This window comes from Cavia porcellus, unplaced genomic scaffold (assembly GCF_034190915.1).
Source record: "Cavia porcellus strain 051 isolate PalLab524CR breed Dunkin Hartley unplaced genomic scaffold, mCavPor4.1 scaffold_1, whole genome shotgun sequence".
Lineage (NCBI taxonomy): Eukaryota > Metazoa > Chordata > Mammalia > Rodentia > Caviidae > Cavia > Cavia porcellus.
In genome coordinates, this window is record NW_026947484.1 from 142398538 (window position 1) to 142538238 (window position 139701).

Below are 139701 nucleotides of genomic sequence, written 5' to 3' on the forward strand. Positions count from 1 at the left end.
AACCAGTCAGGGTTTAAAGCTTCTCCCAGCTGGCAAGTCGAGCCAAGCCAAGGAGAGCCAAGCTACGTGCTTGTCATCTGATTTGGCCTATAATACCTACCAATTTGGAAGACTCTTCTTTTCTGTGGCTGACAAGGTAGGTAGGATAGTGATGTCTGAGTTTGGGTGAGCTGTTATCAGGGAGAGCGCAAAGGCACTTTGAGTTTAAAAATGACAAATTGGGTGAGCTCAGACCACCAACCTTTCTGTTAACAGAGGAATGTGCTGACCCATTGTACCACAGAGACATGGAGGAACACCCTGATCTCGCTCATTGGGAGCCAAGTACAGCGCCCGCGCCTCGCCTGCCTTTTGCAAAACAGTCATGCAGGCTTCTAGCCTAGGAGCCAGAGGCCCAACCCTGGTCCTCTCGGTGGAAACCTGTGCGCAGAGGGAGGGATCCACAAGCTAGAAGGGTGGCAGAATGGCTTTCCCCATCTGCCTTCCGCCTTCCGCCTCCTGCCTTCGGGCGGCTTTGCCTCCTGCCTGCCTCGGAGCCCGCGTCCCTGCCTCGCCCGGGCCTGAGCCGCGCAGCCCGGAAAGTCTGACAGCCCCGCGGCGGACGCCTGCGCTGTGGGGTCTCAACCCTGCCTGGACCCCACCGCCTGCCCCGCGGAGCAACCTGGCCTCTGTTCAGCTGAGGTCAGGAGTTGGCTGGTTGGGTGTGGCTGCAGCCACAAAGACACTGAGGCAAAAGAGAAACTTCCAGGAGCACCTGGCCTCTGCGGGGGGCCTCAGACTCCTCAGCCCCAGACAGGGTAGGAACCTCCACAGCTTGGGGATACCAGGTGGGGATCCCAAACCAGAGTCCCTACCGGGGTTGCCAGGCTTAGGGAAGGAGAGAGAGGGACATCACTAACCCCAACCCCTGCTCCAGTGTTCCTGGGCCAGCTGGAGGCTTTGAGCAGAGGGAGCTGGGGCTGGGTGTTGGCTGGAGGGCAGATGGTCTCTCAATCTTGCACTAGTAGGTATAACCCATTGCTTTCTGCAGGTGCCTGGCTACCAAAGCCTGCAGGAGCTACAGGTCCCCACACTCAGGGTCACATCAAAGCAAAGCAAAGCATAGCAAAGCAAATCAAAGCTTAATAAAGCATAACAAAGCAAATCAAAACAAAAGCTAAATGGAAAAAATCCATACCAGAATTTCTGTTAGAAAACCCATCATCTGGCTCTTTAAAACTTTGAAGTAAGGTGGGCAAGCCATGCAGGTCCCAGGAGGAGAGCAAGCGAAATCCACCCCTTCCATTCCCATGAGTGGGCAAAAGCCATGCTGGCTCTGGGAGGAGAAGAAGCCAACTCACCCTTCTTGTGAGCCAACCAGTGTGTGGGCTGGGAGACAAGAGCATCCCTACCCACCCATAAACAACCTGCTCATTCAGAGGACAGGCTGAGTTGATGGCTGAGTTGAGGAAACAAATCAATTTAATATTTCTATTTTTTTTATTGACTTTGCAAGGCCAGGATTCTGAGCATGTATTAAGAAGATAAGAATATGCGAAATGGCAAACATGGGGATTTCCTTCTGTCTTGTTTTTGTAATCCAATATTGTTCTCATTCTCTTGTTGTTTTACTGTTTTCTTTTATGCAACGTTCTGTTTTGACTGATTTCATTGTTTCATTGTTTTCTTATGTGTGATGATACAGGCAGCAATTTTGAAGATAGCAATAGGCATTATGGTAGCCATTTGTGATTTCCAATGATCTTGTTTTGCAGTTCTGTATTGCTTTCATAATTCTGATTAACTTTACTGTATTTCATTTTGCTCTATTTTATTCTCTTTAAAATAAAAATAAAAATAAAATTCATCATCTGTTACTTACTCAGTAACAGCTGCATTAGTCTCAAATTTGGAAGTTCTGTGGTGCAAATAGGTCTAAAGTAAAACTGGATAAACTTCAGAAGTTGTGCAGCTTATTTCTCTTTAAATGGATACTATTCAGGTCAATATCCTTTGATGAGGATAGATTGGGGCAGTGAATCCTTTCTGGCACAGACAGGCTCAGGGACCACCTGAGGCCGCCATGGTTACTCTGTTTTTAACCTGGGTTCACAGTGTCCAAGGTAGACTCCACCACCAGCACCTCCACCACTGCATGCTGCCTTGTGTTCACTGCTGCCCTCACTTCCAAGGAGGTTCCTCCCAGCAAGTCTCTCCCCCAGCTGCTGCCACCTGCTGTGTCTTCCTAGCCCACCAGCTTATCTCCTTCCTGCTCCTTAATGTTTTATTCTGCTCCATAGTGAGACAGGGTCCAGCGGCCAGGCCAAGACTCCCCATGTGAATCAGGGCTCCAGTGGCTCCTTGCGTGTTCATGGATCTGTCAGGAGAAGACAAGAAAGCAACAGTGATTTTCCACACTAACACTCAAGATTGCAGACTCACAGCAGAAGAAACTCTGGGTCCTTTCATGGTCATACTTGCTAAGTGGTTGTTATTGCAAAGAAAGTAAGAGCCCCCACGTGTATAGTACTCGCATGTGTAACTCTTCAGAAATCCCAGTCCACTTCCATTGGCTGGCCTGGACTGAGACCCCTAAACGAACACAGCTGCCCATAAAACACAATTTTGAAGGGTAGAGGTGCAAACTCTGAAAGGATACAGTGAGATACTCATCACCTGGGCCAGGAATGGAGCCTGGATCTAGGTAAGAGACAAGAACTCTACATGGAGCCTGCTCACTGCTCATAGCAGCAAAACTCTGCCAACAATGCGCAGACAGACAATTGTTCCCAAACAGGCTTTTTATGGTGTGGGCTGCAAACTGGTTTTTATGATGTGGACTACAAAAGGTGTCCAAGGGAAAGACATTTGTCTTGTTTTGTGATTCTGTGGGCCACAAAACTCAGGGTCTTGCACAAGCAAGCTAAGTATCTACCACTGAACTACATGCCCAGACCCTAAATTGTGGCATTTATGCGAAACTTGGAGTAGACAAAGTTATAAATAGGAAATTATCTTATTTGGTCACACTTGACTCAGAAGAAGGGTTCTTTGAGACTGCATAGCAGTGGAGCGTGGTCACACACTCCTGTAGTCCCAGCAGCGAGGAGGCTGAGGCAAGAGGACTGCTGCAAGTTCTAGGCCAGCCTGAAAAACATTGTGCGACCCTGTCCCAAAACAGAGCAACAACAAAAACCCTGCATAATAAATCCACGTGGAAACACTTCAGCAACCTCTCCAGAGACTTTGTTTCTGATCTGAGATCATATATTGTCCACTACTAGCTATAGCCTTAGTGACCCTGAGAAGGTAAAGTGGTTTGTATGTAAAGTAATAAAATTCCAATCTGAGGAAGAAATCAGAAACAAACTGAGATTTAAGTGAAAGAGAAGAGAAGAGAATCAGCATAGAGAGATAACAAAGAGGCAAGTTTTACTTAGCCCTTGGAAAGGAGGGGCCTTTGAAGGAGGCTGTGGGGAAGAAGGAACTCTCAGGCACTGTTGGGAGTGTAGACTGGCGCAACCATTGTGGAGGTCAGTCTGGAGATTTCTCAAAAAGCTGATATTGGAAGTCCCATTTTCCAGCTATTCCACGTCAAGGCATATTCCCAGAAAAACTGAAAACATCATACCACAGTGATATATGTGCACCCATGTTTATAGCAGCACAATTTGTAACAGCCAGATCTTAGAAACAATCTAAGTGTCCATGAACTGAGGAATGGATAAAAAAGTTGTGCTATTTTTATACAATGGAGTACTACTTAGCTATAATGAATGATCACATTGAGATATTTATAAATAAATGGATGCAGCTTGAGACCATACTCATAAGCGAAATAAATCAAATTCACATGTATAAATATCGAACAGTTTCCCTAGTGTAAGAAATGATAAGAATACATAAGAGTATGTGTTAAACATGATTCCTATTATATTGCTTTGAAGCCTTATAATGCTTTCATTAATTGGAATGGTTCTATTCGGGGTTGTTTGATTTTATTGTCTGTGATAGTATCAACGGCTATTTTGAAGAAAACAAGACAATATACTAGCTAGTGCTGATATAATATCATCTTATTTTGAAATCCCATGAAACTTTTGTTCTTCTGTCTCCATCGGTTTATCATGTATCTTATTGAATTTTATTAAATGTGATAGTGTAAATAAAATTTTTTATAGACAAGGAGACAATATAGAAACCATTGTTCGTTTTCTATTAGTTGGTTTTAAATGCACTGTAATACCTTCATTCTCTTGAATGGTTTTACACTGTCATGTGTTTGATGCTATAATATACGAAGTTATACTCAAATATTTCAAGGAAAGAGACACTATGGTAATTACTGTTATGTCAGGTTAGGTGAAACACTATGTTGCTTAAATTGTTCTGTTCTGACCTGTGTTATTATGTTGTTACGTCCTCTTTTATCTTAATCTCCTTTCTTCTAATTTTTTAATAAAAAAAGAAAATCAGTATAGAGAGACAACAAAGAAGCAAGTTTTACTTAGCCCTTGAAAAGGAGGGGCCTTTTGAAGTATTTTGTTTCTATAGAAGAGAAAAGGGTCAGCTTTCCAGTCATGTAATGTTACGTGCCATGTAATGTTTAACACATGGAAAACATTTGAAGGACACTGGACAGACAATTGCCAGCAATGTTTAAATGTTTGGGAAAACCAATCCCCTACCTTAGTGTGCTTTGATTGCATTAGCTATGTAAGTAGTTGGCTACTGCGAAGAAATACTGTTGGGTGAAATGCCAGTTTTTTTTCTGTGTGTGTGTGTGGGTGGGGGAGGTGATTTTTAAATAGAGATTTTCTCTGATTTTCCCTGTGGAGATGAAACTGAACAAACCAGAAATACTGCTGAAGATGATGTTTCTGAGGGTCAGTTTGCTCTTGAAAGTGAGGAACTACAAAATGTAGTCTTGCTTTTGTTGACGAGAAATCATGACAATTTGAAAGACAGGAGCTATGACACCAAATATTGATTCCTTTGATGAGGAGCCAGGCTAAGTCCAGGATGAGTCATAAAACACTTGTGCTCAACGAGCAAATCAGTGTTCACACTGACAATGCAAGCTTAGGCTCTGGCCACCCAGACTCAACACACAACAGTTCTGGCCTAAAGGATGGACTTCAGATTTCGTGTACCTACATCAACAAGCCGTGCCTTGTTCTCATACCTCATCCTAACCCACAGTACAATTGTTCCTCAGTCAGTTTCCAATTCTCAGGCCAGTGCTTGATGCTTCATGCCTCTGAGGGTCCTACACACTCACATGGAGAACGCAAGTGAGTTCGTCTCATCATCCCACACCACCCTGCACCGCAGCACTCAATGAGAAGAGCACTTCAGTGCTGGAGACCACAAATTCACAGTGACTGGTTTTGCCTATTTCTCTGTGGGATGCAAGGAAGCATTGGGATTGTTGATACCACCCATCTGGGATTTCCTCTTGACTCTTCTAAGCACAAGATCATCTTTGCCTTCCTCAGTCATTTGAGGATTATACTCAAGGACAAGATACTTCTAAATATAAGCTTGTCTTATGCCTTCTTAAGGATTAGACTTGGGTCAAGGTACTTCAAAACTAAGAGTGTCTATGCCCTCTGGAGTAGGAGTCTTTGGAAAAATTGTAATCGCTTGCTAGGCCCATCTGTCATTGTATAGACCAAATAAGTAGTGGCTGTTTTGGGGTGCAGGAAGTTGGATCCAGGGACATTGATTTCCCAACCATTGCTACAGTTGTTTCTGTTTTTTATTTTTCTCATGACATTTTCGATATTAATGATTGGGAATCTTGGCCAGATTTTTGATATTGACAGCTGGGACTCTTGGCTGCCTTCCAGATATTCAGCATCTTGCAGAGAAGCTGCTGTGCTGTGCAGTTCAGTCCACCACTAACACCTGGGGCGTCCCTTGCTATTACACTTAAACCACATCAACATTCAACCTGGTTCTCTAACTTGCTGTCATCTTCGAACAATCATCCTTCCAACAGAACCATTTGTTTTCAGTGTAATTTAAAAATGGTGTTTATCAACCAGGTATGGGTGGTGCATACCTGTAATTCCATCACTTGGGAGGCTGAGGCAAGAGGATCACTGTGAGTTCAAAGCCAGCCTCCACTCCATAGTGAGCTCAAGGTCAACCTCAAGTGCATAGTGTTTCCCTGTCTCAAAAAAAAAAAAAAAAAAAAAAAAAAAACCCACCCAAAACCAATAAATACTGCTTACATTTGCTGTCCATCCCAAAAGCCTATTGCACTTGATCATATCATTCTATAATTTCATACCTCCATTCACGTAAGAATTAAAAACCAGCCTGCCTAAGTCAGTGTAGCCTACACCATTCGCTCATTACACGGGATCCTGAGTGAACCTTCCACATCTTCAATCTAGGTATGACTGAAGCCTAAATCCATGTAGTCCCCATACCATAACCAGCACTTTATTAAAAAATGACACACATCTCATTATCTGCACCCAGCTTGCCTCTGTGCTGGTCAGTCTCATGGGATTTGCCAGTAGAGCAAGCCAGGAGCAGTGGACTTGTTGCTATGCCAGGAGTAAGAGAGACAAATGTTCCCTGGTTTCATTCCACTGGATTCCTAGGGAAAAAACACTTTTAGTCAGTTTAGGCTGCAAAAGAAAATGCACTAAACTGAGTGGTTAAAGTTAAAGCGATTTCTTTTTCACTTCTTTGGGCAAGAAATTGCAAGATCAAAATGCCAGCTGATGGCTTCATACACTGGCCAGGTGTCTCTGAACTGCTGGCAAATGACCTAGTGCAAGAAGGGAAGGAAGAGAGGAGGTATGGAGAGAGTTGGAGGAGGGCAGGGGTGGGAAGAAGCATGGATGGGAAGAATCAACAGGACACTTTCTCGTCCCAATGTGAAGATAGTCAGAGAGCACTGGACTTTATTCTCTGGGACACCGATCACATGATAAACCCTCTGGTCCTCAGCTACTCAAGGACCCACTCCAAATACCGTGGTGTTGATGCCTAATGTTTCGACACAAAAACCCAAACATTTGGAAAGGACACGGTCATCCAGTATAGAACACTTGCACTTGAGATTTAGGAGAAGCAGATGGACACGTTTTGGAGTTTTTTGGAAGCCACCTAGGATGAAAGCAGTAACTGCTTTGATCATTGTTTTGTAGTGACTGATTTTATTTCAGTTTGTTATGTTTGATAGTATCAAGTCTGAGAGTACAGGTAACTGCTCTGAAGATGGTAACATTCACTAGGATACCCATCCTGGTTTGACTATTATCTGCTTTTGAAGTCCAATAATGTCTCCAATGTTTTGTTTTTATTGATATTATTATGTACTGCTATGTTCAGTTTTTTTGTATGTGGTACCGGGGCTTAAACTCAGGACCTCATGCTTGCCAGGCAGGTGGTTATGCTGTAGAGATAAACCCCGGCCCTTGTTCAATTTTCCTATGCCTGATGATATACACTTCTATTGAAGATAACAAGACACATCTTATTAACCACTGTAGATCTCCTTATACTGTGGTTTTAATCATGTGTTATGTCCGTCGTTTATATTGAATGACCTTGTTCTGTTTTCTTTCTCATTTGGTTTTGTTCTTTTCAAAATAAAATAGAATGAAATAAAATAAAACTAAATATTGTCTGTGTGCAGTTTTGAAGCGGTGTCCTCTCATGGGAAACGAATGTGAACCAATGCTGTGACTGTGTTAGAGAGGGCTTTAGGGAAATCTTGCACCTGGTGGCTCAAGCTATTATTTTTCGAGATGGCAAGTTCAATACTGCATTTCGAGTTTGATTTAAAGAAATAAACAAATGAGGAAGCACCGATGGTGCCTCAAGAGAAGGCAAAGAATGTTGGGCTTTTGTGTCCACTCAGACAGGAAGACCCTGCGTCACTGCACTGTGGCTTTGGATCTCCAACCTCCTGCAAGGTTTCTCTCCAGAGCTCCTTGCCCCTGGCTGACTCCCCATATCCAGAAACCGCAGCACCTGCAGTTTTGGCACTTGTAAAACTTAGAAGCTCATGCAGGAGAGGCGACAGCAACCACCCCTGCTGCATAAGAAGACAGCAAGGTATTGGCCTCCAAGCTCTTGGTCTTGACCAAGGACAGGCATCCCAAGTCTACCTGGGAATCCTGGTAGATTTTACCCCTTTCCTCTGTCTCCCCAGTTCAGACAGTCAGGCCCCTGTACTTTCCTGCAAGCCCTTTCCCTGAATGCCTCCCAGCCTCTAGACTGATGGGGCCCTCGGGTTCCTCCTGCTGCTGGTGCTTGTTCTGTTGGAATGTACTTGTCCCAGTGACCAAACGGAGATCTCACATTTAGTTATCACAGGGGCAAAGCCTAATACATGAGGGCCTTTGGCTGTTTGAAATTATGAAACTTCCAACTCAGGCTTAGCCAGGTTTCTAGGTCAGTCTTGAATTTACTTGTAACCAGGTTGTAAGTTTGAGTTTAGGGGCATCACCCGGTGGAGCAGAACACAGAGGTAGCCTGTGCAGACCTCGGGGGCACAGGATCTCCATGGGATCTTGAGATTGTCTTTAGTGTCAGAAGTGATTTATTTTTCCCCAACTGACAGCACCTGAGGGGTGAACCATAATTTAGGGCAAATCCAAATTCCAGTCTAGGCGAGTGTAGGCATTTTGCTCCCTCTCCCAGGGTTACTTGCTGACCTGTACTCATTCTGGCCTGGCCAAAAGAAACTGCAGGATGCCTCAGGAAGGGCTATGATGCTCCCTCGTGCCTGTATCAGGGATGGCACACAGCAGTCCCCAAGGTCCCAGCAGCTGTGGATATCCTGGTGGAGCTGAACTGGACAGATCTTCTCAGGTCAAAGAAAGCCAGCCACAAGGCATACACGCCCAGCCAGTGCCCAGGATACTAGAAGCAGAAACCCTGCATCTTGGGGACTGACCAAGGTTCATGAGGAACCTGTATTTCTATTGCTGTAGCCATAGGAGCAGGTGTCCTTTCTCAAACACAAAGTAGAGGACCTTGAGAGAATTCAAACATCAATGCCTCCTGAGGCACTGTGCCCATGCCTGAAATGTAAGATGCTCAGAGGCCGAGACAGGAGGATGGCAAGGCCAATCTTGGTAATTTGGGGAGGTTCTGTCTCAGAAAATAAATTGATGAATATACCTCACACATAGAGTGCTGGCCTGGCATGAACAAGGCACTTGCACAGAGATTCCAAATTGAAATGTAATTTTTTTCCAAATTTTAATGCAGACGATGAAGGATTTTTTAGCCTCAGAGAGTCTTTTTGTAAGAGTAACTTCAATGGAGCATTCAGCAATTTTCTCATTTTTGTTTTTGTGTCTATTTCATGCATACTTGCACTATTTAAAAACAAAGGAAGGCCCAGGATATATAGTTCAGCTGCTCTCTGCCTGCCTATTAAACATGAGCTCCTGAACTTGATTCCCAAACCTTCCCTCTGCCAAAAAAAAAAAAAATTTTTTTTTTTAGACTACATAACGACTCGGTTTCACGAAAGTATATTTGGAGCTGAGGATGTAGCTTAACGGATGAGCACTTTCCTGACATGTTGCAGGCTCTGTGTGCAGTCCCCAGCAAGGGAAGCACGACCAGGAAAATCAGTGTTTAACTAATGTCAACAGAAGTTATTTGTCAATCTCACATGTTTGCAATATGAACATATATACAAGTTATTGGAATTCTAGTGAATTCATTCCAATCTACCACTTGCAGTGCAACCCATGGTGAGAATAAAGACACCAAGGCTTATTCATAGTTGTGGGGAGCCAAGGAGGTCCTAAGTGCAGCTAGTTTGATGCTTAACAGGAACAAAGGCCTTGATCCAGAGCCCAAAGCCAGATTTTATTAATTCTCCCTGAGAGGAGTGGTTTGGGAATGAGTGCCCTCTACTGGTGGGCGGTATGTGAGTGCTATGAGCTGGGCTAGGTAGGAGGCCTGAAATCACTTCTGCAGTAAGCAGAGAGGAGGATATGCAGAAAGAGTCACCTATATAACGCAGTTCCAGGCAATATCTAATGCTTGGGGGTCCATAGCTCAGCTCTGATGAGTAATCTTTTATTCCCTGGGAAGTCATAGCCTCTTACCTGGAGGCTGGATCCCAGCCAACGGCATGGAGCTTGGCTCTCCCACCCCACAGCAGACAGAACCACAGCACTGGCTCACAAGTGGTTTTTGGGAGCTGTGGGAGCAGGGTACTACTGACCTCTCACCTGGCTTCAAAGAGTACATTTCAGCACCTGGCCTACTGATTTGCATTGCTTAAAGCCAGTTGAAGGCAGGGATAAGGAAAAGTCCTAGCCAGCTCTGTACATAGACATACACGGCAATAGGGCCATGTTTAGTGAAAGTGGAGATAATTGCTCCTCTTTCACGGTGAGTCATCCGGCTTGCCCTCCATATACATGTTCCTGTGCTGCTTGAATTATGATTAATAAGCATGCATAATTGTGTAAAAGATTATCATAACTTAAAATTAGATTAGAAGAAAATTATTATGAAGGTGTTACTATTCACTAAATCCAGGGAAGGAATTTAGATGAGCAGTTTTCTTCTTCTTCATCGTCCTCTTCTTCGTCTAGTTTTCCTATTTTTTAATTTACAGAATGATGGATAACAAGAGTACAATAGATATGGAAGGGATATGGGGCCAGTAGGAAGAAAATATAACGGAGAGGGAAAAGACACTTTTAGAGACAACCTGGGGTACACAGCCAGTGTGCCACCACCCCTTCCCATGTCACTGTCCTCAGAGATGAGAGTGCTCCTTTCCTCTGGGTACAGGGAGCACATCTCAGCTGAGGATTTGCTTTAGGTGAGAAGGAGGGGAAAGAGACAGAGTCCTTTCTGCTGCTGCAGTTTGCACAAATTGCTTCAGCTGCCAGTTTTCACTATGCCCAGGTGCCCATTTGGAGGTAGTGTGTCCTGAGCCCCAACCTACACAGGATACAAAACTCATACTGTAAACATGGGATACACATGGCCATGAAAATTTTGATGAAAAATGCAAACAATGAGTTTCAATTTTTTTTGTAGGAGGGGATGAGTTTTTATCCATCTCACATTTTTCTCAAAGTTACCTGTGCTTCAAGCTTGTTGTAAAAAATAATACGCTCTTCATCTACTCCTGGATTTCTTCTATATGGATAGCGAATTTCAGCAATTCTACCCATTATTCGCCTATCTCTGCACCTCTGAATGTTGTTATTCATATTTTCCACCTCAGACTCTAACTTGCAAGAAAACCTGGAGTTGTGTGCTTCCCCTCCTGCCAGTCGGCTCTTTAAGGCCAGCAAGTCTGCTGCCTTAGCTGTCCAGAGCTAGAGAACTAAGAGTTGCCACTTTGCTCCTCTGAGTCACCGAAAACTGCAAGACCCAATGCCAGGCAAACACCTTGCTGCTTCGGAGAAAATCCTGCTTCAGGGCAGATGCGCACAGTTTGGGAACCTACAGAGGAAAAAGCCCTCTTCCATGCCTGCTGTTTCTCTTCTCGCTGTCCGTTCTTCCCCTCCTCCTCAGTCTCCATCCCAGCATCTCCCGCTCTATATCTTGGGCCATCGGTGCCCTGAAGCCTCCAGGCTGCGCTAGCCACCTGCTTGCCAGGGACCTGAGTGCCATGCCTTGGGTTGCAGGACTCAGCAGTTTCATTTTGTGCTGCACATTCAGACAAGGAACCTGATCTGTGAAGGCATTTGCCAAACTACTGAGGGGCAGCCAGCAATGTCCCAGTGGAGACATCAGAGCTAGCAATTTGCAATGAAGGGCAAATCTAAAGAGCCAGAGAACAAACATGCACAGTGCCGTAAGCTTCCTGCATAAAGTGCAGTATTGTGAACTTCAGGCTCCAACCGTAGACCCCAAAGAACACACAGTCACTAAGGGCTGAGTTCATGCAGGCCCAATTTCTCTGATTTGTACTTGCTTACGCCAAGACAGTTGGTGCAATTGTGAGGTGTCCCAGGTGAGAGACAGCATGGATCATAGGGTTTAGTGGCAGCTACTTTTCCATGCAGGACCCCTGTTGAGGCCTGAGGGTCACCCAAGGAAAGGCATCTCCCATTCCAGTGAGCCCCAGGACAGGCAGCGTGGCCCAGGACGGAGCAAACAAACTTGCTGGCTCAGCTCTCATGTGCTCAGACCAGAACTCGCTGAGAATCTGGCTGGACCTCAACTCCTGAGGAGCAGGTGAACAGCACAGAGGACAAGGCTGAGCATCACAAAGGGCCTGGGAGCAGAGGGATGTGGGGACCTGATGCATCCACTGCCCTATGCAGCTCCTATCCTGGGAAGGACATGGTCTTGTCACATAAACTAAGGGCAGCAGTCAAGTGCTGGGTTTTTTAAAGCTTTGTGTTTTACATCCATCCATATCGCTGGAGCCAAGGCCCTCAAACCCCTGATGTCACACGCTCCAGAGACAGCTTGTGAAAGGCCAGTGCAGGGCATCATGGGGTCCAAGTGCCACTTCAGCAGTAAAGGAAAAATGCCTTCCCGTCAACTAAACAGAAAAGTCCACCAAGATTTGTATTTTGATTGCTGACCTGAGAGCCAAGAGTGCTCACCATTGCCCCATAAGGCTTATGTGGACCTGTCCTGAAACATCTTTAGTGGTTTTCAGACATACAGAGGATCCAATATGCCTCCTGACTAAGCCAGAGCATCTCATCGGCATTTCCTAAAATGATGCCAAATTCGCTTTAGGCTTAGGGCTGGAAAGCAGCCCTGGGAGCCTCCATCATAAGCCATGTGATCTGCCTTACTGTACCACACTTGCTGCCCTGAGGTGAAATTTCTGCAAACCACAGTGTGATTTCCATTTAATTGGGCTTCACATCTTTCCCCCTGCCCAGAGAACACCTATAATTGGCAGGGCAGGAATGGCACTTTTTGTGTTCCTGACCACAGAGCACCTACCAAGTACCTCCACATTCTACTAGAATGCACCAAGCTGGCTCAGCAATGGAGCAGAAGCTTTTGACATTTTGTCATGTAATTCTGGAGTAACTTTCAGTTACTCTGAAGTAAATTTATTACCATGCATGTGTATTTGTTGATCTAAAATACAAAGCAATCAACGATATTTAATGTTTAGATAAGACACTCAAGCCAGACCACACTCACCCTCTGTGACTCAGCTGATTCCAAGCTGGCCAGGCCAGGAGGCAGGGATCTGACACTTAGACTCCCTGTTTTCTGAGTATTGACCAGGTTGATTGCACTGTAATTTCTCCATCATAACGCAAACTTTTCATAGTTTTAAGAAAATATTCATGTACCAAGGCTGCTAAGGCAAAGAGTACTGTAGCCATGTTCTCTGAGAGTAGGTGCAGTATTTTGGGGTGTGTGCAGTGTTTTTATATACAAAAAACCTCACCACACCAAATAGTTACGTGTGATAATAGAGCCCATTATATCGCAAAATGATACTCTGTGAATGTTGCAGCAAACTTCTTTAGATGTCCTTGGATTGTCAAAGACAAATCTGGGTATATTCAAATTTTAGAGAGCTTATATGAGCATTCAGTGATTCCTAAACATACTCACTGTCAGCAGCTGAGCACTTTGCAAAGAGGAGCATGAGAGAAAATAAGTGTTCTTGGAAAAGGAAAGGAATTCTATTTGACTCTTAAACAGGTAAGCACTCACTTTTATATTAGTCGATGCTTTCTGCTTGATAGAGTCTCTTGTTTTATTGCTCGCTCTGGCTTTGGTTTGCCATTATGGAACTCAAAACTCTAAGCCATCTTGGTCTACTAGCATTTCAAAGAAACATTGTTACTGAATTTTTTCTCCAGCCTGGTTAGTTATAAGATATTGACCAAAGTTTGGAGGGTAGGGAGTTCAAGAGCAAAGTTTCAGCTGATTCAGTTTCCACCTCCTAATGAGCTTTCTCTTCCTGGCTTACAAACCACTGAGTAGAACAAGGGAAGAAGGACCCAGCTTGTAAGAGGAAAGAGAAGAGGGAGTGAGACAGAATTAATGATCTCTGTCTTGTCCTCATATTGCAGAGAGAGAGACAGAGCACTCAGGGCTGCCTTCTCTTTGTTATGAGGACACTAATTTCTTTTTTTTTTTTTTTTTTTATCGGTACCAGGGATCAAACTCAGGGACTGCCTGCTTGCAAGGCAGGCGCTTATGCTGCTGAGCTAAATCCCCAGCCCCTAGAGGACACTAATTTCAATATGAACCTCCTGGGGTTCCATCTCCAAACACCACTGCATCGGGATGAAGTCTCCAACAAAAGAATTTGGAAAGAACGCAAACCTGCTGTGTATTACAATAGCTGCTGAGGCTGGTGAGGTGTGGTTGCTGCTGTGGTAATTACTGGTTTGGGAAGATTTTTGTTTTGTTTTGCTCTCAGTCACCCCGGTAAAAGAGTGTTTCTAAGTTTCTTTCACTTTTCAGAAAGACTTGTTTCAACCTGGTTTCAAACCAGGGACTTACACATGTGAGACGAATATGATAACCACTACATTACAAAGAATTCTAACCTGAGGTTTCTAAGTCTCCTCCATGAAAATCTTGCTACTGCTCAGAACATTCTAATACAAGAAGACAAACTGCATCTTGATTTGGCACAGAAAACAGAATAAGCAACAACAAGATTCCCAGGAAACACCAGTGATCCCTCACTGGTATGCATACTTCAGGTTCTGTGCTCACTCGAAAAGCCAAGAGCCAGAGCACCACTCTCTGAGGGCTGGACATACATTTGAAGGAATATGTGACTTTCAAGGGTTAGCAGTGCTTGCCATCAGTATTTTGTTGGGGTGCTCTCAATTCAGAATGAGTACTCTGATTTAGATGCATTGGGAGTAAGTTGTCTTTTAAAAATACTTATGGAAGCTGTGCCTAGTGGTGCTGTAATCCCAGCACTGGGGAGGCTGAGGTAGGAGGATCATTGCAAATTCCAGACAAGCCTGGCCTACAAAGTGAGCTTAAAGTCAGACTGAAACCCCATAGGGAGACCCTGTCTCAAAAAGACCAAAACGGAACAAAACAAAACAACTTATGGTTGAAATATTGACAAATTGTATTGGTGTTTTGGTGAAATGCAATTAGGAAAAAAAATTCCTTTCTCGGTTTTCGTTGGGGAATTAAACTGAATAACCCAGAGAGCACGTTTTGACCCGAAAGTCATGAGTCTTTAAAAGTTAGGAATTCTGATCTATGATTATGCTTCTCTTGTTGAGCAGCCAAGCTTGGGCCAGGCTGCGTCACATACTGGAGCTCAAGAAGGAAATCAGCCTCACACTGACATTGCACTTCTTTGGCTCTCAGTGCCCTCTGCCTGGCCCTGGACACTCAGCAGCTCCATCTGCATGTAGCATCCCAATCTGCAGATTCCCACATCTCTTTCTAAACTACAACCTATTCTTTCTCTTTTGGACTCCCAAGTCACAGGCCAGTGCTCCTGCCCACCTCAGTTAGGAACGCTAAAGCTCAGCAGGTCAGTGGGTGCCTGATCAGGTCCCACCATCCTCTACATCCACACCCAGCTCAGCATCTCCAGGAGCTGGACACTGATCTCAGTAGTTCTGCCAGTCACTCTGATCCGTGTGTGTGTGTGTGTGTGTGTGTGTGTGTGTGTCTTGTTGCTGGTGTTCTAAGGGCAGAACTGAGGAGCTGTTTGTCCCTGAACCATGCCCACACAAGCGCTGAAGAAAGCTCTTATTTTCCAGAGGAGAAAAGAGTAAAACCTTGTTTGGACCCTGAAGGGGGGGGGGGTGTCTTTGACCTGTTTGTTAGGGGAACCTGATGACCACTAACCTAGGGAAGCCTCCAGGTTACCTTGGGTAACAGGATTGAAGACACCTCTCACTTTTTGGTGGGGGCTCAGAGGGGCGGTGGGTGGGGTGGGAAAGGAACCAAAACCTCAGGACTCTTGTTTCCGCCCGGTTTCTAAGCGGGTACCTTTCGCGCGTTCCGGGAACCTGATGACCTCTACACTGCAGAAACCACCCTGAGGCATCCAGGTGTCTTCCGCAAGGTCTGCTTTGCGCTGTGTGCCCTCGGTGTCCAACACAGGAGACTCCGGTCTAAAATTTTATGGCGAGAGGGAGTACCGGGAAGCGGAGAGGCGGGGGGCAAGGAGAGTGCGGCTCGCGATGGGCTGCACCGCGGCCCAGCACAGGAAGGCCCCGGGCCCAGGCTCCGGCTTCGGACCGGCCCCTCCCGCAGGGTTTCGGGTCAGGAGCGCAGCACCCTGCTCCACGGGGCTCCCGGGCTGACGCCGCGGCTCCCAGAGGCGCAGGAGCCCGGGTTTGGGGCGCTGAGACCCTGGTTCCCCTGCCTGTAAGCTTTGGGCCCCAGGTCACTCTTCCTCCAGGGCCCCCGCCCTCCGCGCCTCTGCCTCGCCCTCCTCAGGCCAGGTCGCTGGAGTTTCTCTGCTCTAAAATAATACCAAGAACCAGCCCTAGCAGTGCCTTCCACTGGCGATCTTTGCTGCCTTCCTTTGCGGACCAGGCCAAGAGGCTAAAGATCCAGGAACAACTGACTCGGATTTCCAAATGGTCCAGTCTACTCCTGGGATTTTGAGAGTCCTTCTCAAAGGACAGCTTTTGTTTTATCCTTTGCAATGCTCGACTAGTCTTTTATTTGCTTTTTAAGCTTTATTCAATGGGTCCTGACTTTGATGCCTCTCCCCACCCCTATTCCAGGATTGAACCCAAGGCCTTTACACAAAACTCTATTCCCTGGCCTTTTCAGTTTTTAAGACTGAAAAACTCGCTAAATTTCTCAGAGCGGGTATTAGCTAATTTCTTGCCTCAGCCTCCCAGAGCCCAGGGTTGTTAGAGTTGTGTGCTGAGAGTTTAGTAGTCAGAATTTAGCCTAGGGTAGATAAAGTGGTAAAGGTGGTTTTCATCAAAAGCTTGTATCAGGGTCAGTTGTCAGGGTCATCTCACAACAGGAAGAAAGCCATCCATCTCCTCTTGGATCCCTTTGCAGTAAATGTTAAGACTTCGGAGAGTGTTCTGTTTTTTGCCAACCCAGTGTCCTTTGCCACGAAGTTTACATTCTCCCCAACCTGAGGGCTCCCAATTGGTAGTTTATTTTACAATTGGGTAACCTGACTGACACATGAGGTTCTTTATTTGGAATGTGAAAGTCCTGGGCCTTTGCTTCCAGGGAAAGACAATGGCCCCTAAGTAAGGGTCTGTGAGCTGCTTAGGGCTCATTTGGCTGAGACCTTGTTTTAGTTCTTTCTGAAGACATTGCTCCTGGTATATAATGCAGTCCAACCTTGCACATCACAATCTTTTGAATGAAACCCTTAGGTTTCTACTAGTTTATAGCTAGCTTATGTTCCCAGACAGAAGAGCACCAGCAGGGGATTCACTTTCATGAGCCTCTTCAGGGCATTCTACTACCTACCACGCGTGAAAGTGTGAGAGTTTAAAAAACCTTGAAGGGACAGGAAGCTCAGAAGTCACATGCCCAGAGGTCACACAGGGGAGGTCAGAGAGGGCAAGGAGTGGAGTCTGGTTTTGGGGCTTCAGGAAATTTGCCTTTATGGGATCCAGGGAATTATACAAACAGATTTCTCCTGATAGGACTTTAATTGGTGGGTTTTAAGCAAGCAGGCACAAATTTCAAGAGGTCATTCTACGACTGAGATGTAGTTCCTTTAAGTTTCTGAGAAATGTCTGGTTTATATGAAATAAATATTGGGAAAGGAGTGAAGCCTGTAAGTGGGAGAGCTGTCTCTAAATTTTTATCTCTGGCTACCACTGGAGCCATTAGTGTGGGTTTTGTTAGAGTTTTCTGGTGCAATAGAGAAACAGAAAAAAGAAGAGAGTGAAAGAGGCCATTTATTTGAGGACATGGAGAGAGGAGAAGAGCCCACAACTGTAAGGGTTTGCCTTTCTCCTGCTGGCAGGATACAGAGGGTCAGAGGGTTAGATGACCTCTGTTCAGAAGTGGTACATGGAGCTGGCATTGATGATGTGTGAGGAACTGATTGGCATTTTCTTGGCATACAAAGGGAAAACCATTTTGGGCTTCAGGGGAAGAAGGAAAGAGTGGCCATCAGGGCAAGTGTTTCCACTTTGGCCTTCCATCATGTTAGACCATTACCATAACTGTACAATAATTTATACCAGTGCAAGAACCTTTGAGGTATAGTACCAGAAACTATTAAGAGTGACTGCCCTGGTTTTGTCATGATAAAGCTAAATTACATCTTAAGATGGATGTTAAGGCAACATAAAATTCTAAGCACTCAGGCAGGAAATTACTTCAGTGTCTCAAGCCCTTTCTTGCCTGGTAAGTGCAAGGTTGTGAGTTCAATCTCCATTTCCCACAAATAAATAGATAAGTAAATAAATAAATAAATAAAAAATTCTAATCATTCTACACGTGTCCTAAACTTGTGCACACTGCACATCACTGTGAGTGCTTTGTGAAGGGTCGTTGGCTCTCATGTGGAAAATGTCTGTTCAGAAACTGAGTATGTCATTGGACAAGGTTCTAGAATCTTCCTAAACCTATCATATTAGATAAAGTAATTTTCAGATTCACTGACTCCTTTCAACATTAAAGTACTTGCCGGTTTCATTTTTTAAAAATTTTAATAAAAAACTTAGTTTATCCAGACACGGTAGGACATGCCTATAGTCTCAGGGCTGGTATGCCTGAGGCACAGGAACTGCCCTGAGTTTCAGACCAACCTGTGTGTATAGTGAGTTTCAGGGCAACCTGGACTATCTAAGGAAACCTCATCTCAAAAGAAAAAGAAAGGAAAGAAAGAAAGAAAGAAAGAAAGCCTGTTTACAAATTAGGCAGAGGAACAGACTAGCAAAAATAACCAAGAATTTAATAATTAGAACAAATACTACAACAAAAAGTATTTCAAATGTATAAATTGCTTATCTTGGGATTTTGCTGTTTTTCAGGTTCGAGTTGCTTATTGTGACTAAAACAGAAAAAAGTGAAACTGTGGGTAAGGGGACTTCCATAAAGTAAGGCAAAGGTCATCACTTAGTCATCCAGGAGACCTCAGTGGTTCATCCAGGGCAGCACTGAAGACCTGATATTGCTCATCCCCAAGCATTGTCAGATCTATTAGAGTGTTAGTAATTGCCTTCCCTACTTTCACTCAGTGTGGAAACCATGTGGGTATAGAATCTGAATGTGCCCGTACATCTGTTTCATAAGAATGAAATACCTTCATCTCTTTCTGGTTTAATGATGTTCAGTTCTCATCCTATGATCATGGAAGTGTGCCAAGAGACTATCAGCTAATAGAAGATGGTCTACAATATACCTCATATATTTATGATCTTAGTAAGTGTGTTACTAATGAAAAGAGTGCAAGGATACACACCTATAATTGTGAGACAAGTGAAAGTACAGAGAAGAGAAATACCAAGACAGTGATTTGGGAACCAAGAAGACAGTTATTTGTGAAGCAACCAGAGTTCAAAGGGCAGAGCAGATAGAGATTGGAAGAGCTGGCAAGATGGCAGCTGTGTGATTCTGGATACTCCAAGAGGGCAATGTTGAGAAAGACTAAATATACCAAGACTTCACTAGGTAGACTGCAGGAAGGAAAGGAAATAGAACAGAGATCTTTCAGGCCATGGAGCAAATTTGACTGTGAATGAGGAAGAAAGGGAGAGAAGTTTGAGTGGAAACATCTAAAACTTCTGGCCATGGAGGAACCATTATGGAATCACTGGGGCAAAATCAGCCAACAGAGTCTCAAGTGTCACTGGAACAAGTCTACCTAAGTCTCTCCATTGCATTTAGGTATTGGCAGTAAGCAGCTCTTGGGCCTCAGAGGTGATTTTAATCCATAGTGCCTGAGGTCCCATCAGTTAAGTTCCAGATAGTAGTAGAAAGATCTGTAAGATAAATTAACCCAGCTCTCACATTTGCTTAACTAAGAATAGATGGAAGAGTTCATCAGAATGCAAGCTTTTGGCAAGTACAGGGATTAGAAAAAAGAGCAATTGTATAAATGAGCTCTAAGGGGCAGTAAAGAATAAGTGGATTCAGTTACCACAGGTCTTATTTTTATTCCGTGGACTAGAAGAAGAGTTCGATTTCATGCCGATCTCCTGAGGGGAAGCATTTTGTGGACAGCATCTCATTAAAAAAACACTATTCTTTATCTGATAAATATGGCAGGCTTCCTTCTTAATCCTACGTGGTAGATGAGCATATGGGCAGTGGCTGAGACCGAAGGGATGGCTCAGATTATGGAATCCCAGGTGTCTTGAAACACCAGAGGAAAAGGAAGGCATCATCAAACACTACCACATCTTCTGAAAATAGAAGGTATATATATAAAGAAATTGGGTTGCTAAGAACCATGTCTATCCTATTTTTAAAGCCAAAGGAGATTGGATTGAGAAGGAATACTGAGAAGTGAAGCAAAGGCCTCACTGTGCCTTCCTGAGAACACTAGGTTGAGTCCAAAAGAATTGGAAAATGCAAAAATCTGTTGTACGTCAGCTGAAATAATAATGTGTGTTCTTAAAACAAAAGAAATAGACACTGTCTCAGTTACTGTGGTAGACTAACAACTGGTGGTCAGCCTGAAACACCCCACTGGACTGAATTAGTGTGGCACTGGTGTGGATGGCCCCCTCAGGATTGTTGCCATCAACATAAATAGGAGAAGTGGAGAGGAGGAAGTGTGATGTTGTTGGTTCTCCTGTTGTGGCTGGTTTTTCTGGAGGAGCTTGTTGAACTTCTTTCCTGATATGAACTTGGCTGTTCTCATTGCCAGAGGAGCTCAGAACCTTGTTATCACTGAGAATGGCTTCAGGTCACTTTGGGGAAGCTCTGCTCCTTACTCTGAGCATCACTGCCCGGCTCCAGTGCAAAACCCTTAACCTAACTGGCACAGATCCTTCACCCCACAGACATAGACTTTGTAGTTTCCACTGCTAACTTTTGGGCCTTGTCAGCACATATCTGTGAAACAGATTTGCACGCGACACTGTCATGGGCTCTAGGATTTCAGATGGACTTGTGAGGGGCATCGTCATTGGCTCCAGGTCTTCATCTTGACTCATGCAGAATATTGCCATAGGATCCAGGGCCTCAGCGGGATAATTTGGATTCTCAGTGTGTGGACAGATTTCCTGAATTTTTTGTGTTTGATTCATTGGGTGACTACTATAAAATAATCAAGATCCCAGAAATTCAACACAAGAACAGACTATAAAAAGCTGTTAGAGAAAAGAAAATGTTAAAAGCTGTTAAGGAAAAATCTATAAAGGGAAACCTATCAGCATCACCACAGACTTCTCAACACAAACAATTAAATCAAGAAGAGTTTGGAGTAAAGTATTTTAAGTCCTGAAAGGAAACAACTTGCAACCCAGATTGATGTATCATGCAAAACTATCTTTCAAAATTAATGGAAAAGCAAGATACTTCCATGACAAAAAACAACTGAAGGAATTCATGACCACCAAACCAACCCTGTAAAAAATACTGAAAGACATTCTTGAGATAAAAAAAAAAAAAAAAGACCATGGTTCCAATAATAGGGAAGACAGTAGAATGGAGGGGAAAATTAGGCAGTGAATAGCAGAAAAATAGCATGGCAGAGATCAGCCAGTGCATGTTGGCCATAACTATTAATATAGATGGCCTTAATTCTCCAACAAAAACAAACACAGAGTGGATCAGGACACAAGATCCATCAATGTGCTTCACACAAGAAATGCCTTTGACTTGAAAGGGGGTTCATAGACTGAAAGTCAAAGGGGAGAGAACAATACTCTCTGGGACAGGGACTCCAAAAGAAATGGAGGTAGCTTGCCCATCGGCTGCAGACTGCCTAAGAAAGCCATGGCACTTTTATACAGTGGAAAGCTACTGAGCTATAACGACAGATAACCTTGAGGCTCTTTGTAGATAAATGGATACAACTTGAGATCATGATCATGAATGAAATGGTTCAGAGTCACATGGGTGAATATTGTGTTGTTTCCCTAGTATGAAGAACTCTGAAGAGTTGGTGGGATACAAAATGCACAGTACATACTGTGAAAGTGAAAGGGGAGGAAGTATCTAAAAAAAAGTCAGTAGTCATTATTAATCTATTATGGTGATTTGAAACCCTTATTTTTCTCATTGTTCTATTTAGTTTGTATTTTTCTGTTTTGGTTTGTCTAATCTTATTGTATTTAATGGTATGGGCAGCTATTTCAAAGATAACAAAATATGGTAGCCATTATTGATTTCCTATTAGCTTGTTTTGAAGCCTTGTATTGCTTTCATTGTTTTGACTGCGTTTATTCCATTTTGTTTTGTTTGTATCACCTCTGATGGGATAGGCAACTACTTTGAAGATAACAAGTTGCAGTATGGTACCCACTATGGTTTCCCTATTATTTTGTTTTGAAGTCCTGTACTGCTGTCATTATTTTTATTGGTTTTCTTCTGTACTCTTTTGTTACGCCTTTATGTTATATCTATTTTATTATGCTTGATGTTATGAGCAATTGTTTTGACAATACCAAGAGGCATTACAATAGCCATTATTGATTTTCTTGTGTTTTGCTTGAAAATCATGTACCATGTTCATTGCTTTGTTTTGATTGGCTACATTCTGCATTATTTCATTTGGTTTTACTCTCTTCAATTGAAAATGATATGAAAAAAGTCAGGAACTGAACCTTAAGAGCATCTTTCTGCTCCTTTTTTTCCTCTAATGGACTGACCCAGCAATCACCCACCCTTAATCCCAACACCTTTATTCCCAGCATTGTACCTCCTATCAATCATACACTCAGCCACCTCCAAAATTCTCTGTGGCCCTATGAGGTTTTCGGATGGCCGGGTATCCAGACACAAACCATAGCAGATACTAACTAATTGTGTATGCATGCCATTATTGGATCGATGATTTTTATATCGTTTGATATCCTGTAAACGTAATACTCCCAATAACCATATGAAGTAAATTTTATTACAGGTTGAGAAATTTCTTGTTTAAATACTTGAGACTCTAAACTGCTCGTATAAAGCAAAAACAAAATAAAAGATAATAAAAAATAAAAAATACCCCAAAATTAAGGCAGTAAAAAATAGGAAACTCATAACCTACTGTAGACTGATGTAAAAAAATAGGCAAGTATTATAGTAGAGTCCTACATGCTACTTGATTTGAATCTTTGGAGTCAGATATTTTTAAGGTGCCAGAATTTGCTGTTGTTTTAGGAAAACAATACAGAGCATAGTCTTAATATTATAGAAACTCCGGGAGAAGTATTATGGCTATATCCAGTCATCCAATGTATTGGGATCTGTAAACATAGGCCCTGCTGCTTTGCCCTAGCCACTTTTGGCTCATGAAAGGGGAGAGCACATCACTTGAAGTGGTTATATGGAAGGACAGACATTCTCCTGGGACTACAGATTTTCCTGTTGCCTCCCCTTCCAGTTCTATGAAAGCTCCTGAGGGTAGCTCCTTGTTTTGCCCTCCTTTCAAACTGAGCTCTTAATGCTGGGGTAAGAGAGGATTGCAAGGCCTTTCTAGGAACTCTGTCTCCTTGGAGAGCTGTAATGAGACAGGAGATACTGGGACAATTTCTCAACACTGCAGCGCTGACAGCTGAGACAAGTCTAGTCACACCTATACTGACACTGAGATCTAAGGCAAAGGTGGAGGACAGGACCACTTCTGGTATCTGTGGTTAGGCTAGCTCACTATAGCCACATAAAGACCCCAGGAAGTACCTGTACTTCGCTGAACCCAATGCAAAAGAGTGATGCCTGAATCCCAGGCAATAGAGCTTAGTGCCCAGGCATAGGGTGGTGATGTGCCAGGGACATCCATGGAATGTTGGAGAGTGGTGCAGGAGCTGGGGACATTTAGGAAAATCTCCCAAAAATGTAGTTCCAATAAAGATGATCTAAAAGCTAGGCAATGAAACTGTTTCAAAAAGTAAGACATGTGTATGATTTAAAGACTCATAGAAATCCTACAGTTGTGTTGTTGTTCCTCTACTAGGATAATGTCAAATGGGAAACAGAAATCCTTCTTTATTTTTCAAGAAAGATAGAGATGGTAGAAACTAATTCTGTTTTCTGGGACCATCACTCCAGATGCCACACCTCAGTGCCAGTGATGCATGGACTGCAAGTAAGGGAAAAGTGTCTTTGACCTTCTGCCATCTCTCAAGGCAGGGATGGGTTGAACGATGTGCTCCTGGGTAGCTGAGAGTAAATATAAAACTCCCATTGAACCCTTGGCATAGATCTAGAACAGGTGAAAGATCAGAAGAGTAATGGATGTGAAGTCTTGCCCCAATTTGGGACAGGGACAGAAAGAGTCAAGAAAGCTGGCTCTCAAAGTTAGGAACAGAGGTATGAAAGGGGTCAGCCCCCTCCCTATTTCACACCTGACTGTTCATACTGTAGAGGGCAGTAAATAGGGCCTGCATTTCCAAGGCAGGTACAATGAAGCAAATATTACTTCAAGCTGGATGATCTTTGATGAGCACCTCAACATTGCTGGACCTCAGTGCTCTCAGCCGAAAAATTATAACACTACCGCATTAATAGGAGACCATTGTGCCAGTGATACAGCATCAAAAAACATTTATGATGGCCAAAAATGTAAGCATAGTATGTGCTTTATAAATTCCTGTTTTCTCTTGGGCGCCATAACTGTAGGGGAAGTATTGTTGCTTTGCTCCTCTGGGTGAAATGAGAAATAGGAATAGTACCAGGTCAAACCATTACATATGCCTAAAGAGTCAATTTAGGGAAAAAGGTCAGAGGTTGTCAGGACCTATAGATGTTTCTTTGTATGGCCACATAAAGTTTGATTTGTAAAGTTGCCTGACAATTGAAATACTATTCCCATGAAGGAAATTAATGAGAAAGCTGAGCAGGAGAAAATGAAGGTTTTGTTTGTGTTATGGATTAAGAACTGGTGTTCACTTAATGCCAGGTGGATTACATCAGCATGGCATTGGGGGAAGATGCTCCACCTGAGGAAAGTTGCCAGGATAAATAGGTGGAGAAGAAGGGAGGTGTAGAGAGTTGAGGTGTTAAGGAGGCCTTATGGGTTCACCTACGAGTTGCTGTCTGATCTGTTGGTTCTCCTGGAGAAGCCTTAGTCATCACATCGAGCATTGCTTCCTGGCTTTGGAGGGGAACACATGTGCTTCTTGGTCTCCAGGATGAGATCGTCATGCTGCTTTCTGGCATGTACCCAACTGTGCTTGTCGCTGGAGGAGCTCGGGGCCTCCATGTCACTGAGGATGGCTGTGGTGCCTTTCAGGATAGCCCTGGTCTTTGTCGTGAGTGTGACTTCTCGGCTCTAGCATAGAACCCTCATCCCAGTAGCACAGCTGCTTATCCTGCTGGCATAGACTTTCTGGCTTCCACCGCTGACCCTTGGGTCTTCCCAGCATGGATCTGTAAAAGAGACTGGCATGACTCCTTCTTGTAGGCTCTGGACCTCCAGTTGGACTCCTGGAGGCATTGTCTGGAGCTCTTGATTTTTATCTGGACGCATGTGGGACATTGCTGTGGGGTTTAGGGGCTTGACTAAATAATCTATGTCTTTGGTGTTGCAGATAGATTTCTTGCGTTTTCCTGTGTTAACTTCCGGTGACCATTATAAAAAAATTATAAGTTCTATGTCATAATCCTAATTGTTCTCTATGTACAACCCGTGACTACAAAAGCTTCAAACTTTTCCTCCTATTTGTCCAGAGTGTCATAGCCTATGACCTCTAGATAAACAAAAACTACCTGAGACCCTCGGAACCTGTGCCTGGCAGGCACCAAAAGTAATTATGAATAATTATGAAAGCCGACAAGAGCCAAACACTGTATCCACTTCTAAAACATAAACAGAAAAACTTCCCATTTGTCATAGAAATACTTAATTTATCTTATTTTTCTAATTTATATAAATGGCCAGTGATATCCACAAATCAATTTGAGAAGTTTATCTTTTGAATTTTGAGGGACCTATTTTTGTCTATATTTCAAGGAAATATAAATGATACCTATTTCTCAGAAAACAATTTATAGTATACAATGAAATAATTCCTTCAAATTACTAAGCATTGTGAGGGAACTAATTATATAAAGTAACATCATTTAAAGTGGAAAAGAAGTAATAGTATCTACTGAAAATGTTTATTACCAAAGGAAATAATTAGCATGCTTAGCTATTTAGAGGGGATTCCTTGCTGTAAATCTGAGTAAATCTGTGAACTTTTTTAGTTTCTCGGGACCTTTTCAGGACATACTGCTTGTGTTGTCATCGAACTTTATCCTATTTAAAAAATTCATTTTACTAAGAAATCATCTAGTTGACATACTACATATTGTTATCTTGTAATATATCAACTAGCACTCAATGTTTTTTTTTGAAATACTGTACATATCTACATTTTTTCTGTTTTCTTTTGTTGAAATAAATAAATTCATTTTATTTTAAAGTATGTAAAACAAAACATTACAAAACGGAAGAAAGAAGATCAGAAGAAATCAATGTAAGTGACAGTATTTCAAAGCAAGACAACAGGAGATCAACAGTGGCTACCATAATGCCTCTTATTTTCTTCTAAGTAATAGTCTATATCATCAAACACAATGAATTAGTACAAAACAAAATAGTATAAAACTGGTCAAAATAGGATAATGAAAGCATTACAGGCATTCAAAACCAGATAATAGGAAAATCAACAATGGCTACTGTAATGTCTCTTGTTCGCTTCAAAATAGCTGTTCAAATCTTCATATTTGTTGAAATTTAAAAAATTCATTTTAAAGTCTCTTTTTTGGCCATTTTTTAAAAAAGAACTAACTTTCTGTTCTGGCAATTATTTCAATGATTTTTAAATCTTAGTTTAAGGAGTTGTCAGATGCCTCCATTTCATTCTCTGGATAACCCTAATTAATATTGACCACATATTAATTAATATGTCATCTTATTATAATGACATAAATATCGTTTTCTTCTTTCTTCAGTCTGATTTGGATAACTGCAAACTCATTTTATGTGGGGAGTGGCGGAGTCAGGGCTGAGCTTAAGGTAGGCAAACTCCTTGGAAGTAGAGCAAGGCTGGTCCAGTAATTGTCTGCCCTTTGTGTTCTTCCCCATTAACCATAGCACAGATAGCTCTGAGAATGTTTCACTTCCAGTGTCCTCAGCAAAACACTGAGACCTTGCACTTTGGGCCTCATTGGGTGCTGCTTCTTTTTTTGACTATGTATAAATAAAGACACCGAAAGTGCTGGGTGGTCAGTGCCTCTCCATCAGAGAGGTCAGGTCCCACACAGTCCCAGCATCCTTTTAGTGCATGTTTAGTGTTTTTCTTACTCTCCTATCACCCTCACTCAGGACCTGGCTGGTTGCGCAGGTCATGACAATTTTATCATTTAGGGACTCCGTATACTAAGATAGTAGATCACTGGACACCAAGAATCTGGTTTTCTTTCTGTTCAAGGATTGCTTTTAGGTAGAATAATTTATTGAAGTCAGAGCTCTTAAGGGAGAATCATTGTGTATAAAGTTCATTTTGTTAGACATTCCACTTTTGCAGAAATTGATACCTACTAGGCCTACAGGATTTCATCTATTATTAAAGAGATAAAATCACTTTTCAAGACTGCATAGTTAAACATGAGAAAATACCAAAACATTTAGATCAAATAGCCAGTCAAACAAAGATGCATAGACTAGTTTAATGGTCATGTACTTACCAGAGGCATCAGTTGGATCCCTGTTAACTACTCCTCCACAGAGATCATCTGATGTTCATTTAGTAGCATAAAAACCAGAATTCCACATTGATGTCACTAATGAGAGAAAGTAATTGACAGTGTATTAATGAGGGATAAAAGAAGGCTTCCACTTATGACAGGAGAGCAACACTTCCTTTATTAGGATATCACAGATATATAGAAGTTTTTTGTGCTAACAAGAATAGAAAGAAAAAGATTCTTTGAGTTGAAAACTAAATAGGAACATAAAGTGATACCCCTCCTGTGGAAGGCAAATTTACAGGGTTTATCATTTAAGTTAAAAAAAGGAATCATGAAGATATGGCAGGAGCACTTCTAGGACTCCATCCTATAAAAATGCTTGTACAGATAGCAAAAGATTCTTGTAGGACAACGATAACTGCAGCATTATTTGAAATTATAAAATCATGGAACCAAATTGATTTCAACAAAACACATAAAAGTTTAGATAATAGTACAACAAAAGAAGAAACACCTTTGTTAAAAATAATTCAGAAGATAATAAGGATCCTGACTCTACTACTAACAATATAGATGGAGCAACTACTAAAACTAGACACAGCCTCTAGGTATTATTGTTTACATACTACGAATAATATCTTCACATCCTAAAATCATGCTTAGATTGCACTGCATTTTCCCATTCCCTGTTGCAAGGACTTCCTTATCTCCTCCACTACCTTTTGTCTTAGGACTTTGGTTGAGGACAACAAAGTGGGGGTTGGGGACAAGAAGTAACCACTAGATTATGTGAGCTGGTTAAGTAAAATATGTTTTTTAGATGTAACCTCTGAGCAAGTGACCAAACTCGTTGTCCACCCTGGGTGGGATCAAACCATCAATCTTTCCATTAACAGCCAAATGTGCAAACCAATTGCACCACAAGAACACTGCTGCCAGCTCCTTATCATTCTAATGGCCAGTAACCTCTCACTGACTGCTAACCAGTACCACCATCTCTTGCAAGGCAACAGTATAAACTCCAAATCCTTGAATATTTAACCTGAGCAATTACAGAGACAGTTGAGCTGTTGGTCCCATTTGAAATTCTTACATGGAGTGATAGGTAAATGTCTTGACCTTTGTCTCAGAACCCAGACACCCCACAGACACCTGGTCCCAGGCCCACATTTGAGTGAGAAGTGCCTAAGGCAAGCTGAATGGCCAGGGCACTAGGTTGGGATGTGCTGAATTAGTACATTTCAGAGGCTACACTACTCAGACCATGTATAAACAGAAAGAACTCTTTAGTGCCAATCTGCAATCCCTTATCTACAATGAACAACCCAGGAAGCTAGCCTGCTGTAAATCAGACTTGTGGGAAATCTGACTGTTATCTAATTTAAAAAAAGAGATAGATAGATAGATTCAGGAAAGTTAACAACTTCCCTAACAAGCAACTCAAAATAGCCAGAACTTGATCAATAACTGACAGCACACCCTTTGTCCTCCTTGCCATTTAGGAACAACCAGGGAATGCCAACTGTGCACCCCTAACTAAAGGCATGGAATACCCCACTTTGTTTACCAGTAGTGGGGGGCTGAGCCCAGAATTAGCTCAACTATAGGGTCCTCACCTCATAGCATTTAACAAGGCACATCTGAAGCCTCCTCTTTTTGTACTAGAAAGCTTTCCTGCTTCCATCTGCATTACTCTGTCAAATGCAAGCACAGGTGCCTACTCCCTCACCATCAAGCCCAGAATACATTGCTTTGTTTTTCTGACCAGCTGCTCTTCCTTTATTTCCACGCTTTGCCATACTTAAGCTACTGCTTCGGAGAATTCTGAATGGAAGATACTGTGGATGAAAGGGTTTATTTTTGAAATTATTTTGATATACAAATAGGAAACACTTTAAAAGGGTGAAGAGAAAAAAGAAAACAGAACCACAAAGGCAAATTTTCACCTCACGAGCTTCTCCAACCCCTAAAAAGCCAAGAAGAAAAACGCCCTTCCAAAGTGATCACCATCCACAACGATGTTGTTAAATAGGGATGTGGATCAATTTCACAAAGAAGCCCATGAATCCCTTCATAGCAAATCCTGTTGCTGTTACCTTGGCAATGTTCCGCAATTCTTTTCTGTCTGATTTGGTGCATTTTAACCAGGCGAATGGAGTCCTTCACAAACTGCAGACTTGGTTCAACAAACTGCAATACCTGATCCATGATTGCCTGTTCGCCACGTTAGGGACATGTAGCGGATAAAAGGTTTTGTGAAGAGGAAATCAATCTTACAAAGATTTTATTCTCCCCAACCCCACCGTACCCCAGCCCCCACATCCATGGGACGGGTCCCAGAGGGCACTGCACCCTCAGGCGCCACGTTCTTTGGAACAGGTCACAGAGGGCACTGCACCCTCAGGCGCCACGTTCTTTGGAACAGGTCACAGAGGGCACTGCACCCTCAGGCGCCACGTTCTTTGGAACAGGTCACAGAGGGCACTGCACCCTCAGGCGTCACGTCCTTTGGAACAGGTCATAGAGGGCACTGCACCCTAAGGCGGAGTAGCAGCTCTGGGCGCTCAGCCGGACTGCGATCCAGGGCTCTGCGTGGTTCCCCCTGGAGCAGGAGGAAGCAGGGCCGAACTGTAACCAGGAGGATAAAGGAACAGAAGCCAGGTTGAATTTAGGACCAGCCAGCGCAACCCACCTGGAAACGCGCAGGCACACTTGGCTGTGTATCCTGAGGATTGAGAATTGTTTTGTGAAAGAAAGACACAAGAACTTTAGCCAACCCATAAACAAAGCAGGTAAATATTGAGTATATTTTCTCATAAAAATATTAAAGGAAACACTCCCTTGTCAGCAGGGTTATGGCACGTTTTAGTCATGAGTACGCCGCTGGTTTGTTGCTTGCCAAGATTTGGTGAGTTTTAGTTTCACTTTTTAAACCCTGCACCCATTGTGCCCTTTCTGTGGTTGGACAGCAAAGTTTTACCTTGGCTACCCACAGTTTGGTCAGGTGGAAACCCCGCAGAGTGCCTCCTAGCGCCCAGTCTCAGAAACTTCAGACCAACCAACAGACCCCATTTCTGCGCATGCGCAGTAAACACCCGCTAAGGTACCAGGCCTACATTCCTGCAGCTTCCACTATTGTGATGGGGTAATAACTGTAAGCACTGTTTACTGGAGGTGAACCAGTTGGGAGCTTTTTTTATAAGCTTAGTGGGGTATTTTACAGTGATGTCTATTAGGATAAAGCTTAACATGCAATAAAACCTAAACCTAGTGCTGTCCTCCAACCCATCCCTTTCCAATTTTTGTTACATTAGTAATTCTTTGTTTTGACAGCAGGTCTCACTATGCAGTTCAGATTGCCTGCGAATTCCTGGCAATCCTCTTGCCTCAGTCTCTCAAGTGCTGGGATGATAGGAATGCACTGCTGACACTGGTACATTATTAATGCATAATTCTCATTCAGTGCACAGGAATGAATTTTGACAAGTGTCACTGATATAGTCTCCCAACCTATGAGTCCAGTATGAGTTCATGTTCTCAAAAATGGAAGAATGAATTTTAGGAACAACAGAGGTTAAGAGCAGAATATATTTATTGAGCGAAAGAAAGCTTCTGACTGACAGACAGAAGGGGTCCCGATCGGGTTGCCAAGACCCTGTCTTTTCCAGGGACTTTTATAGAGTAAAATCATGAGGTTAGATGGGTCAAACGTGATAGAAATGGGAATTTGCAAGGTGGGACATAATGCATTACAGAACTGTGTTCAACCAATAAGATTAGTTACTATGATAAAATGATTAAACTAGGAGCAAATGGGGGAGCAAGTCACATAGTACTCTTTGTCGCATTGGTTTAGTGATCATAAATTTCTTCAGTTGTTCTTTTTCATGGAAGTACCTTTTTTTCTTCCATCAATTTCAATATAACTTTACAGGGTACATCAGTCTGGATTGGAAGTTGTTTTTTCTTAAAGCTTGAAACACTTAATTCTAAGCTCTCCTTTAACTATAGGGTTGTGGTGCTAAGTCTACTTGGATTCTGATAGGCTTTCCTTTGTAGGCGATCTAACAGCTTTTGATATTCTGTTCTTATGCTGAATTTCTGGAATCTTGATTATTATATGTGTTGTTGTAGTTTTATTTTAGTTGTGGCTATTTGGAGTTATATATACTTCATTTATTTGTATGTAAAATTCTTTATTGACACTTGAGAAGTTTTCTACCATTATTTCTGTGATGAGTTTTAGGTTTTTTAATGACACTTATACTGTCTTCAGCTTTCTCATTGATCTCTGTCAATCTTATGTTATTTTTCTTTGCTTCATCTTGTAACTGTTGGATTGATTTTTCATAATCACTTGCTATTTTTAATATATCATTCTTTTCATCATAACTATCTGCAATTCTGTCTTTAGGATCTGAAATTCTATCCTCTCCTTCATTCAATCTGCTGCATACACTTTCAGTGGAGGTTTTAATCTCTTGGATTTCTGTTTGGATCTGTTTCATAGATTCCATTTCTTTCCTATGTTGGGTATTTTTTTGTTTCCATCATTTTTCTAAGTTCATCTATTTTTTAACCTGTGTCTTCTCTAGCTTTTTCCACTTATTTTTTCACCTCCGTTCCTATCATTTCAGAAGTTTTCTGTATTTAGCTTCCGGTTTCATCCATCCATTGAGTTCCAGGCTTGTCCTGGGGGTGGGGGTGGGGAGCTAGGGTTGCATTTTCTTGTGTGTCTTGTCATTTTTCATTTTCTCTTTTTTGTTTTTTTTTCTTTTCTATGTGGGTGCTTGCCAATTTTTATTATTATAGCTTTATCAATAGTATTGAGACTTCCTTAGGAGATGTCTGTTCTTTAGGGATGTCCTTTAGATATACATAGTTCGTCATAACTATTCCCAATTTGTAAAGAATGTAAAATTTCTATTCGAGTTAGCTCCTAATCCTTTGGTACTGGGCTGTGGTAATGATTATGACCTCATACACTCACAGTGTTATCATACAGGGGAGGGAAAATATTAGAAACATGTATGACATCCTGGCTAAAGTAGTACAGTTAGATTTAGCAATAGTTTCAAGTACAGCTGTGGTTTCAGGTACAGCGTTACTATGGTAACCTTTAACCTGCTAGCCAGGAGCAAACTCTAAGGTTAGATAGCAAATCAACCATACACTATACACCTGTTTGCAGTGATTTTTCCCTTTGTAAAGTGATATTTCTCTTCTGTGAGGGGAGGCTAAAATAGATAGGGGAAGGGCTAAAGTGATGAATGAAGTCAGATACAGAAGAGTCAAGGCTGGAGGTCAAAGGATTGTCATTGATAAAGGGGCCACATATGTTCACTGGAAGAACAATATAGTCTCTTTAATAAATGGTGCTGGAAAAACTGATTCTCCATATGCTGAAAATTAAACTAGACCCATACCTATCACCATGTACTAAACTAAAATCTAAATGAATCAAAGATCTGAATATTAAAACAGAAACACTAAATCTGTTGGAAAACAAATTAGATAAAAATATTGAAGACAGGGGCTGGGGGTTTAGCTCAGTGGCATAAGCACCTGCCTTGAAAGCAGGCAGTCGTGAGTTAGATCCCCGGTACCGATAAAAAGGAAAAAGACAAAAAAAAAAATCTTGAAGACAGGGGTAGGTAGAGAATTCATGAACAGGACTCAAACCACACATGAAATACTTACCAGAATCAATAACTGGGATCATGACTTATTAAAGAGTTTCTGCATGTCAAAAGAAATCTCCAGCATAGTGACAAGAAAACTCCTAAACTGGGAAAAAATCTTAGTGAACTCTCCCTCAGACAAAGGACTTATGTCTAAAACATATAAAGTTAAAAAAAGTCAGACGCCCAAAATTCAAAGACCCAATTCAAAAATGGGCATCTGAGATGAATACACAATTTTCAGATGAAGAAATATAAATGACAAATAAATACATGAAAAAAGGTTCATCATCATTACTCATTAGAGAAATGCAAGTTAAAACCACACTGAGATCCCATCTCACTCCAGAAAGAATGGCCAGGATCAGCAAAACCACCAACGATAATGCTGGAGAGGCTGTGGGGAAAAAGGAACTCTCTTGCACTGTTGGTGGGATTGTAGACTGGTGCAACCATTGTGCAGGTCATTCTGGAGATTTCTCAAAAAGCTGGGATTGGAAGTTCCATTTGTTCCAGCTATCCCACTTCTAAACATATTCCCAGAAGAACGGAAAACATCATACCACTGTGATATATGTGCACCCATGTTTATAGCAGCACAATTTGTAGTAGCCAGATCTTGGAAACAACTTAAGTGTCCATCAACTGAGGAATATATAAAAAAACGTTGTGGTATTTTTATACAATGGAGTACTACTCAGCTATAAAGAAGGATAAGTTTGAGATATTTATAAATAAGTGGGCTCAGCTTGAGACCATAAGTGAAATAAATCAAACTCACATGTATAAAAACTGAATAGTTTCCCTAGTGTATGAAATGGTGAGAATACATAAAAGTATGTGGTAATCATGATTCCCCATTATATAGTTCTGATGCCTTATAAAGTTTTCACTAATTAATTGGAATGCTTTTATTCTAGGCTGTTTGATATTGTCTGTGAAGATATGAACAGCTATTTTGAGGAAAACAAGACATCATAATAGCTAGTGCTGATTTAAATCATCTTGTTTTGAAGTCCCATTAAACTGTTGTTCTTCTGTCTCCATTGCTTTTATCATGTTCTATCTTATTGGATTTTACTATATGTGATAGTATAAACAAAAATTTTTTAGGCAAAGAGATAATATAGAAACCATCATTCATTTTCTGGTAGCTGGTTCTAAATACCTTGTAATATTTTCATCCTCTTGAATGGTTTCACACTGTTTTGATATGTTTGGTGCTACAGTATACGAAGTTATACACAATTTAAGGAAAGAGACCCTATGGTAACTACTATTATGTTGGATTATCTTGAGGTCAAATACTATGTTGCTTCAATTGTTCTGTTCTGACTTGCATTGTTATGTTGTTATGTCCTCTTTTATCTCAATCTCTCCCCTTTTTAAAACTTTTTTTCATAATTTTTCAATTAAAGAAAAAAATTTTAAAAATTAGCAGGATGCATTACAGTAACTTTTTGATTTCATATTAACTCGATTTGAAGCCCCGCATTGCTCACAACATCTTGTTTTGAGTGATTTTACTCTATTCTGTTCTGTTTGATATTATCAGTTTTGAGGATATTGGCAATTACTTTGAAAGCACTAAGTTTCACTATGATGCCCATTCTGGTTCGACTATTATTTTCTTTTGAAATTTAGTAATGTCTCCAATGTTTAGGTTTTATTGGTTTTGTTCTGTACTGTTTTGTTCAATTTTATTATACCTGATGATATAGGCAATTTAAGGTAGCAAGAGGCATTGTGGTTATCATTGTTGATTACCTTGTATTCTATTTTTACATCATGTACTATGTCCATCCTTTGTTTTGACTGACTGCTTTGTTTTTTCACATTTGGTTTTATTCTCTTCCAAAAAGTAATAAGAACTGTGGGAGTAATAAAACCCAAAATGTGTAAATGTTATTGTAAAAAAGAGGAATACAAAGTGCTCTAAAGGACACAACTGCAATTGTGTTTAGGTGTGTAAGCTAGATGAACATATTACTAAGTTTTTGTTGGATCACTGAACTCAACTGTTTGCAATCTCACTGTTTGAATGTCCACTTTGTATGCTTAATTTTGTAACTTGATCAACTATTTCTAAGATGACACTATGTAATCTATTAACTAATGATTTCTTGGTGTTTATTTTTTAAAAATTCTATATTACTTGTACCCTTTTACTGTTTTGTTTTCTTTAAACAAGATACAGACTGGCATAATGGATCAAGACATATTAGAACTGACCCAGGTGTGTGGTTGTGAGCTTGATTCTCAGTAACAAAACAAACAAACAACCCCACTATAACTGAAGCAAACTTTTGAGCAAATGGACTTAGGAGAGATCCACGGAGTGTTCTACTCCACAGCATCAGAATGCACATTCTTCTCAGCTACACACAGGACATTCTCCAAAATAGACACATACCAGCTCATAGAACCTCCTTAAGTAAAGGCAAAGGAATTGAAATTCTCCAATGCATATTATCAGACCATGGTGCAATAAAAGTGGAAATCAAAGGCAAAGGAAACCACAAGAACTTCATAAACACATGGAAATTAAATAATATCGTCTTGAATACCTGATAGGTCACAGGTGAAATTAGAAAAAAAATTAGACAATTTCTCTAAATAAATAATAATCACAGTGCAACACATTAGATCATATGGGATACAATAAAAGTAATCCCACAAGGAAAATTTATAGCAGTGAGTACCAGTATCAGGAAAATATAGCAAACTCGAATAAACAACCTAATTTTGAACCTCAAACTTATACAAAAAGAAGAGATAATCAAGCCCAAGACTTCTACAAGGGCGAAAATGACAAAGATCAGAGCAGAAACTAATGCATTGGAGACTAAGAAAGTAATGCAAAAAATCAATGACTAAAACAGTTGATACTGAGGACTTCCAGGAAGACGGCAGCACAGTAAGCAGCAGAGAAAAGAGCCACTCTGAGAGAAACAGTCCAGATGTTGGAATATATCCTTGTGGGGAAGACAAGAAGAAAGAAAGTGGGATGCCTTGAGCCAGGAAGGACCTAAAGTGAGAATCGAAGCCAACAGAGAGAGTAAAAAAGAAAACTTCAGTGAAGAAGGTGGTAGCTGGCAGTGCCTTCACCCGGAGCTGGACCCACTGTGTGGAGGAGCTGTCAGAACCTGGGGATGCACGGTCACAATGATGGTGTTGGCTGGCAAGCCTGAAGGCCTCTGCAAAGAGACAGAGTGGTGGAGGGGAGTGGCAGATGCAGAGGACTACACTGACTGGCATTGAGTGCAGGGGGCTCAGTCCTGTTGACTAGGAGCCATTTTGGAATCCGGCAGGATAAGTCCAGAACCAGAACTTCAGCTGGCTCCCTCCAGCAGCTCCTAGGTGGGAGCAGACCTGTGGAAATTGCTCACACTGAGCCCTGCCCCCATGTGTACTCTAACAGACATGGTTGGGGGCTCCCTGCCCTTAACCAGCTTGGTAGGGAGGTAGCAGCTGGTCATGCCCCACAAACACTCTGGCAACCCTCATTGTAGATACCCACCAGTAACCAGCCAGAGGCAGCAGCCAGCCCCATGCCAGTGTGCACTCTGTCAGCCACTGGTGAGCCAAAGCAGGTTAGGAAAAGCAGCAGACAGCCCTGCACCAGTGCACCCAATACACAGGCTAGGAATACCAAACAGTCTCACTTCAGAGAAATTGTAGCCAATACAGGAAGTGCCTGGGAGCCCATCCCCCACTTGTCTGGAAGGACCCAGGAATATGTCAGGAGGAAGAAGCAAAAGCTGTCTCTGGCCTCCAACCCAAGGAGATCTGGTCCAGGAGATGTAAACACGGAAGAGATCAGGGTCACACACATGAAGTTTATGAAGTAATGGCAACTGAAGTAAAGAAACAACTTCATGAGGCTATAAAAAAATTACAACAGCAGTACTATCTCAGCTAAAAAGATGAAATGAAATACATACTAAATGAACTGCTAAGCACCTCTGAAGAAGACATAAATGGAAGAATAGGGGAGCATACGAAAATGAAGGAATCCTTGAATGTAGAATATAAAAAAGACTTAGCACATAAGAAACAGATTCAAAGAGATTTCCTGGAAATTAAAAACTCTATTGAAAGCTGACAAAACCACTTAAAAGAAACCAAAGACATACTTTCAAATCTTGAAGACAGGTTTGCAGTTTGCAATTGCAAAAGGAAAGATCTCTTAAAAATAACAAGGAACTAGGAAGTAACATGTCAAAAGCTGCATAACAACCTAAAGAAAGACAAATTAAAAATAATTAATGTTGTCCTCTTTTGTCTTAATCTCTTTAAAATAAAAAAAGAAGAATAAATGTAAGTGAAAAAGCAGAGGTTAGACATTTATTTACAAAAATAATTACAGAAAACTTCCCAAGCATAGGAAAAGGAAATCTCATTCATATAGGGCATATAGAGCTCCAGCTAGTCATAATCAAAATAAATCTATACCCAGACATGCAACAGTCAAGATTGCAGAAATTCAACACAAGAACAGAATATTAAGCACTGTTAGAGAAAAGAAACAGATAACCTATAAAAGAAAACCTGTCAGAATTACCACAGACTTCTCAACACAAAGCATCAAATCAAGAAGAGCTTGGAGTGAGGTATTTCAAGTCCTGAAAGAAAACAACTTCCCACCCAGGTTGTTGTACCCTGCAAAATTATCTTTCAAATTTAATGGAGGAATGAAGGAATTCATGACCACCAAACCCAACCTACAAAAAATACTGAAGGACATTCTAGAGAGAGATAAAAAACATCATGGTTCCAGGAATAGTGGCAGAGGGGTCTCTCTAAGCAGGACAGACAATGGAATGAAGGGCGAAACTAGGCAACCAATAGCAGAAAAATAACAGTGATGAGGCAAAGCATATTGGCTATAATCACTAATATTGATGGCCTCAATTCACCAATAAAAAGAAACACAGGCAGAGTGGATCAGGAGACAGAGTCCATCAATATACTTTATACAAGATATGCATTTAACTTGCAAGTGCTTCGTAGACTGAAAGGCAAAGGAGAGGGAACAATGTTCCATGTGACATGGAACCAGAAAGGAGTAAGGAGTAGCTTGCCCATCAGCGGCAGACTAGATAAGAAAGCCATGACACTTTTATACAATGGAAAGCTACTCAGCTATAAAAAAAGTAACCTTGAGGCTCTTATAGATAAATGGATACAACTTGAGGTCATGCTCATGGATGAAATGGATCAGAGTCACATAGCATGTTGTCTCCCTAGTATAAACTAAAGGAATTAATGGAATCCAAAATGCACAATATATCCTATGAAAGTGAAAGTGGTGGATGTGTCTAAGCAGAGAAAGTATTGGCCATTGTTAACTCTTATCATGAGTTGAAACCCATATTTTTAAATTTTTTAAAATTTTATTTAAGGAGAAAAAAAAGCAGAGAAAGGGTACAAGTTATACAGATTTACAGAAAAAAATAAACAGTAGGAAATCACTAGTTAATGGATTACATTTTGTCATCTCAGAAACAATTGTTCAAGTTACAAAATTAAAGCTTTATAAAGTGAACATTCCAACAGTGAGACTGCAAACATTTCTGTTCAATGATCCAACAAAACTCAGTAATATCATTATCTATCTTATACACTTAAATATACATGCAGTTATATCGTTTAGAGCACTTTCTTTTCCTCTCTTTTGTACAATGACAATTATACATTTTGGGTTTTGTTGCTCCCACAGTTCTTATTACTTTTTTTGGAAGAGAGTAGAACCAAATGTGACATAACAGAACAGTCAGTCAAATCAAAAGGGTGGACATAATAGATAATGTAAAAGCATAATACTAGGTGATCAACAATGGTTACCATAATGCCTCCCGCTATCTCTAATAGAATTGCCTATATCATTAGTTATAATAAAATTGAACAAAACAGTAAAGAACAAAACCAACAAAACCAAAACATTGGAGACAATATAGGTCTTCAAAAGTAGATAATAGTCAACCAGAATGGGCGTCATAATGCATCCCAGTATCTTCACAGCTGTTGCCTAAACTTTCAAACCTGGTACTATCAAGCAAAACAGAATAGAAGAACATCAGTCAAAACAAGATGGTGAGAGCAATACAGGGCTTTAAATCAAGATAATAAAAGTCAAAGTGGGTTACTATAATATATCCTGCTATTTTTAAATTTATTTTTCCCTTAATTAAAAGGATAAAAAAGTAAATAATAAAATGGAGATTGAGATAAAAGAGGGCATAACAGCAAATCAGCGCAGATCAAAACATAACCATTTAAGCAAAATAGTGTTTCACCACAAGATTATCCTGACATAAAAGTAGTTACCCTTTTGTCTCTTTCCTCGAAATCTTTGAGCACAACTTCGTATACTGTAGCATCAAATATATCAAAACAATCTAAAACCATTCAAGAGAATGACAGTATTACAGGGTATTTAGAATCAACTAACAGAAAATAAACAATGGTTTCTGTATAATCTCCTTGTCTATAAAAGGTTTTGCTTATACTATCATATAATAAAATCCAATAAGATACCACCTATTTTGACTAATGGAGACAGAAGAACAAAAGCTTGATGAGACTTCAAAACAAGATGATACTAAATCAGTATTACCTCTTAAGACACCATTTTCTCCAAAATAGCTGTTACTATCATCCAATCTTCTCTGCCTCATTTCTGTTGAGCTCTTTTTCTGTCATTAGTTGTCAGTTTGTCTTCTTCATTTTGTTTTCTGCTCCATTCATTGTGGCCTCTCTGCCACTACTTCTGGATTCTTTGTATTTTTCTTTTTTAGAATATCTTGCAGTATTCTCTGTAGAGTTGAATTGGTGGTTGCATATTCTCCTAGTTCCTCTTTATCCTGGAAGCACCTTGTTTTTCCATCAATTTCCAGGGATAGTTGTGCAGGATATATCAATCTTGGCTGGAGATTATTATCTTTCAAAGCTTGAATTATTTCCCCCCACGCTCTTCATGATTTGATGGTTTGTGCCAAGAAGTCTGCTCTAATTCTGATGGGTATTCCCTTGCAAGTGATCTGTTTCTTGTCTCTGACGGCTTTTAGTATTCTGTTCTTGTATTGGATTTCTGGAATTTTAATTATTATATGCCTGTGTGTAGCTCTGTTTGGATTGTAGGTGACTGGGGTCCTGTATGCTTCATACAACTGAGTATCTTTACCTTTTGCTAAATTAGGAAAATTCTCCTGGATTATTTCTGTGAGTAGCTTTTGTAGTTCATTTGTTTGTGTCCCTACTTCTTCTTTTATGTTCTTAATTCTTAAGTTATAGACCCTGTTATCATCTTCTAGTCTTTGTATTATTGCTGTTTGTTTCTTTGTTATTTTTTAAGAAGTTTTTCATTTCATGCTCCCATATTACAAATATGCCCTCCAGTTCAGATAATCTGTCCTTAGTTTCTTTCAAGCTGTTATGCCAGTTTTCAATAGACTTTTTAGTTTCCTGGTATTCTCTTTGAACCTGCTTCACATATTCTATGCTTTCTCTATTTTCCCCATTAAACAATTCTCCCCTCTCTTTCTGTTCTTCCATTCCACCATCTGTTTTTTCTTGGGTGGTGCTTAGCATTTCTCTAACTATTCTGCTTATGTCTAGCTTCAGGTCATTAATAACTTCATTCCTGAACTTGTCTATGAGGCTCTCGAGATAGCGCTTTATATCTATTGGTGCTGTGTCTGCTGTTGCCTCTTTCTCAGGATTGGGGGCCGAGGACCCTTTCTTGTTGGTGCCTCTTCCCATATTCTTTGTTCCTTATATATGCAAGCGTATATAGGAGGCCCAGCTTCCTTCCCTGTTAGCCACAGTCTCATTGAATTGCGCAGGCTAGGTGTTCCCACCCACCAAAGTGCACTAGGAAGTTGCAGACCAGGTAGCCTATGCGGGGCCCGCCCCTCCAGGTCACCTTCAGGAGCTGGGACCTGGGTTGTGCTAGCCTACTGGGTCTCAGCCAGCAGCGTCACGTAGGCTAGGCACTGCTCACCAATCCCACTTGAGAGGCGGATTGGTGACTGAAGTCACTGCAGCGCCCTGTTCCCGCAAGTCTGCCCGGTCCCAGAATGTCCTCTGTTGGAGTCTCCTAGACCGTGGAAGATACCCAGTTTTCCCTCACTCACCGGAGGTGGGTGCATGGCTCCCCGCCCGGCCCGCTCTCAACTCCGTTCACCAATTCTCATTCTCAGAGCTTCTGCGCGTCTCTCTCCCTGTGGAGCCAATGCAGATGCAGTGGTGGCGGCGGGAAACCCAAATCACGGCTTCCAGTGGCGCGGGCTCCAGCTTCCATGCTGAGGCTTTATCTGTTCCTGTTATAGCACCAGTATTGCATTCCCAGTTGGTTTCTCTCAGCCCAGTTTGTTCTTGGGTCACCGGGGCATATCTCCTCTTGCTTATGATTCCTTACTCAGCACCATTCCTGAATTCTAAGCTGGGTATTTCAGAGAGCCTCCGTAGCTGCTGCTATCTTTCCGCAATGTTCTCCTGGAATTCCCATACTGTTTTTATTGTTCTGTCTTATTTGGTTTTAATCTGTTTCAGTTTATCTAGTCTCATTATATTTAATGGCATGGACAGCTATTTTAAAGATAACAATATATTATGGTAGCCATTATTAATTTCCTATTAGCTTGATTTGAAGCCCTGTATTGCTTTTATTGGTCTTTTGACAGATTTTATTCCATTTTATTTTGTTTGATTGTATCATGTCTGATGGTATAGTTAACTACTTTGAAGATAGCAACAATCACCATGGTACCCAGGGAGGTTTTATTATTATCTTGTTTGCAAGTTCTGAGCTGTTTTCATTGTTTTGTTTTTATTGATTTTATTTCTGTGTTATTTTGTTTGATTCTATTATGCCTGATGGTATGAGCCATTCTTTTGAAGATAACAAGAGGCATTATGGTAACCATTATTGATTTCCTTGTATTTTTGTTTTAAAGTCATGTACCATGTTCATCATTTTGTTTTGATTGGTTCTATTCTGTTTTATTCTCTTCCAAAAAAAGAATGGGAAGAAAAAAGTGTTGATTCTTTGAAAGATAAAATAAACTGAGAAACTGCTGGCCACCTTTACCCTCAAAAAGGGAAAGGAAAGACTCAAATAGATCAATTAGAAATGAAAAGCGTGAAATCACAACAGACCCGTCAGAAATCCAGATCATCCATACACACTTTGAGAGCTTGTATTCTAATAAGATGGAACATGTGGGAGAAATAGACAGATTCTTAGATACATATGAATTACAAAAACTGAATCAAGAAGGTCTCAAAAAAACCACAGAATCAAGAAAATTGAAGATGTAATTAAAAATCTACCAACAATGAAAAGCCCAGGCACTGACAGATTCACTGCTGAATTCCACAAGAAATTTAGAGAAGACCCAATAACAATACTTATCAAATTTTTTAATGAAATTAAAGTTAAGAAATACAAATTTATTCCTAGAAGCAAGAAGGACACTGATACCAAAAGAAAGAAAAAAAAAAAAAAAAAAAAGAAAGAAAAGGACTCAACTAAGAAAGAGACCTACAGACTAATCTCCCTAATGAACACAGAGATGCAAAAATCCTCAAGATACTGGCAAACAGAATGCAGCTTGTAATCCAAGAAGCTTACACATCATGACCAAATTGAATTCATCCCAAGGGATCCAACAACAGTTGAACACATATAAATCAATCAGTGTAATACACTTTATTAACAGAACCAAAGACAAAAGTCCTATAATTATCTCAATAGATGCAGAAACAGCTTTTAACAAACTTCAGCACTCATTCATGATAAAAATCCCACAGAAAATTGGAATAGATGGTCTTTATCTGTTAAAAGCCATCTGTTACAAACCAACAGCCAACATTACACTAAATGGACAAAAACAGAAAGGTTTCATTTTAAAATCAGGACCAAGACAAAGATGTCCACTGTCTCCACTCTTATTCAACATAGTCACAGAAGTTGAGCCAGATCAACTAGAGAAGAGAAAGAAATAAGAGGAATAATAATAAGAAAGGAAGAAGTTAAATCATCATTGTTTGAAGATGGCATGTTACTCTACATAGAAGACCCCAAAAACCCCACCAAAAGACTGCTTGATTTTAATAAGTAAATTCAGTAGTGTAGCTGGATATAAAATCAACATTCAAAAATGAGTAGCATTCCTATACCAAATAAACTCACTGAGAAAGAAATTACGAAACAATATTTTTCATAATAGCATTCCAAAAAATGAAATACCTAGGAATCAATCTAAAAAGAAGTAAAAGACCACTATATTGAAATCTGCAGTAATCTGAAAAGAGATAGAAGATGATATCAGGAAATGGAAAGATATCCCTTGATCTTGGGTGGCAAGAACCTATATAGGTAAGTGGCCACACTTCCAAAACCGTTTTACAGAGTCAATGTAATTCCAATCAAAATTCCAACAACATATCTCATAAAATTAGAGAAAACCTAAAATTCATTTGGAACCAGAAGCAGCCTAGAATAGCAAAGGCAATTCTGAGCAACAAAAGCAAGGGAGGGGTATGACAATCCCCAATTTGAAATTATACTGTGATAAAAGCAGCACACACACACACACACACACACACACACACACACACAGACCCAAGGATCAGTGGAACAGTTTAAAAAATGCAGAAAGAACTCCAGACATACTCAGCCACCTTGTCTTTGACAAAAGTCCCAAACACTACTTTGAAGGCAATAAGATTCACTAAGATGCCCATTCTGGTTTGACTATTGTCTCCTTTGGAAGTCCTGTAATGTTTACAATGCCTAAGTTTTATTGGTCTTGTTCTCTACTGTTTTGTCCAACTTTATAATATCTAATGAGATAGATAATTCTTTCTAAGGAAACAAGAGACATCGTTGATAACCATTGTTGATAACCTTGTACTCTGTTTTACATCATGTGCTATGTCTATCCTTGGTTTTGACTGACAGCTTTGTTTTGCCATATTTGACTTTATTCTCTCCCCCCTAAAAAGTAATAAGCACTAAGGAGTAATATAATCCAAAATGTGTAAATTTTGTTGTAAAAAAGAGAGGGGGAAAAAAAAGAGCTCTAACGGATATAACAGCACGTGTGTTTAGGGGGGTGTTAAATAGCTAACTATATTAATGTTTTTGGATCATTGAACACAGCTGTTTGCAGTCTCTCTGTTTGAATGTCCACTTTGTATTCTTTGATACTGTGATTTGAGCAACTATTTCTAAGATGATAATATGTAATCTATTAACAGGTGATTTCTTACTGTTTTTTTTTTTTTTTAGTTCTGTATTACGTGTACCCTTACACCGCTTTGTTTTGTTTTGTGTTTTTCTCTTTTTCCTCTTAAATAAAATTTAAAAAAAAGTCCCAAACATATTCACTGAAAGATGGCCTCTTTAATAAATATGCTGGGAAAACTGATTTTGCAGATGCTGAAGATTAAAATTGGAATCATATCTTTCACATACACTCAACTAAATTCAAAATGGATGAAAGGTCTAAATATTCAAACAGAAACAACAAATTTTCTGGGAGATAGGAAAGGTAAAACTCTTGAAGATATTGGTGTAGGCAAAGACTTTATGAATAAAATCTCAATCTCAGAAAACTATCACAAAGAAACAACAACTGGATCTCATCTTATTGAGCTTTTCCACAGCAAGAGAAACCAACAGTCAAACTAAGACACAACCCAGAGTTAAAAAATACGTTTCCAGCTCTTTCTCAATGGATTACTATCAAGAGCATATGAAGAACTCAAAAATGTTAGCCCTCCCAAGCTTAAAGCCTCAATCCAAAAATGGGCATCTGAATACATAGTTCTCAGATGAAGATACACACAGACAATAAATATATGACAAAATATTGAACATCACTGGTCATTTGAGAGATGCAAATTAAAACACTGAGATTTCACCTTGTCCCAGAAAAAAATGCCTATTATCAAGAAAATAGCTAATAACAAATGCTGGTGAGGCTGTGGTGGAAAAGAAGCTCTTCTCTGTCATTGGTGGGAGTGTAGAGTGGTGCAACCACTGTAGAAATCAGAGTGGAGATTTCTCAAAAAATTAGGACTCAAGACTCCATTTGACCCAACCATTCCCCTCCTGGGTATCTTCCCAAAAGAATTAAAAGCATCTTACCACAGCAATATGTGAATAATTACATTTATAGCTGTAACATTTGTAATGGCCCAATCTTAGAAACAACCCAAGTGCCCATCGACTGAGGAACGGTTGAAAAAGATATGGCATTTTTATACAATGGAGCACTCATCAGCCATAAAAAGGATAAACTGGAAACTTTCATAGGTAAATGGATGCAACTTGAGTCCATTCTCTTAAGTGAAATAAATGAGATATATGATGTCTGATAATGTGTAAATACTGAATTATTTCTCTGATGTGAGAAACTAAAAGTGTAAATAAGTACCCAAAAGTCCAGTAGGTATTGCAAAATAGGAGGTAATATTCAAATGTGAAAGCAAACAAGGGTGAGGGGAAGGGGAAAGGAAAAAGAAGAGAAAAGCAACAAAAAATTAGAGATGAAAACAAAGTTTTGTAAATGAGAGAAAGAGAGGTTGACAGGAGGGTAGGGGAATGGGGAAAAACAAGCAATGTCATGTACAGTTACAAATTCTATATGATGAAGGTAATTATTATGTATATCTAAAATGTACCAATAAAACCTAATTTTAAAGCATATCAAATGATTGTTAATAAATCATTTTCTGTGGTAGAAAAAGAACAATATTTGTCAAAACACTTGAGAAAAATATGATTGTGAATCTACTTTAAAGATTGTCATTATGTATAAATTCTCTTCATGATTCTTGTGAGCATCCTGATTTTTACTGGCCATTTAATGCTGAACATTACTGTGTCTACATGAGCTGCATTTGCCCCCAGAGTCCTAGTTCTTTTTTCCACAATTTAAATTGTATCATTAACTATTACCTTAACGTTTGGAGGCTACAGAAAATCACTTAAACAAAAAAACCATTTCATCCTTCCACGTCATAAATCTTATATTCCTCTTCCCCAACACTACTCATTCTCCCATCTCATCCTGATCAATTAATTGCTTTTACTTTATTTTCAAATCAGCAGCTAGAATTTCAAAGGATGAAGTGGGCACTGCTATACTCTGTTCGTCAGCTTATAAAACCAGCTACCTGGCTTTGAATCTGGCTTCTACTTTTTATAAACCTGGGCAAATGACTAAATGCCTCTTTACTTAGTTTTATCATTTGTAAAAAGGAGATAAAAATGATGTCTACTCAAAGGTTATTATAACAATTAAATGCAAAATGAATATGAATCACAACCTCAGCGTACAGTATGCTCCCTACATATACATGTAGTGGTGAGGATAATGGTGGACAATGCCAACAGTATCCAAAGGGAAAAAACATGTGTACATGTGTTTAGTCAACTCTATCAATTCTAGCAATGAGCCCTAAGGAAAGAGTAAGTTGAATGTTTAAAAGTATCGCAGTGCTGGTCATAACAGTAAAGAATCAGAAACAGCCAGAAGGAAACGTTTAATGAAATAAATTAAGGTACCTCCATAAAGTGGAAAACTATACTGAGAAAATAGTAGGAGTTATAAATATCATCTTTGAGTGTAAATTTCAGTGAGCTGAGGCATCTCTCTAGCACATCTTCAATTCTTTCCAGAGCTTCCTTTCTTTCTACTTGTATTAGGTAGCTATTGCTGTATAAAAACCTTATAATCTCAGTGGCATATGTTATGATTTGTGTTTAGATGTCCCCCAAAGCCTCATGCAGTCATGGAGGCAAGATTTTGGAGGCAGCTGAATCTAGTTTATGGTTAATTCATTGTCTAGTGCTGGGATTATGGATGTGAGTGCTGCATCCACTCTATGGTATGTAGCTTACATACAATATAAGAGACAGAAAGAGTCTTCTCTAGCACTCCTCCTTTTTGCTCTTCTTGTTTTTTGCTGTCTTCCGTCTCCCAGAACTGTTGCTTCTCTGCCACATCACCCCGCCTTAGACGCAGCAGATTATGGACTAAAACCTCCACAAATTGTGAGCTAAATAAACCTTCATTTCTTAATTTTAGGCATTGGGTATTTTGTATCAGTGATGAGAGAAAAGTAACCAAGACAGCATACAAATATTTTTCACCAGTTTCCAGGGCAGCTGAGTCAACTGTTCTTCAGGCTATGATGGTTGACAGTTTGAATGTTATCATTATAATCTTAGAAGTGAAGAAGAGTAAGAGATAATAAGAGGAGCTTTCTAGTTCTAAATTCAAAATTAGCACAGTGGTGTTTCCATTCACGTTGTATTAGCCAATAAACATCACATGGATGAGTTCCTGAAAGAGTTAGTTACCCTTTGCTTCTAAAGATATCATGTGGTCAGTGTACAATCAAAGCAATTAGAGCTAGTAAGTAGTTCTACAATTTTAATATCAGTGTTCATTCTCTGCCAGGGAACTTGCTACCTAAGGTCCTTAGGGTTCCTGAGTTCATCCTAGTTTCTGTTTAGCTCTCTTAACAGAATACCTAAAAGCCTCTTTATATCTTTAAAACTATGCCTCAGGAACACACTGGCATTGGTGATAGACTTTCCTCCTGTAGTCTGAAATCCACATCCGCTCATAGGTGATATGAGTAATTTTTCTTCACTACAGTAGCATATACATTAAACATTTAATTTCCTTGGATTTAGCCTAAGAAAGTTCTACAAGTTCATAATGTCTTTCAGGAAGATGGCGTTTTGTCGTTTATGTATGTACGTACTTATACTTTATGTATACCTGTATTCCTCAGAGGAACAGAGGCTGGTTTTTGCTGGGAAGCTCTCAAGTTCAGTAACTCTTCAGAAGCTTCAGAGAGGCTGAATTAGAGTTTTCAGGGTTCAGATTATCAAGCATTGACCAGATTTTGAACCAATTGTAAAAGTGGAATTTTGCCATATTCTGGCCCTGAGAAACTGACCAAATAAAGGGAAAATATAATCAGAATAGAATGTCATAAAAATTTACTCCATCCCTCTGGACTTTGAAAAGTCATAACCTAAAAACCAGAGCTTCACACAGAGAGTGCTGCACCAAGGGAATATGAGAACAGAAAAAAACATGCTTTGAAAATTAGGGGCATATTTCCCAGGAAAGACACATGATGAATGTGGTCAAAAGAAGCAACTTCCTTTCTCTTTTCTAGTCATTGCCCTGGGGCCTCATCAGAACCTCTTTCACACTACAGGTTTTACTGCTCTCACCAGCTTGGAGGGAAGATGTGGCTTTTGACAGCTCTTCTCCTTTGGGGTAAGTTGAACCCAGGGAAGTGGTTAGAAGGAGACAAGCTTCACCAATGAGGAATTAAGATTTTTGTTTGTTTGTTTTCCTTTGATATATTATAATAGAAATCATGAGCATGGAAGCAACTGCATCTGGGCTTTGATTTTTTTTTTTTTTGGTGTTTACTACATTAAAAGAATGTAAAGGGAAATCCAGAGTTAGCATCACATCTGAAAATCTCATATTAAAATCCTAATTGTGGGTAGGGTGCAGCTATAATGGTAAAGCACTTGTTTGAATGTTCCAGTCCCTGGGTTTTTCCCTAGGGAAAAAAGTAAATCAATGCCCATCAGTTCAGCTGATAATTCCTTTTGAGAAAGAGGGATAGAGAATCTCAAGAGACCTAAGGTATCCTTCTGAGTCTACATCGATTTCTATTCCCAACTTGCCTTTTATCATTTCCTACTAATAAACTGATTCTATTCTCTGGTCTCTTGCAGTTCCAGTTGGTGGGCAAGTGGGTGAGTGACCTCCAGCCCAACTTTACTTACACCACCTTTCAACTCCTAAAGAAAATAAGCACCATTGACCTAAAGAAGAGGGTTTAGGGAAAGGGTAGATATGAGAAAGACTTGTAAATTATGTAAAATCCTCCCACATTCAGAGTCTGATTTTTTACAGAATCCTGATTTTTAAGTTTTCTTGTTATTTGAGGTTTTCTGAATGACTCCTGGCTGCTCAACTCTATATACAACAACAGGGATGAGCCACAACTGCAGAAATGCAGAAGTAGCTCTGCTGGGTTTTCCAACACACCCTAGCTAGACTAGTCCCCTCTGCAGGAGAGCCAAGCTGGTTTTTTCTTTGCAGAGAGAGCCAGGACCACATAGTGATATGACCGGAGCCGCGGGAGACAGGAGACCAAACTCGAGCAGGATCAGCTCTCAAAGTTTATTGCGTACAGCGAACCGGACCTAACAAGGTCCGCCACCCTCAACGTTGGTTCCTCTTCTGCCCGTTGGGGGCAGGAACAGTCTCTTATAAGGGGAAGCAGTATCCAATCACAGAGAAGCGCGTCTAACAAGCTGATAGGCTAGCATCACGGGTAACTGGGCAGACATGACAATTTGGCGGGCTTGTTCAGGCCGGGAAGAACCCGGAAGCAGGAAATGGGCGCCATCATAGGCGGCTTCCCACATCTCCCCCTTTTTTATTTATTAAAATAAGATGGTCTGTGGGTCCCTCCAAGGTGTCTATGACCTTGTTGCTGTTAGACACCTAGGAGTGGGCCTACCTTGTAGGCCAAGGCATGAGAGAATATAGAGGTCTATACCCTGCTGTGCATCACCCTGTTTTGTGCATATCCTTGTGCCAGGACCATGCTCAAGGTGAGTGGTTCATTTTTTCGCAGGGCCAGGCTTTTGTGAACCGAACCTGGATGCATATAGACATTCATTCCTGCCTTCCCCCCAACCTTTGGGGCGGATGGCACTGCAGTACCCTTGGTCTCGCATCTCAATGCCAATAATTTGACTCCGGGAGCGACCCCTGGCCTTATAGGCCAGGTATATCTGAGTGGAGCCTGTCTTAGGTTGACCGGGAGGGCTTTTCCCGTCTTACCCATCATTGGCTTGCCCACTCAGCTCTTATAGCTGATGTTCTGCGACATGAAGGAGATATGCGGCGGCCTGTCAACCTGGGAGGCGGTATCTACCGAAACATGAACATATTTAAGTTTTCCGAATTCTGGGATGTGTGTAACATCCATTTGCCAAATATGATTTGGGCGAAGTCCTCTTGGGTTAATGCCAATAGATTGTTGGGGTGAAGAGATCACACAAGCTGGGCAATACCGTCGTGCTTGTGCTCTCGTGATGTTGAAGCGCGCCATGAGGGTGCGGGCATTAACATGGAACTGAGAATGGAATTTTTGGGCTGCTTCCAGAGGGTTGGGAAAGGTGAAGACCCATATCGGGCGCGTGGCCGAGTCTGCCAAGGCATTGCCCTCCGCCAAGGGCCCAGGTAAATTAGTATGGGCTCTGATATGTGAGATGAACACTTTTGAGATTCTATTCCATAGCTGATGTTGAATACCTAGGAATATGGAGGCTACCGTTGAAGAGGGTTTAATGGGACCCGCCGTCTCCAGAACTTGGAGAGCATTTACCACATACGGAAGGAACGTCCTCCTCCTCCCCCAGAAGGGGGCGCAGGAGGTAATCCAGGAAGTAGCTCTCCCTCTAACCAGGGCGGTGCCATAGGTTGTGGGCGCCCTCTGGCGGCCACGGGTGGAGATGGCAGCCCAGGGAGCAACTCCTCTTCCGGCCACGGCGGTGCAGTAGGGCCTGGTGCCCTGAAGGGGGCGACCATGGGTCGCGAGCTTGCCAAGGAGCGGAAGGACCTAAGTTCCTCCCGCAAAGCGGAGTAGCTCGGGCAGGGTGGTGTTTGGTTCCCCTTTTTATCTTCCCGAGCCCTAAGTTCCTCTTTTAACGGTGTAGGAGGGTCATGCTTAGCAAAGACGACCTCCTCTTCTGAGCCTTCCGAATCCGAATCAGAATCGGAGCCCTTGTGTTTCTCTGGAGGCCCAAAGTCAGGTGTGACTTCGGGCTCCTCTGAGCACTCGGATCGAGCTTTGTCAAGAGCCTGTCGGGCTGAGCAAAGCCCGGGGGTTTGTTCGTCCGTCAGACAAGCCCTAATCAGTTCCCACAGGGGTAAAACCATGGGATCCAAGCGTCCCTCTTCTCGGGCGCATCTAAGATCCCCTCCTAACTTCTCCCATGACGGGAGGGTTAGAGAGCCCGTGGGCCAAAACCAGGGGGCAATTTCATTAACACTATCCAGAAATCTCGAAAGGGTGACCCGGTTTATGTAGATGCCTCGGGTCCGCAGCAGGACTCTTAGGGAGTCAGCGAGGGGTTTGCGAGCAGCGTTGCCCACAATGGCAAAACGAAAGCGAAACAAATGCAAGGGAAAAAAAAAGACCGGCGTCCACCCGTGTGGCGCTCAAAATCTGTTAGGTGCGTCCACCCAACCCAGGCGATCCAGTACTCACCTGTCCCGGGAACCGCTGTATCTCACGTAGCTGATCAGGGTGAAGAGAAGAGGCGCTCGGGGCCTTCCGTTGTTATTGGGCCAGGTCCTCCGTCGTACCGCAGGCGACAGCAATCGCACCTCCCGGCCGAAGAGGCACGTCGCTGAGTCTTTTACCTTTTTCCCCGTACGGGCCACCAGATGACCGGAGCCGCGGGAGACAGGAGACCAAACTCGAGCAGGATCAGCTCTCAAAGTTTATTGCGTACAGCGAACCGGACCTAACAAGGTCCGCCACCCTCAACGTTGGTTCCTCTTCTGCCCGTTGGGGGCAGGAACAGCCTCTTATAAGGGGAAGCAGTATCCAATCACAGAGAAGCGCGTCTAACAAGCTGATAGGCTAGCGTCACGGGTAACTGGGCAGACATGACAATTTGGCGGGCTTGTTCAGGCCGGGAAGAACCTGGAAGCAGGAAATGGGCACCATCATAGGCGGCTTCCCACAGTGATATCTTCAAAGCGAGGCATTTCTAATGCAAAAGCCTCTGAGGGTCTATGTTTTACCCTTAGAGATAACACAGCATCAAGGACAAGGAAACTGGTCCAGTCAGTTGTCCTATCTTAAATGCTGCTTCTACCTTACCAACAGAGAGAACCATGTCAGCAACCCAATGTTCCTCCTTAAGAACCCAATAGACCCAACACCCAGATTAAGATTTTGTAACATAAACAAAGCTTCCTGAAGTGGGGCTTACATGCTCTTAAAGATGTAAATTCTAATTTGCCTGTGTTTTCAAATTAATATAAAGATGCATTTTTCCTTGTGTTTTCCATTAAATTTTACTAATCACTCAGAGCCTTCCTTTCACTCCACTTGTTGATTATTTGTTTCTTGTTTTTATTTCTGTTTTATACACAAGCAGACTTCACAAAGGCAGTGATCATCTTGCAGCCTCCGTATGTCAATATGTTCCGAGAAGAAAATGTAGCCTTGAGATGTGAGGGACCCCAGCTGCCTGGGCACAGCTCCGTACAGTGGCTCCTCAATGGAACAACCATTCAGATCTCAATTGCCAGACACAGCATCACTGCAGCAAGTTTCAGTGACAGTGGTGAATACACGTGCCAGATAGGGCTCTCAGCACCAAGTGATCCTGTACAACTGGAAATCCACGCAGGTGAATATGGCATGACTAGAAATCAAAGTCTTCCTTTGTGTGAATGCCAGACGTGAGTGTTTGTGTATCTGTGTGTATGTGTGTGTACAATGCTCAGCTCTAATAGACAGAGACACAATGCTCTACAAGGTGAAAGTAAGTCAATATACTCCAAACATTACCCAAAGGTTCCCCCATTGTGGGCCCCCATTGAAGAGAGTAACTGGAGAAAAATTCACACATGAGGATTTTATCGTTATTTAAATTTATGCCTGGGTACAGTAAATAATAATTCAGACAAATGTATAAGGAAGAACAATGAAGTCTCTAGCATTCCATGACCCTAGTCCTGAAGCTGCCTTCCACAGAAGCGAAACTGTTAGTATCAATTAGCTGTAAAAAACACTATGGTTGATAGAATATGGTATATGTGACACCTTTTGTCATATGAAAAGAAAGTCTCTATACTAAGACATTTACTTTTATGTGTTTGCTGTGCAACTACACCATGATTAACTTAACCATTCTGCTTGTTAGTAAATGTCTAAGATGTTTCCATTTCCCTACTTTTACAAGTAATACTGCCATAAAAATATCATACACATAGTCTGTACAATTCTATTAGTATTTTAAACATGAAGTCATATGAGACTGTAATAAATAGAAACAAAAACAAATTCATCACCCTCTTAAATCTGTAATTCATTTTTATTTGTCAAGAGATGGAGACACAATATTCTTAGGGCAAAATGTTTTATTATTCTGGACAATATTTTAGATAGTTACAATTATTTAGTTAGTTATAAGCAAGGAGCTCATATGTCTTTGTAATTGATAATATGAGAGGTACTACATGATTGAGGCAGAATTAGATTAATGCAAACTCTGTTGCTTTTAGAGCAAATGTGTTTTAGCTAAGGAAATGTTAAGAAGGGTCATAAAAAATATAAGCCAATGCCAAATAACCAGGACCCAGGCCACATAGGCAACAACTTCTCATCCTCAATAAATTGAAGAGGTAGGATCTTGCAACAGATTCAAAACCCAAATCCAGCTACACACAGACATTTCTGAGAAGCAGTCATTTCCTAAAAGTTCTGAATACCACCAAGAAAGCCATGTGCCATAAGCAATTTACAATCATCAACCCAGGAAGCAAACTAAAAGAAAGAAAAAGAAGAAGAAGAAAAATAAAGAAAATGAGAAGGCACAAGCAAGTTGCAACGCCAGATTCCCAGCTCACTAAAAGCACACTCAGGCGACAATGAGGTAGAGCAATCCAAAAGCCACCTACTTGGACACTCTGAGATAGTAACAACAGAAGTACCAAGTAGAAGAAAGAGACTCTAGAAAAAAATTAAATCAGACATAGTTTCTCGTAATACTACAGAGACGATGACCCTGAGGAACACAGTTAATCAATCTAAAACAATTAAAAAATAAAGGCATTTAGGAAAATGATGGAAACCATGGACACTTAACACAGGAAAAAATATAATCAGATTCAAACAGATGTCCAGGGGATTGAAAATTCCATTGAAAATATGCACAGCAGAATTTTCCAAATATGCACAGAGGAAAGAATCTCAAATATAGAAAACAGGATTTCAGTGAGCAATCATGAAAACAAAAACTGACTAAAAATTGTAAGGGACCATGAAAAATCAATCCAACAAAGAGTAACATAAAATAGATAAGAATCAATGAAAAAAAACAAAGCAGAAAATAGCACAACTGACCAGCAGGGCATGGTGACGCATGCCTTAATCCCCGCACTTGGAAGGGGAGGATCATTGTGAGTTTGAGACCAGCCTGAGCTACAAAATGAAGTTAAGTACAGCCTGAACTGCATAGTAAGACACAAGACACAAAAAATGAAAAAACAAAAACAAAAACAAACTCCTTCATCAAAAAAATGGCAGAAAATTTCCCAAGGAGGGAAATGGAATTTGACATGCATATAAGTAAGGCATATAAAACTCCAATTAGTCATGATCAAAATAAATCTACATCAAGATTTGTATAATAGTCAAGATTCCAGAAATTTAACACAGGAAAACTATTAAGAAACAAGTCACTCATAAAGAAAAGCCCATCAGAATCACAGCAGACTTCTCACAATCACCCGCAGATTGATATATCTTGCAAAACTATCTTTCAGAATTGTTGGAAAAATAAGATGTTTTCATGACAAAGAACAGCTGAGGAAATTTAGGACTACCAAACCAGTATTGCAAAATGTACTCAAGGTCATTATAAAAACAGATAATAAGGGTTACAACTCCATGAACCTCAACAGAATAAATCCACCAGGCAAGATAAATAATTCAGAAGGGGAAAAATGACCAACAATAAGAACATAACATGTCAAAGATAAGTCAATGCATATCAGTTATAACCATCAGTGTAAATGGTCTCAATTCACCAAATTAAAAACTGACTGGCAGAATGCATCAAAAAGACAAAAAAAAAAAAAAAAAAAAAAGCAAGATGCATCAATCTGCTGCATACAAGAAATACATTTAATTCAGAAATAAATTTATAGACTGAAACTTAAAGGATGGAAAAACTGTGACAGGAACCCAGAAAAAAAAAAGCAGGGGTAGATATTCTTTTTGCAGACAAAGAGTATTTCAAACCACTACTGATCAAGAGAGAGAGAGAATGTCACCACATGCTTATAAAGGGAACAATCCAAGAGGAAGAGAGAACATATGTGTACCAAATACCAGCACATTCAACTATATAGAATATTAACGGACATGAAAAATCAAATAAGCACTAATGCAGCTGTAATGGGGGATCTCAGTGCTCCACTATTACAAACAGACAGATGACCTAGGCAAAAAATCAACAAAGCAATATCACAACTGAATCAAACTTTTGAACAGAGGGACTTAGCACATGTCTACAGTGTTCTGCCTCACATCAGAATACACATTCTTCTCAGCTGCACACAGGGCATTTCCAATAATAGATCAGAATCTAGCTTAGTGAACATATGTAATTAAATGCAAAGACACTGAAATTAGCCCATGTATATTATCATCCCATAGTGCAATGAAATTGGAAATCACAGAAATATATGCTCAGCCATGTTTACAGCAGCACTGTTTATATTAGCCAAATCTTGAAAATAACCCAAATGTCCACCATCAGGTAAATGGATAATGATGTGGGTTTTTTTTAAGACAATGGAATACTACTTTGCCATAAAGAAAGACACACTTGACATATTTCTAGGAAAACATGTGCCTTGAGACCGTAACTTTAAGTGAAATAAATTGGACCCACATGTGCAAATATCACATTGTTTCTTTGGTGTGAGAAAACAAAAATGTAAATAAGGACCAAAATGTGTAATAGGAACTATGAACTAGGAAGAAAACATTCAAATGGAGAGTAGAACAAGGGAGTGGAGGGGAAAAGCAAACAAGGGAATAGATTTAAAAATGGGAAAAGAAGCAAAACATGGAAATAAGGTTTTTGTAAATGAGAAGGGGAAGAGAGGTTGAAGAAAAGGTAGGGGGATACAAAAAAACAAATTATATCACTTGTAGATACAACTTTTCTAAGATGAATGTGATATACATATATATATCTAAAGTATACAAATAAAATCTGATTAAAAAAAGAAACTGGAAATCAGTGAGAAAAGAAACCAGAAGAACTTCATAAACACATGGAAATTAAGTAATATTTTGAGCAACCAGTGGGCCACAGATATAAAGAGAATATTAAACAATTTCTACAATTATAATGCCAACCCAACATATTAGAATTTATGGTCTACATAGAAAGTTCCTTTACAAGCAGTGAATTCCCATATGAGAAAAACAGAGCAAACTCAAATAATCAAGCTTATGTTGAACTTCAAGCTTCTAGAAAAAGAAGAGCAAATTACAAGAAGAAGGAAAATAAAGCAGACCAGACCCCGGTGTGGTGATGCCCACCTGTAATCCCAGGACTCAGGAGGCTGACACAGGATTGCTGAAAGTTCAAGGCCAGCCTCAATTGCACCAGGAAATCCTGGCTCAAAAAGACTAAATAAATAAATAAGATCAGAGCACAAATCAATGCAATAGAGACCAAGAAAACAATACAAAGAAATCAATAAAAACAATTGGTTCTTTGAAAGGTTAAATACAAACAGCAATCCGTAAGTCAACCTTATCCAAAAAAAAGGAAAGAAAAGTCTTGGAGCCATGCAGTTAGGAATGAAAAGGATGAAATCAAAGCAGATCCTGCAGAAATCCAGAAGATTATCCAAACCTACTTCAAGAACTTGTATTCTAATAAGATGTAAAAAGCAAAAGAAGTAGACAGATTTCTTGATACATATGAATTACCAAAACTGAATCAAGAAGATATAAAAATACTAAATAAACCAATATCAGTCAATGAAATAGAAGAGGTAATTAAAATCCACCAAGAAAGAAAAACCCAGTTCCTGACAAATTCATTGCTGTTAGATACTCTGGTGAATTCTACAAGACATTTAAAGAAGACATAATGCTGCTACTTATCAAACTCTTTATTGAAATGGAAAGGGAAGTGGTATTCCCAGAATCATTCCTGGAAACAAGAAGTGCACTGACATCAAAACCAAAGAAAGACCCAGCAGAAAAAGAGGACTATAGCCCAGTCTCCCTAATGAACACAGACACAAATATCCTGGATAAGATATGGTAAGTGGAATTCAGCAAATCGTCAGAGGTTACACACCATGACAGAGAAGGATTCACCCTGGGATGGCTCAATATGCACATATCAATAAATGTAATACACCACATTAACCGAGCCAAGGACAAAAACCACATGATCATCTCAATAAATGCAGAAAAAGCATTTGACAAAATCCAACAGATGCTCCTGATAAAAACTACAGAAAACTGTAATAGGAGGTCTTTATCTCAATCTGATAAAAACCATCTATGACAAACCAACAGCCAGTGTTATACTAAATGGACAAAAACTGAAAACTTTCACTCTAAAATGAGGAGCAAGACATTGTTTCCATTCTTATTCAACATAGCTCTGGAAACATTAGCCAGAGCAGTTTGACAAAAGATATGGAATACAGATAGGAAAGAAAACAGTTAAATTATCATTATTTGAAGGTGACATAATACTCTACATAGAAAACCCCAAAAGCTCCACCAAGAGACCTCTAGGTTTATTAATCAAATTCAGTAGCATAGCTGAATACAAACTCAATAATCAAAAATTAAAAGTGGTCCAATACACAAATAGCAAATGCACTGAGAGAAATTAGTGAAACAATACCTTTCTCAATAGCATCCAAAATAAAACCCCACATGAAGTACATACGAATCAGTCTAATGAAGTAATCATCTTTACACTGAAAACAATAGTACCCTGAAAAGGGAGATTTAAGAGGATATCAGAAAATGGAAAGATATTCGTTGTTCATGAGTGGGAAGGAAAGACCCAGGGAAAAAATGGAAACAAAGATTTGTAAATAAAAAGGGGAAGGAGGATTGAAGAGAGGGGAGGGGAATTGGGAAGAAAAGAAAGATGTGTCATGTACATGTACAACTTCCCTATGATGAATGTTATCATTATGTATATCAAAATTTTAGCAACGAAAGGGAAACTAGAGTTGGCCTGTGGCATTACAGTATAACTGCTAAGCTAATACTGATCCAACAGAGAAGCTAGTCACATAGCAAGAGTACATGGGAAGAACAAAGGCATTTTGGGGAAGGGATTGGACTGGATGCTCTGGTCACCCACCTGGGGGACTGAGTCCAGATGTTCCAGTCACCCATCTGAGGGGCTGAGGTCCATCTGCACTTTACTTGAGCAGATGATACCAGTCATAGTTCAATAGTACAGTGTCAAGTTACTGTTTAACCCTCAGGGAAGCATGTAGACCTGGTCATTGCATCTTTATCGTGAGGCATAGGCTTCAACATAGGCCCCTCAAGCCTGAGTTGTGATGCATTCTCATCTTCTGCACTGACTCCTTCAGGGGCCTAGTCCTGTCTCACTGCCTATTAATTTGTGTCTAACTGAGCTGCCTATAACAGTGCTAGATACAGCAAAGCTTTGGGCCTTTGTTGTTCATCTGTGCAGAGGCTTGTAGGACTCATGATCATGTATCCATCTTGGGACCAAGTTTCTATCCATTTAACCCTTAACTACAGGCTTGGTTTGTCTCCTCTCTGCTCTGACTCTATCTTGGGCCTGATTCCTTTTGAGCTGTCTATCAACTTCTAATTTTGCCAACTGTAATACTTTGGTGTACATATATGCCTATCACTGGAAAATTCCTAAGAGTGGAATTGCTGGGTCACAAAATACGTATATTTCAGCTTTCAGAGAGACTGCTAAATAGTTTTTCAGAGCTGTTTTACCAATGCATAATTTATCATTTTATCCAGAGAATAAGAGTTTTAGTTCCTTTCATGCTCACTCAAACAAAATGTTTCAACTTTTGCCATTGTGGTACCTGTGTAGTAATAACACATTGTAGTTTTAATTTGTGTTTCCTTAATGATGATATCAACAGTTTTTACATGTCTATTATGTATTTGAATATTCTTTTATAAAGTATCTGGCAGATCTTTTGACAATTTTTCTATTAGCTGTCTTTTTCTTATTGACATACAGTGGTTATTTATATATCTGGAATGAGTATTTTTTCAAGCATTGCACATACATTCTCACACTCTGTGGCTTGCCTATTCACTAGGGCAGCATCAAACACCCTAAAAGTTGCTCTATGTGTATCACTGGAATACCTGCCTATCATTTTAGATATGTTCTGAAGGGAGAAAAGCCCTACTGTATATTCTCCTTCTTGTGTCTCTGAAAGCATAATCTTAATTTACCTAAATGAACAGCCACAGGGAAAGAAAAATTAGGGGAACTCTTGTGGTTATGTACAGAGGTGTATATTGAAAGGGAGAGCATTTGACCTGACATTTGTTTTAGCTGATGATATTGTGTGTGGGTATTCCTGCCAATTCTGTAGCTCACAGACATCTGGATATGATTGCTATTTTGTCTTAAAATATGTCACCCTATTAACAAATATTTCAGAAGTTAGTAATACATTTGGTTTTTCATTTTAGTGTAACAAATTATCAGAGACTTAAAAATTTAAAACAACACATGGTTTCATGGATCGGGCTTAGCAGCATGCTCCACTTAGACTCTCTCAAAGGCTCCGGGCAGGGTGTCGACAGCACTGTGGTCCTTTTCGGCATTCTTCCAGGGTCATCAGTCGAGTTTGCTTCCTTGTCATTATGGACCTGATGTCCTCCTTTCTTGTCAATTGGGAACTCTATTGTTTTCATACATTTTGTGGTCTGTGTTTTTTCAACTTGGCTGCTGCTTCAGCCTTCCAAGAGAGTCCTCACTGAAGGAAAACCTTTGACCTCGAGGTGTCATGGATGGAAGAATAAGCTGGTATACAATGTGGTTTTCTATCAAAAGGGAAAGCCTGTTAAGTATTATCGAGATTCTGCACTCACTATTCTGAAAGCCAACGTGAATCACAGTGGTGTCTATCACTGCTCAGGCAAAGGAAGATCACCTGCCCCCTTCACATTGACAGGAATACCTGTGATGGTGAAAGGTAGTGTATCTAAATAGTTATAGAGCTATAGTTGTAAAGATCCAAAGGACCAGCGTAAATCATCTAAACCCTCATTTCAATTCATAAAAGATAAACTGCTTCAGTGAATGGGTCCTTTCCATTGTTCTTTCCAGTATACCATGTCCTATCAATCACAGGAGCTAAACTCAAAGTCAGGACATAATGAAGACCTATTTTATCAATTTTATTTTAGTTTGCAAAGAACAGAGACTCCTTCAAGGTAGCTAGAAGAGTTATTAGAAAACAGCCCAGTACAATTTCATGAATGCTCATGGAAGTTGAAACCAGCAAGACCTTAGGAGCTGGTTTCATCTGTCTCTCAAGGACAGTACAGCCTTTCTGATCCTACTTCTCTCTAAACATCTGCAAACTAAGCACCTTCCCCTGTCCAAGTTTACATGTAGTTCTTGCTCTGACCATTTCATGATCTTTCCGGTTAGCACCCACAGTCCCCAGTGACATTTTTCCATTAAAAAAATATTCATTCCTGTGGGAATGAAATTATTATCTCGGATTATTGTTTTGAGAGAGGAGCACAAGTAAGGAATCAGTGAACTGGCAAGGATGTGAGCTAGTGCCTACTCTGGGCAGATCATTACTAAGAGGGTGCAGTTATATAATAACATGGCCACTTGGGGAAGATTGGGCCATATAAAAGAATTCTTCTCTATGGATGCAAGCAAGCTGGTAGCCTTAATTAGGTCTGATAGGAAACCCCCATAGTGATTCTCTAGTAAGCAGGAAAAATTCAGCTTATGGATGCAATTTCTTGGGACAAGTTTCCAAGGTGGGAGAGGGTATGACTCTTATGAAAGGACCTTGATGCTGAAGGAGACAACTCTGTCCCCTATCAACTTTCTCTTCAGCGCTGTTTCCAGCTCCAGTGCTAACCTCATCCTTCGGCAGAGGATCCCCACCTCGGCAGAGGAAACTAGCCAAGCTGAGCTGTGAGACAAAGTTGCTCCCACAGAGTTCTGGCGTGCAGCTTTACTTCTCCTTCCACATGGGCAACATGACGCTGAGTTCCAGGAATACATCCTCTGAGTACCACAATCTAACTGCTAGAACAAATGGTTCTGGGTCCTACTGGTGTGAGGCAGCCACAGAAGATGGAAATGCCCTTAAGCACAGCCCTGTGTTGGAGCTTGAAGTGCCTGGTGAGTGAGGATTGGAAGCCACTGGCAAAGGAGAAGGGGCCATTTGCTGCCATGGAGCTGAGGCTTGTTTAGGGGTTTGATGATGGCTCAGCCAGAAGGAGGAAGTCTTTCTAGGAAAAGCTTGGGGTCGGGCCTTTCCACCATTGGTTCAGAACTTTAATATGCTCTTCACAGACGTCATTGTTTCTCTCCTGCCTTTTATTTTCCTTCCCTTCATCTCATTCTTCCTTCTTTTCTTCCTTCATTTTCTGTTCTCCCTTCCTGTCACTCTTGTGCCACCTTGTTGCCCACTTATCCATTTCATCCCTGCCCTGTCCCTCACCAACCATCTCACCAGTATATACTGAGCTTCTCTTGTCTGCTGCTAGTGGATCTGGTAATACAGACACTGGGGTGCCCATTTTGATTCACATAGTGGATTTATAGGAAGTGATCTTGTAGACAGCACATAAGAACCTGCCCGAGTGTCTGTTAAGAGAGGTAGTGAAATGGTGAGTTCAGGAGGAAAGATTCTTTGGCAAAAACAAAATAAAGTGAATCCTTGCCCAAGCATAAAAAACGTAGAAATAGCAGTGATCTCTGAAACTAAGGAGTACATCCTTAGCTTGGTTCCCTGTTAGTTAAACTCTTCCAAGGAGTTTGTCCCTGTGTAGACAGCATAGAGCCCAGCTGGAGCTCCCTACAGTTCTCCAGGCCCCCAAATTGCCAGTGCCTCATGGGGACTAGCACACTAGGCCTCAGTCAATCTCATTCCAGACAGAACTCAGCCAGATCCCTCTGATGTCTAAATAGTGTCTCCTCTTTTTTTTTCTGTTTCAGGCCTCCAGTCACAAATTTCTTTCTGGCTTCACATCCTTCTCCATATGCCATTGGGCATAATGTTTTTGGCAGATACTATTCTCTGTTTGAGAATATGTAAAGAACTGCCAAGCGAGATTTAGAAATCTCTTCAGCTTCTGATCATGGCGAAGAAGTAACTTCGGAAAATCCCGAAGACATTTAGAAGAAGAGATGAAGTATCAGGAACAAGACCCACAGCAAAAAAGGACACATGAAAGCCCTGGCAGGGGGACAAGCGTTTGCTCAGAGGGTGGCCATAGATTTAGGGACAGCCCCTGCCTCTTCTTCACTGTGGTAGTGCTTAGACATAAATATCTGAAAATTAAATGTCACTTGCTAAAGCTTATAACTGTGGGTTCTATAGCTTATAACTCTTAAGTAAAGCTGACTTCAGTTGAGACAAATGTAGAAATTTGGTAATGAAAGATAATTTAAGACCAGACCTCTAAAATGATGAAAAATTTGAAAGTAAAAAAAAAATTTAGAAGTCAAATCTAATTATTCTACTAATTTGAAAACCAGTATATTTTGAAGAACAGGATAAAAAGTTGAATGTTGGGGTCAGGGATTTAGCTCAGTGGTTCAAGTGCTTGCCTTGAAAGTGTGAAGTCATGAGTTTGATCCCTGGTACCAAAGAAAAGTTGAGTGTATGCCTAACTACAAAGGATTAAGGCATAAAATGAGAGCAAAAAAGAAGAGATAGAGGAAGGCACGCTGACATGTGCACACGCACACACACCGTGAGTGGGCAGGGGGTCATGGAGACCAGAAGGATGGGTGGAGGGTGGAGAGAAGGCTAAGAAGAAAATAAAACGTACACATCTGTCACTTTTGAGAGACTTTGAGAAAGAAAGCTCACATCTTTGTGTTTAAAATACTTACTTTCCTGGCTTTTCTATTTAGAAGAGAACATTTCCAATTGTGTTATAGACATGCAAAGGAGAAAATCATGAGGAGAAATGGTCGTGTAGTTCTCACCTTTCCATTTGAGGCTTGCTCAAACCCTCTCTATCCAGAGACCCCAGACATCATGTCGGTCCACTCCAGGCTCTGGTCTATAGGAAGGCAGAATGTAGTTGCTGTTTTCTGTAATTAACCCAGGTCTCTAAGAATAGGCTCCAGGAAATTTCAAGCAGGGAAAAGCAGTGAGAGCATAAAGTCCTGGCCCTTGCCTGCAGAGATTTACTCTACTCTTCTGATTCCTAGTTGGGCAGTAATTTGGGAACAAAATATTTTCCTACTACTCTATAACATAGCTGACACTGAAGACTGAAATATGTGAATAATATTTTAGTAGAAATTTAGGGATAAAAAAGAAGTTGAACAAACATAGCAACAAAATGTAGCTTATTTGGCAAAGAGGGATCATCCCCAGCAACCATCTACCCTGGCTCCATGTGGCTCCATAAAGCTCACCTTTAATACCAACCTCCTGGGAACCTCCCTGAACAACAAGCGGCCTGAGCCCACTGCTTGTCATCTGTACAAAAGTGAACAGTCTTCTCTGCTCACTTTTAGGAAAAAGGCACAATTATTATCTCCAATGTTCGTGTCATTTTATGTGATATCAGCAGTTGAACCCAGGTCTCCTGCCTGCCAGGCAAGTTCTCTGCCTCTGAACTACATCCCCAGCCACCAATGTTTGTATAAAAGAAGTGACTGCATATGGTAGCAGAAGTTTTGTTGATTACACAGGTTTGGTGTTACAGGCTGGAGAAACAGGGGAATGAGAACTGAAAGGAATCAGCCTCAAAGGAAAGAGTCCCAAAGACCCTCAGTAGTGACACTATCTTTAGAAGACTCCACAGGAATCACAAGCAGGAGGAAGGAGTGCAGTTCACACTCAGAACAGAAAGCGCTGCCTACACTCACAAGGTGGACAGAAATCTCAGGGAAAGGGCTGATGGGAAGGAGAGCAGACACAGATAGCAAAATAGCATAATTTCCTTCCCATTGTCACCTTTCATGCTCCTTTGTCAGGCTTTTCCATGTTTTTGTCACAGTTTTTATGGGACTTTATTGTGTGAATCATTCATTTGACCACGCAAATTTCTTAATTGGGCAATTTGCATTTCAGTCTTTCCTTATTTCTGGCTTATAGCTGTGCCAGGAATAGGTTCTTCAAGCCCCCATGTTCCTGTCTGCTCTTCCAGCCTCAGGGCCTTGGGCCAGTCACACCTTCTCCAGGTAAGGTCCCAATCCTCTACTTCTTACAGGGGTTGCTCCTGGCACTCATCCCTCTCCATCTGTGTGTTCATTCCTATTTATTTATTTCTATTTTTATTTTTATTTCACCCAGTTCTGAAACATACTTGTTGACTCTGTTGAGAGCAGTTGAAAGGATCCTGAAACACTTCTTTCTCAGCAGTTCCCACCTCTGGCAAAGCCTATGTGTGGATAAGGATTTGGTGGTGGTTAACTCTACTTGGGAACAGGGAGACCAAAGACAGGAAAGCAGAAGTGTCTCTGGGTCAGCCCTTGAGCAGATGCTCAGGCACTGACAAGGAAACTGTACCTTAGGGTATCACTTTTGGAGTCACTAAATTTACTTTCAGACATAAAGACAATGCACCAATCAGTTTAAGTCTTCACACCAAGTTTTCAGTTTTCTAAGAGAACTAGAAACACCAGACATGGTGCTCACCAGAGCCTTTGGAGCAGGCCACCTGGCACTAGCTTAGAGAATAGCTGTTCTGTGCCTTGGGACTCACATGCCACTGTCAGTCACACTCACCTGCATACACCAGAGAACACCGAAAACCAATTAAAGTCTCAGGATGGATCCTCAGTCAATAAAAATAGGAAGCTAGCAGATATCATGTACTTTGGCAACCCTCAATTGGGACTGTATTGTATTCTACTCCGTGTCTCAGAATGCTCTCTAAAGGGCTAACTACAGGTCTCATAGTGACAATCTGCTCATTAGAGCCTCTTTTCCATCTTTCATTGTGTTGTATTTACAGAGGTTAGGGACAGAATTAGGTGTTAGGTTGGATATAGTAGCCCCTCATGAGATATTCTGTTAGCATATTGTGGATAGGTGGGGCAAAATTAATAACCGTTTTTACTTATGGTGTTTTTGTTTTTGTAGTACAAGGGGTTGAATTCAAGGCCTTCCCTGTGAGCTACTTCTCAGCCTCCCCTCCTTTTAATACAGACTCCTTAAATCCCTAAGGCATTTGTATGCTCCTGCCCCAGTCTCCCAGGGTGCTGGGATTACAGGAAGCCATGCAAACCTGGCTTCCCATTTAAAGACCTTACCTCTTTTTCTTTCTAAAACTGCTTGGCTGCCAGCGAGACTCTTATGAGAACAAGGAGGACAGAGGAAGGGAAATAACTACCCCTGTGGGTCGCAAACAGGCACAGCTCTTTACCTGCTCTAGTCATGCCTGAATTAGGCTGTGGCCAGATAGGCCCAGGAAATTTACATTTCAGATAAACACTGCATTTCCAAGGAAAGGAGTGTGCTGGAGTTAAATTCCCATTTTCTATTTTGTCGAATCATTTAGAATAATTGTTTCATTTTGCCTAAAAAGCACTGGATACCATAAACCCATGTTCATATTTATTACGTGAGCACTTATTATCAGTCACTTATCTGTCCCTAAAAGGAATGTGTTAGTAGTCCTATTGTAAATGATTGCTGTACTTGATAACCATTGTTATGCACAAATTTGAGCTTGTCCCTCCTTCAGAAGCTGGGATGAACTAACCACTGAAGGCTCCTGGCGCCTGCAGGCATCTCTCAGCAGGATGTCCCTTGGCGGGCCGCTGGCGCCCTCGTGTGCTTTCCAGTGTGCACTGCTGACCTCAGATACAAGCTTTTCTGCAACTATCTTCCAAAAGATATGCTTCCCTGGAACATGGAGGAAGGAAAATTGTGCACTAAGTGGAGCAGCAGAGGGGACGGGAGTGGGGGGCTGTGATGCTGCTGAAAGACCAGCAAGCAATCGTTCTGGTGTAGTCGCCCCGGTGCTTAAAGGGGCACCAAACTTGTGGGCTTCCCCACAGAATGCCGAGACTGCAGGGCTGACAGCCCAGCGGCAGGAAGGAAGCAGCCCTGGAGCTGAACAATCCTATCTAGATCCTGGTGGCGGGTCCTGCTCTGCACTCCATGCCTGCTGCCTTGGAGATCGTGGCCTAGGCTGGCCCTGGTGCAGTGGCTTCTGCCTACCAAAGGCGCGAGCCAGGTGCAATCCCGGCAGGGCGGCCCCTCTGAGGTGAGGACTCCAGGACAGGGCCACAGAGCTCGCAGGAATCAGCTCCTTGGCCTGTTACAAGAGACCCAAGCAAAGGCAGCCAGAGGCGGTGGCGGGACAGAACCCACAGTGCAGTGGAGATGGCTCCCTGCTGGCTGCGTCCCTACAGCGCCTTGTGGACCCTGAGTGCGAGGAGCAGGCCAGCTGCCCACAAGTGAGGGAAGCACAGAGTGTTGTCCTCCAAGGTCCCTGGCGTCTCCTGTTCTGGATGTCAAGTTTCCAGGCCTGCAAGAGGACCAGGAAAGGACCTGAAGACAGGAAGCAGCTGAAGGCATGGCTCTGGCTGCACTCCCAGGTTGGGTAGAATCCAACTCCCTCGCCTGGAGGCTTCATTTGTGAGGATCTTGGTCCTCTGTAGTTCCCAGAACTTTTTGTGGTTTGGTTTTTTGTTTTATACACAAGGTCTCTATGTTCTAAATTCACGCACTCATAGTGAGTTGGAATTCATTATGTAGCCCTGCTGGCCTCAAACTGTAGAAGATCCTCCTGCTTTGTCCTCTGAGTGTTAGATTTACAGGCCTCTGCTATCATGACTTGCTTGGCCTTCTGAGCCTAAACCCAGTGTCCCTGGGACAGTTGTAGAATAGAACAGGCAACCGGTTGTGAAGGAAATGGATCAGTAGGGTCATCTGTGCTGTCCAGTCTTGGTCTAGAGAACCTTGAACTCTTTTGGGGAGCACAGATGTCTCTTTATGAGAGTCCTGGCTCATTTCAGAGCATTTAGAGTTTCCTACTTGGTTTTTAAATTTTTAAATATTTTTATATAAAGAGATTAAGACAAAAGAGGCCATAACAAAGCAGATCAAAACAGAGCAATGTAAGCAACACAGTATTTCACCACAAGACAAACCGTAATTAACAGTGACTACCATAGTATCTCTCTTTGAAATAGTTGAGCATACCTTCCTATACAGTAGTATCAAACATAACAAAATAGTATAAAACCATTCAAGAGAATGAAAGTATTATAGGGCATTCATAACCAAATAACAGAAAATAAACAATGGCAACTGTATTATCTCATTGTCCATAAAAATTTGTTTATATTATCACACATATTAAAATCCAATAAGATAAAACATGAGAGAACCAATGGAAACAGAAGAACAAAAGCAGGGTAGGACTTCAAAGCAAGATGGTATTAAATCAGCAATAACTATTATAATGTCTTGTTTTCATCAAAATAGCTGTTCATACCATCACAGATAATAAAATCAAACAACCCAGGATAAAACCATTCCAACTAATGAATGGAAACATTATAAGACTTCAAAGCAATGTAATGGGGAATCATAACAACCATAAACTCTTAGGTACTTTTACCATTTCTTACACTAGGGAGACTATACGGTATTTATACCTTGTTAGTTTGATTCATTTCACATATGAGTGTGGCTCAAGTTGTGTCCATTTATTTATAAATATCTTAATGTGATCATTCTTTATAGCTGAGTAGTACTCCATTGTATAAAAATACCACAACTTTTTTTATCCATTCCTCAGCCTATCACCATGTACTAAATTAAAATCTAAATGGATAAAAGATTTGAATATTAAAACAGAAACACTAAATCTATTGGAAGCCAAGTTGGGTAAAAACCTTGAAGACATAGGGGTATGTAGAGAATTCATGAACAGAAATCAAACAGCACGGGAAATACTTTCCAGAATCAACAACTGGAATCATGTCTTATTAAAAAGTTTCTGCATGTCAAAAGAAATCTCTAGCATAGTGAAAAGAAAACCTACAAACTAGGAAACAATCTTAGTGAACTGTCCCTCCGACAAATGACTTTTGTCTAAAACATATAAAGAATTTTTAAAAATCAGACCCCCAAAATTCAAGGATTGAATCCAAAAATGGGCATTTAAGATGAATACACAATTCTCAGATGAAGAAATACAAATGGCAAATAAATACATGAAAAAATATTCATCATCATTAGTCATTAGAGAAATGCAAATTATAACCACCCTGAGATTCCATCTCACTCCAGAAAGAATGGCCAGGATCCCGAAAACTATCAACAACAAATGCTGGAGAAGCTTTAGGAAGAAAGGATCTCTCCTGTACTGTTGACGGGAGTGTAGACTGGCGCAACCATTGTGGAAGTCACTCTGGAGATTTATCAGAAACCTGGGATTGGAAGTCCCATTTGTTCCAGCTATTCCACTTGTAGGCATATTCCCAGAATAACTGAAAACATCATACCACAGTGATATATGTGCACCCATGTTTATACCAGCACAATTTGTAATAGCCAGATATTGATTTTTATTTTTTTCTCATTTTTATTTTATTTCTTTTTTAGGTTTCTCTCTTCAGTTCCCCCTCCATACTTCCTCAGAGGCAGCGATAGAACCCAGAGTCTCTTGAACATTGGACAGACGCTCTGTCTATGAGCCACACTTCCAGATCTGTTGAGAGGAGTTAAGCCCAAATTCAGCAACAACTAAGTCCTTGATTCCTGGTGGACACTTCTATTCAAATTGTTGACCTGGCCCTAGGTGAGTATGCAATGGCAAGCAGAAACACCAAACCGACACCTAGGATTTGGAGGCATATTTATTTATGTCAATAGACACTTATCAGGATCATTCTCAAAATATCAGAGCCTGGTATAGGGCTTATCTGGAATAAGTAAGTACGACATACAGAGGCAGAGACTTGTCAATGGTTTATACAATGTGCACCATAGTGACCAGCTATGCATTGCAGGGACTGGATATTCATAAGACACAGAAGCAACCAGAATTGGAACAGGAATTACTACTTGGAAAACTAAGAAACTGAAGTATACTGGATTGAGGGGGGATTTTCTATCACAGGTATAGCTAGGAGGAGGCTGAGATCTGGCTCCTGAGCAGAACCCCACAGTAGATGCAGGGAACCCCAAGTGACTGATGACACCACATTTACCTAGTCTTCTGTGTACAATTATATGCTCAGTTGCAAACACTCCTAGTCAGATAGCACTGGGTTAATAAGACTGAATTAATTTGAACAAAGGAGGATATACAATTTGAGCCCTTGCTCCTCCCCATGAAGCACCAGGATCTTAATCATTCTCCAGTGAGGGGGCAAGAGCTTCAGGCCTTTTAACATGACTGAAGCAGTAGCATCAGAATCACTTTCAAGTAATAGAGCTGCTATAGATAGGAAGTCTCTAACTCCTGCTACCTTAGCAGGGGTAACCACAGAGGACACATTCCATATATTCTATTGCTCACACCACATCTGCTTCAGGTAACAATTTTTCCTCTTTCACACTATTTACAGAGATAGTGGACTCTGATGTGGTATGCTCTGTGCCCACACTCACAAAATGCAACCCAGGAAGCTTCAGGGAGATTGCACTATTAGAGTCCAGTTGAAAATATGGATCAGTAGGGATACAATAAATGGATACCCCAAGACACGGGAAGGCCACATACTGAGAGGGCAGCCATGTAAAAGTGTGAGAAATACATATTCCAACATATGCATAAATTTCAACAAAGAAGCACACAGAATGTATATATAGGATTCAACAAAATGATATATACAAGAAACACATCTCACTCTCAGGGATATATATAGAGACTGAAATTTAAAGGGTGGGAAATGATATTTTAAGTACAAGGAATCATAAAGCAAGCAGGAATAGTCATAATTATATCTCATAAAATAGACTTTAAGACAAGATGAAAATAATTAGAAAAGATGGAAAAAGTCACTGTATAATCTCAAGGAACAATACATTAAGAGTATATACCAATTACCAGTATATAATAGACCAAATGTCAGAGCATCCAATTTTATACACAAATGCTACTAGATATAGAGAGATAGGCCCCAATACAATTATAATGGGTGACTTCAACACCCTACTCTCACCAATTGATAGATCATCAACACAAAACTCAATCAAAAAGTCTGAGTTAAATTATAATATAGATCAACTGGACTTAATAGATATATACAGAGTATTCCATAAAACAGCTGCAGAATACACATTCTTTTGATCAACACATGAAAGCTTTCCTAAAATAGATCATATGTTAGGAAAGGAACAAAGATTAGTGGATTCAAAAATGGAAATAATTTCTTGTATCTTATTTGATCATAATAGAATTAAACTAGAAATCAACAGTAAGAGAAACTCCAGAAATTATACAAACACATGGAATTGAACAACATATTATTGAATGAACAGTGGGTCAAAAAAGAAGTCAGAAGGGAAATTTAAAAGTTTATTAAATTGGATGAAAATGGAAACACAATGTAGTAAGATCTGTGCTACAGAGAAAAGGAAGTACTAAGAGGGAGTTCATAGCAATGAGTGCCAGCATGGAAAATAGAGATCACAAATAACTTAATGATATATCTTAAGGTCTTAGAAAAACAAGAGCAAACTAAGCTCCAAATCGTATAGAAAGAAAGAAACAGTATAGATCAGGGTACAAATAAATCAACTAGAAACTAAAAGAACAATACAAACAGTCAATAAACAGTTCTTCGCAAAGATAAGTAAAATTGACAAACCTATAGTTAAACTAATGAAACAGTGAAAACACCCAAATAAATAAAACTAGAGGTGATATTGGAGACATTACAGTGGATATCACTGACAATCAAGGGATTATTAAGGACAATTTGAAATACAATATGCCACTAAATTTGAAAAACAAGGGGAAAACTGCATATTTTTAGATGCATATGACCTAAGAAAACTGAACTGACAAGATATAAAATCTTAAGTAGATCTTTGCCCACACTAACAGTAATAAGCAATGAAATTATAGTAATAACAAAAGCCTTCCAACAAAGAAAACCCAGGACTGGATGAATTCACTGCTGAGTTTTACTGGTCTTTAAAAGAACTAATGCTACTTGAACTATTCCATAATGTAGAAAGGAAAAGAACTCTTTCAAACTTATTCTACAGATCCAGTATTACCCTGCTATCAACATCTAGCAAGACACAACAAAGAAAAGAGAATTAGAGAGCAATATCCTTAATGAACATAGATATAAAAATCTTCCACAAATCACTTGCAAATTGAATTCAATGACACATAAAATATATACTATGTCAAACTGGTTTTACTGAAGGGAATGCAAGGATAATTCAACATATGCAAATCAATAAAGGTACAGCACATAAATAGAGCCAAGGATTTAAATCACATGATCATCGCAATAAGTGCAAAAAAAAAAAACTTTGACAAAATTCAACATTCCTTTTTGAATAAATAAGGTATGGAAGGATCATACCTCAAAATAATAAAAGTTCTAAATGACAAACTCACAGCCAATACAGTGAATGTACAAAAACGGAAAGCATTCCTTCAAAGTTCAGAACAAGGCTGACTACTTTCACCACTCTGATGCAGTGTAGCACTAGACATTCAAATCAGAGCAATCAGGCAAGAAAAAGAAATAAAAGGCACACATGTAGGGAAGTAGGAAATCAAACTATTTATGTTTGTAGATGATATGATTGTACACATATGAAATGCTAAAACCTTCACCAGAAGACTTTTAGAACTGATACATGGATTCAGCAAAGTAGCAGGATATAAAATCCACATATGGAAACTGATAACTTTTCTGTACACCAATAATGAGCTCTCTGAGAAGGAAATCAGGAGACCAATCCGATTCACAACAGCCAAACTGAGGATATGAAAGAGCTCCATAGTGAAAACTGTAACATCGAAGAAAGAAATTGAAGAAAGCACTAGAAGTTAGAAAGATCTCTCAGGGTAATGGACTGGAAAAAAAAAATTTTTTTTTTTTGCACCAAACACATTCACATTTCTTTTCTTTTTTTTTTTTTTTTAAGCAAATGACAAAGACCCAGTTTACCAGTTTTTATAAACCTAAGCTTAACATTACACATTTAAACAATTGTCAAAACTTTACTAAGTTGCCAGCATCCATGCACAACTAGAAAACATCCTTAAATTCGTATTGAACCAGAAATGTATTACCATTAATGCTGCATTAATATCTGTCATTACTAAATACTGAAGAAAATGGAAATTATTTCTGTGGAGGACTCATCCTGGCCATGTTAGCTTTACAGCAGGTGGACACAAAGCATACATTTCACACACAATGGAAAACAGATCCATGCTGGTGTTAGAGTATAGTCTCCTCCTAGTGCTACTCAAGAGTCAGGCTTACCCTTGGATCACGTTTAATAAAAAAGCAAAGTGCATACAGAGATTACAACAATTTTAAAGACAAAAAATGGTCCTATTGTGTGTTCCCAACAATCAACTCGAAAGTCTATGACAAAGAGGGGCTCCGAAGAGCTCTTTATAAATACTTTAGATTAGGTACAGTTAGTTATACTGAAAGTTGAGTTCGTCTGAAATGTTCAAAAAAATGTTTCTGTTTAATTCTCAAATGGTGCTTGTTATAGTTTAGCATTTCTGTTAAATTTGTGCATTGAATTACTTGTTATCCAAGCGTAGCAGCTGCTCCTTACCATTTATTGTTAAGGACTTTAACTGTCCATCTTCTTCAACTTCTACTCTTTCTTGACCATTCTCGACAATTCTCTTTGTGGTGATCTTTCTACCGTTCACGATTTGGTAGAAGTTGATATAGACTTGAAGTTGCCCATGCCACTGCCGCCAAATGAGGTGGACGAAAATGAAGTGAGGCCCCCATGGCCCAGGGACCCGAACGAAGTGAATCCTGTATCAAATGCAGAAAACCCACCTCCAAAGGATGGAAACCCACTGAAGGCAGAGGAAAAAGAGCCTGTGCCACGGTTTCTGCTTCCTCGGGGACCCCTTCGGTTCCCAAAAATGTCTTCAAATGGGTCTTCAAAGAAGTCGAATGAAAATGACTCCCTTCCACCAAAAAATTCCCTGAAGACATCGTCTGGGTTCCGGAAACTCAAATGGACTATCAAAATGACTTCCACCTCCTCCACCACCATTTAAGCCTTCTTTGCCGTATTTGTCATAGATGTCCCATTTTTTAGCATCTGATAACACCTCATATGCCTCAGCCACTTGTTTGAATTTTTGCTCTGCTTCTTCTTTATTCTCAGGATTTTTATCTGGGTGCCACGGTAGTGCCAGTTTCCGGTATGCCTTCTTGATGTCCTCAGGGGAGACATGTCTCTGCATGCCTAGAACTTCATAGTAATCCACCATGTTTTAACAGTTTGCTGGAACAAGTCCCAGGACGCGGACGACCGGCGGCGAAAAGAAGGGAGGTGTGCGGCCGGTCCCCTCGCAGCTCTGGGACAGTACGCGGGTGGTGGCCGGATTGGGAAAACTGATATTGCTAAAATGCCTCTACTACTCAAAGCAATCTATAGAGTGGATGCAACGCAATGCTGTTCTCACAGAACTAGGAAATAAAACAGATCCTCTAGTTCATATGGAAGCATAAATGATCCTGAATATTCAAAGTAATTATGAGTAGAAACAGCAATGCTGAAGATAACACAATATCTAATATCAAAATATACTGCACAGCAGTAGTAACAAAAACAGTGTGGTATATTCATAAAAACAGACATATGTAACAATATGACAGAATAGAGGACCCATGAATCATCACGAACTAATTTTCAACAAAGATATCCAAAGCATACATTGAGGAAAAGACATTTTCTTCAAAAACATAGTGCTAGAAAAATTGGATATTCATTGGCAGAAGATTTAAAATAGATCCCTATATTTTGTGATTTTAAAAAAAATCAATAGAAAATGAATCTAAAATCTTAATGAGACCTAAAACTTTGAAATTATTAGAGAAAACATACAGAAAACCCTTCAAGATGTTGGTGCATGCAATGATTTCTTGGATAGGACTTTAATTGCAAAAGAAACAAAAGCAAGAATTGAAAAATTTGACTATATCAAATTAAAACTTTCTGCACGATAAAGTAAACAGTTGAGAGGGAGAGAGAAAGGAAGGGAACATACAAGGAATTAAGCTGTCTTATGTACCAACTCTGCAAGATGATTGTAATTGTTATGTATTGCAAACCTCTATTAATAAAAAGTTAAAAGGGAAAAACCGACAGGTTGACAAGACAACCTACAAAACAGGAGAATTCATTCCCACTTGCTTATCTGACAGAGGACTAAAAGGTAGAATACATACAGAACAAAAAAAAATCCCTTAAAAGCAATCCAATTGAAAGGGGTGCAAATGGTGGTCAACATATTAAAATGCTCAATATGTTCAGCCATCAGGGAAATGCAAACCAAATCTATATTTGAGTCTATCTCATCAAAGTTAGAATGGCTACTAAAAGAAAATTCTGACCAGTTGTGTAGGAAAAAGAGTTCTTACGTCTGTTGGTGGGAATGTAAAATTGTCAAGCACTATGGAAAACAGTACAAACGTTCCTCAAAAAATAAAACTGGAACTACCCTATTATCTACCTGTACCACTCCTAGCTATATATCTAAAGAAAGTAAAATCACATACTAGGGAGAGAGCCATATACCCATGTTTATTTCACAATAGCTGTCACAGTTTATGTTAGATTCACACCAAACCCTCACATATTCATAGGTGGGGCTTTAGGGAGTCATGGAGCATAGGTGTGTCATACTGGAATAAGGGTGTGTGGTACTAGGTTAGCCCACTTGATTAGCATAGTTCTATGTTTGGCTGAATGGTGAGAACCATTATTGGTGAGAATCCCCCTGGGTGTTGCTGGCACTAAGCAATAGCTTTTAGCCAGGATGAAATAAAAGGAGAGAGAAGATGGAAGGCAAGCTGCTTCTTCCCTCCTGCCTTCCCTGCCATGGACTGCTTCTCATCTCCCTTGCCTCTGCCATGCTGCCCTGCCTTGGCACCAGCCTTGGAGCCAGTTGACTATGGACTGACACCTCCACAAACTGTGAGCTGAAATAAACCTTCCTTCTTTAACTTGTGTGTGTCAGGTATTTAGTCCCAGCAACAAGAAAATAACTAAAACAATAGCCAAAATATGGAACCAGCCTAGGTGCTTGTTGACAGAAGAATGGATAAAGCACATGGCATAGATGCACAATGTAGTGTTACTCATTCCTTATATGAGAGTGAAATCCTGGGCCAGGGATCTAGCTCAGTGGCACAGATCTGCCTGGCAAGTGAGAGGTTGTAAGTTCGATCCCCAGTATCAGAGAGAGAGAGAGAGAGAGAGAGAGAGAGAGAGAGAGAGAGAGAGAGAATTCTGTCATTTGCAAGAAGATAGATGAAACTGGAATAGCGTGTTAAGCAAAATAAGCCAGACATGGAAAGGCAAGTATTACACATTTTCTGTCAGGCTGTCAAGTGTGGAAACCAAACCCAAAACAATAGTAAAAGGCCACCAGAAAGGAGGAGGACCATTAGGGTCTTGGAAGAGGGTCAGGTGAAGAAACACCCTGGATAGAAAGAGGAAAAGTGAACAGATTAAAATGTGGTGAAATATTCATGGAACCCTGACATTTAGGAGGCTGAGACAAGAGGATTGCTGTGAATTTGAGGCCATCCTGGACTGCACAGTGAGTTCGTAGACAGCCTAGACCACCTCAAAAAGTAAATAAATAATTTTTTTAAAAACGCACAATTTATACAGTGAAATCCATCAACTAATTATTCATTACAATAGCTTTATAATAACAAAAAGAAAAAGTAGGCTCTAGAAGAAAAGATTAGCAAACGCAAAGACATAGAAATGAAAAGAGAATTTAAAAGGTTATGAAAAGGACACCACTGAGGTATGGAACAACTTTGATGGTCTAATACATGTGTAACAAGAGTCTCAAAGGGAAGCGGAAGATGGAAAAATTTTTTTTGAAGAAGTAATCCTTCGAAATCTACAAGCTTCATGAAAACTACTTTAGAAGACCAGAATATGCTACCCTAAAATATGTCTTTTTATGACATAAAGGACTTTTTTGCAGATGACTATTTTTTAAAAACAGTAAACAGAAGTTTTGAAAACAAAATAGGCGGGATAAGTTACATTTATAACGGAAGTCTGTCTTTGTAATGATGTCTTTCTTCCTGAACCAGGAAGTGAACAATGATTAAATAAACAAAAGATTTTTATCAGTGGAGAAAGCACTGGCTAAAATCTATATGACAAACCTTACTTTTGTTCACCATGCTTTCTCAGGAAAATTCTCATAACTTGTCTTTCCTATAATTTTTTAAAAAATTATAGTTGAAGATGCCACCATAATGTATTTTCCAAATTTCTAGGCTCCTCTTTTGAGAGTTACTCATTTTTGCCCAGCTATCTATTTTTTTCTCTTGTTAATCTATTCTTTCTTGTAGGAGTCCAAGCTGAGAATTCAAAAAGATGTAGGAAATATAATTTTTCCCTTCTTAAACTATAAATTCATACACCCAAGTGTTTTTAGAATCTAATATAAAAATAAGATAAAATAGCCTCTCAAACAAATAAGCAAACAAATAATTGCAGAAAATGACAGAATAACAATGTAGTCAAATTACTGATAATTAATGATAAAGAGAAAATCTCAAAAGAGTCCGAAGGAAAAAAATACATCTCATATTATAGAGGAACAAATATAACGATCAGATTTCTCACTGAAAATAATGCAAGTGAGGATAACGTAGCAATAATATTAAAGCCATGAAAGAAAAACTTACTGGTCCTTCTGACCTTAGAAATATCATCCCGGTATGGCCCAATCTTCAGTCCTGTCTCTGAGATTTCAAGAGCTATGGCCTGTGATGCCAAATGAAACATGTGAGATTAGAGGTCTGGAAGGACAAGAACTGCCTGGACCTTATCATTCTCTTTGTTTGGCTGGAAATGGGATTAGACTTGCTCAAACACTAGATGGAAACCAGTTCAGTTCACAAAACTCATTTGTAGAAAGACAGTTTCCGGTCTGTCTGTTCTGTGGGACTTTCACTTCCCCAGTAAGTCTAAGGTGATATCTCTCTCCTCCTTTTATACTCCTTTTCTCACTTTAGTGATTAGATGGTTACTTTTCAGTCAAGTATTTTTATTTCCATTGTTACAATAATTACTACTAGAATGAATCCTAACTGGAGGAGAAATCATTCTTTCCCTCTTTACTACCTTTTAGATTTAGATAAAAATTCAACACTGCACAAAAGTCTCTCATTGTTTAGGCAAAATGAAGATGACAAAAATGATGGGAAACGTAAGTAATGTTACTCAATTTACTTCCATAATTTGAGTGTAAATATGTTTAGGGGAAGAATTACCACTCCTGCTTCATTTATACTTATAACTTGCTTTAGAAGGACACTCAAATAATCAATAAATGCTTGATAACAAAGTTGGTTCACATTATGTTCTCTGAATATAAAAAGGTTGTGCCAAATAAAGTAGTATGCAATACTGTGTTATTTGAAATCTAAACAGGAAAAAGATCTTATACCATAGAAAAACTAATGTGAGACATTAAACTGGTGTTTAAAGTGTGAAAAACTGGGCCAAGGATTTAGCTCAGTGGCACAAGGTCTTGAGTTTGATTGTTGGTTAAAAAAATCAAAAGGAGGCACTGATAGAACATAGAGATAGCATAGGAAGCAGTTACTAGCCCTGGGGTCAGGGGACAAAGGTGGGAAGCTGAGGTTGTTAAAACTTGGTAACTTGAATGTAAAATCCCACAGAGTTGGGGGTCTGACTTCTGAGGAGGAAGCTGCTAAAGGAATCAGGGGAGTCACTGATGGAGCAGGGACTCAGACCTCTGATGAGAAGTTGCCTATTGTTGCTGACAGTGGCTACAAGGGCTTCACAGGGCTGGTTCTGGGATTATGGAGAAGAAAGAAGAAGCTACTCCTGCTGCAGAGGTGAAAAGTTATTGTTGGGCTGATGCTGTTAGGAACAAGAAACAAAACAAGACTCAGCAAGTTCCTCAGCCCCCCTCTAACCCCTTCTTTTAACATCTTTTGTTGGAAGAAACTAATCAAGTCAGCAAATAAAAAATATGTGGTTTGTAGAGTCCTCCACTAGCACCAAAAAGCAGTTTACAAAAGCTGCTTCCTTACACACTTATTCACACTGCAGCAGCAAACAGAAACACCCAGACATCATCTAGAATTTGGAGGCAGATTTATTAATGTTGACAAACCTGAGCCAGAGCCATTCCCAAAGTGTCAGGCCCAGATCTCTGGTAACCTAAAGGTTATATGGAACTTGCAAGCAGGAAGTACAGAAGCAGAGTCTTTAGTGGTTGTTGATTGGTTACATCTTATCTCATTAGTACTGATTTGCCTAAAAGAATACTACATCATATATGCTGCGTACTGCGGCAAGTTGTAACTCCAGACAAGTTTGGTATTGCAGGAAACACAGGTTCAGGGTGGGGGCAAGCTCAGAGTTATGGGAAACAGTTGGCTGGGGTAACATACGGATTCAAGATGGGAAAGGTTACATGAGGGAAATATGTATTAGGCTTTGTAAAACAAATCTCAGGAGAGTAGCTAAGGGGTAGGCTGGCATAGGACCTTAGGTAGTGCTAAAGAAGAAAATAAATAGCACGAGTGAATAGAGAATAAAAATTCAGAGTAACTAGTAATAAGATATTTGCAAATCAAGATAACTAAATGCTTATTTCACCTTCTAGACTGAGAAAAATGAAAATTATCAAGACATCAGATGGTAAAGAATGAGGGAAAATAGGTACATTCATACTCTGTCAATAGGAGTAATTGGTAAAGGCTTTTTTGAGGAAGGACAATGTTATTGAGTAATCTATACATTTAAATTTTCTTTCATTGGGTTAATGTATTGTGCCTGAACTGTGATTTAGAGTCTCCACATTCTGAGGAGTCATTGTCTCTCCTAAGAACTTAATGGCAGAACTTCCTTATGTCCACACAAGTCATTTGCAAATTACAATACTCACAGCACCTGAGAAATCTCAAAGTAAGTATTCTTATCAGGTGCTTGCTATTTTCCCTAGTTGAGGTTGCGAGCCTTTAAAAATCATACATAATGTTGCTTAGGGGTTGGGAATACACTTCAGTGGCACAGCATTTGCCTGATAAGCACAAGGTCCTGGGTTCAATTTCTGGTACCAAAAAATGTTTCTTAGTAACATAATTGACATTTCATTCTTATAAGGTTCCAGAAAGATAGTCAGAAAGTTCACTAAAATCAAATGATCATACAGCGGCAGAGAAAGGTTTTTGTTAATATTTTATAATTAAATTGAGAAGTATAGAAAATGACAACAGATTTAGAGCGAGGTAAGTTAACATTTTAAAATGAAATAAAGTAAACAAAGTTAAGGACTCAATGAGGGTTTGCCAAAAGAGAAATCATAGCTAAACAGAGAATTAGTGAATTGGGAGATAAAGAAGAAAAATTCCGAATATACAATAGGAAAAAAAATTAAACAAAAATAATTTAAAAATATACCAAATAGAGAGATAATGTACATCTTATTTTTTGTTGTAGATTCAGAAACAGAAAAGGAAGAAAAGAGATCTGCACCATGTTGAAACTTAGGGCACTGGGAAACAAAGCAATCAGCTCATCTCCCTGGTAAGCAGCCGTGAGCCTACTGGTGTACAGGCTGAGAATTAAACATCCCATTTTCCCCCTCTCCCATAGAAAATGGGAGCCAGAGATCTGAGCATCTCTTGGGAGGTTGGCCATATGCAATTTAGCAAATAGGGGGGATTTCCTTCTACCATCTCTTTGAGGGCAAATATTCTTATCATTGTTTTGGTTTGTTCTGATTAATTGTATTGTTCTATTCAATATTCTCTTTTGATAAGTTCTATAATGTTCTGTATTTGGTTTCATTTTGCTATACCCAATTGAAAGAACAACTATTGTGAAGACAACGGGGTGTACTATGGTACCTATTACTGCTATCCTGGTAACCTGCTGTACCTGATGTTCTGTACCAATTTCACTGCACTATCTCAATTGGTCTTGTTCTATTGTATTTTACTACCTTCAAAATAAAAATAAAAAGAATTAACAAAAAAGAAAAGGGAGGAAATAGAGCAAAACAAAGTTTGAAGAAATAATATTTTAGGGTTTTCCAGACAACATAAAAATGTAAGCCAACAGATTTTAGAAAGCAAACCAATCAAATAAGATAAACAAAGAAAAAGTCATACATACCTAGAATCACCACCAGTAAAACTGCAGAAAATCAAAAACAAAAACAATAAAAACAAATACAATAAAATAAAAACAAAAACAATAAAATAAAAATAAAATAAAAACAAAAACAATAAAAACAAAGACAATACTGAAGAGTTGGGAAATCACCTAGAAGGGGCAAAGAAAAGCAAAGAAAAGAACATTCCAATCAGTAGCAGCTAAATGATTACAAACTCTGAAAGACAAAAATCAAATGCATGTATCTTTGGTATGCTGAAAGAAAGCAATCGCCTCTATAGCCTTCTATAACAAAATAGTCTTAAATAATTGAAACAAAATAAAGACACTGACTAAAAGATCTAAAACATTTCCTCAGTAGCAGAACAACAGAAAAAGAAATTTCAGTGATGCTTGTCAGGCAGAAAGAAAAAGTGAGAGGTGACAGAGAGAGAGAGAGAAGAGAGAGAGAGAGAAATTGAGAGAGACAGAGACAGACACAGACACAGAGTTGAGAAAGAGATGAGACAGAGAGAGAAATATAATGTATAAGGAAATCTAAATTTCCATTAACTTAGCATTTGAGACAAAATATTTCAGAAAAACAACTTATAGGGGAGAAAGTCCTATTCTGGACCGTGGTTTAGGAGGCTGCAGTCTGCACCTATTGGTTTGGATCTGTGGTGACACAGCACATCATGGTGAATTACACGTGGAGGTGGTCTGTTATCTTCAAGGTGGCCACGAAGCAGAGAGAGAGAGGAAAGAGGAAGATCCAACCTCTCAATCAAGAGCAGGCCCTCAAAAACCTATTTCCTGGGGGCTGGGGATTTAGCTCAGCGGCATAAGTGCCTGCCTTGCAAGCAGGCAGTCGTGAGTTTGATCCCTGGTACTGATAAAAATGAAAAAGACAAAACAAAACAAAACAAAACAAAACAAAACAAAAAAAACCACCTACTTCCTTCCACTGGACCTCACCCACTAAGGCTTGCACCCCTTTCCAGTAAGACTTTAAATCTTCAAAACTTGGGCCTTTGGGTGTCACTGATGGTAAAAACTACAATCAGGGGTTTTAAAAATAGTTAGACCCCCACCAAATAGTGCATACAGTGAAATACAGTGCAAACAGTGAAATATACTGGAATAAAAGGACTACAAAGTGTTTATATTGTTTTGGATGAACATAAGAACATTGATTGTCACTATGCTTAATAAATTAAGGGTTAAGGCATAATTTTTAAAGTAATCACTAAAAGAACAGAAGCAAAGCAATACATAATTAAAAACACAGAAAAAATGTAGCAAAGCATATAAAAGAGTTAAAAGTATAATAATAGTTAAATGAGCCTGTCAAAAGAAACAAGAAAGAAATGGAAACATAGACCAATGACAAATAAGGGGGGAAAAGATGATAGATTTAAAGTTAACATAGGTCAGAAATTACATTAAATATAGATTGGATGAAATGATTCAATAACATAATAAATATTGCTAGATTAAATTTATGAATTAACTAACTATATGTTGTATTCAGGAGACATACCTAATACCAGTTACACCAGAAAATAATTGAAAGATGGCAACAAAAAAGGAGCATTATTTAAAACATTAACTAAAAGGTGGCATATTAAAGCATTCTAGGCAATATGTATAACTTCATAATATAAAGCTGAGTAAAACCATCACTGTCTAAATGTCTTTCATGCAAATTGCTTATACATGGATTAACAACATATAATGTAATCTTTGTGAACCATTTTGTGAGACAAACTTTGATATTTTCAACTTTGTCTTATCACTAGGAAGGTTGTAAACTAATAAACTTTAGTTTTATCTCTAAATCTTTTGTATGAGCTATTATTATCATGTTATGCTTCAGGATGATTCCTACACCACGCCCTACCTGAGGTCAAAATTTTCCTTTGGAAATATCAAGTTTTTAACCACCTGTGAGAGACTGCTGGAAGAATGCAGGATGACACCACACAAACGCTGTGACTTTTGCCCAGTTCTCTGTGCTCTTTAGTTTCCGTCTCTGTTTGTGAGTCAAATGCTCATATACATGGCTCCTTTGATGCCAGTTGCCTCCCTTCTGATTAGACCATAGCCCATGATACTTGGGCCAGGATAGTTTTTGGCCTAGCCTGAGGGTAAGTCCACGGAGACCCTAGAGGAGGAGTGGGGATGAAAGGGGACAAGAGATGCAAAGAATGGAGACAAGACATAAGTGCAATCAAGTCCTGTTTACTCAAGGAAAGAGTAACAAATATATAGGGTGTTGGGGGAGGAGGGAGTTGGGTTCTGAGACATCAGCATGTAACTTAGCAACAGTGGCAAGATCAAGGGTTATAGGTTAATTCAAACTTTCAAATTATCTGCAAGGCTCATAAGGTGGGCTGAATATCATAATCCCTGAATGGGCCAAACAAGCTAGGCAAGGGATTGCTAAACTACCAAACTTAACACCTAGAGGGGGTTATGGTGGTGTAGCCTGCAGATATAAGGTGGCAGCCAATTACAGGGCTTCCCACAAGTTTTCCTGCACTCTATCAAGTAACCATCAGTTCCCTGTCATTCTTCATTTTGTCTTCAGATCACAGAGATAGGTGGCCACCATTTCCTAGTTCTTTCCCTTTTGTTATCCCCTAAATCACTTCTGTTTTCTATGCATACACAAAAGAAACTGAAGTTTTCTAAGCTTTAGCACCTTCAGCCTTCTGGAGCACACAAATTCAAACAGACATAAGGGATATACTCCGGTTTGGCAAGGGAAGTGCCCACATTACCACTGGGTGCAGCCACATGTGTGCAGAGTGGTCATGAGGTTCACTGTGAATGAATGTGGCTGTTAATTTAGTGGTCAGCAGTGAAAGCTAATGGATTTTTGAGTGGTTTTATCACTTTCTTCCTTTCGCCACAGTTCAATTTCTCTCTCATTCTGAACAGCTGTCATTCTGCATTTGCTGTGCCTGCCTAGGTCACAGTTCTGCATATTCCTTCCTCATATGTGACGTAAATGGTAAATGGCATTCAAACTGAGTACTGACTTTTCAGATACCAGGACCCTGAGTGTGTGAGTTTCACTATTTGTGAGGTGATACTGAGGACATAAAATAAAAATTGCCTTAGTAGGTGAATTTCCTATCTTCTTGGTTCAGTGCAATAAGTGAGAGAGCAAAGAAAAGCTTATAAAATGGTTACCTGAATGACAAGGAAAGACTTCCTCTATGCACTGCAGTGACTCCTTTTCTTCTTTCCTTCCTAATTCCTAAGCACTTCCAGAGATTGAGATTCTCCATTATGCACTTGTATTTCAAATTCAGAGTGCACTGTCTCTGGGCATTGATCCATGACAATTTTATGCCTGATATTCCACCCATGGCTCCACTGACCAAAAGGAAGAGGACTATTATTGCCTAGTTCTGTTGTTTGGATCATAAACGTCCCCAAAAGTCAAGTTTCCATGAGTCAGAAACTTGAAAAGATTCCCTAGCTTGTGGCACTATTGGAGGTGGCAAAACCTTTAAGGTATAAGGCTTAGAAAAGAAGGCTTTAGATCATTGGGCACCTGCTCATGAAAAGGATAGTGGGTCTCCAGCTGCTTTCTCTCTCTTTCGATTGCTGGCCCAGAGGTAAGCAATTTTATTCTCTAGGTAGCCAGGTTGTAATGTGTGGCCTCACCAGAAGCCAAAAAGCAATGGCACCAATAGGTCATGTATTAGAACCTCCAAAACTATGAGCCAAAAATGAACATTTATTTTTTATAAGTTTATCTATCATAAGTATTTGCTATAGTGCTAGAAAGGTACCACACTTATCAATATAGCAATATTAGTCTACATACATCCAGATGTACACTGTGGAATGCCTCTCAGGATTGTATGTGACACATGGATTGGAGTAGACAAAACTGGCTGTAGGGAGGGACAGTTTTTTATTTGTTCCCATCAATGGATATAAGAAATGACATATGTTTTGTTTTGGATTTTTTTTTTTTGAGACAGGATCTCACTCTGTAATTCAGGCTGCCCTTGAACTCACTCTGTGGCCCAGAATGGCCTCTGGTTGAGATTGTCCTCCTGCCTCAGCCTTTCAGGGGCTGAGCTCACAGGCATATAGCATGACAACTGGCTGCCCAAACCTTGTATAAATTTGTACACATTTCAAGGCTATAACTGATAACTTATTTATTGGAAGAAAGCTTGTGTCAAAGGCAATAATCTGTGACAGATTTTGTACTAAGTGTTTTCAGGTGTGAAGGAAATGAAGTGGTGAGTAGCTTTGCTCCACTGGTCATACCAGTCACTATGTGGATCTCATTATAGACTCAGAAGCAATGAGCCAAGCAACCAGGTGCAGAAACCTCTGAAAGCAAGAGCCAAAACAGCCTTTTTCTCTTTATAGGTTGGTTATTTTTGGTTATTTGTTACAGTAGTAGAAAGCAAATACCTTAGGTACTTCCTCATTGCAGGGACAAAGTACTTGACACCCACAAATTAAAGAAGGAAAAGGTTTCTTTTTGGTACCAGGAATCAAACTTTGATCATTGTGCTTGCTAGGCAGGTGCTTGTGCTTCTGAGAAAAGAGGAATGGTTTACGTCGGCTCACAGACTGCAGAGTTTTCATTCCATAGTCAACTGACTCTAAGGCAGGGCACCATATTAGCGGGGCATCAGAACAGGGGAATAGTCTTCAGCAGGGCAGGAAGGAGACAGCAAGCAGCACCAGCAAGTCTCCCTTTCCTTTTACACCATCCAGTCTACAAGCCTATTGGTTGGTGACACCCACATCTAGGGTAGAGATTCCTATTTTCATACCCAGAGCTATGTTAATGCAGTCAGTGGACTAATCTAGTTACACACCCTTAATACATAAATATACATTCTAGATCCAGCCACCTCCAAAAAACCCCATCTGTGAGTCCATAAGGTGTTGGAGAACACATCTATGTATAAGCCATGACACCAAGGATTTCTTAAATAAAGAAATAAAAATATTAAAAATTAGACCTTATTAATACTAAACATGTCTTCTAATCAAAGACTTCAGTAAATGAGTGAATTAAGTGCTAGCCACATACTGTGATAAAACTTTCACAAAACATGTTTGAAAAAGAGCCTGTATCCAAGATATATACAGCTCCAAAAGCTCAATATTAAAATTAATGGATATTTAAATGTTGATTCATTTAAAATAAATGGACAAAAGCTAAGTGGATACTTGAGAAAAGAAAATATACTCAACTGACATATAAAAACCATTAGTTGTCATGCAGAAGACAGTAAAATTGCATTGAGACACCAATAAAGGCAGTAGTGTGGCAAGAATGATGGAGTAAAAAAAAAAAAAACACATCTTAGTAAAGATGGCCACTCTGATTTGACAGTCTCCCACCAATTTAAATATAAACGTCCTCTATTTATTGCAATTCTTCAACCAGATTTTTCTCAACAGAACTGTAAACACACACAACACACGAATTTTTTAACACACCAATTTTTAATGACATTTTGTTCACAATTTCCCAGTTACAAACAAACCAAATATGCATTATCAGGACACTGGTTTAAAAAGAAAAAACAGTCTTGTGAAATACACATTCAATTAAATACTATTCAGTAATAAAACTGGAGTAAACACCTAGTATATTAATAATAGGAATAAAATTCAGAAACATTGTGCAGGAAGAATTGGATAAAGCTGTGCATATTACATGAGTCCACCTACAGGGAATTTTTAGAAGAAACAAGAATAATTTAAGATACAATTGTCTCTTGAACAGGGGCCTGTAAGAAGAGTCCGAGTTCATGCTCTGTGCCTCGTCCATTGTCCCCGGGACAGTGGGGCCTGTGAGAAAAGTGTAAGGACACATGCCTTTGGTAGGTAGACCGACTAGACCCTCAAGATCCAGGGCAACAACCCAGCCTGGGAGCATGGGTGCACACTCGCCTTTGGAGGGCAGAGCAATCAGCAGGACCAGCAATGTGGTGGTGTCTACAGCACCAGTGAAGAGCCAGTAGCTGGAATCTGGAGAAGTCCACCAACAGAAGACCAGTCCCACTCCCTACATCCAAAGGCCAGGATCATTTCCATAGCCAGGACATTTCTGGGATCTAGCATGAACACTATCACAGAACTGTACACACCAGCGGTATTTTACTACTTTTATATTCCTTTGTTTGTCTGATTGGCTATTCCTTTCTTGGACGATGTCTTGTTTTGTATTCTGTGGTTATTTCTCTATTGGATTTATTTTTTTCCCTTTTTCTCTGGCCTTCTTTTTCTTTCTCCTCTTTTTTTCTTTTTCATTCTCTATATTCCTTATTTTTTTCATTGTTTAAGTTTCTTACCTTTCTTTTTAAAAATTTTTTAAAACTTTATTTCAATGATAATTAAGCCAAACAAAATAAAACAGAATAAATCCAATCAAAACAAAACAGTGAATTTGGTACAGAACTTCAAAGCAGGATAATAGGAAGACAACAATGACTCTCATAGTATACACTGTTTTCTGCACAATAGTGGTCCATTCCATCAGATATAGCAAAATCAAGCCAAAGCAAAATAGAGTAAATCCAATCAAAACAGAATATTGAATTAAGCAAAATGATTAGTTGGAACAAAATAAAACTGTGAGAAAAATAATGGATTTCCAAAACCAAATAAATGGGTCCCTGGATTTAGCTCACTAGTGTAAGTGCCTCCATGGCAAGCACAAGGTCGTGAGTTCAATCTCTGGGACAAAAACAAAACAAAACAAAACAAAACAAAACACACCAAGATGGAGGAAATCCCCCATATTTGCTATATTGCATACTGCTGTCTTCCCTATAAATACTCAGACCACTGGCCTACAAGGTCACACAGACAATACAAGCATTCAGTTGCTTTTTGTACCTCAGTTGCTATCAACACCATCTGTCCTCTGAAACAGCTGGATGCTTAGGGAGAGTGATGGGGGCAGTTGGTGATTCTCAGCCCCTGCTCCAGCAGCCTTATGAGAGAAGCTGTCGGACTTTTCTCTTCTTGGGCCCCACATGGCTTGCACAGTTTACCAGAAAGGCTGGCTAATTGGCTTGTTGGTCAGCTCCTCCCAGTCTTACTTTTAGTTTTAATTTTCTGCTATTGATCCTTTTTCTCTTTTTCTTCAGCTACTTCTTGAATTTAAACTTTCATGTGAGTAATCATTGTCTGTGTCCTTTTTGATTACTCCTTTGCATTCTATTTCATTCTTTGCCTCCTGTGTCCTCCAGTTTCCCAAAACTCAGGTGATAATCCTTTGACCTCCAGCCTTGACTCTTCTGTATCTGACCTCACTCATCACCATAGCCTGCCCCCTATCTATCTTAGCCTCCCTGCACAGAAAGGAAAAATCATCCCACTAAGGGGAGAATCACTGCACACAAGTACATGGTATATGGTTGATTGTGCTATTTAACCTTAGAGTTTGCTCCTGGCTAGCAGGTTAAAGGTTATCATAGGAACACTGTACCTGAAACCACAGCTGTACTTGAAATCATAGCTGTACTTGAAACTATTGCTAACCCTAACTGTACTATTTTAGCCAGGATGTCGTACATGCTATAAATATTCTTTCTCCCCTGTGTGATAACACTGTGATTGTATGAGGTCATAATCATTACCACAGCGCAGCACCAAATATTAGGGGCTGAGTCAAATAGTAATTTTGTATCCTATACAATTTGGGGAGGTAGATTCTTGGAATAGTTATGAAGAACTATCTATATCTCGAGGACATCTCTAAAGAACAGATATCTAAGAAGGCCTCAATACTATGTGATAAAGCTATAATCATAAGAAATTGGCAAGGATCAACATGGAGAACAAAATAAAACAAAAAAAGATAAATTGGAAAACGTCAAGACACACAAAGAAATGCAACCCTAGCTCCCCACCCCACCCAGGACAAACCTGGAACTCAATGAAATTGATGATATTGGAATTCAAACCCTGAAACTTTCTGAAATGATAGCAACAAAAATGAAAAATCAAGTGGAAAAGGCTAAAGAGAAAATAAGTTCTGAAGTACAAAAAGGAATGGTGCTTAAGATAAAAAATATTAGAGAAGACACAGATTTAAAAAATAAATGAACTTATAAAAATGATGGAAACAAAAAAATACCCAACATAGAAAAGAAATGGAATCTATGAAACAGATCCAAACAGAAATCCAAGAGATTAAAACCCCCAGTGAAAATATATGCAGCAGACTGAATGAAGGAGAGGATATAATTTCAGATCCTAAAGACAGAATTGCAGCTAGATATGATGTAAAGAAAGACATATAAAACATAACAAGAGATTATGAAAAATCAATCAGACAGTTGCAAGATGAAGCAAAGAAAAGTAACGTAAGATTGACAGAGATCAATGAGAAAGCTGAAGACAACACAAGCGTCATTAAAAACACCCAAAACTCTTCACAGAAATAATGGCAGAAAACTTCCCAAGTGTGAATAAAGAACTTGACATACAAATAAATGAAGCATATAGAGCTCCAAGTAGCCATAACTAAAATAAAACTACACCAACACATATAATAATCAAGATTCCAGAAATTCAGCTCAAGAACAGAATATCAAAAGCTGCTAGATCACCACAAAGGAAAGCCTATCGGAATCATGGCAGACTTCTCACAATAACCCTCTTGTTAAAGGAGAGCTTATAGTTAAGTGTTTCAAGCTTTGAGAGGAAACAACTTCCAATCCAGATTGATGTACCCTGAAAAGCTATTTTGAAATTGATGGAGAAAAAAGATACTTCCATGAAAAAGAACAATTGAAGAAATTTATGATCACCAAACCACTGCTACTACAAAGCATACTGAAAGATATTCTAGACAGAGATAAAAATGATCACCATTCTGAGAACAACAATAGAAAAAAAATTACCATGCAGTGTAAGCAATTAAATAGAGGAGAAAAACAGGAAGCCAACAGCAGGAAAATATGACAAGTGTAAGTTAATACATATCAGTTGTTACCATCAATGTAAATGGTCTCAGTTCAACAAAAAGAAACAATTGGCAGTTTAGAGAGGCCACACTGACTCCATTTTGTCCCAGACAAATCTGGTTGATGGTGGTACAGGTAAATTGCAGGCCTTGAAACATCACCACCACCCCAAGGTAAAAACATGCGGTCCCGTAAGCTCAAGAAGTAAACAAGTTACATAATCTGAGCATGCACAATTTGAGTTTCTTTGTTCTTTACCTCAATAAAAGCTACTTGCTTAGGCTGCCGGTGGTAGCCGTTTGCTGACCCTTAGTGTGTGTGATCTTTTATTTTCCCTTTGCTTGCAGAATCCCAACATGGCAAGAATGGATCCAGAAGCAAGATCCAACAATATGATGTATACAAGAAACATACTTAACTCAAAAATGAATGCATACACTGAAAGTTGAAGGATGGGAAAAATTCTTCCATGCAACTGGAATCCAGAAAAAAGCAGGGATAGCTATTTTGTTTGCAGACAATGTAATTTTCAAACCAAGAATGATTAAAAGAGATAAAGAAGGTCACTACATACTAGTCAGGAAAATTTCAAGAGAAAGAGATAACAATCATAAATATAAGTACAGGAGCACTCAACTATATAAGATAATTAGTAAGAGACATGAAAAATCAAATAAACAATAACATAATTGTAATGGGAGAGATCAATACATCACTGTCACAAAGAGATAGATCAAGTATGCAAAAAATCAGCCAAGAACCAAACCTATAAACAAATGAACTTAGTAGATGTTTTCAGAGTATTTCAATCAACATCATCAGAATGCATATTCTTCTCAGATGCACATAGGACATTCTCTTAAATAGACCATATACTAGCTACAGAACATGCTTAAGTAAATGCAAAGGAACTGAAATTATCCCATGCATGTTATCTGACCATAGTGCAATAAAGTTGGAAATTAATTATCAAAAAATTGCAAAAACTCCATAAATACATGGAGATTAAATAACTCCCTCTTAAACAACCAATGTGTTACAGATGAAATAAAAGAAGAATTAAATAATATCTAAGACAAAACAAGAATGCAGATAAAACCCATCAAGAAAACAGAACAAACACAAGTAACTTAATGTTACACCTCAAGTTTCTGGAAGAAGAAGAAGAAGAAGAAGAAGAAGAAGAAGAAGAGGAAGAGGAAGAGGAAGAGGAAGAGGAGGAAGAGGAAGAGGAGGAAGAGGAAGAGGAAGAAGAAGAAGAGGAAGATGAAGAGGAAGAGGAGGAAGAGGAGGAAGAGGAAGAGGAAGAGGAAGAGGAAGAGGAAGAAGAAGAAGAGGAAGAGGAAGAGGAAGAAGAAGAGGAAGAGGAAGAAGAAGAGGAAGAGGAAGAAGAGGAAGAGGCAGAGGAAGAAGAGGAAGAGGAAGAAGAAGAAGAGGAAGAGGAAGAGGAAGAAGAAGAAGAAGAGGAAGAGGAAGAGGAAGAGGAAGAAGAAGAGGAAGAGGAAGAAGAGGAAGAGGAAGAAGAAGAAGAGGAAGAGGAAGAGGAAGAAGAAGAAGAGGAAGAGGAAGAGGAAGAGGAAGAAGAAGAGGAAGAGGAAGAAGAAGAGGAAGAAGAAGAGGAAGAGGAAGAAGAAGAGGAAGAAGAGGAAGAAGAAGAACAAGAAGAAGAAGAAGAAGAGGAAGAAGAAGAAGAGGAAGAGGAAGAGGAAGAAGAAGAAGAAGAGGAAGAGGAAGAGGAAGAGGAAGAAGAGGAAGAGGAAGAAGAAGAGGAAGAGGAAGAAGAAGAAGAGGAAGAGGAAGAGGAAGAAGAAGAAGAAGAGGAAGAGGAAGAGGAAGAGGAAGAGGAAGAAGAAGAGGAAGAAGAAGAAGAAGAGGAAGAAGAGGAAGAAGAAGAACAAGAAGAAGAACAAGAAGAAGTGTAAGATGCCCACAAAAAGAAGTAAATTATAAAGATCAGTACAAAAATTAACACAATGGAGACCAAGAAAACAATATAAGGAATTAATGAGTCGAGGTGGTTCTTTGAAAGAATAAATAAAATTGATAAACCTTTAGTCAACCTTATCAAAAAAAGGAAAGACTTAATTTCATGCTTTGAAGAATGAAAAGAGTGAAATCACCATAGATCCTGAGAAAATTAGAATTCGGGAATTGTGCGGAGTAAGGAATCATAAGCAAGTGGAGATATGCCCTGCTGATCCAAGAATGAACTGGGCTGAGAGAAACCAAATGGGAATGCAATCCTGGTGCTATAACAGGAACAGAAAAGCCTCAGTGTGGAAGGTGGAGCCCGTGGCATTGGAAGCCTTGATTTGGGTTTCCCACCACCGCTGCTGCGTCTATATCAGCTCGGCAGGGAGAGAGACGCACGGAAGCTCTGAGAACGGGAATCAGTGAATGGAGTTGAAAGCAGGACGGGCAGGGAGCTGTGCATTGACTTGCGGTGACTCTTCCACGGTTTAGGAGACTCCAACAGAGGACATTCTGGGACTGGACAGACTTGCAGAAACAGGGTGCTGCAGTGACTTGAGCCACGTATCCCCCTCTCAAGCGGGATTGGTGAGCAGTGCCTAGCCTACGTGCTGCTGCTGGCTGAGACCCAGTAGGCTAGCACAACCCAGATTCCAGCACCTGAAGGTGACCAGCCAGGCCCCGCACAGGCTGCCTGGTCTGCAACTTCCTGGTGCGCTGCAGTGGGTGGGAACACCTAGCCAGAGCAATTCAATCAGAATGTGGCTGACAGATAAGGAAGCTGGGCCTCCTATATATGCTTACATATATAAAGAACAAAGAATATGGGAAGAGGCAGCAACAAGAACGGGTCCTCGGCCCCCAATCCTGAGAAAGAGGCAACAGCAGACACAGCACCAATACATATAAAGCGCTATTTCCAGAGCCTCATAGACACGTTCAGGAATGAAGTTATTAATGACCTGAAGCTAGACATAAGCAGAATAGTTAGAGAAATGCTAAGCACCACCCAAGAAAAAACAGATGGTGGAATAAAGAACAGAAAAAGAGGGGAGAATTGTTTGATGGAGAAAATAGAGAAAGCATAGAATACGTGAAGCAGGTTCAAAGAGATTACCAAGAAACTAAAAAGTCTATTGAAAACTGGCATAACAGCTTGAAAGAAACTAAGGACAGATTATCTGAACTGGAGGCCAGATTTGTAATATGGGAGCATGAAATGGAAAATTTCTTAAAAATAACAAAGAAACAAACAGCAATAATACAAAGACTAGAAGATGATAAGAGGATCTATAACTTAAGAATTAAGAACATAAATGAAGAAGTAGGGACACAAACAAATGAACTACAAAAGCTACTCGCAGAAATAATCCAGGAGAATTTTCCTAATTTAGCAAAAGGTAAAGATACTCAGATATATGAGGCATACAGGACCCCAGCCACCTACAACCCAAACAGAGCCACACACAGGCATATAATAATTAAAATTCCAGAAATCAAATATAAGAACAGACTATTAAAAGCCATCAGAGATAAGAAACAGATCACTTACGAAGGAATACCCATCAGAATTACAGCAGACTTCTCGGCACAAACCATCAAATCACGAAGAGCGTGGGGGGAATAATTCAAGTTGAAAGATAATAACCTCTAGCCAAGATTGATATATCCTGCCCAACTGTCCCTGGAAATCGATGGAAAAACAAGGTGCTTTCAGGATAAAGAGGAACTAGGGGAATATGCAACCACCAATTCAACTCTACAGAGAATACTGCAGGATATTCTAAAAAAGGAAAATACAAAGAATCCAGAAATAGTGGCAGAGAGGCCACAATGAATGGAGCAGAAAACAAAATGAAGAAGACAAACTGACAACTAATGACAGAAAAAGAGCTCAACTTAAATGAGGCAGAGAAGATTGGATGATAGGAACAGCTATTTTGGAGAAAATAACGTGTAAATAGGTAATACTGATTTAGTATCATCTTGTTTTGAAGTCTCATCAAGCTTTTGTTCTTCTGTCTCCATTGGTCTAAACAGGTTGTGTCTTATTGGATTTTATTATGTATGATAGTATAAGCAAAAACTTTTATAGACAAGGAGATTATACAGAAACCATTGTTCATTTTCTGTTAGTTGATTCTAAATACCCTGTAATACTGTCATTCTCTTAAATGGTTTTACATTGTTTTGATATATTTGATGCTACAGTATACGAAGCTATACTCAAAGATTTCAAGGAAATCTTTGACAATATGGTAACTACTTTTATGTCGGGATTATCTTGTGGTGAAACACTATTTTGCTTAAATGGTTATATTTTGATCTGTGCTGTTTTGCTGTTATGCCCTCTTTTATCTGAATCTCCATTTTATTATTTACTTTTTAAATTTTTATCCTTTTAATTAAGGGAAAAATAAATAAAATAACAGGATATATGATAGTAACCCATTTTGACTTTCCAATATCTTGATTTAAAGCCCTGTATTGCTCTCACCATCTTGTTTTGACTGATGTTCCTCTATTCTGTTTTGCTTGATAGTACCAGGTTCGAAAGTATAGGCAACAGCTGTGAAGATAGTCGGATTCATTATGATGCCCATTCTGGTTAACTATTATCTACTTTTGAAGACCTATAATTTCTCCAATGTGTTGGTTTTGTTGGTTTTGTTCTTTACTGATTTGTACAATTTTATTATAACTGATAATATAGGCCATTCTGTTAGAGATAGCGGGAGGCATTATGGTAACCATTGTTGATCACCTTGTATTATGCTTTTACATTATCTATTATGTCCACCCTTTTGATTTGACTGACTCTGTTCTGTTATGTCACATTTGGTTCTACTCTCTTCCAAAAAAGTAATAAGAACTGTGGGAGCAACAAAACCCAAAATGTGTAATTGTCATTGTACAAAAGTGAGGAAAAGAAAGTGCTCTAAATGATATAACTGCATGTATATTTAAGTGTATAAGATAGATAATGATATTATTGAGTTTTGTTGGATCATTGAACAGAACTGTTTGCAGTCTCACTGTTGGAATGTCCACTTTATAAGCTTTAATTTTGTAACTTGAACAATTATTTCTAAGATGACAATATGTAATCCATTAACTAGTGATTTCCTACTGTTTATTTTTTCTGTAAATCTGTATAACTTGTGCCCTTTCTCTGCTTTTTTCTTTTTCTCCTTAAATAAAATATAAAAAAAACCAAACAAACAAAAAAGAAAATCTTTATCTCATAGGGTGGAAAAAATGGACAGATTCCTAATATGTATGAATTTCCCAAGGTGAACCAAGAAAATATAAAAGTTCTGAATACCCTGGTATCGGTTAATAAGATTGAAAATGTAATTAAAAGCTTACCAATGAAGAAAAATCCAAGTTCTGATGAATTCACTGTTGAATTCTACAAGAAATTTAGAGAAGACTTAATGTCAATATTCCTCAAACTCTTTGATGAAATTGAAAGGGAAGTAATACTTCCTGACTCCATCCTGGAGGCAAGTACTCCTCTGATACCCAAACCAGAGGAAGACCCAACCAAAAAAGAGAACTACAGGCCAATCTCCCTAATGGACACAGGTGCAAAATCCTCAGTAAGATCCTAGCAAACAGAATACAACAAACCATCAAGGTTATGCACCGTAACCAAGTGGGAGTTATTCCAGGAATGCAGGAATGGTTCAACATACGCAAATTAATATATGTAGTATAGCATATCAACAGAGCCAAAGACAAAAATCACATAATCATCTCAAAAATATTTAAAAAGCGTTTGATAAAATCCAGCAATCATTCATGAAAAAAAGCCCTACAAATACTGGAATAGATGATCTTCACGTCAGTCTGATAAAAGCCATCTATGACAAACCAACAACCAACATCATATTAAATGGATAAAAACCAAAAATTTTCACTCTAAAATCAATAACAAGGTAAAGATGCCCACTATCACCACTCCTAATCAATATAGTTCAGTAAACATTAGCCAAAAGAAATTAGACAAGAGACAGAAATAAAAGGAATAAGGATAGGAGTAGTTATCTTTATTTGCAGATGACATGATACTCTACATAGAAGACCCTAAAAACTCTAAAAAAAAAAGACTTAGAGGTAATAACCAAATTAAGTAGCATAGGTAGCTACAACGTCAACACTCAAAAATCAATAGCATTCCTGTACACATTGAGAGAGACATTAGGGAAACCATATTCATCAAAATAGTATTCAAGAAAGAAAAAAAGAAAGAAAAGGAAGGAAGGAAGGAAGAAGGAAACAAAGAAACAAAGACTTAGAAATATAACAAATGAAGTAAAGGATCTGTATATTGAAAATTGGAAGTTACAGTACTCTTAAAAAGGAGATCAAAGAGAATCAGAAAATGGGAAGATATCCCTTGCCCATGGACAGGAACAGCCAACCTAGCGAAAATGAGAAGAAACAGATCACTTACAAGGGAAGTACAATTTAGTACTAAATTGTTACAGGGATTTAATGCAATCCCAAACAAAATGTCAATAACATATTTCACAGAACTAAAGAAAACGTTCCTAAAATTCATCTGGAAGCAGAAGAGACCTGGAATAGCAAAGGCAATTCTGAGCAACAAAGACAAGGCAGGAGGCATCACAATTCCTGACTTGAAATTGCACTAAAAACCTACTGTGATAAAAACAGCATGGTACTGGCAGAAAAAAGAAAACAACAACAAAAAAGAAAGAAAGAAAGAAAGAAAGAAAGAAAGAAAGAAAGAAAGAAAGAAAGAAAGAAAGAAATCTGCGGACCAGTGGAACAGATTAGAAGATGCAGAAACAACTACGAACACACTCAGCTACCTTATCTTTGATAAAGGGACCAAAAATGTTCACTGGAAGAAAGATAGCTCCTTTAATGAATGGTGCTGGAAAAAGTGTCCTCTAAATGCTGAAGACTAAAAGTAGACCCATGTCTATCATCATACACCAAACAAAAGTCAAAATGGATCAAAGATCTAAATACTAAAACAGTAACACTAAATCTGCTGGCAGAGAAAGTAGGTAAAAATCTTGAAGACATAAGGGTAGGCAGAGACTTTGTGAATCAAATCAATACAGCACAGGAAATCAGTGTGGAGATTCCTCAAAAAACTAGATTAGAAATCCCATTCGATCCAGTTATATTCCTCTTCTGGATATTTTCCTAGAAGAATTAAAAACATCTTAGCACAGTGACATATGTGCTCCCATTTATAGCAGCACAATTTGTAATACTAAAATTTGTAAATAAGCCAAATGTCCATTAACTGAGGAATGGATAAACAAAGAGGTGGTATTTTTATACAATGGAAAAGCTGGGGATTTAGCTCAGTGACATAAGCACCTGCCTGGAAAGCGTGAGGTTGTGAGTTTGATCTCCAGTACAAAACAAACAAACAAACAAACCTTACAGTTTTTATGCAATGGAATATTACTCAGCTATAAAGAAGGATACACTTGAAACATTTATAGGGAAATGGATGTAACGAGACTATACTCATAAATGAAATCAGACTCACATATGTAAACATCATATTATCTCTCTAGTGTAGGAAGCTGAAAAAGTAAGTAAGATCCAGAATGTATAATAGACATTGTGAAATAGGAAGAAACTGTTTGACAGGAAAGAGAAACCGAGATGGCAGAAAGGGGAAGAAAAGGAAGGGAAAAGAAAAAATACACAGGACAGTTAAAATAGTTGTACTACAAGTTCTATGAGTTCTTTGAAATAAAAAGTTTGTTCCTATATTGTTTGATTGTTTTTTCATGACTATGTCTTGTAATATGAGCAACTAGTTTGAAGATAACAATATGCAATATACTAACCATTGTTACTCTCCTACAATCTTATTTTGAAATTTTATACTATTGTTTTTATTTCTTTTTTGTCTAAAATAAAAATGGTAACTTAAGTTGCAAAATACCAACACAGTAGCTTTCAAATAGCACACAGAAGATAATGAGGACGAAGATGATAATTTTACCAATTTAAGGTAATTGATTATTTACTAAAACCAGACAAAGCTAATGACAGGACTAGGCAGATCAGTCTCATTAGTCCCATTTACAGAACAAATAATTAAGCCACATGTACTTGCTACTTGTCTAATGCACACAAGGGCAGGACCAGATATAAAAGCAGAAGCAGATGTGAATGGATCACGGATTAAACCAAATTGTTGTCTTTCTTCTACTCTAATCTCTTGGTTAAATCTGGATTTTCTTCTCAGTTGTAAGTATTCCTTGTTTTCTCAGCTGTAGGAGTCAAAAGAGGAGAAAGAAAAGAGAAGGCAAAAGAAGAACACGAGAGATGGAAGCATGGGAATTCAGAGTTGTCGAAAGCATAACAGGAATCCATTGTAATGTCATTCTATCAAAGCGGCAAAATTTTTGGGAGGCTGGTTGTTGATTTACAAACTGTGAATTAAGAAGTGCACTAAAATCAGAAGATGAAATTGAGAAGAATTTAAACATTACAAACTAAAATACAAAAGCTTCTGGAAGAAAGTATTGAAAATATATTCATAACATTGAGGAGAAATGTCTTAGAGATTATAAAGGCCTTCACAATAAAATGGAAAATAAGTTCTATTTCATCAAAAATTTGGAGTTGGCATCATACAAGGGCCACTGGGAGGAGAACCAGATGCAAGCCCTTTCCTGTGAGTCAGCACCATCTGTGTACTGCGGGGTAGGAGAACAAGAAGCCAACAAGGAGTCAAGCCCTTCCTCTGAGTTGGTGTCATGTGTGGGACACCAGGGGAAAAACCAGATGCCAGGTGTTTCTGGCACATGGGCTGAGAGGCAAGAAGAGCCAACATGTCTTCCCCCTAACCCTCGTGAACAACCAGCTGATCTGCAGAAACAGAGGCTGAGAGGATAGCTATTGAAGTAAAATGTAACTTAGTACTTGTGGTGTCTACTATTTCACTGCCTTTGCAGGCCTAAATCTGGTAGTCTGATTATATAGAGAATAACAATTTGCAGTGTAGCACCTATGGGAATCCTCTGAAGGTAGTAGCCATTGTTAATTCCCTATTATCTGGTTTTGAAGTCCAGTATCATGTTTATTATTTTACTTGGTTGGCTTTTATTCTCTTTTGTATTGTTTGATTTAATTATAGCAGATATCATGGGCAACTATTTCAAAGATAACAAGATACATTATGGTAGCCATTTTGAATTGACTATTATCTTAGAGTTCTTTTTTTGTTTTTGTTTTTACTGGTTGTAGTCTGTTCTGTTTTCTTGATTTTACTATGTCTGAAGGTATGGGCATCTATTTTGAAGACAAGAGGCATTGTCATAACCAGTGTTGATTTCCTATTATCTGGTTTTGAAATCTTGACTCATACTGTTTTGCTTTGATTGGTTTTATTCTGTTTTATTTTTCTTGGTTTTATTCTCTTTAAAATAAAAATTACAAAGAAAATTTTTAAAAACTTCTGCTCATCAGCAATCATAAGAATAAAATGGCAGGCTGCAGACTGGGAGATATTTCTAGTATGCTTATTTGAAAATGACTGAAATACTGTGTACTTCAGAAAAGAATTTTAGAAACTGTATGAATCAGTGCTTATTAGAGAAACAGATTTAATATAAGATATAAAAATATATAAGAATTTATAAGATTGGATTACAATAGCTGCCCACAGAGTCAGGTGCGGAAGAGTGCAAAAGTCTGTATGTACGCAAGAGGTTCGAAAGATCCAGTGGAAGGCCTAGAGCTCAGTGTACTGTCCCATGTGAGTCTTTATCAGGAGGCTGAAAGGCCTGTGCTGGAAGGCTGAAGGGCCTGTACCAGAGGCTCTAGAGTCTGCACTAGATAGCACACTCAAGGTGAAAGGAAAGACTGGAGCTCCCTCGAAGAAACAGAAATGAGCTTCCTTCTTCATTTCTCTTTTAAACCATCTGGAGACAATCCTCCCTAAGGTGGGTCTTCCACACACAGAACTATGTTGATCCAATTTAGTTGCGCACTTATTACTCAAATTGACACACTCAGGTAACTATCACAGAATCGTAATAAAAGTCCAGTCATTTAAAAATAAGCAAAATAAGTTTTTTACATAAAAAGAGACTCTCTACCCAAAAGATATAAGAACATATAGTAATATCATTACTCATTGGGAAAACACAAATTAAAACCATGAGGAGATATCTCTCTTCACCTCCAGATTCTGAGTATTTGTGTCTTTTTCTACCTCAAATTCATTGCTTGAAATCCTAACCCTGCATTAGGAGACAGGGCCAATGACATGAGACTAGATCATGAGGGATCTGTATTCTTCATGATGTTAGTACTCTCATAAAACAGATGGAAGGGTCCACAGAAAATATCACAAGGAATCATCAACTGAAATGTCATCATCTTAAACAGATTTTGCATAGCAAAAGAAATCACCAACAGAGTGAAAAGACAACACACAGAATGGGAAAATTTTTCACCAGCTATTCTTCAAAGGACTAATATCTAGCATATATAAAGAACTCAAAAACACAGACATCTCAAATTTAAAGACTCAACTCAAAAATGGATATCTGAAATAAACTTCTTAGATGAAGAAGTACAAACAGCAAATAAATATATAAAATAATGTTCATCATCACTGGTCATTTGAGAACACAGAACAACACTGTGAACAATACTGAGATTTTGTGTCATTCCAGAAAGAATGGCTATCATCAAGAAATCAACCAATAACAAATTCTGATGAGATTGCAGGTGTGGGGGGGACTCTTTTCTACTGTTGATGGGAGTTGTAAGTGGTACAACCAAAAAGGAAATCAGTATAGAGTTTCCTCAAAAACCTAGGACGAGGGGTTCTCTTTGATCCAGTGATTCCCCTTCTTGGTTTCTTCCTATAAAGCATCAACCACCACAATATATGCATACCCATGTTTACAGCAGCACAGCTTATAATACATAAATCTTGGGATTTACCCCAGATGCCTATCAGTGGATTAATGGATAAAGGAAATATGGTTTTTGTATACAACAGAGTATTACTCTGTCACAAAGAAGGATAAACTTGAGACATTTTTAGTAAAAGGATGCCATTTTAGACCATATTTTAAGTGAAATAAAATAACACATATTTCTATATATTCCATTGTTTCTCTTGTGTTGGAAATTGAGAGAGTAAAATAAAGACCAAAATGATGATAGATATTGGGAATAGGAAGAAAATATTCAAATGGGAAGGAGAACAAGGTAGACAGGAGGGCAAGGGAAGGAAGAGAAAAGGAAAAAGAGAATAAAAGGATAAAATGTAAACAAAGCGTTTATAAGTAAGGAGACAAAGAAGGGCTGAAGGAAAGGAAGGAGAATGGACAAAAAAGAAGAATTAATATATATTATGTTAAAAAAATAAATGGATCGGTACAAATTCCCTATAATGAATGTGATCATTATGTATATCAAAAGTGTTCCAATAAAATTAAGTTTTAAAAAAAGAGGCAGGAGGCGGCCTATTTGTCCTTTCAATGTTGTGGCTTGGAATAACTGATACCATCTTGTGCCATGTATTTGGCCCGGAAGAGTGAAAGACTACTCAGAGTGCAAGTCCCTTGAGAAAAGCAGAATGAGCTGAACACACAAGAGAGAAAAATTAATCTACTCAACAAAGTCAGGATAAAGGTGTCAACCAAAATTAGTGTAAGATTCTAGCTAAATTGTTTCCAACAGAATGCCTTGCTCTGTAGTTTTCAATTTTAAATGCTCTGTAACCCTCCAGTTTGGGGCCACTCATTTTGATTCTGAAAAAGGCATCTAAGGGTGGTCTCTGAGCTCAGCTAATCAAATTCCAAACTTTATCAATTTGGCTACTTGGATTTCTGTTTTGATTACGAACTCACTTCACCATCACTGAGTATACCTAGAAGTCATCATCTATGAATAAAGAGGGTACCCTTAACAGACCAATCTGTTGACACCTTGAATTTGGATTGTCTATCTTCTGGGCCTCTGAGCAATAAATTTCTCATATTTATAAGCTACCCAGTTTAAAGTATTTTGTTACAGCAGCCTGAACAGACTAAGATATGCTGCACTACAATCGATAAAAATTAAAGATAGAGATAGCTTTAAGTGCTGACAGAATGTACATTCTTGTTGCTGCTTCAAAGGTAAAATAGTATGACCATCTAGAAAACTGACAGTCTCTAATAAAGCTAATTTTTATCTACCCCATCATTCAGCAATTCTTCTACAAAGTAAATACTTAAGAAGAAAAATGAGTGCATGCAATCACGCAAGTACTTTATGCCAGCTTTGTTTACAACAAGCAAACTGCAAATAAATCGACTGTTCACAACAGTCGTTCACAACAGTCGTGGTATGTTCACACACAGGAGCAACATCAGTAACATCAAAATAGGCAGGGCATGGTGGCACTCGCCTATAATCCCAGCACTCAGGAGGCTGAGGCAGGAGGATAGTCTTGAGTTTGAGGCCAGTTTGAGCTACCTAGTAAGTTCAAAGTTCAGAACTACAAAGTAAGACCTTGTCTCAAAAAAACAAAAAACAAAACACAAAAAACAAAACAGAAAACAACAAAAAACCCCACCAAAATAATACGCCAACACCATAGAGACTTCTCAAAAACATTATGTTGCTTGAAGAAGTGAGAAAAAAGGAATCGTATTCATTTCGAGTGAATTCTTTTTTCTTTTTCTTTTTTTTTTTTTTTGTCTTTTTCATTTTTACCGGTACCAGGGATGGAACTCATGACTGCCTGCTTACAAGGTAGGTGCTTATGCCGCTGAGCTAAATACCCAGTCGTCCATTTTGAGTGAATTCTAAAAACTGTGTTTACTGATGAGTGGTGATAGAAGATGGAATCGTCTAAGTGAAGGGAAAGTCAGTGGGAATTGACTGGAAAGGGCTCTACTGACCTTCCTGGGCTATTGAAAAGTTTCTATTCCTTGATCGAGGTAATGAATTTTTTAAATAGGATAAAATTCAATGACAGCACAAGCAGTATGTCCTGAAAAGGTCCCAAGAAACTAAAAAATCCCGAGAAACTAAAAAATATGACAGAGTTACTCAGGTTTTCAGCAAGGAGTCTCCTCTAAATACCTAAGCATGCTAATTATTTCCTTTGTTTTCCTTTGGTAATAAAGATTTTCAATAGATACTATTGCCTCTTTTCTACTTTAAACGATGTTACTTTATATAATTAGTTCCCTCACAATACTCAGTAATTTGAAGGAATTATTTTTTTAAAATTTTATTTCAGGAGAAAAATTTAAAAAAAAGCAGAAAAAGGGTACAAGTTATACAGAATTTCAGAAAAAAAATAAACAGTAGGAAATCACTAGTTAATGGATTACATATTGTCATCTTACAAATATTTGTTTAAGTTACAAAATTAAAGCTTATATAGTGGACATTCAAACGGTAAGATCAAACAGTTCTGTTCAATGATCCAACAAAACTCAGTAATATCATTGTCTATCTTATACACTTAAATATACATGCAGTTATATCATTTAGAGCACTTTCTTTTCCTTTCTTTTATACAATGACTATTACACATTTTGGGTTTTATTGCTCCCACAGTTCTTATTACTTTTTTTTGGAAGAGAGTAAAACCAAATGTGACATAACAGAACAGAGTCAGTCAAATCAAAAAGGGTGGACATAATAGATAATGTAAAAACATAATACAAGGTGATTAACAATGGTTACCATAATGCCTCCCACTATCTCTAATAGAATTGCCTATATCATCAGTGATAATAAAATTGAACAAAACAGTAAACGAAACCAACAAAACCAAAACATTGGAGACATTACAGGTCTTCAAAAGTAGATAATAGTCAGCCAGAATGGGCATCATAATGAATCCCACTATCTTCACAGCTGTTGCCTATACTTTCGAACCTGGTACTATCAAGTAAAACAGAACAGAGGAACATCAGTCAAAACAAGATGGTAAGAGCAATACAGGGCTTCAAATCAAGTTAATAGTATATCAAAGTGGGTTACTATAATATATCCTGCTATTTTTAAATTTATTTTTCCCTTAATTAAAAGGACAAAAATAAAAAAGTAAATAATAAAATGGAGATTGAGATAAAAGAGGGCATAACAACAAAACAGCGCAGAAAAAAAAATAACCATTTAAGCAAAATAGTTTTTACCACAAGATAATCTCGACATAAAAGTAGTTACCATATTGTCTCTTTCCTTGAAATCTTTGAGTATAACTTCGTATACTGTAGCATCAAATATATCAAAACAATGTAAAACCACTCAAGAGAATGACAGTATTACATGGTATTTAGAATCAACTAACAGAAAATGAACAATGGTTTCTGTATAATCTCCTTGTCTATAAAAGTGTTTGTTTATACTATCACATATAATAAAATCCAATAAGATACAACATGCTAAGACCAATGGAGACAGAAGAGCAGAAGCTTGATGAGATTTCAAAACAAGATGATCTAAATCAGCATTACCTATTATGACGTCATTTTCTCCAAAATAGCTGTTCCTATCATCCAGTCTTCTCTGCCTCATTTCTGTTGAGCTCTTTTTCTGTCATTAGTTGTCAGTTTGTCTTCTTCATTTTGTTTTCTGCTCCATTCATTGTGGCCTCTCTACCACTATTTCTGGATTCTTTGTATTTTTCTTTTTTTAGAATATCCTGCAGTATTCTCTGTAGAGTTGAATTGGTGGTTGCATATTCCCCTAGTTCCTCTTTATCCTGAAAGCACCTTGTTTTTCCATTGATTTCCAGGGACAGTTGTGCAGGATATATCAATCTTGGCTGGAGGTTATTATCTTTCAAAGGTTGAATTATTTCCCCCCACGCTCTTCGTGAGTTGATGGTTTGTGCGGAGAAGTTTGCTGTAATTCTGTGGGTATTCCTTCATAAGTGATCTGTTTCTTGTCTCTGATGGCTTTTAATATTCTGTTCTTATATTGTATTTCTGGTATTTTGATTATTATATGTATGGGTGTAGCTCTGTTTGGGTTGTAGATGGCTGGGGTCCTGAATGCTTCATACATCTGAGTATCTTTACCTTTTGCTAAATTAGGAAAAGTCTCCTGGATTATTTCTGTGAGTAGCTTTTGCAGTTCATTTGTTTGTGTCCCTATTTCTTCTTTTATGTTCTGAATTCTTAAGTTATAGATCCTCTTATCATCTTCTAGTCTTTGTATTATTGATGTTTGTTTCTTTGTTATTTTTAAGAAGTTTTCCATTTCATGTTCCCATATTACAAATCTGGCCTCTAGTTCAGATAATCTATCCTTAGTTTCTTTCAAGCTGTTATGCCAGTTTTCGATAGAGTTTTTAGTTTCCTGGTAATCTCTTTGAACCTGCTTCATGTATTCTATGCTTTCTCTATTTTCTCCATCAAACAATTCTCCCCTCTTTTTCTGTTCTTCCATTCCACCATCTGTTTTTTCTTGGGTGGTGCTTAGCATTTCTCTAACTATTCTGCTTATGTCTAGCTTCAGGTCATTAATAACTTCATTCCTGAACTCGTCTATGAGGCTCTGGAGATAGCGCTTTATGTCTATTGTTGCGGTGTCTGCTATTGCCTGTTTCTCAGGATTGGGGGCCGAGGGGCCTTTCTTGTTGCTGCCTCTTCCCATATTCTTTGTTCCTTATATATGCAAGTGTATATAGGAGGCCCAGCTTCCTTCCCTGTCGGCCACAGTCTGATTGAATTGCACTGGGTAGGTGTTCCCGCCCCCTGCAGCGCACCAGGGAGTTATGGACCAGGCAGCCTATGTGGGGCCTGCCTCTCCAGGTCACCTTCAGGTGCTGGGACCTGGGCTGTGCTAGCCTACTGGGTCTCAGCCAGCAGCATCATGTAGGCTAAGCACTGCTCCCCAGTCCCGCTTGAGAGGGGGATATGTGACTGAAGTCACTACAGTGCCCTGTTTTGGCAAGTCTGCCTGTTCCCAGAATGTTTTTTGTTGGAGCCTCCTAGATCGTGGAAGAGTCCCAGGTTCTCTCACTCACTGCAGGTCGATGCACGGCTTCCCGCCCGTCCTACTCTCAACTCTGTTCACCGATTTCGTTCTCAGAGCTTTCACGCATCTGTCTCCCTGCCGAGCCGATTTAGATGCAGCCACGGTGGCAGGAAACCCAAATCGTGGTTTCCAATGGTGCAGGCTCCAGCTTCCATGCCGAGGCTTTATCTGTTCCTGTTATAGCATCAGGATTGCATTCCCAGTTGGTTTCTCTCAGCCTAGTTCATTCTTGGGTCAGCAGGGCATATCTCCTCTCTTGCTTAGGATTCCTCACTCTGCGCCATTCCTGGATTCTAAGCTGGGTCTTTCAGAGAGCCTCCGTAGCTGCTGCAATCTGTCCATGTTCTCCTGGGTGAAGGAATTATTTCATTGTACAATATAAATTGTTTTCTGAGAAATAGTTATCATTTATATTTCCTTGAAGTATAGACAAAAATAGGCCCCTCAAAATTCAAAAGATATACTTCTCAAGTTGATTTGTTGGACATCACTGGTCATTTATATAAATTAGAAAAATAAGATAAATTAAGTATTTCTATGACAAATGGGAAGTTTCTCTGTATGTTTTAGAAGTGGATACAGTGTTTGGCTCCTTTCAGCTTTTGTAATTATTCATAATTATTATTGGTGCCTGGCAGGCACAGGTTTCGAGGGTCTCAGGTAGTTTTTGTTTATCTGGAGGTCATAGGCTTGACACTCTGGACAATAGGAGGAAAAGTTCTAAACAAAACCTTCATTTTCTCCTGCTCAGCTTTCTCATTAATTTCCTTCATGGGAATAGTATTTCAATTGTCAGTCAACTGTACAAGTCAAACTTCATGTGACATACAAAGAAACATCTATAGGTCCTGACAACCTCTGACCTTTTCCCTGAAGTGACTCTTTAGGCAGATGTAATGGTTTAACCTGGTACTATTCTTACTTTTCATTCCACCCAGAGGAGCAAAGCAACAAAATACTTCCCTACAGTTATGACCCCCAAAAGAAAACAGGAATTTATAAAGCACATATTATGCTTTTTTTGGTCATCATACATGTTTTTTGATCCTGTATCACAGGCAAAGTGGACTCCTATTAAGGTGGTAGTGTTATAATTTTTCAGCTGAGAACACTGAGGTCCAGCAATGTTGAGGTGCTCGTCAAAGATCATCCAGCTTGGAATAGTATTTGCTTCAATTGTACCTGCCTTGGAAATGCGAGCACTATTTACTGCCTTCTACAGTATGAACAATCAGATGTGAAATAGGGAGGGGGCTGACCCCTCTCACACCTCTCTTCCTATCTTTGAGAGCCAGAACTTTCCCACTTTCTCCACTCTTTCTCTCCCTGTCCCAAATTGGGGCAAGATTTCACATCCATTACTCTTCTCATCTTTCACCTGTTCTAGACCTATTCCAAGGGTTCAATGGGAGTTTTATGTTTATTCTTGAACACAACTACCAAGGTGCACATTGTTCAACCCATCCCTGCCTTGAGACATGGCAGAAGGGCAAAGACACTTTTCCCTTACTTGCATTCCATGCATCACTGGCACTGAGGTGTGGCATCTGGAGTGATGGTCCCAGAAAACAGCATTAGTTTCTACCACCTCTATGTCTCTTGAAAAATAAAGATTTCTGTTTCCCATTTGACATTATCCCAGTAGATAAACAACCCAACTGTAGGATTTCTATGAGTCTTTAAATCATACACATGTTTTCCTTTTTGAAACAGTTTCATTGCTTAGATTTTATGTCATCTTTATTGGAACTACATTTTTGGGAGGTTTCCCTAAATGTCCCCAGCTCCTGCACCACTCTCCAACATTCTATGGATATCCCTGGCATATTACCCTAGGCCTGTGCACTAAGCTTTATTGCCTGGGATTCACACATCACTCTGTTTCACTGGGTTCAGAGAAGTGCAGGTATTCCCCAGGGTCACGATGTGGCTATAGTGGGCTAGCTTAACCACAGATACCAGAAGTGGTCCTGTCCTCCACCTTTGCCTTAGATCTCAGTGTCAGTATAGTTGTGACTAGACTTATGTTTCAGGTGTCAGCACTGCAGTGTTGAGAAATTTTTCCATTATCTCCCTGCACAACCTGACTCATTACAGCTCTCCAAAGAGACAGAGTTCCTAGGAAGGCCTTGCAATCCTCTCTACTCCAGCATTAAGAGCTCAGTTTGAAGGTAGGGCAAAACAAGGTGACTCTACCCTCAGGAGCTTTCATAGAACTGGAAGGGAGGCAACAGGAAAATCTGTAGTCCCAGGAGAATGTCTGTCTTTTCAGATAACCACTTCAAGTGATGTGGTCTCCCCTTTTGGAGCCAGAAATGGCTAGGGCAAAGCAGCAGGGCCTATTTTTACAGATCCCAATACATTGGATGCCTAGAAACAGCCCTAATACTTATCCAGGAGTGTCTGTAATATTAAGACTGTGCTTTGTATTGTTTTCCTGAAACAACAGCAAATTTTGGCATCTTAAAAATATCTGACTCCAAACATTCAAATCAAGTAGCATGTAGGACCCTACTGTAATACTTGCCTATTTTTTAAAACCTCAGTCTACAGTAGGTTATGGTTTTCCTATTTTTTACTGCATTAATTTATGGGTTTTTAAAATTTTTTATCTTTATTTTATTTTGTTTTTGCTTTATACAAGCAGTTTAGAGCCTCAAGTATTTAAACAGGTGAAGTTTCTCAACCTGTAATAAAATTTACTTCATATGGTTATTGGGAGTATTAAATTTACAGGATGTCAAACAATATAAAAATCATTGATCCAAATATGGCATGCATACACAATGTAGTTAGCATCTTCTATGGTTTGTGTCTGGATACCCTGCCATCCCAAACCTCACGGGGTCATAGAGTATTTTGGAGGTGGCTGAGTCAAGAGAGTATTATTGATAGGAGGTACAATGCTGGGAATAGAGGTGCTGGGATTAAGGGTGGGTGATAGCTGGATCAGTCCACTAGAAGATAAAAGGAGCAGAAAGATGCTCTTAAGTTCAGTTCCTGACTTTTTTCCACATTATTTTCAATTGAAAAGAGTAAACCCAAATGAAATAAAGCAGAAGAGAGTCAATCAAAACAAAGCAATGAACATGGTACAAGATTTTAAAACAAAATACAAGAAAATCAATAATGGCTATTGTAATGCCTCTTCCTATTGTCAAAACAATTGCCCATAACATCAGGCATAATAAAATCTAACAAAAGAGTACAGAAGAAAACCAATAAAAACAAAACAATGGAAGCAGTACAGGACTTCAAAACAAAATAATAGGAAAACTGTAGTGGGTACCATACTGCATCTTGTTATCTTCAAAGTGGTTGCCTATACCATCAGACATGATACAATCAAACAAAACAATGTAGAATAAAATCAGTCAAAACAAAACAATGAAAGCAATACAGGGCTTCAAAACAATCTAATACAAAATTAGTAACAGCTACCATAATATATTTGGTTATCTTTCAAATACCTGTCCATACCATTAAATACAATAATATTAGAAAAACCAAAACAGAAAAATACCAAGCTAAACAGAATGATGAGAAAAACATGAGTTTCAAATCACCATAATAGATTACCAATTGTTGTAACCCACCCAAAAGAAGGCCCCATGATGAAAAACAGGGCAAGATCCCCGAGATGATAAATGCGGCAAGATTTTTTTTTTTAAAGAAGTGCTTTTATTTTACCTGGCCCACTGACACAGTGCAGATGGAATTTTCAAAGCTGTGCAACTGAGTTAGAATTTTGACTGATTTTTATAGTTCATTTATGATTAGCTCATTGATCATTAAGTACATAGTGATGAGAAACAGAAATAAGGTGGACCTTTGTTCCCCTTTGCTTGAGGTAAGAGGCATTTCACAGTGGGTGGTTAGCCAATTCATAGCCCTTGGTCTATCAATTCCAGGAACATTTGTCTCTCATAAAGGGCACAATGGTTGACACAACATCATTTGTCTCTTACAAGGGAGAACAAAGGTTGACAGCACACAGGTTACTTGGGGGGGGTGTGACACGGACAGAACAGTGTAACGATGCTGTCAGTTAATTTATGTGATTGGTGCTTGGTTACTAGGGTAACAAGCTCAGTACAGAATGACAATACTGATAATAACTATCTTTTTAACTAACTATTTTTGCTAATTATCTTTTAATCAATTATTTTAATTTTTCAGCATCTTAGTATAACACAATGACTACTGACTTTTTTAGATACTTCCTCCCCGTTTACTTTCACAGTATGTACTGTGCATTTTGGATCCCACCAACTCTTCTAGTTCTTCATACTAGGGAGACAACACGATATTCAGCCATGTGACTCTGAACCATTTCATTCATGAGCATGATCTCAAGTTGTATCCATTTATCTACAAAGAGTCTCAAGCTTACCTGTCTTGATAGCTCAATAGCTTTCCACTGCATAAAATGCCATGGCTTTTTTATGCAGTCTGCAACCGATGGGTAAGCTATCTCCATTTCTTTCTGGGTCCCTGTCCCAGAGAGTAATGTTCCCTGTCTTTGACTTTCAGTCTATGAACCCCTATCAGGTCAAATGCATTTCCTGTGTAAAGCATATTGATGGATCTTGTCTCCTGATCCACGCTGCCTGTGTTTGTTTTTATTGGAGAATTAAGGTCATATATATTAATAGTTATGGCCGACATGCACTGGCTATTTTTCTGCTATTCACTGCTTAATTTTTCTGATCCATTCCACTGTCTTTCCTGTTCCTGGAACGATAGTCTATTTTTATCTCTCTCTAGAAAGTCTTTCAGTATTTTTTACAGTTTTGGTTTGGTGGCCATGAATTCCTTCAGTTGCTTTTTGTCATAAAAGTACCTTGTTTCTCCATTAATTTTGAAAGATAGTTTTGCATGATACATCAATCTGTGTTAGAAGTTGTTTCCTTTCAGGACTTGAAATACTTTATTCCTAGCTCTTCTAATTAAATAGTTTGTTTTGAGAAGTCTGTGGTGATGCTGATAGGTTTTCCTTTATAGATGTTTCTTTTCTCTAACAGCTTTTAATATTCTGTTCTTGCATTGAACTTCTGGGATCTTGATTATTTTATAGTAGTCACCCAAGGAATCAAACACAAAAAGTTCAGGAAAACTGTTCACCCACTGAAGATCCAAAATATCCAGCGGATGCCCTGGATCCCATGACAATATCCTGCATGAGTCCAGCTGAGGACCTGGAGCCAAAAACAATGGCCCTCACAAGTCCATCTGGAGTCTCGAGCCCATGACAGTGTCATAATGCAAATTGGTTTCACAGATATCTGCTGAGAAGGCCCAAAAATCAGTGGTGGAAATGGCAAAGTCTGCCTGTGGGTTGAAGGATCTGTGCCAGTAGGCTAAGGGTTCTGCACTGGAGCCAGGAAGTGATGCCCAGAGTAAGGAGAAGAGCTCCCTTAAGTGAACTGAAGCCGTTCTCAGTGATAACAAGGTTCTGAGCCTCTCTGGCAATGAGAACAGCCAAGTTCATATCAGGAAAGAAATTCAACAAGCTCCACCAGAAATACCAACCACAGCAGTTGAACTAGCAATATGACACTTCCTCCTCTCCAGTTCTCCTATTTATGTTGATGGGAACAATCCTGATGTGGGCCATCCACACCCAGCGCCACAATGATTCAGTTCAGTGGAGTGTTTCAGGCTGACCACCAGTTGTCAGTCTACCACAGTAACTGAGACAGTGTCTATCTCTTGTGTTTTAAGAACACACGTTATTATTTCAGCTGACGTACAACAGATTTTTTGCGTTTTCCAATTCTTTTGGACTCAACCTAGTGTTCTCAGGAAGGCACAGTGAGGCCTTTGATTCACTTCTCAGTATTCCTTCTCAATCCAATCTCCTTTGGCTTTAAAAATAGCGTAGACATGGTTCTTAGCAACCCAATTTCTTTATATATTTACCTTCTATTTTCAGAAGATGTTGTACTGTTTTGTGATGCCCTCTGTTTCCTCTGGTGTTTCTAGTCACCTGGGCTTCTATAATCTGAGCCATCCCTTCTGTCTCAGCCACTGCCAGTATGCTCATCTACCATGCAGTCTTAAACAGGAAGCCTGCCATATTTATTAGATAAAGAATAGGTATTTTTTTTTAAAATGAGATGCTGTCCACAAGATGTCTTCCCTCAGGAGATCGGCATGAAACTGATCTCTTCTTCAGTCCACGACATAAAAATAACATCTGTGGCAATTGAATACACTTATTCTTTACTGTCCCTTAGAGCTCATTTCTACATTTACTTTTTTCTGATACCTGTACCTGCTGTTAGCTTGTGTTCTGGTGAGCTCTTCTATCTATTCTTGGTTAAGACGATGTGAGAGCTGTGTCAATTTATCTTATAGATCTTTCTGCTACTACATGGAAGTTATCTGATGGGACCCCAGGCTCTATGCATTAAAATCACCTCTGAGGCCCAAGAGCTGCTTACTGCCAACACCTAAGTGCAAAGGAGAGGCTTAGGGAGACTTGTTCCAGGGACACTTGAGTCTCTGTTGGCTGAGTTTGCCACAGTGATTCCGTAATGGTTCCTCCATGGCCAGAAGTTTTAGATGTTTCCACTCAACCTTCTTTCCCTTTCTTCCTCATTCACAGTCAAATTTGTTCCATGGCCTGAAGGATCTCTGTTCTTTCTATTTCCTTTCATACGTGCAGTTTACCTAGTGAAGTCTTTGCATATTTAATCTTTCTCAACATTGCCCTCTTGGTGCATCCAAGATCACACAGCTGCCATCTTGCCAGCTCCTCCAATCTCTATCTGCTCTGCCCTTTGAACTCTGGTTACTTCACAAATAACTGTCTTGGTATTTCCCTTCTATGTACTTTCACTTGTCTCCCAGTGATAGGTGTGTATCCTTGCACTCTTTTCATTAGTAACACACTAACTAAGATCACAATTATACAAGGTACATTGGAGATCATCTTCTATTAGCTATTAGTCTCTTGGCACACTTCCATGATCATAGGATGAGAACTGAACATCATTAAACCAGAAAGAGATGAAGGTATTTCATTCTTATGAAATAGATGTACAGGCACATTCAGATTCTGTAGCCACATGGTTTCCACAATAAGTGAAAGTAGGGAAGGCAGTTACCAGCACTCTAATAGATCTGAGAATGCTTGGGGGATGAGCAATATCAGGTCTTCAATGCTGCCCTGGATGAACCACTGAGATCTCGTGGATGACTAAGTGATGACCTTTGCCTTACTTTATGGAAGTCCCCTTACCCACAGTTTCACTTTTTTCTGTTTTAGTCACCCATAAGCAACTCGAACCTGAAAAATAGCAAATTCCCAAGATAAGCAATTTATACATTTGAAATACTTTTTGTTGTAGAATTTTTCTAGTTATTTTCTTAGTTATTTTTGCTAGTCTGTTCCTCTGCCTAGTTTATAAACAGGGTTTCTTTCTCTCTCTCTCTTTCTTTCTTTTTTTCTTGCTCTTTCTTTCTTTCTTTCTTTCTTTCTTTCTTTCTTTCTTTCTTTCTTTCTTCTTTCTTTCTTTCTTGTTCTTTTCTTTTGAGATGAGCTTTCCTTTGATAGTCCAAGCTACCCTCAAACTCACTAGATAGCCAGGTTGGTCTCAAACTCAGGGCAGTCCTTGTGTCTCAGGCATGTCAGCCCTGAGACTAGGCATGTCCCACCATGTCTGGATAAACTAAGTTTTTCATTAAAAATTTTAAAAAATGAAACAGCTACAGGTATTTTAATGTTGAAAGGAGCCAGTGAATCTGAAAATTACTTTATCTAATATGATGGATTTAGGAAGATTCTAGAACCCTGTCCAATGATGTACTCAGTTTCTGAATAGACATTTTTCACATGAGAGCCAGTGACACTTCACAAAGCACTCACAGGGATTGGCAATGTGCACAAATTTAGGACACGTGTGGAATGATTAGAATTTTATTTATTTATTTATCTATCTTTTTATTTGTTGGAACTGGAGACTGAACTCACAACCTTGCACTTTCCAGTCAAGAAAGTGTTTGAGCCACTGGATTAATTCCCAGCCTGAGTGCTTAGAATTTTATGTTGCCTTAACATCCATCTTAAGATGTAATTTAGCTTTATCATGACAAAACCAGGGCAGTCACTCTCAGTAGTTTCTCGTACTATATCTCAGAGGTTCTTTACCAGTATAAATTGTTGTACAGTTATGGCAATGGTCTGACATTACGGAAGGCCAAAGTGGAAACACTTGCCCTGATGGCCACTCTTTCCTTCTTCCCCCGCAGCCCAAAATGGTTTCCCTTTTGTGGGCCAAGAAAATGCCAATCAGTTTCTCCACATCATCAATGCCACCTTCATGTGCCACTTCTGACCAGAGGTCATCTAACCCTCTGACTCTCTGTATCCTGCCAGGAGAAAGCCAAACCCCTGTGGTTGTGGGCTCTTCTCCTCTCTCCATGTCCTCAAATAAATAGCATCTTTCACTCTCTTCTTTCTTCTCCTTCTCTATTGTACCAGAAAACTCTAACAAACCACACTCTAGTGGCTCCAGTGGTAGCCAGAGATAAAAATTTAGAGACAGCTCTCCCACCTGCAAGCTTCACTCCCTTCCCCATGCTTATTTTATATGAACCAGATATTTCCCAGGAAGTTAAAGCAACTACATCTCAGTCATAGAAAGACTTCTTAAAACTTGTGCCTTCTTGCTTAAAACCCACCAATTAAAGTCCTATCAGGAGAAATCTGTTTGTATAATTCCCTAGATCCCATAAAGGCAAATTTCCTGACACCCCAACCCCAGACTCCACTCCTTGCCCTCTCTGACCTCCCCTGTGTTAACTCTGGGCATGTTATAACTTCAAGCTTTTTAAAACTCTCACAGTTTCACAGGTGGTAGGTGGTAGGATGCCCTGAAGAGGCTCATGAAGGTAAATCCCTTGATGGTGCTCTTCTGTCTGGGCCCAGTGGGATGACTGGGAACCTTAGCTAGCAGCTAACTAGTATTACACTCAGGGCTTCATTCAAAAACAATTGTGAAGTACATGATTTGACTGCATTATATACCAAGAGCAATGTTTTCACACAGAACTAAAACAGTGCCTCACCCAAATGAGTCCTAAGCAGCTCACAGACCCTTACTTAGGGTCCATTGTCTTTCCCTGGAAGCAAAGGCCCAGGACTTTCACATTCCAAATAAAGAACCTCATGTGTCAGTCAGGTCATCCAATTGTAAAATAAACTACTAATTGAGAGTCCTCAGGTTGGGGAGAATGTGAACTTCGTGAGCAAAGGACACTGGGTTGGCAGAAAACAGAACATTCTTTGGGGATCTGGGAGGAGATGGATGGCTTTCTTCCTGTTGTGAGATGACCCTGACAACTGACCCTGACATAAGCTTTTGGTGAAAACCACCTTTACCACTTTATCTACCCTAGGCTAACTTCTGACTCCTAAACTCTCAGCAGTGGTACACACCTCTAACAACCCTGGACTCTGGGAGGCTGAGGCAAGAAACTGGCTAATACCGACACTCAGAAATTTAGCGAGTTTTTCAGTCTTCAAATTAAAAAGGCCTGAGAATACAGTTTAGTGTGAAGGCCTTGGGTTCAATCCTGGAATGGGGGTGGGGAGAGGTGTCAAAGTCAGGACGCATTGAATAAAGCTTAAAAAGCAAATAAAAGATGAGTCAAGCATTGAAAAGAATAAAACAAAAGCTGTCCTTTGAGAAGAACTCTCAAAATCCCAGGAGATACTGGATCATTGGGAAATCCGAGTCAGTTGTTCCTGGATCTTTAACCTCTTGGCCTGGTCTGCAAAGGAAGGCAGCAAAGATGACTGAAGTAAGGCACTAGTGGGGCTGGTTCTAGGTATTTCAGAGCAGAAAAACTCCAGTGACCTGGCTTGAGGAGAGTGAGGCACAGGCGTGGATGTTGGGGTCCTGGAGAAAAAGTGGCCTGGGGCCCCAACCTTACAGGCAGGGGGGCCCAGGTCTCATCACCCCAAGCCCTGGGCTCTTGCACCTCTGGAAGCCACAGCCTCAGCCTGGAGCCCTGTGAAAGCGTTTTGGCCCAGACAGGACACTGTAGCCAGGAAAGCCTCAACCTGAAAGCAAGAAGCTGCTATCTCCCCTGCCCTTGGGAATTTACCTGTAATGCCATCTTCCCACCCCTAGGAATTTACCTATGGCTTGAAACCTAGGACCAATGGGCTACCTGTGCATCCCCAATGCCCGCCTTAGGTTCCACCCCAAACCGTGGCTGCTTACATACCCCCCACGCCACGTGCCCGCTGGAGAGATCACCGGACTCCAGCAGTGGGGGTGCTGGCCATCTCTCTCCGTGTCCTCAGAATAAAGGCTGTTTTTTGTTTTATACTCATCTTTTGGAAATATTTTTCATCTTTTGGAAATAATCCTATCATTTGGTGCCGTGACTCAGATTGGCAGGCGATTGACTCCTGGGACACACCCTGTTGAGTCACCAGCTGATTCACAAGCCAGATAACATCCTGGATTAATTCCATGCTTTTTCCTCTCCTGAGATGTCCTTGTTGCCAGCTGCCTACACTCACCATTGGCTAGACTGTTTTCAGGTGAGCACTCTCTGGAGACCTTTTAGCACTGGGCAGCCCCAGTCAAGTGTTCCCCCCATTCGAGTGGGTCTGTGCATTTTCACATCCTTAGGACAGCCTAGGGCAGGGCTCTTTCTGGGCATACCTGTGTCCATACTCTAAAATCTCTCATGTTCTTTGGGTTCGGATAGCCCAAAGCAGAGATTTTTGGACCACCCAAACTGAAAGGCCCTCACTTCCCTTAAAGCCTTGCGCTTTCATGGGCAAACTGTTACTGACCCCACATGGGCTCCACTCATAAATCTCTCAGTGACGACTGGAATATACGAGTGTTTGGAACCTTAGCCACCATGTGGTGCCACAAACAAATGACGGCTTGTTCTGGACCATGGCTTATTTCTTGCTTGAATCAGTCATGGAAAATGAATTTTCTAACTCCCAATAGATGCCTTTACAATGCCTAATTTCCAATTTACATACTCTACAAATTAAAAGTACCATAAAAACTAAACAATTAACTTTTTACTGCCAGGAGGTCTTAACAACCTACCCGCTTATCGGCAATCGTTGGCCCAGGGAAGGAACATTTGACCCCTGCATTCTCAGGAATTTGTGTGATTTCTGTCAGGCCAGTAACAAGTTATTAGAACTCCCTTATATTCAGGCCTTTCTTATTCTGAGAACACGTCCACCTCTCAATATGTCTTGTGCTCCCGCTCAGAGACTTTTAGCTAACTGTACTGTGCTGCAAACTTTTCCATCCTGCCCTCCGCTGTTTTCCCAGCTGCCGCCTCCCTACCCTCAAGATCGTTCCTTGCCATTCTCTCCCACTGTGGGATTGTCTTCCCTTCCATCTCCTAGGACCCATAACTCTCACAGCAGCTCTAATCCCTCTGTGTTGCAGTTATCTCCCGCTGTGTGATCCTCTTCCCCTCCGTCTCCCGGGACCCATAACTCTCCCAGTGGCTCTAATCCCTCTGTTAGCACTTCCTCACAGTCTCCGACTTCTTCTTCTCCTGAGAATTCTCTATCTCCTACAGCATTCTCACCACCTGCCCACCATACTAGGTCTCGGTCGCTATGTCCTTCCAGCAGGCCACATGATTGTTCCAGCTTGTGCCGGGAACGGTCGCCATGTTACAACCCTCCACCACGTGGCCGGGTGCTGCCATGTTTGCACCGGCCTCACTGTCAACGGGCACTCCCTTGTGGCTCCTCTTGTGAACTGCAACAGCCGCCCTGTTGCAGTGCACATGATGCTTCATTGTGCTGCCGACAGCAATCCTCTCGCTGCAAGGCACAGAGTGAAACGCCATCTGCCTGTGTTTCCCAGGGTGACCGGCAGCAGCTCTGTAGCCACTCTGCAGACAATTGCTCACACACGCCTACTGGACGGATGGCTGCCCAATGGCCCTCTGCTCTGGAATCTTCTCCTCAGGCTCTGCTACCACTTCGGGAGCAAGCTGGCCCTGAGGGACTTGTTAACATCATGTGCCTTTTTCCCTTTCTGATCTATCTCAGATTACCCATAAATTAGGTAGCTTCTCTGTTGACCCACAGAATTATATCAGGCAATTTAAATTTATTACTAATTGTTATGATTTACATTTTAAGGATGTTTATGGGATTCTAAATACCCCTCTCAGCTTATAAGAACAGAATCAGCTGTGACAAGCAGCTTGAGAAGAAGCTGATCACATACATAAGGTAAACACCACTGATAATGACCCTGGGCCTATAGCTGTGCCAGAGCAGGACAAGCATACTAACTATAACAAACTTTTAAAACAGGTTCAGGAGGCTAATAAAAACCCAGCTGTGTTCCTAAATTGGCTTTCTAATCCTCGCGCCCCTTGAGCAGTTCCAGCTTCATGTGCTGCATTGGGTCACCTCCCAGCCCCTCCCCCATGCGCCATCTCAGCTCCTCCCTCCCCCGTGTGCCATCATTGGCCACCACCTTACACATTTCCGGGGCAGTCCCAGCCCACCCCTGCGCACTACATCCCAACACTCGTGCCACCCCCACCCTGGATGTGCTCTGCCAGCACACTGCAAAACAGCAGCTCAGCGGCTCCGATCAGGCATGCTTTTTTTTACAATTCAGCTCTGCTCAAAAGATGCTATTTTTTATTATAATTCTCAAACCATTTAATCAAGATTATTGGCCACCTGATAATTTTACCAGCCTTGTTTATCATTCAAGGCCTTCACTAATCTCCTGTTTTTATGACTAAAATTAAAAGATATTTATCAATTCCTTTTGCTGTAGACCACCACTACTGTTTTATGTTGAGCTTATTGCCTGTGGCTTATTGCCTACATTATACTCTATTGTCACCAATCTCCTGTTTAGGTTTAAAAACAAATAAATGTGTTCAGAATTTAAAAATATTAGATCAATTTTGGTTAAAGTATTCATAAGATTGGTAAACCTTTACTGCTAAATGTTTCCATTAAAATGAGATTATACTCCAAAAGAGAGAGGGAAGGCTAAAGCCTTTTTGGGCAGACTAAAGCCTTTTTTTCAAGTATGTAATTTCAGTAAAACAATGGCCTGCCACATGGCACCCTGAAAAAAGTGGTATGCCACCCAGATAAAGCCTACTCTCTAATCTAAAATGCCAATATTAAATTCCTGCATACTTACTTAATTCTACTATAGTCCAAATCCCAAACAAAAAGGCAAAACTTGAAACTTCAAACCTTAGAGAGATCTTAATATGGTTTTTCATATTTTTAACACTTTTGACACTTGGAGTTCTGAGGCAGGTAAACCTACACAAGGTGGAGCTGCCTGCCCCCCCCACCATGGACCATGCTCAAATGCAGCAGAAGACATTGGGCAACAAAATGCCCCATCCTGGCATACTCTGAGACCTTACTCCAGGGCTGCTGGACTGCTCTAGCCACCAGAGAGTGGGTAAGCCATCCTAACTTCTAGCTCTCACAGGAAATGTTGACACTGCCAGATTTGTCACTGACAAAAATTGCTGCTGAAGACTGAGGGAGTTCAGGGCAACAACAGCCCCTTTAAGGTGTCTGTCTCAGAGTCCAAGTCAACTAAAGTCTCAGGTAAGACAATTCTCTATATTTGGGGACATAGAGGCCATATATACAGAGTTCTTCCTGAGTTTTCAGGCTGCTATAATAAGTCCTCAATCTCCGTGACACGGTATTGATGGTCAACCTATGCCATTTATAAACAGGGCCTATTTTGTGCAGGTCCCAGTCATAAATCTTAAAATGCTTTCACTCCTTTGTGTTTATGCAGGCTCACTTAGACACACTGAGGCCTCAACAGCTTCCACCTGTTATCACTAGTAAACCTCTCCTCAGTGATATAAGACCACCTCCTTCCTTTCTTATTCACCAATTTGTCAGACAACCCTGGTCAAGACTGACAGATACATGTTGTCTTCTCATTTTGTTTATACTTTTTCAGGATACATAATAGCCTTTCCCACAACCAGGTAAACTGTTGATACAACCAGGTTACAGTGACCCATTCCTAAATCAAAGTTGCTAGACTGCCATCCTGGTTTCACATCACTCAGGCTAAGAGGTGCCCTTCCAGCCCTAAATCTGATCATTCTGAGTGGTCATCTCATCTTCTGTCGCCCACCCATCTCTGGTTCATGAAGGCCTAGCAGCCACAGTTAACAGGCTAAGTCATGTTTTGTTATTCACTTTGGTTCCTAATTTCTTACATTCTATTAATGATCATTTTTACAGCAGAACTCTTGATAGTCTTTCCTAAAGACTCCCACATCATGTGTAAGACAATCTTCATAATGTTCTATATGATAACAGTTGCAGTTCTTTCTACCCTCAGCTGTCTGGTTAAGTGTGACATCCCTGAACGCCTAACCCCTTACCTTCCCTATACTGGTACAGCCACTGCCTTCCCTGCTCCTCCTATTTTTTCCAGGTCAACTCCTGGACCGGAGACAGGCTTTACCCACCTACCTTCTTAACTTTTATGCTTTCAGATGGGGAGGTAATCACCACTCATAACATCATTTCCCCTAACCTCACACTTAATTTTTAGAATTCTGCCTTACCATGGAACATGTCTAAATCAAAGGCACCTTTCCCTCTACCTCACCTGGGTCCTAAAATATGACAGTGCCATGTCTCCTCATAACATCTTGTCTCTTTGTTTTTCCAGTCTAACGTACATGCATTCACCAGTGAAGTTATCCTGGCTAAAACACCTGGCACCAGTTCTACCTGAGCATCAACTTTCATCCCATTGATTCCCCTAGGCTCCAGTACAGTGCCCTCTGCCAGCAGGAAGTAGTTAAGGAGAGAAATCTTCACCCCTTTTCATAATAATAATCATAAGATGGGATATGAAAGGGTTTTGGCCCAGACAGGACACTTTAGCCAGGAAAGCCTCAACTGGAAGCAGGAAACCCCTATCTCCCCTGCCCCTAGGAATTTACCTGTGGTGCGAAACCTAGGACCAATGGGCTACTGTGCATCCCCAATGCCTGCCTTAGGTTGCACCCCAAACCACAGCTACTTACATACTCCCATGTTACATGTCCGCCGGAGAGATCACCGGACTCCAGCGGTGGGGGGTCTGGCCATCTCTCTCCATGTTCTCAGAATAAAGGCTGCTTTTTGTTTTATTCTTCTCATCTTTTGGAAATATTTTTCATCTTTTGGAAATAATCCTATCACCCTGTACAGTGGGGTGCTGCACTCCGGACTGAAACTCTGCAGGAGGGGCTGGGTCCTGAAGCTGTTGCCTGGGGCCTTCACCCTGTTTGGCCGCAGCCGCAGCACATCAAAAGCTGCAGTCTCCTTGCCCCCTGCCTCTCTGCTTCCCGGGACTCCCCACCCCATAAAGTTTAGAACGCAGCCTCCTGTGTTGGACACTGAGGGTAGACGACGCAGAGCAGACCTTGCAGAAGATGCCTCAGTGCCTCAGGGTGGTTTCTGCAGTGTAGCAGTCATTAAGTTCCGGAACCCGTGAAAGATGCCCGCTTAGAAACTGGGTGGAAACAAGAGTCCAAAAGTTTTGGTTCCCATCCCACCCCACCCACTGCCCCTCTGCTGACTCAACCAGAAAGTGAATGGTGTCTTCAATCCTGTTACCCAAAGTAAGCTGAAGACTTCCCTAGGGTAAAGGTCATCAGGTTCACCTAACAAACAGTCAAAGGGCCCCACCTTTCTGGGTCAAAACAAAGTTTTGCTCTTTTCTCCTCTGGAAAGTGAGAGCTTTCTTCAGCCCTTGTGGGGCATGGTTCAGGGACAAACAGCTTCTCAATTCTGTGGTTAGTGTTGTACACTAGAAAAAAAAAGCTTCATTGTATTTGTATTATACCAGAATACCTGTAATGTGGCCATACTGTATATATGTTTCCCTTCCCCCCTCTCCCCTCTCCCTTCCCCCTTTCTGCCTTCTCCCTTCTCCCTCTGGGTGACCTAATTGATATGTTAATCAATGCTCTCCTCTGTAAAGAATTGTAAATTCCTGCGAGACTTCTCTGTCCTCCCCTAAGGGAAACAAAGGTGTTCCTCATTCCTTAGCAGATCAAGCATATTCTCATTTCCTGATCCATGCCCATGACCTTTACTTTGTAAATGTGATAGGTTCTAGAGGGGTGGCAAGTATAGAGGGGGGAGATAAACAGCTTTTGCAATCTCCAACTGCACTGTGTTGCTGGGCCCAGGGTAAAATAAGTCAGTGCTGCTTTTTAAAATACGTTTTTGCCTCATTTTTTAAACTCGAGTTTGGGGGCTCCTTTGTGGATTACAAGATTTGGGGGCTCATCCTGGATTAATGGGGGACTCTCTGCAAATTGTTTTTTCACCCATCCACCAGCTAAACACCTGGTGTTTGGGTTTTTTGCCTGTTTATAAACTGAGTGCACACATTTTTAACTGCAGATAAAATGAGACAACAGCACAAGCCACCAGGTGCAAGATTTCCCTAAGGCCCTCTCCAACACAGTCAAAGCATTGGTTCACATTCACCTCGCATGAGAAGACCCCGCTTTAAAACCCCACACAGACGGTGTTATACTCTAAGAAAATAGCTTTGTTATTTGTGTATTATAGCAAACCTGTAACGCAGCTTACTGAATGTGTTTTTTTCCTTTTTCCCTCTGAGTGACCTAATTGATATGTTAAGCAATGCTCTCTGTAAATAGAATTGCAAAAATCTCACCTAATTGATGTGTTACCCAGAGTTGCCCTCTACAAACAACAGAAGTGGTGCTAAAACGAGCTAACAAGGGTTGTTAATTACTGTTAGGCACCTCTAATCTCTGCTAAAGAGCTAAAGAAAACCAGGACAGCCCTCTAATTTACACTTGTTTGAAATAACTTGCTTGTGTGCAGGGAGATTTGCTTATTAGCATAACCCTTTACCTGACCTTCATCCCCCTCCCCAGAAAGAAAGAAAAACATAACATCTATTTTCCTGTTCTGTAGCACGCCTTACTGCCTCCCTCTCCCCTTACCTATCTATCTAGGCTAGGCCATAATGATTTTGGGTTTCTGGTGACCTCTTCCCGACCTGGTGGTGGTCTGTCATAAAATGAGCCTGCTCTGTTTTTAAGAACTGCTTGGCTTTTAAGAAATTACAGAAACATGTTATGGCTCAAACCCCAATCAATGCTCTCCTTTTGTTCTGTATGCATCAAAAGGGTTAGATATCAGGTCTTTGTAAAACTTAAGTTTCAGCTTCTGGTAACTCTCGACCCCTTCACACCTACTAGTAAAAATGAGCTGTCCCAGGATAATTAACTCTCCACTTTCTTCTCCAAATATTGTTGCAGATGTGCTATTCCAAGATAATGTTAATCTGCAGGATGGGAGTAACTTGAAAAACACCAGAAACTTCTGAGGTTGTCAGAGCTAAGTGGAAAGCAATACAGTTTCCAGATGTGGGTCAACAAGTTTAATGGCCTTGCAGGTTTCTTTTGTTCTCCCCCTTTTCTCCTTACTTTTAAAAACCCCTTTTCCCGGTCTTGGGGTGTGCAGCCTTTGGGTCGATCCGGGACAGACTGTGCCATCAGGACTGGCCTAAATAAAGCCTTTGCTACCCAAATTTAATTTCTTGCTTCCTTGGATTTTATTCTGGGGTCTGAGTTATTACATTTGGGGGCTTGTCCAGGATCAGGGAGCAAGACCCCAGACTCATTCCTGAATATTTGGAAGTAAGTACTCTGGAGGGTTTGTTTGGGCCACGGTCAGTTTGTACTCTTTGTGGGGACACCCTCAAGTTGCGGTGCAAGTGCCTCCTGAGTTTTGGGACAAACTCCCTCCACTTGGAACTCTGACCTGGGTAGAGAACTGCTCCGTTGGTTAAATTTGCTAAATCCTTCCAGAGACCCAGAATTGGTTAATTTTTGAGCAAAGGCTTTTTTTTTTTTTTTTTTTTTTTTTTTTTCTGCAGCGTGTCTTGTCTTGTCTTATACATCTGTCTTTATGTGGTCTGATTGTTCCCCTTTTGGTCATCCAACTCTAACAGAGCCTTCTCTCCTAGCAACTCCTTCCTGGAACTCAGAGCAGGTGAAGGTGATTCTGTCCATTTGTCTAGCCTCTGTAGTTTTTATCCTTTTCCTTTTAACCCTAACTTTGCCTTTTAAGTTTTTTAGCAGGGAAAACCAGTCAGCAACACCACTGACCATGGGTCAGAACAAGTCTGTTATGGGTCAGAATGAGTCTGTTCCCACCACTCCCCTTAGCCTTGTGCTTAACCATTTCAAAGGTTTCCAGAGGCGGGCTGGGAGATATGGGGAAAAGGTTCATAAAGCTAGACTAACAACCTTTGTCACACAGAAGTGGCCCTTGGGTACCCAAGGAGTCAAGGTCTTTTGATATGGAGACCGCTCGAGCCATCCGTCAATATGTATTTGGGCCCCCTGCTCACCTGATCAGATTGTCTATATTCAGGTTTGGATAGATATAATCTATGATGCTCCCCCTTGGATTAAGCCACCTCCGGATGGAGTTCTAGCAGCCCTCAAACTGAAGGTGAAGGTTGAAGAGGCGACATCCAGACCCAGCACACCTCCAGTCCAGCCTCTAAGTGAAGACTTCTCCAACCTGCTGGATATCCATCCCTTACCCCCTCCTCTGTATCCTGCCCCTGAGCCACAACCTGACTCCACTGCACCCTCCCCGCTGTGTCCCATTTGAACCCACAGTCACCCTCAACCGGAGGGACCTCCGGAAAAGGGCTCTGAGGCAGCGCCTCTGTGTCCTCTGCGGGAGGACTCTGCCCCAAGCGGGGGTTCTATGTTTGTGTACACCCCCTTCTCTTTCTCTGACCTCTATAACTGGAAAACTCAGAACCCCCCTTTCTCGAAGGACCCAGAATCTCTGATTAACCTTATAGAGTCTGTTTTTTCCACCCATCGCCCCACTTGGGATGACTGCCAGCAGATCTTACGTATCCTTTTCATGGCTGAGGAAAGGATGCAAATCTGCATCTTGGGGCAAAAGGGAGTCTGAGAGCCAGATGGATCTCCATCCACTGATCAGCAAAGAATTGAGTACTTGTTCTCCTCCTCCTGACCCAAGTGGGACCCCAACACGGATGCAGATAAGAAGGCTCTTGATAAATATTGCCTGAGGCTCTTAGATGCACTTCACGTGGCTGCTAAGAAGCCCACCAATCTGTCTCGAGTGAGTGAGGTATAGCAGTTAGCCAATGAGTCTCCTGCTATGTTCTTGGAATGCCTCCTAGAGGCCTATAGATTGTATACTCCAATTAATCCGATAGCACCCAAAAATGCACAGGCAAATAATATTGCTTTCATGTCTCAGTTGGCCCCTGATGTTAGGAGGAAGTTACAAAAGTTTGAAGGATTCGAGGGGATGCCCCTCAGCCAGTTGGTCGAGATCGCGCAAAAGGTTTTTAACAATAGGGAAACCTTGCAAGAAGCAACAAGTAAAAGAATGACTAAAGTACTGGAATTACTTTGTGAAAAAGAAGCTAAGAGTCCAACTAGCCCTAGGAAGAAGGAAGCTCAAGGTCAGCAACCTCCTCTAGACAAAGATCAATGTGCATATTGTAAAGAGATGGGACATTGGCATAAGGATTGCCTAAAGTTAAAAGCTAGGCTAGAACAAGAGGCTAAGGCCTTATTGTCTCAGAAATGAGGAGGTCAGGGCTCGTCACCACTCCCCGAGCCCCAGATAACTCTCCAAGTGTGTGTGTGGGGGGGCAACTGGTGGACTTCCTAGTGGATACAGGAGCCACCTTTTCTGTGCTGACTCGACCATTAGGAAAACTAACCAAGAACTCTGTCAATGTAATAGGAGCCACAGGGGGATGAAAATCATACCCAAAGGTGACAGCTAGTTTGGCATGACCTGGACATAAACTGGTCCAACATGATTTTCTTTGGGTCCTGTAGTGTCTGGATCCCCTTTTAGGATGAGACCTCCTCCATATACTACAAGTGCAAATTGACTTTGTTACAAATGAACTGAGACTGAAGCTAGGGACAGATATGACCTCGGACTCCAGAAGGTATTAGAGTGCTGGCTCTTGTCCCAGAAGGGGAAAATTACCAGCTGCTGGGAAATTTGTCCGGTGCACCTGAGTCATCACAACTGACTTAGAGTTAAAACTGTTAAGTAAATGGAAACAGGAGATTCCAGAAGTCTGGGCAGAAAACAACCTCCAGGGTTAGAGTTAACCAAGTTCCCCTTGTGGTGGAGCTCTTGCCTCAGGCATGCCCTATCTGCTTGCGGCAATACCCAATAAGCCTGCAGGCCCAGAAAGGGATTAAAGTCCACATACAGAGACTAAGAGACAATGGCATTCTCATTCCTTGTGTCTCTCCCTGGAACACAACCTTGCTTCCAGTCCAGCAGCCAGGGACAAATGACTATCACCCTGTACAGGATCTCCGAGAAGTTAATAGACAAGTTCTGACTTTGTACCCAACAGTGCCAAATCCTTACACCCTGCTCAACCTCCTCAATCTGGAGAACACCTGGTACTCTGTCCTGGACCTGAAGGTCCAGGATCTGTTCTTTACCCTGCCTCTTGCTCCAGTGAGTCAATCCCTTTTTGCCTTTGAGTGGACTGACCCAGGTACAGGGGTAAAAGAACAGCTGACCTGGACACATTTACCTCAGGGCTACAAGAACTCTCCCACTCTTTTTGATGAGGCATTAGCAAGAGATCTCTTAGGATTTAGAGAAGAACACCCCAAGATAGTGCTCTTCCAATATGTGGATGATTTGTTAATAGCCTCAACATCTCTAGAAACATGTCAAGAGGCAACTGAGGAACTGTTAAAGACTTTGGGACAATTAGGCTATAAAGTCTTGGCTAAAAAGGCTCAATTGTGCCATCAGGCCGTGACTTACCTGGGCTATAAATTACAAGAAGGAAAGAGGACTTTATCAAAAGAAAGAATCCAGGCCATATTACAGATCCCATTCCCAGAAACTAAGAAACAGATGCATGAGTTTCTGGGAGCTGTCGGATACTGTAGACTGTGGATTCTAAATTTTACTGAAATTGCTCACCCATTGTATGATGCTCTGAAGGGAGAGACTCAAAAGTTGCTCGATTGGACAAATGAGTGCAAGCAAGCTTTCCAACAGCTCAAGAAAGCCCTGACCGAGGCTCCAGCCCTGGGGCTCTCTGATATTACCAAACCCTTTACCTTGTTCATAGATGAACTCAGAGACATAGCAAAAGGAGTTTTAACTGAAGATATTGGCCCCTAGAAGAGACCTATAGCCTATCTTTCCAAAAGACTCGATCCAGTGGCAGGAGGGTGGCCTCCGTGCCTAAGAATTTTGGCTGCTGTGGCAATGCTACTCAAAGAGGCTAAGAAACTCACTTTTGAACAAAAGATTTCTGTGGTAACTTCCCACAGCCTAGAGACTCTTATTAAAACCCCTCCAGAAAAATGGTTTTCAAATGCCAGAATTCTACACTATCAGACTCTGCTTCTAGACCCAGAATCAGTAGTTTTCAAGACTTTCTCAGCTTTAAACTCAGCCACCCTCATGCCCGACAATGACCCAGAAAGTCAACAGACACCTCTTCATGAGTGTGCTGACATTCTCGAGTTGCAACAGAACTTGCGGACTGATCTAACCAACCAGCTTTTTAAAGATGCTGACAACTATTTCACCAATGGAAGCAGCTTCATCCAGGATGGGAAGCGAGTGACTGGCACAGCAGTGACCACCGAGAAAGAGGTACTCTGGGTTAAGCGGTTAGAGCCTGGCACTTCTGCCTAAAAGGCAGAACTCATTGCTCTGACAGAGGCATTAAAGGTAGCCACGGGAAAGAGGGTAAACATCTACACAGATAGTAGATATGCTTTTGCTATTGTACATGTACATGGGGCCATCTACCTTGAACAAGGTCTTTTGACCTCGGCTGGGACTAAGATTAAAAATGCCCACAGATCCTATACTTGCTAGCAGCTGTCTGGCTACCTCAGCAGGTTGCTATTATTCGTTGCAAAGCACACCAAATAGGAGAGGACCCCGTAATCATAGGAAACAATTTGGCAGAGGAGGCTGCCCAAAAAATAGCAAACACATCAGAGGGACCTGTAGAGGAAACAACTGCCCTGATGTTAATCCCTCCAACCTTGTCAGAGTCGGTCTATGTGAAGACAGATTACAGCTAGCATTTCAACTTGGAGCCAAGCCCCACACTCTGGGGGGCTGGTACCAACTGCCTGACAAGTGAGTGCTGTTACCTGAAGCACTAGGATGAGAGCTTTTGCACCAAGCTCATCAGGCCACTCATTTAGGAAGAACTAAACTGGCAGAATTGTCCAGGGACCAGTTTTTCATTCCAAAACTCTCCAAACTAACTGCCTCTTTGAGCTCCAGATGCCCACAGTGCTTGTTGGTCAATCCAACCAGGAACCCACCACTGGAAACTATCCAATATTGAGGAATCTCTCTAGGAGAACATTGGGAAATAGACTTTACAGACATAGTAAAACCTGGCTTACAGGGACACCGCTATCTCCTGGTAATGGTAGACACCTTCACTGGCTGGGTAGAGGCTTTCCCCACTAAGTCTGAGTCAGCCTTGGTAATAGTTAAAAAGCTGCTGCATGAGATTATACCTTGATTTGGCCTTCCATTATCAATGGGGTCTGACAATGGCCTGGCTTTTATAGCCCAAGTTACCCAAAAGTTAGCTCAGGTATTAAAAATCAGTTGGAAACTTCATTGTGCCTATCAGCCACAAAGTTCGGGACAAGTAGAGCACATGAACTGGACCATTAAGGGCACTTTAACTAAGCTGTCTTTAGAAACTGGTGACAATTGGGTGAGTGTTCTTCCCTTTGCATTGTTGAGGGCCAGATGTACCCCATATATTTCTGGGATTTCCCCCTTTGAAGCTATGTTCGGGAGGCCTCCACCATTAGTCCCTAAGTTGTCAGAAGACAAATTAGCTGAGATAACTAACCAAGATCTCATTCAGTCCTTACAGAATCTCCAGACTTTGCTGACCTCAATCCACCAGCTGTTCAGACAAAAACATCTGAGCCCATCCTTGGAAACGCCACCCCAAGTGCCAATTGAGCCAGGAACTTCAGTCCTGGTGCGACGCCACCACTGGGACTCGATTGAGCCTCGCTGGGAGGGACCCTTCACCGTGGTGCTCAGCATTCCCACCTCTGTCAAGGTAGCAGGAAAGACCACGTGGATCCACCACACCCAAGTCAAAACACTGGAGGCTACAGGCGATGAGGAAAATCCCTGGTGGACTGTACAATGGACTGGTAACCCGTTAAAGTTGAAATTTGTAAAGGACTCTTAGCCATAAAATTATGTCTGTATTGCGGCATTTAGCTTGGTGCTCAATTGTAATTGTAAACCCTGGGAATGGGGATTGGATTGTTTCAGATGAGAAAACTTAAAGGGACCTAGGAAGAGCTAAAGGCACGGCAAATCAGATTACCATTGACCTATGTATGCTTTTTAATGGTAATATAATTAATGATGACAGCCTGCCTGGCAGAGTAGGTGGGTCAGTCTCCCATAACCTCTGCTCTGGCCATGGGCCTAAAGCTCTGCAAGTTATGTTTCAACTCAAACAGGCATCCTTGTATGTATGTCCTAAGAACCAACCTGACCCCAATTATAATGTGTACTGTGGCCTCAGATCCAAAACATCAATATTGCTATTCATGGTCATGTGTCACAGGAGGCTTGGATGGATATTATAACTCTGAAAAGTATCTCGCTGTCAAGTATATAGGAAACAAAAACTGTTATGGTGCTTATACTTGTAACCCAGTCCAGCTAACCTTTCTAAATCTGACGGATTTTCAGTGGCAAGGACAGGGACTTACTTATGCTGTTAAGATTTATAAATCTGGATGTGATCCTGGTGTTAGTATTAATATCTTATATAAACCACCTAGAAAGCCCCATGTAGTCATTTACAGTAGAGGATGCCGCCCAGGGGTGGCCCCCACTCCAAAGGTGCCCATTAACTTCCCACTCAGTCGACTTCGGAGGCACACTCCAATGACCTCAGTGACTGAGGCCACATGCAATGGGAGCATTTACCACACAGGCCAGCTCCAGATAAAGTTGTGTGCATGGAAGGGGGAAGGGGACATCGAACATTGGATAGAGATTGAGGTGCCTAGCCCCGATCCAACCCCGATGCAACCAGCAACCACACAAAGACTACAAAAAACTGGTTTGAGAAAGTTTAGACGGGCACTTACTGAGCCTAAAGCCTCCACCCCACCTTCAATGACAGCAGAGATATTCCAACCCTTAGAAGTAGCGGCCGAGCTACTTAACAACTCCATTGATAGTGGTTTGAAAATCCCATGCTGGCTGTGTATGTCCCAGAGCCCCCCTTCTATGAGGGCTACATCATGGTCGCTAATAAACTGGCCTCTGATCCCTCTAGATGCAAAATGTTCCTTCCCCAATCTTTATGGAGAAACACCAGTTTAGAGGGGATAACTGGTACCTGCATATATCATTCCAGCCACACAGCCCCTGAATATTGTGAACTTTCTTGCTCCTAGCACATCACAGGAGCTGGTGACACCACTCCCATAGTAGCCCCAGCCAGCCATTGGTGGGCTTGTACTTCAGGATGGTTCCCTTGTATGGTTTCAAAAAAGTTTGTTGTTTACCAAGATGAGGTGTGTGTACTAACCCAGGTTCTGCCTAGAATCTATTGGCGCTCTGAGGAAGAAGGAAACCGGGCCCTCATCCCTACCAGTCACCAGATAAATAAGAGAAGATTGGTTCTTCCTATTGTGGCTGGGATCAGTATATTCTCAGCCCTCGGGTTGGGCTCTGCATCCATGGGAGTTAGTATACACCAATACAATAAGCTATCTCAACAGGTAGATGAAGAAATGAAACGAGTCCAAAATGCTATCGAGGGCTTAGAAGGCTCAATTGACTCATTAGCTGAAGTAGCTCTCCAAAATTGCAGAGGACTAGACCCCCTGTTAGCCGAAAAAAGGAGGACTGTGCTTGGCCCTGGGAGAACAGTGCTGCCTATATGCTAATAAGTCTGGGGTAATAAGACAAAATTTAGTGAAACTCCAAAGAGGCATACAAGAAAGAGAAAGACTAAGGCGAGGAACTCTAGGATGGGCAGAACAAATGTTCTCCTTCCCACCGTGGATGACCAACATAATAATGACCGTAGCCGGTTCTCTTGTTATGATTCTAGTGTTAGTTACTTTAGGTCCCTGCATAGTAAATAGACTGACCGCATATATCAGGTGTCAGATGCAGAGCATAAAATTAATGATAGTTAGGCAACAAACATACGAGCTTGTCCCCAGAAGACCTTAAGTAAGGCCAAGGATTTGGCCCAGAAGTCACAACATCAGAAGGGTATGTTATACTCTAAGAAAATAGTTTGGTTATTTGTGTATTATAGCAAACCTGTAATGCAGCTTACTGAACGTGTTTTTTTCCTTTTTCCCTCTGAGTGACCTAATTGATATGTTAAGCAATGCTCTCTGTAAAGAATTGCAAAAATCTCACCTAATTGATGTGTTACCCAGAGTTGCCCTCTACAAACAACAGAAGTGGTGCTAAAACAAGCTAACAAGGGTTGTTAATTACTGTTAGGCACCTCTAATCTCTGCTAAAGAGCTAAAGAAAACCAGGATGGCCCTCTAATTTACACTTGTTTGAAATAACTTGCTTGTGTGCAGGGAGATTTGCTTATTAGCATAACCCTTTACCTAAACTTCATCCCCCTCCCCAGAAAGAAAGAAAAACATAAACCCATTTTCCTGTTCTGTAGCATGGCCTTATGGCTTCCCCTCTCCCCTTACCTATCTATCTAGGCTAGGCCATAATGATTTTGGGTTTCTGGTGACCTCTTCCCGACCCGGTGGTTGGTCTGTCATAAAATGAGCCTGCTCTGTTTTCAAGAACTGCTTAGCTTCTAAGAAATTACAGGGAAATGTTATGGCTCAAACCCCAATCAATGCTCTCCTTTTGTTCTGTATGCATCAAAAGGGTTAGATATCAGGTCTTTGTAAAACTTAAGTTTCAGCTTCTGGTAACTCTCGACTCCTTCACAGCTACTAGCGAAAACGAGCTGTCCCGGGATAATTAACTCTCCACTTTCTTCTCCAAATATTGTTGCAGATGTGCTATTCCAAGATAATGTTAATCTGCAGGATGGGAGTAATTTGAAAAACACCAGAAACTCCTGAGGTTGTCAGAGCTAAGTAGACAGCAATACAGTTTCCAGATGTGGGTCAACAAGTTTAATGGCCTTGCGGGTTTCTTTTGTTCTCCCCGCTTTTTTCCTTACTTTTAAAAACCCCTTTTCCCGGTCTTGGGGTGTGCAGTCTTTGGGTCGATCCGGGACAGACTGTGCCATCAGGACTGGCCTAAATAAAGCCTTTGCTACCCAAATTTAATTTCTTGCTTCCTTGGATTTTATTCCGGGGTCCGAGTTATTACAACAGTATTTAGCTTTATTTTATTTTATTATGAAAAGAACAAAACCAAATGAGAAAGAAAATAGAACAGGGTCATTCAAAACAAAAGGATGGACATAACACATGATTAAAACCATAGCATAAGGAGATCTACAGTGGTTACTAAGATGTGTCTTGTTATCTTGAATAGAAGTCTATATCATCAGGCATAGAAAAATTGAACAAGGGCCAGGGATTTAGCTCTGCAGCATAAGCACCTCCCTGGCAAGTGTGAGGTCCTGAGTTCAAGGCCCGGTACCACAGGTAAAACAATTGAACATAGCAGTACATAATAATATCAATAAAAACAAAACATTGGAGACATTATAGGACCTCAAAAGCAGGTAACAGTCAAACCAGAATGTGTATCCTAGTGAATGCTACTGTCTTCAGAGCAGTTGCCTATACTCTCAAACTTGATAATATCAAACATAACAGATTCAAATAAAATCAGTCACGACAAAACAGTGATCAAATCAGTGATTGCTTTCATCTTAGGTGGCTTCCAAAAAACTCCAAAACGTGTCCATCTGCTTCTCCTAAATCTCACGTGCTAGTGTTCTGTACTGGGTGTCTGTGTCCTTTCCAAATGTTTGGGTTTTGTGTTGAAACATTAGGCATCAACACCATGATATTTGGAGTGGGTTCTTGGAGAGCTGAGGACCAGAGGGCTCATCATGTCATCAGTGTCCCAGAGAATAAAGTCCAGTGCTCTCTGTCTATCTTCACAATAGGAGGAGAAAGTGTCCCATTGATTCTTCCCACCCGTGCTTCTTCCCACCCCTGCCCTCCTCCAACTCCCTCCATACCTCTTCTCTTCCCTTCCCCTCTTGCAGTAGGCCATTTTCAAGCAGTTTGGAGAGACCTGGCCAAGGTAGGACATGCATTAGCTGGCATTTTGATCTTGAAATTTCTTGCCTAAAGAAGTGAAAAAGAAATCCTTCTAACTTTAAAAACTTGGTCTAGTGCATTTTCTTCTGCAGCCTGAATTGACTAAAAGTATTGTTTCCCTGGGAATTCAGTGGATTGCAACTAGGGAACATTTGTCTCTCTGACTCCTGGCATAGCAACAAGTTCACTGCTCCTGGCTTGCACTACTGGCAAAACTCATGAGATTGACCAGCACAGAGGCAAGCTGGGTACAGATAATGAGATGTTTGTCATTTTTTAATAAAGTGCTGGTTATGGTATGGGGACTACATGGATTTAGACTTCAGTCATGCCTAGATTGAAGATGTGGAAGGGTCACCAGGATCCCATGTGATGAGCCAATAGTGTAGGCTATTCTGGCTTAGGCAGGCTGGTTTTTAATTGTGCTTATGTGAATGGAGATAAGAAATTATAGAATGATATGATTAAGTACAATAGGCTTTGGGATACACAGCAAATGTAAGCAGCAGGTTTTTTTTTTTTTCTTTTTAAGAGAGGGACCCACTATGCAGTTGAGATTGGCCTTGAACTCACTATGGAGTTCAGGCTGGCTTTGAACTCAAATGATCGTCTTGCTTTAGCCTGCCAAGTGATGGAATTACAGGCATGCACCATCCATACCTGGTTGATAAGCGTCATTTTTAAATTACACTGAAAATAAATGGTTCTGTTGGAAGGATGTTTGTTCAAAGACGACAGCAAGTTAGAGAAATAGGATGTTGATGTGGTTTAAGTGTAACAACGGGGGACGCCCCACGTGTTAGGGGTGGACTGAACTGCACAGCACAGCAGTCTGGTCTGTAAGATGCTGAATATCTGGAATGCAGCCAACCACCCACCTGTCAATATCAAAAATCTGGCCAAAATCCCTGATCATTAATATATAAAATGTCATGAAAAAATAAAAAACAGAAACGTGTCGTATTCTAACAATGGCTGCGAAGTCAATGTCTCTGGATCCAACTTCCTCCACCGCAAAACAGCCACTATTTATTTGGTTTATACGTTGGTAGGTGGGGGCTAGCAAAGGATTAAAAAATTCTTCCAAAGACTCTGACTCAAGAGGACATGGACAATCTTATTTTTGAAGTGTCTTGACCCGAGTCTAATCCTTAAGAAGGCGTAGATGATTTTATGATTAGAAGTATCTTGTCATTTAGTATAATCCTCAAATGACCAATAGACAACTACTTAGATATCTAGTGCATCAAAGCACACTAAGGTACGGGATTGGTTTTCCCAAACAAACATTGCTGGCATTTGTCTGTCACATGTCCTTCTAATGCTTTCCATGAGTTGAATAGCTGGTGTATAATATGACATCGACTGGAAGACTGAGCCTTTTCTCTTCTATATAAACAGAATACTTCAAAAGACCCCTCCTTTCCAAGGGCTAAGTAAAACTTTTCCTTTGTTATCTCTCTATGCTGATTCTCTTCTCTTCTCTTTTATCTAATTCTCAGTGTGTTTCTGATTTCTTCCTCAGGTTGGAATTTTACTTACTTTATATACAAACCACTTTACATTCTTAGAGTCACTAACGCTACACCTGGAGGTTGACAATATACGTTCTCAGATCAGAAAGAAAGTCCCTGGAGAGGTTGCTGAAGTGTTTCCACATGTATTTATTATGCAGGGTTTTTGTTGTTGTTCTGTTTTGAGACAGGGTCACACTATGTGTTTTAGGCTGGCCTTGAACTTGCAGCAGTCCTCTTGCCTCAGCCTCCTTACTGCTGGGACTACAGGAGTGTGCCACCATGCCCCGCTGTTATGCACTCTCCAAGAAGCCTTTCTGTGAGTCAAGTGTGACCAAATAAGATAGTTTGCTATTTATAACTTTGTCTACTCAAAGTTTCTCATAAATGTCACAATTTAGGTTCTGGCATGTACTTCAGTGGTAGATACTTAGCTTGCTTGTGCAAGACCCTGAGTTTTGTGGCCCACAGAATCACAAAACAAGACAAATGTCTTTCCCTTGGACATCTTTACCGGTTTGTAGCCCACACCATAAAAAGCCTGTTTGGGAACAATTGTCCGTCTGCACATTGTTGGCAGAGTTTTGCTGCTATGAGCAATGAGTAGGCTCCATGTAGAGTTCTTGCCTCTTACCTAGATCCAGGCTCCATTCCTAGCCCAGGTGATGATATCTCACTGTATCCTTTCAGAGTTTGTACCTTTTCCCTTCAAAATTGTGTTTTCTGGGCAGATGTGTTCATTTAGGGTCCTCAGTCCAGGCCAGCCAATGGAAGTGGGCTGGTATTTCTGAAATGTTACACATGTGGGTGTTATACATGTGGGGGCCCTTCCTCTCTTGGCAGTAACAACCTCTTAGGAAGTATGAATGTGAAAGAACCCAGAATTTCTTCTGCTGTGAGTCTGCAATCTTGAATGTTTGTGTGCAAAATCATTGTTGCTTTCTTCTATTCTTCTGGCCGATCCCTGAAAACACAAGGAGCCACTGGATCCCTGATTCACATGCTGAACTTTGGCCTGGCCACTGTTCCCTGTCTCACTATGGAGCAGAATAACACATTAAGGAGCAGGAAGGAGATGAGCTGCTGGGCTAGGCAGCCATAGCAGGTGGCAGCAGGTCGGGGAGACTTGCTGGGAGGAACCTCCTTGGAAGTGAGGGCAGCAGTGAACACCAGGCAGCCTGCAGTGGTGGTGGTGCTGGTGGTGGGGTCTACCTTGGACACTGTGAATCCAAGTTAAAAATAGAGTAACCATGGTGGCCTCGGGAGGTCCATGAGCCTGTCTATGCCAGGAAAGATTCACTGCCCCAATCTATCCTCCTCAAGGGGTGTTGACCTGGGTAGTATCCATTTAAAGAAAAACAAGCTACAGGATTTCTGAAGTTTATTTAGTTTTGCTTTAGACTCCATTTTACCATAGAAATTCCAAATTTGAGTCTAATGCAGAAGTTACTGAGTAAGCAACAGATGATGAATTTTCTTTTACTTTTATTTGTATTTTAAAGAGAATAACATCAAAGAAAACAAAATAGAATGAAGCTAATCAGAATAGAACAAAGAAAGCAATACAGAAGTGCAAAACACGTTAATTGGAAATCATCAGTGGCTACCATAATGCCTCTTGCTATCTTCAAAATTGCTGCGTATACCATGAGACATAATAAAATCAAAGCAAACAAAACAGAATGAAAGCAGTTAAAAAGCACATTGCATAAAACAGCAGTTCCCAGATGCCTAGTCTTCTTTCTGATTGTGGGACAGTTTATCCTTGGGAAGGTCCTCCCATTTGGCTCATGGTGTTGCTACAGTAGAGAAACAGCTAGTCCAATTTTGTTTTAAACGAGATTAATGCGTTTCACGCTGGTACATTCGAAGCGCAGGTAACACTTTGAAACTGTTGATCCCTTCCCTGTGGCCACAAAAGCAGTTCTTCCAGGGTGAGGGCTTTGGAGTCCAGAGGCCCTGGTAGCTTCTTCCCCTGTCCAAGGTTCCACTTCCTCTTTCCCCTCCTTGCACTGTGCAAGGAGGTTGAGCATCCCAAGGCTGAGAATTCAACCCCAGGGAGGCTGTGCAAGCAGAACTTCCCCTTCTGCACTAGTTCCATTTCCATGCCTAGGGCTCTTCACCCCAGGGACGGCGATGGGAATCTTTGTACGAGGTCCCACTGAGTCCCCCAGCAAGTGGATCCGAGACCACGCCCCGTGAGCCCAATGTCAGGAAGTGCTCAGGGCCTAACCAGGGAGCCCAGGCAAGCGGTGGCTGCTGCTGGGCGGTCGGTGGGAGGGAGAGGAGGGGATGGCACGGAGGGGCGCTGGTTCCCCAGGGCCTGGGCAGCGCCCAGAACCGCAGGAGCCGCCCCAAGCCCAACCAGGTCTCCCAGTGCTTGCTCCTAAGGAGCCACCGAGCTGCTCCTCCCACCTCACAGTCCCAGGAGCGCCGGTTTGTGGCACTGCTACTCACATCCCTGCTCTCTGCCACTGCACCAGGCTTTGGAAGTCACTGAAGAGAAGACCAGACCCAGGGGTTCCTGGTGGGGGTTCGGGGTCAGAGGCCTGGGTTTTCAGCCTCTTTGCAGGCTACAGAGCAGCAAGATCATATCTGTGTGGCTCAGTGGGTTAGTACATTTGGCAGTTAATTGAAAGGCTGGTGGTTTGAGCCGACCCAGGGACGGTACACGCTGCTTTTGCAAGGAAGGTACCTCCGCCCTCTCAACTGAGGAGGAGCCAAATTGCCTCCCTCCCAGGTTCAACTCACCTCCCTTCTGGAAAGCCCCACATGGCCTGATGATCTACTAGAGCAATCAGAAACAAGAGACCTAAGACTCTCCTTTCCTTTTGGCCCCCTCAAGTCCTTGTTCTCTCCCTTTTACAGAAGTGGACACCTGTGGGCAGTCCTGGAACACTCAGTTTTCCCATGTGCAGTCTGAGGCCAGCACTGCTTTCTTATTCCCAGGGAGCTATCTGGACTCACTGGTCACGCTCTGGATGACATTGACACCTGCGAAATCATCCTAAACACCCTCTTCGTTTTTTGAGAAAAAGCAATTCTTCCCTAATATTATAGAGAAAGTTAGAGGACAGGTAGGGAAATTAAAGGGCCACAGCGAGGTTTCTAGCCAATAAAGACTTAAACCCCTGCCAGAGAGAGAGACAGAGAGAGTAGCTGAAAGAAACAGGGAGAGCTCCTAAGGCTGGCCTGGCTCACTACATGCCAAGATACAACCCCTCCATCTTTGATTAAGCACAGGAGAAACAGAGTGGGGAAGAGGAGACACTACCATAAAGACCCACTCAGTACCTAAAATACAAACCAACACCTATGCACTCACACACCCATGTATATATAAGTATATACACAGTTTATTATTCTCACCATATTAATACATTAAAGTGCACACATATTCTGTCTACTAACTTGGCCTTGAAGATAACTCTGCCATAAATTGCAAGCATCTGAACCTCATAAAGAGACCAAGGAGGTGCTTATCCAAAAACATACCATTAGGCCATGGAAAGTTTGAGGGCCATATCAGGTGTCTCAGAGCCCAAAGTGGCCAATCAAGGTATCATAGCTCTCCAGGGAGAAGAGTCCCTTTCTCCCATATTCCCCCAGTGCCAGATGTGGACTCTGTATCTACATATTTTCTCACTTGTTGTCAAAGAAGTGATTTTGTTTCCCCATTTCTCTGTTCTTTCCAATAAAGTTAGTTTGTTTCTTCTTCTGAACCTGTATTTCCTAATTCTTTATACATGCAGGGTTTTTTTCTTTGTTTGTTTGTTTTTTTTTTTTTAACAAACTCTAGATAAAACTGTACACTTCGGAGAGGAGACCTAACAATACGTGGTTTATCTTATCAACCCTCTCTGAAAATACAACCACAACTACAACACACTCAACCACCTTATCTTTAATAAAGGAGCCAAACATGTTCATTGGAAGAACGACAGTCTCTTTAATAAATGGTGCTGGAAAATCTGGCTCGCCATATGCCAAAAACTAAAACTGAACCCATGACTATCACCATGTACTAACTTAAAATCTAAATGGATAAAAGACCTGAATATTAAAACAGAAACACTAAATCTATTGGAAGACAAGTTGGGTAAAAACCTTGAAGACATATGGGTAGAAAGAGAATTCATGAACAGGAATCAAACTGCACAGGAAATACTCCCCAGAATCAATACCTGGGATCAAGTCTTATTAAAAAGTTTCTGCATGTCAAAAGAAATCTCCAGCATAGTGAAAAGTAAATTCACAAAGTGGGAAAAAATTTTAAAGTGTTCCTTAGACAAAAGACTTCTAAAACACATAAAGAATTTTTAAAAATCAGACTCCCAAAATTCAAAGATCTAATCCAAAAATGGGCATCTGAGGTGAGGAAATACAAATGGCAAATAAATACGTGAAAAAACGTTCATCATCATTACTCATTAGAGAAACACAAATTAAAACCACACTGAGATTCCATCTCACTCCTGAAAGAATGGCCAGGATCCTGATAACTATCAACAATGAATGCTGAAGAGGCTGTGGGGAAAAAAGGAACTCTCCTGCACTATTGGTGGGAGTGTAGGCTGATGCAACCATTGTGGAAGTCAGTCTGGAGATTTCTCAAAATGCTGAGATTGAAAGTCCCATTTGACCCAGCTATTCCACTTCTAGGCATATTCCCAGATGAATTGAAAACATCAAACCACAATGATATATGTGCACCATGTTTATAGCATCACAATTTGTAATAGCCAGATCTGAGAAACAACCTAAGTGTCCGTCAACTGAGCAATGGTTAAAAATGTTGTGGCATTTTTATACAATGGAGTACTACTCAGCTATAAAGAATGATCACATTGAGATATTTATAATAAAATGGATGCATCTTAAGACCATACTCATAAGCAAATCAAACTCACATATATAAATATGATATAGTCTCCTTAGTGTAAGAAATTGTAAGAATACATGAAAGTATATGATAATCATCATTCCCCATTATATTGTTTGAAGCCTTATAAGATTTTCACTTATTAGTTGGAATGGTTTTATTCTGGGTTTCTTGATT

General features: G+C 40.4%; 1 protein-coding gene, 1 long non-coding RNA gene and 1 pseudogene across 2 annotated transcripts; 2 read left to right on the plus strand and 1 right to left on the minus strand.

The window, feature by feature from the left end:
• The first annotated feature begins 15902 nt into the window (after positions 1–15902).
• LOC134477820 (uncharacterized) lies at positions 15903–22936 on the plus strand. The gene is made up of 2 exons (XR_010050046.1): positions 15903–15979; positions 18885–22936. It is a non-coding gene; the product is annotated as an uncharacterized LOC134477820 (long non-coding RNA).
• A 7181-nt stretch (positions 22937–30117) lies between these two features.
• LOC100721479 (high affinity immunoglobulin gamma Fc receptor I-like) lies at positions 30118–62906 on the plus strand. Its single transcript, XM_063236629.1, has 6 exons — positions 30118–30479; positions 48624–48685; positions 49159–49179; positions 52612–52866; positions 61339–61629; positions 62449–62906. Exons 2-6 carry the CDS (start codon positions 48655–48657, stop codon positions 62568–62570), a joined length of 720 nt encoding a protein of 239 aa, XP_063092699.1. The 5' UTR covers positions 30118–30479; positions 48624–48654; the 3' UTR covers positions 62571–62906.
• A 9917-nt stretch (positions 62907–72823) lies between these two features.
• On the minus strand, positions 72824–73992 carry LOC100733370 (dnaJ homolog subfamily B member 6-like; annotated as a pseudogene).
• Between the last annotated feature and the right edge of the window lie 65709 nt (positions 73993–139701).

Coding starts and splice junctions, on each gene's coding strand:
- LOC100721479 (XM_063236629.1), top strand. CDS start 48,655: ATGTGGCTTTTGACAGCTCTTCTCCTTTGGG. Junction 48,686..49,158: donor GACAGCTCTTCTCCTTTGGG/GTAAGTTGAACC, acceptor GGTCTCTTGCAG/TTCCAGTTGGTGGGCAAGTG. Junction 52,867..61,338: donor ACAACTGGAAATCCACGCAG/GTGAATATGGCA, acceptor CTTTCTCTTCAG/CGCTGTTTCCAGCTCCAGTG.